Consider the following 144,179-nt stretch of genomic DNA (forward strand, 5'->3'; position numbering starts at 1 on the left):
CCTCTATACATAAACTGTCAGTTGTCAGAACACTATACGAACGCACAACAATAATCACGGATCCGGAGGACGTAGCACAGGAAGAACAATACATACAACATGCACTCAAAAAATGTCAGTATCCACAATGGGCAATAACCAAAGGTGCAGAACAGGTAAAAAACAAAGGATACAAAACACAGGGGAAAAGAAAGAAACAAACACGGAAACAAGAACCCAGCGGAATGGTGATTTTGCCGTATGTGAGAGGAATTACGGAACGCATCAAAAGAGCCATGAATAAATACAACATAACCACACCTATCAAACCACATACAACACTCCGTCAAATACTGGTCCACCCAAAAGACAAAGTCAACCCGGAAAACAAATGCAATTCCATATACGAAATTCCATGCAAATCATGCAATAAATCATACATCGGAGAGACAGGGAGGAACTTCATCACAAGAAAAATAGAACACAAGAAGGAGTGTGAGAAGGAGACGGCAACAAGACAAACAAGAGCAATAAAACTACAAGCAGAACAGGAGCACTACAAGTCAGCCATAACCGATCACTGTAAAAGAGAAAACAACATCATGGACTGGGAAAAGGCCAGTGTCATCCGCACTGAAGAAAATAAACATTAGCGTTGGATCAGGGAGGCCATTGAGATCCGCAAGCGGGGCCCGAGGACCATCAACAGGGATGAGGGAGCCTGTATGCTTTCTACAACCTGGAACAGCTTTCTGGAGAGGTGAGTGGACAGCAGAGGGCGTGGCTCACCTGTCAAATCTGACAGGTGAGCCACGCCTTCATCCATCAGCTGATAAAGACGCGTCATTATCACATCTGTGACACTCTGATGAAGGCGGAAGAAACCGCCGAAACATGTCAGGTAAAGAACCTAAAACAATTTGTTTGATATAAAAGAAACCAGTGAAGTGATTAAAAAAGTAAAAACAAAATGAACTTAGTACAAGTATTAGGTAGAATAATATTTTTATTTCTAATGAAAGAACAGAGTCTAACCTTTCACTTGGTACCACCATGTTTACATCGCCATAGCATACAATATTCTGTCGGCCTTGAAAGATAACTGAACAAGCTCAAAATCGTCCGGGATTTTAGGGGTTGTCACATTTTCTAATAATGCTTGGCAGTGAAAGAGTTAATACCACAAAAACCTTTTGAACAGGGTTGCGTAAACTCTTGATAGCTATTATATGATAATATTGTTAACCAAAGCAAAGCTGAATCAGTCCTAAGTAGACACAAATGATGACAGGGCATAATGCCATAGTCAAAGTCTGCTTTATTGTCAATTTCTCCACATGCCAAGACATACAAAGAGATTGAAAGTACGTTTCCCACTATCCCACGGTGACAAAACATAGTACACAACATACATACAAGTAAACAACACAAAAAGTAAAAACAAGAAGGCACACTGCTGGTAATTTAAAATTTTCTCCTGCTAAATATTTTACACTCTTGATGGAAAAAACTACAAACTATATTGTATAAGTTTGCGTACTTTAGATATTACACAGAAGTAGATGTAATACATATATGCAGGCCTTCGAGGAGAAGTCAGAATGAAAGAACACACAAAAAATGTTGCACCTTTTGTGGTTGTTTTTGCATTTCATCCCCTGCAGGTGCTACTACAAACCGGATTCGGTTGAAGTTGGGAAATTGTGTAAAATGTAAATAAAAACAAAATACAATGATTTGAAAATCCTTCTCATATTCAATTGAATACACTACAAAGACAACATACCGTATTTGCCGGTGTACAGGTCGACTCGGTGTATAAGTCGACCCCCTAAAATTCGACGGAAATTTACGATTTTATGATATATCCTTTGTATAAGTCGAGCTCAATTGTTGCATTATATTAAACTTCAAAATTCACTATGCGAAATTTATTGACGAAATGTGTTCAAATTCCGGGAGGCCGTGCGCATGCGGCTGTTTATAAGCACCGCGGAGGAGATCGCGGCCGGCGAGCTCGCGCACGCCGCCCGGCACCAACGGTAGGCCGGAAATAGCTCCAAGCCGAGCGGATCGGCACTTTATAAGCACCGCGCAGGAGATCGCGGCCGGCGAGCTCGCGCACGCCGCCCGGCACCAACGGGAGGTCAGAAATAGCTCCAAGCCGAGCGGATCGGCACTTTATAAGCACCGCGCAGGAGATCGCGGCCGGCGAGCTCGCGCACGCCGCCCGGCACCAACGGGAGGTCGGAAATAGCTCCAAGCCGAGCGGATCGGCACTTTATAAGCACCGCGCAGGAGATCGCGGCCGGCGAGCTCGCGCACGCCGCCCGGCACCAACGGGAGGTCGGAAATAGCTCCAAGCCGAGCGGATCGGCACTTTATAAGCACCGCGCAGGAGATCGCGGCCGGCGAGCTCGCGCACGCCGCCCGGCACCAACGGGAGGTCGGAAATAGCTCCAAGCCGAGCGGATCGGCACTTTATAAGCACCGCGCAGGAGATCGCGGCCGGCGAGCTCGCGCACGCCGCCCGGCACCAACGGGAGGTCGGAAATAGCTCCAAGCCGAGCGGATCGGCACTTTATAAGCACCGCGCAGGAGATCGCGGCCGGCGAGCTCGCGCACGCCGCCCGGCACCAATGGGAGGTCGGAAATAGCTCCAAGCCGAGCGGATCGGCACTTTATAAGCACCGCGCAGGAGATCGCGGCCGGCGAGCTCGCGCACGCCGCCCGGCACCAACGGGAGGTCGGAAATAGCTCCAAGCCGAGCGGATCGGCACTTTATAAGCACCGCGCAGGAGATCGCGGCGCCTCATTGGACTTCCAGCGGGCCGCGCACTCGCGCACGCCGCCCGGTTCAAATTTTCTAAGTGCAACGCACAATGAGATGCATGAGAAACGGCCTTGGTTACCATCACATTTGAAGCGATGAATACGAAGTTAAATTTTATGACTCGGTGTATAAGTCGAGGTCGATTTTTTTCGGTCGATTTTGGATCGAAAAAGGTCGACCAATACACCGGCAAATACGGTATTTAACGTTCAAACTGGTAAACTTAATTATTTTTTGACAAACAATAATTAACTTAGAATTTCATGGCTGCAACACGTCCTGTAGAAGTTGGGAAAGGTGGCAAAAAATACTGAGAAAGCTGAGGAAAAACTCATCAAACACCTATTTGGAACATCCCACATGTGATCAGGCTAATTGGAAACAAGTGGGTACCATGATTGGGTATAAAAGGAGCCTTCCCAAACATGCTCAGTCATTCACAAGCAAAGATGGGGCGAGGTTCACCACTTTGTCCGCAACTGCGTGAGAAAATAGTTAAACAGTTAAAGAACAACATTTCTCAAAGCAAAATTGCAAGACATTTAGGCATTTGAACATCTACGGTCCATAATATCATCAAAAAGTTCAGAGAATCTGGTGAAATCACTGCACGTCAGCGCCACAGCTGGAAACCAAGACTGAATGACCGTGACCTTTGATCCCTCATACGGCACTGCCTTAAAAACTGACATGAGTGTGTAAAGGATATCACCAAATGGGCTCAGGAAAACTTCAGAAAACCACTGTCAGTAAATACAGTTCGTCACTACATCAGTAAGTGCGGGTTAAAACTCTACCATGCAAAGCAAAAGCTGTTTATGAACAACATCCATAAACGCCGCCGGGTTCTCTGGGCGCGTGCTCATGTAAAATGGACTGATGCACAATGGAAAAGTGTTTTGTGGTCTGATGAGTCCACTTTTCAAATCGTTTTTGGAAACACTGGACGTCGTGCCTCCGGACCAAAGAGGAAGCGGACCATCCGGACTGTTATCAATGCAAAGTTCAAAAGCCAGCATCTGTGATGGTATGGGGGTGCATTCGTTCCCATGGCATGGGTGATTTACATTTCTGTGTATACAGATATTGGAGCAACATATGGTGCCATCCAAGCGACGTCTTTTTCATGGACGCCGCTGCTCATTTCAGCAAGATAATGACAAGCCACATTCTGCATGTGTTACAACAGCGTGGCTTCGAAGTATAAGAGTCCAGGTTCTCCCCTGGCCCGTTTGCAGTCCAGACCTGTCTCCCATTGAAAATGTGTGGCACATTAACAAGCGCAAAATATGACAAGGAAGACTCCGGACTGTTGAACAACTGAAGCGGTTCATCAAGCAAGAATGGGAAAGAATTCCACATGAGAAGCTAAAAGAATTAGTCTCCTCTCTTCCAAAACGTTTATTGAGTGTTATTAAAAGGAAAGGTGATGTAACGAGGTGGTAAACATGCCCGCTTTGTATAAACTGGATTCGGTTGAAGTTAGGAAATTGTATAAATTGTAAATAAAAACAAAATACAACCATTTGAAAATCCTTCTCAACCCATATTCAATTAAATACACTAAAAAAGTTAATTATTATTTGAAAAATAAAATAAAGTTTATGGGTTTGAGCATTAAATATGTTGTCTTTGTAGTGTATTCAATTGAATATAGGTTGAAAAGGATTTTCAAATCATTGTATTTTGTTTTTATTTACATTTTACACAATTTCCCAACTTCAACCGAATCTGGTTTGTAGATGAGCTATTGCCACCCATAAGAACAGGGTTTTGCAATCATGGTCCTCAAGTGGTAGTTTCCTGTCTTTTTATGGCTCCCACGCTGCAATACACCTGATTCAAATGATCATAATCAAGCATCTGCATACCTTGATGATTATCGGATCATTCAAATCTGGTGTGTTGCAGCAGGAAGACATAAAACATCCAGGAAACTGGCCAACTTTTGTATCCTGTATTTTGTATCCTATTATTACATACATATGACTCAAGCCATCTGTTTTATTCATCTGCTAATCCTGTTCTGAGTCAATATTATATTGGCGATCTGGTGATCCTGAGCTGAGAGACTCAGGCTGGACTGTCTCTCAGCTCAGGATCACCAGGATAGCTAACCAAATAATTAGAGCTGGCAAACCTGCATTCACTTTTAAAATGGTAAAAGAAGTAAACATTTTATGTTTTTGGACTGGGGGGGAAGCCAGAGTACTTGGAGAAAAATTATGTGAACAGAGGAAGGTCAAGTATGCACAGGCAAAGCCCAGTCCCACGCTTTCCACACAACCAAACATACGTACGTACATACGTGTGTGTGCGTGCGTGCCTGCGTGTTCGACGACAGATTTCCAGACAAAATAACAACTGCATAAATGAGTCCGTCTACTGTCCAGCCTTCTTGTCCTTCTGGAAACTGAAACTTGTCCGACGGCTGAGTTTCCTCTGCTTCTGGGCAAAAAAATCAGCCCGTGTGGTGCTTGCCCGTGACTCCAGGATGTAGTTCACCTGTTGATAAATAGTACATGAAAATTAAATTATTCACACCACAAGAATTCACAAGTCAACAATTGAGTGCATTCACTCACTGTAAAGAAATCTCTTGTGCGATTGCTCTGTCTGTTTAGGGAACTTAGGATGCTGTCTGAATGTTTGGTGCACATCAACAAGACAGATTTGGAGGAGGTGGATTAGCAAACATGGATGTGGCATGCTCTACCTATGCTCAAATGTAAACGCTTTATAGCCCAAAGACATGATCCAGTGTTATAAACACTAAACACATACATTTAAGGAAGGGTAAAGCGAGCCCAACATTGGCACTTATATGATAGAACTGTATTAAAAAACAACAGCGCAACAATTTCCCCCTGGGAAAAAAAAAAAAGAGAATTAATAATATGTTGGAACAGAAGGGTGGTAGACTTTTTGGACGTAGTCTGCTAAATTTGACACATCAGGCGAAGGAATTTCACATGATATTTTCACACTAATCCGCATGAGGCCTGTGGAATAATTGGAACTGCAATTGACGATGAGTCTGACGTAAGCCACGTAGAAGCGCTGCATCTTCTCCTTCCAGAGTTAGCCGACTTGTTTATAAGTGACACCGAGGATGAAGATTTCGTTGGATTCAATGATTTGGAGTGTCACGGATGGTTCAATAAACTTGTTAGAATGTTATTTATGCTATAGTTATTTAAATAACTCTTAATATGTTACATCAGGCACGTTCTCAGTTAGCATTACGTTAACGTAACGTTAGCATGCCGTACCGTTCAGCCTGTTGTTCCCAATTCAACTTTTATTTTAAATTGCCTTTCAAGATGACATGTCTGTTCTTGGTGTTGGATTTTATCAAATAAATTTCCCCTAAAAATGCGACATCCTCCGGTGCAACTTGTGTTTTTTTCTTCTTTATTCTATGGCTGGTGGGATTTATTTTATGGAGCAATTTATAGTCCGGAAGGTATAGTAGATAAAACTATGTTTATAGACTTTATTCTGTCATCCCAGACATCAGTGAGTCAAAACTCACCTTGAGAACTATTTCATTGACAGTAGTGGAATCTGACTCAAAGTACAGAGGTCTGTAGTCATGGTTGCTCATGTAAGTAATCTTGAATATGGCATGGTCTGGAAGAGGCAAAGAAAGGAAGATCAATGGGTTAAAAAAAAAAATCACTTGAGAAAATCAGTAAATGGTAAGACTTTCTCTAAGCAGTATGACATCATATGTTTTGCTGTCCAGCATCTGGTTTCGGCTCATCAAAATCACAGCAAGACTGTAACATACAAGCCACATATTCGGCTTGTGTGGTTTTAAGAAGGCCACTGAGAAGAACTTGTGCCTTTGCGATACCTACGAATGTTGAACTCCAAATTGTTTAGAAATTGTCTTACAGTATTGTAATATTACCACTACTACTCCTGCAACTCCTACTAAGTACTTCTATTATTAAGTCTTTCATTCCCCAGGACGTACTTGTACATCTAAAGAAATAGGCACATCTACCCGACATACAGGTATGTGTTTGCTTTTTATTTTATGTCAGTGACCAGTAGGGTCTTACGCAGCTTCTGACTGAAGATCAGTCTTGTCTGCAGAAAAATCATTAAAACTGTCTACCAGTTGGCAGAAATCAGCCAGGATCATGTTTCAGAAAGTCCAACAGTATAGAAAAGACTATCAACATCATACATGTGGACATGGTTGACAAGGCTTTGCACTTACTGGGGCTTCTTTCTTCAACAAGGTCACAGGCACATAGATGGTCCGAATCAACCGAAATAGGTTTCTGTCGAATCCAAAACTTAGTGCTGGCTTTCTGATTGGTGACAGGGTCAATCTCTACCTTTTCTCCTGATATCCCTGAAAGCAAAGTCAAGTATTGTCATTTCAATTTTTTATTTTTTTCTTCAATGTACAGCTTCTAGGATCTAAGCCATGAGTCAATGTACATAGCTCCATTTCAATACATTTATTTTCATGCATGCGAGACCCCAAAACCTATTTACTCATCCACTGACAGCTCTTTTCAGAGTAGACTGACTTGATTTTAAGACCCACAGAATATTGTACTTTGATAATATGTACGCCACCAAATCTACTCAAGGTAAGAATATATTCTTCTTTGAGGAGGAAGATTAAGTGTGAAGTTTTCTATTCTTTTGTAATCAGCAGGAGAACATTGGTTGGGTTCCCAAAATATAGCCATTTCTCCTGAAAAGTGGAGAAAACTATATTTTTGTGAAAAAAGATCAGTGCATTTGATAATAATACTTTCTTCTATAAAACAGCAAAGACTATTGAAATGGCTTTTCAAATAAAACATATGCATTTACAGATAATACAAGCAATGTGAACAACTCTGCCTCACATCATGGCACGTCATTCATCACGACACCTTGACAAGGTTAGGGCTGCAACTAACCATTGTCTGTCATTGATTTAGTTGATTAATCTGTTAATCTGATTTCAAAGACATGCTTTAGTTTTTTGGAACACTTTTTTATTATGTTAAATAAGCACAGTGGTGTAAATGTGCAGCTTTTTACATTGGTTTGATAATTGAAAAACTCCCCTATTCACTGTGTTTTTGCTCAAGCAATAGCAATAAATACTGATGAGATCAGATCTATCAAATCAACAAGTAACATCATGCAAGAGTGCAATTTCTCGAGAAATTGCATATGATGGCTGAAAGAATGAAAGAAAAGAATGTGGAATAATGTGGAATGATTTCAAATTATATGAACTGATTAAACAATGATATGATGAGTTAAAGATGCTCAAGTCTGATTTCTTTTGTTTTTACTGATTGTATCTGTTTCGAGTGTAAATTATTCATCTTATTCCTATTGTAAAGTTTTTACCGTAATTTTCGGACTAAAAGTCGCTCCAGAATATAGGTCGCATAAACCATAAAATGCACAATAACGTGAAAAAAAACATATAAGTCGCTCCGGAGTACAAGTCGCATTTTGGGGGAAATTTATTCGACAAAATCCAACACCAAGAACAGACATGAACGAGCAACAACAGGCTAAACGATAGGTATGCTAACGTGACATAAACACAAACGAAGAGCTGAGAACGGGCCTGACGTAACATTCAGAGTTATTCAAATAACTATTACATAAATAACACGTTTATAAAACCATCTGTGTCACTCCAATTCATTAAATCCATCGATCGTCCTTTATGGAAACGATGCCGAGTATGCGCTGCGCCGCTGTCTAAATATTCTAACTATTCCACAGACCCATATAACGATATTTAAAGTAAATATCAAATAACTATCACATAAACAACAATATAATCAAACCATCTGTGTCACTCCAAATCATCAAATCCATTGATCAAATTCCTCATCCTTTGTCAACAACGCCGCGCATGCGCCCTGACGTCAGCCTCGTCGTTATTCCACAGATCTAGTATATAACTATATTATAGCGTTACCAAAGTACAAGGAAAGACGTGGGTTTGGTAAACGTCTCTATTTAACAAAACAAGAGTTCAACGAGCCAACAAGTACTGAACTGTAACGATAAAAACATATGCAAGTTGCCATACGAAATAAAATATATCAAATAACTATAACATAAATAGTTCACCACCACACGGCCCCAAGCACCGGCGTCGACTTCCAGGTGTGTGGCAGCGTGGACGTCCATCCCCGGAGGTGGCACTTACAGCCACGGAGGTGGAAGAGAGCTCCATAGAATAGGACCGGGCGTGCGTAAAAGCCATGTCTGAGCCCCATCCACCGTCCCCGGACAGCCACCCGGCCGAGCGCCGGCCCACAACTTCCATCCACGGAGGTGAAAGAGAACTCCGAAGAGTAGGACCGGGCGTGCGTAAAAGCCATGTCCGAGCCCCATCCACCGTCCCTGGACAGCCACCCGGCCGAGCGCCGGCCCCCGACTTCAATCCACGGAGGTGAAAGAAAGCTCCGTAGAGTAGGACTGGGCGTGCGTAAAAGCCATAATCATTTTTCAAACCTTCTGTGCCATTCCAAATCATTAAATCCTTCAAACTCTTCGTACTCCGTGTCACTTACAAAGTCGCGAATGATGCCGTCATCCCGTGATCGAATCTTTGTCCTTTATGTAAACAACCGCCGCGCCGCGCCACTGACGTCACTTGAAATTGAAATTACAGCAATCCCTTGCTACATCGCGGTTCGTTTATTGCAGTTTAATTGTTTTTTTCTTTTTTTGGGGGGAATTTTGATAATTTGAGAAAAAATTCACATATAAGTCGCTCCTCAGTCTAAGTCGCCCCCAAACTACGAAAAAAAACCCCACGACTTATAGTCCGAAAATTACGGTAAATGTCCCTTTTTCGCCCGAGTGCCCAGGACGCTGCATGCATGTTTGCCTATTCTGTGAGCTTTGGCCGGATCACAGCCACAGTTCATTCTTGGTCGTGTGTTAAATGCATTCATTAGCTTCTCATTAACGCTAGCGCTAGCATTAGCTTACTTAACTTGACTGCAGTGCTTGTTTACATGACCTGTTCATAAATATTGTGAGGGGATTTGTTCTGTCACGGGTTATGTGTGGTTGGATGTGGTCTTCTGCTGTTGACATCTTTTAAACAAACAATTGTCGCTCAAATGAACGCTACCGCTGCTAAAAAAAAAATACAAATATGTCTGACCGGAAATGGAGGCGCACATCTGGAGGGATTGGGGAATGAACTATCTCATTTGGATTTAGAGAAACCGCATCAAAACGGCTTGCTCTGAGCCGCTCCTCAGAACATGGGTAAAAGAGGGCCCTGTGCTGCTATGATGACGAGGAATTCAGACAAACGTATGTCTGTCCCCCTTCCCATGGGCTCACCACCTGTAGGAGGGGTCAAAGGGGTCCGGTGCAAAACGAGCTGGGCGGCGGCCAAAGGCTGGCTCTTGGGACATGGAATGTCACCTCTCTGGCTGGAAAGGAGCCCGAGCTGGTGTGTGAGGCCGGAATAGTTCCGACTACACGTAGTCGGACTTGCCTCCACACATAGTTTGGGCTCTGGTACAAGCCTCTTGAGAGGGGCTGGACTCTCTTCTACTCTGGAGTTGCCCGCGGTGAGAGGCGTCGAGCAGGTGCGGGCATACTTATTGCACCCTGGCTTGGCACCTGCACATTAGGGTTCACCCCGGTGAACGAGAGGGTAGCCTCCCTCCGCCTTCGGGTGGGGGGGGACGGGTCCTGACTGTTGTTTGTGTCTATGCACCAAACGGCAGGTCAGAGTACCCACCCTTCTTGGAGTCCCTGGAGGAAGTGCTGGAGAGCGCTCCTTCTGAAGACTCCATTGTTCTACTGGGTGACTTCAATGCTCGCATTGGCCAATAACAGTGAGACCCGTCCACCTGAAGGCGGGGGGACGGGTCCTGACTGTTATTTGTGCCTATGCAACGAACAGCAACTCAGAGTACCCACCCTTTTTGTGGTCCTTAGAGGAAGTGCTGGAGAGCGCTCCTTCTGGGGACTCTATCGTTCTACTGGGTGACTTCAATGCTCACGTGGGCAATGACTGTGAGACCTGGAAGGGCGTGATTAAACATTGGACAGTCTTCTCCTGGTATTTTCTCTCCTGTTCTCTTTGATCCAGACTGTTTGATGGAGATTTTAGCCGGAGCGGCGGTGCTATACAAGCTAGCATGTCGAAGACACCGTGGCAAACGCGCCGGAGCCCTTGTAAAGCTGAGGCAGAGAGGGTTTCGTTCTCCCCTACCATCAATTTATCTGGCGAATGTCCGCTCCCTGGCGAACAAGATGGACGAACTACTGCTTCTCACTTCAAGGAACTCGGACTTCAGCAGATCCGCCGCGCTGTGCTTTGTTGAAACGTGGCTTGACGGACGCACCCCCCACCACACCGTGGAGCTAGCTGGGTGTTGGCTAAAGTGGCCAGACCGCAGCTCACCGGAAAATCAAAGGGAGGTGGTCTATGTTTCTATATTAATGAACGGTGTACTGATGTCACGGTGTTGAAAGAGTCTTGGAGCCCCCGCCTAGAAACACTTTTCATAAACTGCCAGCCGTTCTATTCTCCACGGGAGTTCTCCTCGATCGTCATGGCGGCTGTTTACATTCCACCACACGCACGTGCGAGTGAAGCCACGCAGATGCTGGCTGACCAGGTGACAGACATGGAGAAACGTCTACCAAACTCATTAATCATTGTTCTGGGTGATTTTAACAGGGTGAACCGCGCACATAAGCTCCCCAAATACAGACAGCACATAACATGTCCCACCAGAGGGGCACAGACACTGGACCACTGCTACACCTTAATAAAAGATGCATACAACTCTGTGGCTCGTGCAGCTTTAGGACTCTCGGACCGCTGTTTAGTTCATCTGATCCCGGCCTACAGGCAGAAATAAAAAACTTCTAAGACTATCGTGAGGACTGTGAGGAAGTGGACAGTGGTAGGACCTCGAAGCCTGCTTTGACTGCACGGATTGGGGAGTTTTTGAAACTGCAACTTCAGAGCTGCATGAACTCACTGACACTGTCACATCAGTTTATGTGAGGATCTGTGTGTACAACAACGACAAACCTTGGTTTACACCGAACCTCAGGAGGCTGCACAAAGCCAAGGAGTAGGCCTTCGGGAGTGGTGACCAGTACCTGTTCAAGCAGACCAGGAACACACTGAATCGTGAGGTCAGGAAAGCCAAGAGGTGTTACGGGGAGAGCCTGGAGAGACACCTCTCTGCCAATCCTGATCCCTCAACAGTGTGGAAAGGTCTGCAGAGCATCACGGGCTTCAAGAAACCAACCCCACGTCCTGTGGAGAACCCAAGGCTTGCAAACAAGCGAAACAGGTTTTACTGCAGGTTTGAATGGTCCACCCACACAACAGGACCTCCTGCAGCACAATCAACATACCTCCCCCCACAACCGCTCTGTCCACACCTCCATCACCGTTACCACCTACTCTCTCTCTCTTACAGAAGCCGCGCCCGCACTCCAGATCCGCGAGGAGGAAGTGTGTCAGATGTTCCAGGGACAGAAGGTCAGGAAGGCTCCGGGCCCAGACGGTGTGTCCCCTTCCTGCTTGAAAGTTTGTGCTGAACAACTGGCACCCACCTTTGCACGGATCTTCAACCATTCCCTGGAGCTGTGTGAGGTGCCCTCGTGCTTCAAGAGCTCCACCATCGTACCGGTGGCCAAGAAGCCCGCCATCACAGGTTTGAATGATTATAGACCTGTCACCCTGACATCTGTGGTCATGAAATCCTTCGAGAGGTTAGTGTTGAACCACCTGAAGGACGTCACGGGCCCCCTGCTTGACCCCCTGCAGTTTGCCTACTGGGCAAACAGGTCGGTGGACGATGCGGTCAACATGGGACTGCACTATATCCTGCACCACCTGGACACCGCAGGAACGTACGCCAGGATCCTGTTTGTGGACTTCAGCTCGGCGTTCAACACCATCGCTCCTGACATCCTCCAACAGAACCTCATCCAGCTCGCGGTGCCTGCCTCCACCTGTTAGAGGATCACCAGCTTCCTGACCAACAAGAGACAGCGTGTGAGGCTGGGGACCATCACATCCGACATCCGGACCACCAATACTGGCACCTCTCAGGGGTGCGTTCCCTCCCCAATGCTCTTCTCTCTTTACACTAACGATTGCTCCTGAGGCGACTCTTCTGTGAAGCTCCTGAAGTATGCGGACGACACCACTCTCATCAGACTGATCCGGAACGGTGACGAGACTGCGTAGACAGGAGGTGGAGCGGCTGGTCCACTGGTGCAGCCAAAACCACCTGGAGCTGAACCCGCTTAAGACCATGGAGATGACACTGGACTTCAGGCGAGACCCTTCACCACTTTCACCCCTTACTATCCACAGTAATACTATTCTCTCCACAGACACCTTCAAGTTCCTGGGATCCACAATCTCTCGGGACCTGAAATGGACCAGCCACATAGACTCCGACCGGAAAAAGGCCCAGCAGAGGCTGTACTTTCTGTGACAGCTCAGGAAGTTCAATCTGCCACGGGAGCTGCTGAAGACCTTCTATACTGCCATCATCCAGTATATCCTCTACACTTCTATCACTGTCTGGTTTGGATCGGCCTCCAAACAAGACAAGCACAGACTGCAACGGACAATCAGGACTGCAGAAAAGATAATTGGAATCAACCTCCCATCTATCCAGGACTTGTACCTGTCCAGGACCAGGAAACGTGCAAGTAACATCTCTACAGACCCTTCTCACCCAGGTTGCAGTCTGTTCAAACTACTCCCCTCCGGACGGCGTTACAGAGCTCTGTAAGCCAAAACCAGCAGACACAGAGACAGTTTCTTCCCCCAGGCTGTCACTCTAATGAACTCACACCACTCTCAGAGTCTCAGAGCCATTGCTGTGCAATAACATCCTGCTTGCGACGCCTTTTTTTGAATTGTCTGTATTATGTGTACTACGTGTCCACTCTGCATCCATTGCAGCCTGGTCATCCTGGAAGAGGGATCCTCCCATCTGTGGTCTCTTCTCAAGGTTTCTCATTTTCCTTAGTAGGAGTTTTAAGTTTTTCCTTGCCCTCCTGGGAGTTTAAGATCAGGGGATGTTTGAGAATATTTGTCGATTTGTCAGTGTTGTTAGTCACCTCAATGTTGAACAGAGGCTGCGATGTACCAAAGTCAAATTCCTTGTTTCGCACGCTCAAACATGGCCAATAAAAAGTCTTGAATCTTAAATCTTAGAGACTGTGAGGTGGACTCTAGTCTGGGGTCGAAGTCACTGAGGTAGTTAAAAAAACTCCTCGGGGGCAAAGCCCTAGGGGTGGATGAGATCCGCCCAGAGATTTTAAAGGGTCTGGATGTTGTGGGACTGTCCTGGCTGACACGCCTCTGCAACCTCACGTGGACATCGGGGACGGTACCTCTGGATTGGCAGACTGGGGTGGTGGTTCCCCTTTTTAAGAAGGGGAACCGGAGGGTGTGTTCCAACTACAGAGGAATCACACTCCTCAGTCTCCCTGGTAAGGTCTATTCAGGGGTGCTGGAGAGGAGGGTCCGTCAGGAGGTCGAACCTCAGATTCAGGAGGAGCAGTGTGGCTTTCGTTCTGGCCGTGGAACAGTGGACCAGCTCTACACCCTCGGAAGGATCCTTCAGGGGGCATGGGAGTTCGCTCAACCAGTCCACATGTGTTTTGTGGACTTGGAGAAGGCGTTCGACCGTGTCCCTCGGGAAGTTCTGTGGAGGGTGCTTCGGGAGTACGGGGTGCCAAGCCAACTGATAAGGGCGGTTTGGTCCCTGTATCACCGATGCCAGAGTTTGGTCCGCATTTCCGGCAGTAAGTCGGATTCGTTTCCAGTGAGGGTTGGCCTCGGCCAAGGCTGCCCTTTGTCACCGATTATGTTCCTAACTTTTATGGACAGAATTCCTTGGGGCAGCCGAGGCGTTGAGGGTGTCCGGTTTGGGGACCTCAGCATCCCGTCTCTGCTTTTTGCAGACGATGCAATGCTGTTAGCTTCTTCAATCCGTGATCTCCAGCTCTCACTGGGGCGGTTCGCAACCGAGTGTGAAGCGGTTGGGATGAGGGTCAGCACCTCCAAATCTGAGGCCATGGTCCTGGGTGGAATGCCCTCTCCGGATCGGGGATGAGATCCTGCCCCAAGTGGAGGAGTTCAAGTATCTTGGGGTCTTGTTCACGAGTGAGGGCAGGATGGAGCGCGAGATCAACAGGCGGATCGGTACAGCGTCGGCAGTAATGCGGACTTTGTACCGGTCCGTCGTGGTGAAGAGAGAGCTGAGCCAAAAGGCAAAGCTCTCAATTTACCGGTCAATCTACGCTCCTACCCTCACCAATGGTCACAAGCTATGGGTCGTGACCGAAAGAACGAGATCCCGGATACAAGCTGCCGAAATGAGTTTCCTCTGCAGGGTGTCCGGGCTCTCCCTTAGAGATAAGGTGAGAAGCTCGGTCATCCGGGAGGGACTCGGAGTAGAGCCGCTGCTCCTACACGTTGAGAGGAGCCAGATGAAGTGGCTCGGGCATCTCATCAGGATGCCTCCTGGACGCCTCCCTGGGGAGGTGTTCCGGGCATGTCCCACCGGTAGGAAACCCCGTGGACGACCCAGGACGTGGTGGAGAGACTATGTCTCTCAGATGGCCTGGGAACGTCTTGGGATCCCCCGGGATGAGCTGGATGAAGCGGCTGGGGAGAGGGAAGTCTGGGAGTCCCTCCTAAAGCTGCTGCCCCCGCGACCCGACCCCAGATAAGCGGAAGAAGATGGATGGGTGGATGGATGGTATTTCTGTTCCTGTTTATATAGAACACAACTGAATGAGCAATATTTGAAAAGCAAGGTTTTATAAGCATGATACATCTACTTAATGCCTGGGTGATGTCTGAAAATGTTAAATTGAAATGTCTGGTTTATGATTAAGTAAATAGCAGACGTTGTGTAACAACATATTGACATCAACTAATATTAGATGAACCAAGTGGCTCTTAAATATGATAATGAGATAAACGTTCCCTCATACAAATAAGCCTGCAGGAGTTCATACCGAGTTGAACGTCTGTTGTGAAGCGCAGCTTGTGTATCATACTAATCTTGAATGACTTATAGTGATGGCTACTCAGCATATCTTGGACGGAAGTGATGTCAATGGGTGGGTCTTCCTCTGAACTCTCCTCGCCTCTTGAACCTGGAGATGTTAGGATTGGACGCGATAGACAGACACACAGACAGAGAGAGAGACGGACAGATGTAAAGACAGAGAGAGGGAGGGAGGGAGGAGGAGAGGTAGAGAGAGAGGAAGAGAGAGAATTTGTTGTATGTCATGTCAGTTGATAGAGTAATCATATCAAGCTCAACTATTCTACATCAGATCACATTTTTATTTTACTATGAAGTCATAACAGAAATAAAATAATAAATTAATCAACATACTGAAAAGACTTACTGTTTTCTCTGACAAGGCAAAACTCAAGAGTGCTCTGGTTCTCAAGTGTGGAATCTAGGTCTACTGCAACATTTGGGTCCGTTTGCTTCTCCAAACGATACAGAGGCCCTGTTTTAGGATGACAAATAAACTTACTAATTAAATGCCCAGCAAGAACATAAGTCAAGCGTTGTCATGATACCAACATTTTGAGGGTAGGAAAACAGGTCAACCGGTAAATTGAGAGCTTCACCTTCCAGCTCAGCTCCTTCTTCACAACAGATCGGTACAGGGTCCGCATCGTAGTGGACGCTAAATCGATCCACCTGACTACCTATTCACGCCCTATCCTGCCTTCACGCATGAACATTCTACCGTGGCACTATTGAGAGCGTCCTCTCCAGTTGCATCGCCGTCTGGGGTGGTAGCTGCACTGACCAGAACTTGAAGGCCCTGCAGCGCATAGTGAATACGGCTGGTAAGATTGTTGGTGCTTCGCTCCCCTCCCTGAAGTAAAAGGTAAGAACGTACCTTTGTGGGTTTTTTTTGTTTTGATGTGCTCCTTAATGTTCGAAGCGTCGCGACCTCCATAGCTTATCACATCTTGACAAAGAATGCACAAAACCTTCCACGGGACATCTAATTTACGGATATGTTCCGTCAGGCAGATGGTTACGGACTGTGTTCTGAGTTGTAAGATGACGCTGCTCTCGAGCCAAATCGGTATTCGAACAAAAAATTCGAGATTTTTTCGCTTCGGATGTCGGTCGAAATTCAGCTGTCGAACCTCGCGGGATGAGCCGAGAGGACCCGCATGCCAACTGACTCCATTCGTTATTACGTCCTCGTTACTCTGAGGATTGCATCAACTCTAATCATGCCTCCAAAGGAAGCAATTGGGAGCAGTAAAGCCATCCTAAAACACAAAGACGCTCCTAAAGCAATGCGACACTGAGTGCCCGGCGCGCTGCGGTTGCACGATCAGACCAAATTAAGCTCCCTGCGCACTGAGGTCCATTTAAATTTTGGAAAGTACATTAGGACTTTAAAAATATTTTCTAAATTTTACCAACCGCTCTGCCACAATAATGCGACCAGCGCGGTGCAGTTGCGCGTTGGGCTGCACGCAACGGTTGCGCGTTCGGCGGTGCGCTGCAGTTGCACGATCGGACAAAATTAAGCTCCCTGCGCACTGATGTCCACTTAAATTTTGGAAAGTACAGCAGGACTTTAAAAATATGTTCTAAATTTCAGCAACGGCTCTGTCACAATAATGCGACCAGTGCGGTGCAGTTGTGCGGTCGGCGATGCGCTACAGTTGCGCGTTTGGCGGTGCGCTGCAATTGCGCGATTGGACAAAAATGCGCAAATGAAAAACTGCTTAAAAAGGGCGGGTGTTTTTGGCTTGAAACGGATTAATTTTTTTTCCGTTATTGGTAATGGGAAAATATGATTTGGAATTCGAACGATTCACTTCTCGAACAGCTTTCTGGAACGGATTGTGTTCGAAAACCGAGGCTCCACTGTATTACTATATATTTATATTTACATTCTATACTGCCATCATCTCTCCTCTGCACCTCCATCACTGTCTGGTTTGGATAGGCCTCCAAACAAGACAAGCACAGACTGCAACGGACAATCAGGACTGCAGAAAAGATAATTGGAATCAACCTCGCATCTATCCAGGACTTGTACCTGTCCAGGACCAGGAAACGTGCAAGTAACATCTCTACAGACCCTTCTCACCCAGGTTGCAGTCCGTTCGAACTACTCCCCTCGGGACGGGGTTACAGAGCTCTGTACGCCAAAACCAGCAGACACAGACTTCTTCCCCCAGGCTGTCGCTCTGATGAACTCACACCACTCTTAGAGTGTCAGAGTCATTGCTGTGCAATAACATTCTGCTCTCGACGCCTTTTTTGAATTGTCTGTATTATGTGTACTATGTGTCCACTCTGCATCCATTGCAGACTGGTCATCCTAGAAGAGGGATCCCATCTGTGGTCTCTTCTCAAGGTTTCTCATTTCCCATAGTAGGAGTTCTGAGTTTTTCCTTGCCCTCCTGGGAGTTTAAGATCAGGGGATGTTTGAGAATACATGTCTTGAGTGTTGTTAGTCACCTAAATTTTGAGCAGAGGCTGAGATGTACCGAAGTCAAATTCCTTGTTTGGTACGCTCAAACATCGCCAATAAAAATTCTTCAATCTTGAATTCTTGAATCTTCTTGAATCTTTGTGCTGAATTGCTTTGAATATACTATTAATAATATTATTACTGCACTTATGCACTATTTACATCATGCTGAGTATGGTAAAAATGTGTACCTGGAGTTAGGAAGTATTGAATAAGAATATGAATGCAACAACAACAAAAATTTGTTTCATAAATGCTGGTTAGATTTCATCAGGTGTCATTTACCTGATCCTTTCTGTGAGCCTTTCCTCTTCTTGAGTGCTTTCTGAAGAATTTCTTTCATGGTTACTTTCAGACTGTCCACGGGGATTAAAGAAAAACCCTGAGCAGCATTTCTAAAATGGATAAGGAAAGGAAGATTATGGAGACTTTCATAAATTTCCCTTAGTCGTTAGGAGAGAGATTAAATAATGATAAGTATAAAATAATGAGAATATTATTTATGGCATTCCAAAGAACACTATAGATTAGCCAGCAGTACCAACCAACCGCCCAACCCAACCCAACCCATCCATCCATCTTCTGTACCGCTTATCCCCTCGGGGGTCGCGGGCGTGCTGGAGCCTATCCCAGCAGTCATCGTGCATATATACCGTATTTGTCGTACTATAAGTCGCGTTTTTTTCCATAGTTTGGGTCGGGGGGGGCGATTTATACTGAGGAGCGACTCATATGTGAATTTTTTCACTAAATTTCAAAATAAATAAAAAAATTAAAACCACGATAAACAAACCGCGATGTACCAAGGGATTACTGTAATTTGAATTTCAAGTGACGTCAGCAGCGCGGCGGTTGTTTACATAAAGGACAAAGCTTCGATCACGGGATTATGAAGGCCCCACGTACTACGGGCATCATGAGCGGCTTAGTTTGTAAGTGACATGAAGAGTTTGAAGGATTTAATGATTTGGAGTGACACAGAAGGTTTGAAAAACTATTATGGCTTTTACGCATGCCCGGTTCTACTCTGCAGATCTCTCTTTCACCTCCGTGGATGGAAGTCGGGGGCCGGCGCTCGGCTGGATGGCTGTCAGGGGACGGTGGATGGGGCTCGGACATGGCTTTTACGCACGCCCGATCCTTTTCTATGGAGCTCTCTCCCACCTCCGTGGCTGGAAGTGCCACCTCCGGGGATGGAAGTCCAAGCCGCCACACGCCTGGAAGTCGACGCCGGTGCTTGGGGCCGCGTGGCGGTGAACTATTCATGTTATGGTTATTTGATACATTTTATTTCGTGTAGCAACTTGTATATGTTTTTATCGTTACAGTTCAGTAGTTGTTGGCTCGTTGAACTCTTGTTTTGTTAAATAAAGAGCCGTTTACCAAACCCACGCCTTTCCTGGTACCTTGTTAACGCTGCAATATTGTTATATACTAGATCTGTGGAATACCGACGAGGCTGACGTCAGCTACGCATGCGCGGCGTTGTTGACAAAGGACGAGGAATTTGATCGATGGATTTAATGATTTGGAGTGACACAGATGGTTTGATAATATTATTGCTCATATAATAGTTATTTGATATATAATTTATACATCGTTATATGGGCCTGTGGAATATTTTGAAGTGCAAGCGCCGTCAGCGGCGCGCACCGGGCCGGCATTGTTGACATAAAGGACGATCGATGGATTTAATGAATTGGAGTGACACAGATTGTTTTATAAACGTGTTATTTACGTAACAGTTATTTGAATAACTCTGAATGTTACGTCAGACCTGTTCTCAGCTCTTCGTTTGTGTTTATGTCACGTTAGCATACCTATCGTGTAGCCCAGGCATGTCAAACTCAGTTTGGCTCTGGGGCCGGATCCAGACTTTCTGTTCTCAGGTGGGCCGGATCAGAATGTCAACTCCAAATATTTTGCTTTGTTTTTCAGTACTATGTTTTATCATTCAGCCTACATTTGTAGCCTACCCTACATATTATAATCGCGGATGACAAGGAATCTTTTCTAAGCACAACACATTTTTACCACAAACAATGAAAAAAATGATTTCATGGTTCACTGGTTTATTTTAACAATGAAGTGAATGCAGTTTTACACCTGAACCAACTCACCACACTTAAACTCAAGTGGGAGCTATGAAAAAAAAATATTCTCGCCTTAATTGTCGTACTGCTTTGAAATAAATAAAAAAAGAAATACAAAATAAAAGTTATAGCAGTGCATGCTTATACTACATCCGATCAGTTGGCTGGGCCAACTGAAGCTGAGAATATACTGCACAATATTAACTGTCTTTAATATGAAACCAGATTAATCTTATTTTTAATGATCTGTATTAACCCGTGAGTGCAAACAAATTTCGTGTCATCACACTTTTTTTCTCTTTCACTGCACTCCTGCAGTCTACTTGCTGCTGCTGGCTCCTGAAACTTGGGATCTTTTTGCCTTCACAAATGTATCAATATTGGGTGTCAAATCCTGAGTAGCAGCACATTTAACAATATCATTCAAGTGTTTATTTGTTAACCTTGAGCGCTGCTTTGTTTTAGTATTGTTCATTACGGAAAAAATCTGTTCACAAAGATAAGTAGTCCCAAACATGGATAGAACGTTTGCAGCCATGGCTGTTAATTTGGGGTAACCTGGCACGAGATATTGATAAAACGTATCCAATCCCACGGACCCAAATTTATCCTTCATAGCGGAATCGCACAGCAAGTCAATAAGCTCGAGTTGACTGTCAGCTGGCATATCAGAAGGCTTCACTGTAAATGGCGAGCGAAAAAAGCCAAATTTGTTCTCAAGTTCACTGAATACCTGAAACAAATCTGTTATGTTGTCTTTATATTTTTTCAAATCATTATCGGGACGGTCCGGTGCCTCCGGACGAACAGCTGTGAGACAAGAGAAATGCGCAGAGTCACCGCTGGATATCTGTGTCTCCCACAGTGACAGTTTCATCTTGAACGCACTTATGCTGTTGTAATATTGAGTGACAACTCTGTTTCGGCCCTGCAATGTAGTGTTAAGTGCGTTCAAGTGTTGTGTAATATCAGTCAGAAACGCAAGATCCTGCACCCATTCCTTGCATTTAAGTTCCTTTACTGGGCGTACCTTCTTCTCCATAAACTGTCCAATTTCCCCTCGTAGCTCAAAGAAGCGCTTGAGTACTGCACCTCTGCTTAACCACCGCACGTCAGTGTGGTATGGTAGACCAGCATGAATGTCATTATCACGGAGAAATGTGTCAAACTGACGGTGATTTAGACCGCGCGCTCTGATGAAATTGACAGTTTTCACAACCACACTCATAACATGGTCCATTTTCAGTGTTTTGCAACATAACGCCTCCTGATGCAAAATACAGTGAAATGCCCAAAAGTCCATTTGCGGTCTGTACTTTGTCACGGAATTTTGTAGCAACGCCTGCCTTTCTCCCGACCATTGATGGCGCACCGTCGGTAGCCAGGCTCACGGCATGCGACCAGTCCGCTCCCGCCCTGTCCAGCGCTCCAACGAGAGCGCTGAAAATGTCGTCTGCTGTTGTGGTGTCATTCATGGGTACCAATTCAAGCAGCTCCTTGGTGATGGTCAAAGTTTCATCAACACCTCTAATAAATATGGCCAGTTGAGCAATATCTGTGACATCGGTACTATCATCTATTGCAATTGAAAATGCGATAAATTACTTGATTTTCTCTTCCATTTGGCGCGTCAAGTCACTTGAGAGCTCTGTCACCCGATCTGCGACAGTGTTCCTCGTCAGACTAATATTGGCAAAGGCAGGTCGCTTTTGAGGGCACACGACTTTCGCAGCCTTCAACATGCATGTTTTCACAAACTCCCCATCAGAAAATGGCTTGGATGCCTGCACCAGCTCGTTAGCAATAATGTAGCTGGCTCTTACACCCCCATCAGCAATATCGCGGCTGCGCGTAAAAGTAGACTGCTGTTTCTTCAGACCAGCCACAAATTTGTTTATCTCGTCTTTCCTTATTTGTCCTTTCAAGTGGTCATACTTGTCTTTATGATGAGTCTCAGTGGCGCCGAATATTAAACTCTTTGAACACTGCAACTTGCTGACTACATACCAAGCACACTGGTTTTGCATTCACTTCTGTGAATAAATAATGCTCAGTCCATTTTTCCTTGAAAACTCTGCACTCCGTGTCCACTTTTCTTCTTTTTGACAGTGCCATTTTGGGAAGGGTGTGTTGACTGATAACTTGTGGTGAATTGTGAAGCAAGATTTACGGTTTAGTTTTAGTACTAACTCGTGTCAATGCCGCTGGACGTGAGCTCTTTTACACATTTACTGCCCTCCCGTGGCCGGAGGGAGCACTTGGTTTGTATTTGTTTTAAAAAATCATAACTTTTGATAGAAATGAGCTAGAGACTCGCTTCTTTTTTTGACATACTCAGAAATTTATGCCGGGCCGGATTAAATGATACAACGGGCCGCATCCGGCCCGCGGTCCATATGTTTGACATCCCTGGTGTAGCCTGTTGTTGCTCGTTCATGTCTGTTCTTGGTGTTGGATTTTGTCAAATAAATTTCCCCCAAAATGCGACTTATACTCCGGAGCAACATATATGTTTTTTGTCACGTTATTGTGCATTTTATGGCTAATGCGACGTATATTCCGGAGTGACTTTTAGTCCGAAAAAAAAACGGTGCGTGTGTGTGTGTGTGTGTGCGTGCGTGTCATATATATATATATATATATATATATATATATATATATATATATATATATATATATATATATATATATATATATATATATATATATATGTGACTGTCTCAAATATTGCAAGCCTTTTATTATTTTAATATTGCTGATTATGGCATACAGCTTAAGAAAACTACATATATATATATATATAACTGCTCAAAAAAATTAAAGGAACACTTTGAAAACACATCAGATTTCAATGGTGAATTTTTTGGGGGGATATCTATACTGATGTGGACAGTTTAATGTCTAAGGAACAAAAGGATGCCACATCTTTTGATAGAAATAAAAGTTTTCAGCCTACAGAGGGCTCAGTATATAGACACCCCAAAAATCAAAGTGAAAAAATGATGTGGCAGGCTCGTCCATTTTGCCTAAATTCAATTTCTGCAACTCAAAATTCTTTTCGATATCTTGTGTGGCCCCCACGTGCTCGTATGCATGCTTGACAACGTCGCGGCATGCTCCTAATGAGACGACGGAGGGTGTCTTGTGGGATGTCCTCTCAGGTCTGTCTAAGGCAGGGGTGGGCAATTAATTACAAGGGGCCACATGAAAAACCTGAGTTGTGTCAGAGGGGCACACCTACGATAACTTAAACCTGCTATATTTTCTTCCATTATAAAATGCACAAAATTATTTATTTTAAATAGTTGGTACTGGTAATTAGAAGAATACAATTATTATGTTTATATTTATATTAAGCTATGTGAAATTGTGGTGTATAGGTCAAATAAAAAAAAAACAATCATTAATCAGTACAATTTATTCTTAACTTCTTTAACTTTTCCTCAAATGACAAAGCTGCTGCATCTCTGGGTGTGAAGTTTGATAAAAAGTCCTTTTTGGGCATGCAGTTTTGCTAGCAATGCATCACCCTCTGATGAGCCCTGTTTATCAGACAGATGTATTTTTTCTCATGCTTGGTCGTGTAGTGGCGACTCAAATTATATTCCTTAAACACAGCGACGTGTGTACCACAAATCAGGCACACGGCTTTACCTTTCATTTCTGTAAAGAAATACTTGGCAGTCCATGTCTTGTTGAAAACACGGCGCTCCTTGTCAACTTTTCTTTTCTGAGGGTCAGCACACATTTCTCGGGCAGCATTACTTCGCACTGTTCACCTTCACACACAGCTCATATACACGTACGCTACACGGAAGTGCGACACCTTTCAAAATAAATCCAAAACAGTTGTATTGCACGCACGACACAAATTATTTTCTTTTAAATTAAGTAGTAATCAAATATAATTTACGATTGGCCTCATGCTGGCCGGACAGGGACGCACAAAGGGCCGGATGTGGCCCGCGGGCCGTAATTTGCCCAGGTCTGGTCTAAGGGCATCAGTGAGCTCCTGTAAAGTCTGAGGAGCAACCTGGCGGCGTCTGATGGACCGAAACATTATGTCCTAGAGGTGTTCTATCGGGATTAGATCAGGTGATCGTGAGGGCCATTCAATTGTGTCAATTCCTTCATCCTCCAGATACTGTCTGCACACTCTCGCCACATGAGGCCGGGCATTGTTGTGGATCAGGAGGAACCCAGGACCTAATGCACCAGCGTAGGGTCTGACCATGGGTGCAAGGATTTCATCCCGATACCTAATGGCAGTCAGACTGCTATTCGTCCCTCCATGGAAATGCCTCCCCAGACCATCACTGACCCACCACCGAACTGGTCATGCTGAATGATGTTGCAGGCAGCATAGCGCTCTCCTTGGCTTCTCCGGACCCTTTCATGTCTATCACAGGTGCTCAAGGTAAACCTGCTCTCATCTGTGAAAAGCACAGGGCACCATTGGCGGACTTGCCAATTCTGGTGTTCTATGGCAAATGCCAATCGAGCTCCACGGTGATGAGCAGTGAGCACAGGGCACACTACACAACGTCGTGCCCGGTGGCCACCCTTGTGAAGTCTGTTTCTGACTGCTTGGGCAGAGACATTCACACCAGTAGCCTGCTGGAGGTCATTCTGTAGGGCTCGGGCAGTGCTCAACCTGTTCCTCCTTTTTTGAGCAGTGTATATATTGTCAAGTGGCATGGTGGTACAGGATGGTGTAAAATTGGGTATTGTATTTGGCCCAGTCACATTGGCTATCCCAAAACATGTAGTAGTTCCAAAAGTTCACCAGGAGATGGTGTTAAAGCTTGACATAGGGGTGACCTGATGGAAACTAACAAATCTAATAAATTAAATTGTTAGCAATTGGGAGGACACGACCTGTTCAAACACGTAGCAACACACAATTTTGAAATATGAGTTTGCTATGCCATAATTTAAAGATGTAACAGCTTGAGCAATATCAATATAAATGTTAAAGTTAGAAGAACCCATTATTATGGCTAAGTATGATTATGTGTGAAGCTTGATCTTTGCTAGACAAGATATATGATTTTAATGTTGCAATGTTTTATCCAACCTGTATTTAACATTGTTGTTCCATCGATACATGAATGTATTAAGTTGTGGGGAGACAAAAGAGATTGTTTGTTACACTATTGGAATCGACCAGATATTCACCTAGATATTTTTATGACCTGGTGCAGGGATTCTGACCTTTCACCTAGATATTCCTATGACCTGGTGCTGTGATTCTGACCTTTCATCTAGATATTCTTATGACCTGGTGCAGGGAGTCTGACCTTTCACCTACATATTCCTATGAGGTAATGCCAGAAGCCTATAAATATGTTGTCCTGACACAGAGCGAGGCGGTTCTTCCTAGTCAGGGTGATGGCCGTGACGCTGCCTGGAGTAAAGAACGCCGTTTAGACGAAGATGGATTTTTCATTGTTTTTGAGATTGGACCAAAATCTACTAAAATGAATTTCCAGAGTCTTCGATTTGGACTTTGTCAAATTTGAAGCTTCGAATTGGACTTTGTCAAATTTTAAGCTTTGAGGAAGGCAGAGGAGACAGCCGCTTCGGGCAGAAAGGGGAAGACGCCAATGCTACGGCGTTGGCTAATCTTCTCATGGCCAGACCTTTTCTCTTTTGTAAACAGAATTCGGATTTTGGAAAAAAGGAGAGCCGATCACTCGACTTGTTCAACCAAATAGGATTTTAGACCTTTGGTCTCTTCTTTTGTTTTGAGATGGGTGAGTGTCGTTTTTTACAACTTGTAATTCTTTTTCTTGCTTATTCATTAAATTTCTTCTTAATCCTTAATTCGGTTATTGATTATTTCGTATTAACTATGTTGAGCTTGGTTTAATATGCAGTAATTAGAACTTTAAAATTTCTTTATTTCCCTATCATAGTCATTCTTTAAATCCGTTCAATTATTTTTAAAGTAAAGACAGCTTTAATCCTTAACATCAGGAATTGTCAGATCTGGTTCGAAGTAGTTATCTTGAGCTCAGCTACGGCGAGTGCGCTGTAGTAAATCAACGAATCCCTTCGGTCTTACCAAAGACAGATACATTTATCCGAGCGATAACAAATGCTTCAAATCAAAAATGGGGTAGGAGCCGCTGGTAAAAAGGGCGCGGTCATCTTGATTCCGGGCCTCAAGTGGTTACTCTGCACCGGTTTCAGAGTGACATTAAAGGGATTAGCGTCCTAAAAAGAATAAATTAATTCTGTCCAAATTGATATTTTAGAGGCGGTTAGACTCGGACAAATCTTTCCCCGCCCCGACCTGGAAACTCGTCTCCCTATGAGGGCTGCGTTACAGCAGCGGGGTCGAAGGGAGTTTCACCCTTTAAACGGAGGGTCGGGTCACTTACAGTCGATAAGTGCGGATTTGACAATATATATATAGATATATGTATATATCTATATATATATATCGAAAACCGAGGCTCCACTGTATATATATCTATATGTATATATATATGTATATATATATATATATATATATAGATAGATATATATATAGATATAGATATAGATATAGATATAGATACAGTGGAGCCTCGGTTTTCGACCACAATTCGTTCCAGAAGGCTGTTCGACAAGTGAATCGTTTGAATTCCGAATCATGTTTTCCCATTACAAATAATGGAAAAAAATGTAATCCGTTCCAAACAAACAAAAATATGCCTTTTTTAAGCATTTTTTCATTTGCGCATTTTTGTCCAATCGCGCAACTGCAGCGCATTGCCGAACGCCCAACTGTAGCGCGTCGCCGACTGCACAACTGCACCGCACTGGTCGCATAATTGTGACAGAGCCGTCACTGAAATTTAGAAAGTATTTTTAAAGTCCTGATGTACTTTCCAAAATTTAAGTGGACATCAGTGCACAGGGAGCTTAATTTTGTCTGATCGCGCAATTGCAGCGCACCGCCGAACGTGCACCGTGCAACTGCATCGCATTATTGTGACAGAGCGGTCACTAAAATTTAGGAAATATTTTTAAAATCCTAATGGACTTTCCAAAATTTAAGTGGACCTCAGTGCGCAGGGAGCTTAATTAGGTCGGATCGCGCAACCGCAACGCACCGGGCGCTCACTGTCGCATTGCCTTAGGAGCGTCTTTGTGTTTTAGGATGGCTTTACTGCTCCCACTTGCTTCCTTTGGAGGCATGATTAGAGTTGATGCAATCCTCAGAGTAACGAGAACGTAATAACGAACAAATGGAGTCAGTTGGCATGCGGGTCTTCTCGGCTCATCTCGCGAGGTTTGACAGCCGAATTTCGACCGACATCCGAAGCAAAAAAATCTCGAATTTTTTGTTCGAATACCGATTTGTTCGAGAACCGGGATGTTCGAAAACCAAGGCTTCTCTGTGTGTGTGTGTGTGTGTGTGTGTGTATATATATTTATACTATATATATATATACACATCCATCCATCCATCCATCCATCCATCCATCCATCCATCCATCCATCCAGCTACACACACACACACACACACACACACACACACACACACACACACACACACACACACACACACACACATATATACCGTATTTTTCCAGACTAAAAGTCACTCCGGAATATAGGTCACATTAGCCATAAAATGCACAATAACGTGAAAAAAACACATATAAGTCGTTCCGGAGTATAAGTCGCATTTTGGGGGAAATTTATTTGACAAAATCCAACACCAAGAACAGACATGAACGAGCAACAACAGGCTAAACGATGGGTATGTTAACGTGACATAAACACAAACGAAGGGCTGAGAACGGGCCTGGTGTAACATTCAGAGTTATTCAAATAACTATTACATAAATAACACGTTTATAAAACCATCTGTGTCACTCCAATTCATTAAATCCATCGATCGTCCTTTATGTCAACAATGCCGGCCGGGTGCGCGCTGCTGACAGCGCTTGCACTTCAAAATATTCCACAGGCCCATATAACGATATATAAATTATATATCAAACAACTATTATAGAAGCAATAATATTATCAAACCATCTGTGTCACTCCGAATCATTAAATACATCGATCAAATTCCTCGTCCTTTGTCAACAACGCCGCGCGTGCGCCCTGACATGAGCCTCGTCGTTATTTCACAGATCTAGTATATAACTATATTGTAACATTAACAAAGTACAAGAAAAGACGTGGGTTTGGTAAATGGCTATTTAACAAAACGAGTTCAACGAGCCAACAACTACTTCATTGTAACAATAAAAACATATACATGTTGCTACACGAAATAAATACATCAAATAACCATAACATAAATCAGTGGTTCCCAAAGTGGGCCGTACTGCCCCCCTGGGGGCGGTGGAAAGATCTGTGGGGGCGGTGAGGACGAAGGGGGCGGTAGGGGGGCGGCAGTCCGAAGTCTATGTAGTCACTACATAGACAGCATTAGACTACAAAAGCAAAAACTCAGGTTTGTAATTTCAAGCTTGTAATGTTCAGAATTTTATCTTATAATAAAAACCGCATTCTGGCGGTCAACATCATCTTGAGTTCAAGTCAACATGAAATTGGGGACTCGCCAGAACGCGCCGTGTTGTGTTGTGTTGAGCTGGTTAGAGTGGTGCATTCACTGATATATATTGTTACGAATGTCAAAAAGTCATATCAAGAGTAGATGATAACCCCTCTGTCTACACCTCCATCGTCGTTATCACCTACTCTCTATCTTTCAGAAGCCGCGCCTGCACTCCAGATCTGCGAGGAGGAGGTGTCAAATGTTACGGAGACAAAAGGTCAGGAAGGTACCAGGCCCAGATGGCGTGTCACCCTCCTGCCTCAAAGTCTGTGCTGAACAACTGGCACCCACCTTTGCACGGATCTTCAACCTTTCCCTGGAGCCGTGTGAGGTTCCCTCGTGCTTCAAGAGCTCCACCACGGTGGCCAAGAAGCCCGCCATCATAGGTTTGAATGATTACAGACCTGTCGCCCTGACATCTGTGGTCATGAAATCCTTTGAGAGGTTGGTGTCGAACCACCTGAAGGACATTACGGGCCCCCTGCTCGACCCCCTACAGTTTGCCTACCGGGCAGACAGGTCGGTGGATGATGCGGTCAACATGGGACTGCACTACATCCTGCAACACCTAGATACCCCAGGGACGTATGCCAGGATCCTGTTTGTGGACTTCAACTCGGCGTTCAACATCATCGCTCCTGACATCCTCCACCAGAGGCTCATCCAGCTCGCGGTGCCTGCCTCCACCTGTAAGTGGATCACCAGCTTCCTGACCAACAGGAGACAGCATGTGAGTCTGGGGACCATCACATCAGACACCCGGACCACCAACACTGGCGCCCCCCCAGGGGTGCGTCCTCTCCCCACTGCTCTTCTCTCTCTACACCAATGATTGCTCCTGAGGCGACTCTTCTGTGAAGCTCCTGAAGTATGCGGACGACACCACTCTTATCGGACTGATCCGGGATGGTGACGAGACTGCGTACAGACAGGAGGTGGAGCGGCTTGTCCACAGGTACTGCCAAAACCACCTGGAGTTTAACCCGCTCAAGACTGTGGAGATGATAGTGGACTTCAGCAGAGACTGCTCAGGGACTGTGCGGACCAGCTGAGTGGCATGGTCATGTACGTTCAACCTGAGCCTGAGCCTGACCAAAGTTCCAGCCCTGTGGAAGACCTGCTGGTCCCCGTACCGAAGGTGCCGCGCCCCAAGGAGCCTAACCACTTCAGGCCTATTGCCTTGAATTCCCACCTGATGAAGACTTTGGAGAGGATCATCTTGGGTCACCTGCGTTCACTGGTGGGAGCGCAGCTGGACCCCCTGCAGTTTGCTTACCGGCCTGGTGTTGGGGTGGACGATGCAGTGATTTATTTACTGCACAGAACACTGCTTCACCTGGAGGACATCGGGAGCACTAGGAGGATCGTGTTATTCGATTTCTCCAGCGCTTTTAACACAATCCAGCCATCACTGCTCAGGGTAAAGATGGAGAAGGCGGGAGTGGACCTACGCCTGGCTGCATGGACTACAGACTTCCTCACCAACAGGCCGCAGTATATGAGGTTACATCGCTGTGAGTCTGACGTGGTGCGCTGCAGCACAGGTGTCCCCCAGGGTACGGTGCTCTCTCCTTTTCTTGTCACCCTGTACACTTCGGACTTTACCCACGACACCGCACACTGCCACATCCAGAAGTTCTCGGACGACACGGTCATTGTTGGATATGTTACGGAGGAGAACGATCTGGAATACAGGACGGTCATCAAAGACTTTGTCAGCTGGTGTGAGCTCAACCAGCAAGACAAAGGAGATGATTGTGAGCTTCGGGAGGACAGCACCCCACTTCACTCCGGTGAACATCCAGGGATCGGACATTAAGGTAGTGGAGAACTACAAATTCCTGGGTGTTCGCCTTAACAACAAACTGGACTGGACTGATCACACCCACGCCCTGTACAAGAAGGGCCAGAGTCGCCTCCACCTGCTGAGGAGACTGAGGTCCTTCGGTGTGTGCAGGGCTCTCCTCAGGACCTTCTATGACTCTGTGGTGGCCTCAGCCATCCTCTACGCTGTGGTCTGCTGGGGTGGGGGCAGTACGGACTGGGGCAGGGGGAGACTAAATAAGATGGTCAGGAGAGCGAGCTCTGTCCTGGGCTGTCCCCTGGACTCCATAAAGGTTGTGGGTGAGAGGAGGACTTTAATTAAGCTGAAATCCATCATAGACAACACCTCTCACACCCTCCATGTGGGAAGGAGAAATTCCGCAGGTCCTTCATTCCCACTGCTGTCAGACTACAACATGCATGGCACCTGATCATGTGTTTCGTCTCTACGGCTACTAGTGGCACTTGTCTTTGTCCTTGTCTGTTATTTATCCATTTTTACATTTGAATCTTGTCTCTTGTATTCTTGCACTCTTGTACGCTGCTGTGACAAGTAAATTTCCGGGCTGTGGGATAAATAAAGTTCTATCACCATCATCATCATTTGGCATGCCCTAACATGGCCAATAAACGTCTTGAATCTTGAATACAACTGGCACCCTATTGGCAATTCTGTCAGACGCACGCACACGCGTCCCAGAAGCAACGTTAGGTTCGGCTTGACAAGCTAAAGCACGTCTCGAGAGCGTAAACTAGACATGACCCGGAACAAAATTACTAAAAAGGGTGATGCAACAAGATGTCATCAACAATAGCCCAGTGCCCTCTAGTGGCTGGAAGAGGGAGCTCCATTTCCTTCATTAAGAGCCAAATCAACAGTCTTTAACTTAAAAAGGGCATCATATGCGTTTCTTTTGTCCCCCATAATGAGGGGTTGCGTATAAAAGCTTTCTGTCTCCAGTAATGGCCGTCTTGATCTAGTTCTGGCTCGTTTGTGTCAATTGTGAGCCACTATTTGCTTGGCAGACGGACATGCGATCAACACACCTCTCTCCCGAGTGACCTTGTGTCTGGCCACATATCCAGGAAAACGGTGCTGCACAACAGTGGTCCACAACCTTTTTATTAACGAATATACAAGTGTATTACCCTTCCCATGGGCTCACCACCTGTGGGAGGGGCCGAAGGGGTCGGGTGCAATGTGTGCTGGGCGGCAGCCAAAGGCAGGGACTGTTGGAAATGATATACTTTTTATCATTGGATTCTATGTATCTACTTTTGTGTGCAAGACTCTCCGCAGGATGTGACCATCTAGCCTTGTGAAAATGATTTGGGGGCATATGGCCGGCTAATGACTGGAGTCATTAGCCACGCTATACAATAAGCCCCATAGTTAGCTAGACATGTTCAGATCATGAGATTGTCATGGGATGGCTGAAGCAGACAGAGGTCTCATTTAAGTTGAAGTCATGAGTACGACACCGGGATGTATTCCCAGGGCCACTAAAGACTACGTTTTTGTTAAGCTAATAGTCATGAGACGTCCAATACTGCTCCGTCCACGAGAGTATCCCCTTTGTTCTGTGGTAATGAGATATAACTTTGGAATGTATTTCCTGCCTGTGAACCTACCCGATCATGTACACTTGCCCAATTGTTTCTTTCTCAATAAAAAGGTCGGCAAAACTCAGAGCAAAGCGCGAATCTCAGCCACACTTGCTGTGTCCGGGATCCGCCCTTCTGCGCAGGAGAAAACGCTAAGCCAAGAAGGACCTACCGTCTCCGAGATTGATTTCAGATAAATGTTGTCAACCCAACATTTTTGGGGGCTCGTCCGGGATTTCCTGAAAATCTGCTCGCTGATCCGAAGAGTGTTGAAGACGCCGAATCCGTGTACGGCAGAGGTCACAGGACGCCTGAAGGAAAGCCCTGGGGAACAATGTTCATCCACCAGGCCGGCGTCCGGTTCAGCACCTCTCGGCAGCGAGGATTGACGGAAACTTCAAAAGAAATCTCTCGGAGACTCGGTGAGACCTTTTTGTTGGCTGCGTGGTTGGGGTATTTTAGTCCCCAGAAAAAGGGTACCTGGGTAATTCCAAGTGATAGGAATTCGGTCTACAGATGGAACTTGTAGACGGAAATACACCTCGTTGTGTTAAGAAAATTCCGCGGTGTGAATGTGTGTGAATGGTAGCACGTATCACTCGCTATTGTGCTGCATGTAACATGGTGGGGAGAAATGGCAAATTTCTGTGGAATTCCTCACCAGAAAACTGGTCAAAGCAGGAATTACCACAGAAAGTTGTTATTGCACTAAAGAAACATTCCATCTTTAGAAATCCCTATGATTTAAATGTTGAACTAAATTGATTACAATGGGGGGGCCGTCAAAGTGTTACTGACAATGTATCAGGGGATGAGAAGTATACGTTAAATAAGTTACCAAACTTGAGGCTGCAAGTATGATTGTCAGACAATGAAGCTATAGTGCGTAGGCGCACTGTTAGGCGTGGCTCAAGAAGAGGAGCCTGAGGCAGAAGCTCCTTCTGCTCCTATGCAAAACATGCATCTAATTTAAAAGACCTGAACCCCCCCCCATATGATAGCAAAATATATTATGGTCAGTCAATAAGAACTCCTGTACAAACAAGAAGCATGACCAAGGCTGTTAAATTTCCCCAAAGTATAAATGACGCTGATGTATGCGAATGATACAGTTGTCAAACCTTATTGAAAGGCCAGTAATGTGAGAAAAAATAAATAAAAATAGTAAAACCAAAACATCAAATAGAGGAAGACGTTTGCGCAGCATTGTTTGTTGATGTTGTTTGTGCACTGTGTTTTGTTGTGGGCCTTTGTGTTGTCCTTGTGTTCTCTGTGTGTTTATGTGTGTCTATGTGTTAAAATTTTGAAATTGGCTAAAATAGTGTGCAAGGAAAGTTACTAGACTGGGGTCTATTCGATTTGCACTGCAAGAAAAAATAAAATAAAAAAGGAGACATTGAAACTGGAAAATGCATTTTTTGGAGAAATTGGTGTAAAGACAGGCGAAAAAGATGAATAAATATTTAGGAGATGCAACAGAATGATGTTCGAGCAGAATTGAATCAGTTGAAACATGTAGAACTTAGAGGTGAAATGTGAATTTTGTAAAATTTTGCAGAAATTTTAATCAATCTTTTATTGGCCAAGTTTGAGCATGCCATACAAAGAAGTAATAATTTAACGTGAAAATATGAATTTTTTAATTTTGCAATTTCGGGAATGTTTAAAAACTTTCCCAGTGTGATTTAAATGGGCTGAATGATGTGAATTTCAAACTGGGACAATGTAAAGGTGAAATGTAGAATTTGCCTTTAAGAATGAGTGGAAGGAAAATTGCCCTAAATCTGCAAATTTTTTGGAAATGAAAAGCTTATGGAATTAATTCAATGCAAGCATCTCTTGAGTGAATTTTTGGAATATGTCAAAATCGGAATGAGTGGGTTGTTTTACCAAGAACCTTGAGAAAGGACAGATTCAAATGAGGACTGTGAATTAAAAATGATGTAGTATGACTGTGTGGACAGCTTGAAGAGAGCTTGAGGAGAGTGAGAACAGTGCATGCGTGCGTGCCTGTGTGTGTGTGTGTGCGCGTGTGTGAGATGCAAATGAGCAGGAATGAATGACAAGATTTGACTTAAAAAGAAAAAAAAGATACAGCTTGACTGGTTGACGTTGTTGGAGACTACTATGTGAAAAGTAGTAGAACAACTTTGAAGAAAGAATGATTTTGAGCATATTTAATGCTAAGAAAAGAAAATAGGGCTTATTTCACAGTGGTTGACTGATTATCATGAATTGAATGGCTCGTTTTAGGCTTTCATCTAAAAGTCAAGTCAAGTTTATTTGTATAGCCCTAAATCACAAACAGTCTCAAAGGGCTCCATATAGAGAAAAATTCAAGTTTTCGTCTACAATGATGATAATTGCTTTTGAAACAAAGGAAGTGTAAGGATGAGATTCCTTTCTCCTCATGCAGCATTTAGGCCAGAGAGGAAGTGAAGTCAAGTAACAGAAGTTAGGATGGGTAAAAACCAGAAGTAAACTGTCTTGGTTTACTCTCAGCGAAAGGGAGAGCAGGGAACAGGTTATATTAGACACACCACGACCTGTCACGAAGAACAACTGATGTTTTTTTTGTCATTACTGCAGAGCTTGGGCTCCATGCTATGCTGAAATTGCTAACCCACTAACAGGAGTGGCACATGGAGAGCCGTTAGCAGTCAAAGATACATTCGCGTGGACACCAAAAGTAGAAGAAGGATTGACAAGATTGAAAATGATATTAGTTCAAACAACAAAGGGTGTGATAATGGATAAGGTGCTATTGACGATGTCAATAACAAAACTGTTTTGCCAAAATGACTTTTAAGGCAACGCCTGTTGTGTCACTTATGTGACAACAGGGGGGAGATGAGTTATTAGTTACCTATTAGTTACCTTTGGTTTAGATTCTTGAAAAAAAAAAAAACAAAAAACAATTTTTAAGCATGTCCTGTTTGTGTGAAACATGATCCACACAGGAACCTAAAAGAAACTCTATATGAAAATTCGAAGATTCGAATAGTGGAGCCTAACAGGAACATGGAAAAAGTGAACAGCTGAGAAATGGCCTTCGATGTACTGGCAGTGAATTATAAATTCAGGACAGTTCAGTAATATCTGTAAAGTGAGCATAACACCATTTATACTGAGGTCAAAATAGAGATGATACTAGGCAAAATTTGGAAACTAGATCAGAAATTGAAGGCTCAAATCAGGAAAGGTGGAAAGGTAATAGAGAGAATGGCATAAAATCAAAGTTAGGAAAACAAAAGATAGATAGTAGCCTGGAAATAGGAGGAGTTTCTGGAAATTACAGTATAATTGAGAGAAATCACAGTTAAGACTTGCAATTTAAGTTTAGGGTAATCTGTCAATTTAAAATGGTTCAAATGAGGTCCATCACAATACATCCGAGCGCTCATGAAGGAAAGGCGCTGTCCTTCTCAGGTAGATTAGATTATTGATAATAGTAGAATTTGAAGTTTGATTAACAGAAGGCACTATGGAATTTATGTCAAATTGGAAGATGATAATTAAGTTTGGTACCCCAGTCTGTTTTTTCAGTATCCATCAGTGACTCTGAAACTCGATCCCGAGACTCCACCGACAGCTGAGAACATCAAGAAAAAATGGTGCATGGCTCTAAGGCACCTTTGACCTTTGCAAGAGCAAAGAAGGACTATATTTGTGCTTGGGGGGAGCACAACGCCCTGGAGGAGAACGACATCCTCGGAGGCGGAGTACAAAGAGTGAATGGACTCACAAGATGAGAATGGACTCAGTTGAAAATGGACTCATCCAAGAGTGAGGGATGAGTTGACTCTGAGACTACAACCAAAGATAACAACCTGACAATGAGGTGCGGCGAAAGACACACAAGACCTGAAAGATGCATCAAGACGTTATCAAACTTGGTGGAGCTTGGGTCAGAGTGGATGGAAGCTTGCTTGGGCACTGAGTTTGACACAACTGAGGAGTCTTGCTAAAAGATAAACAAATAAGGAACAAATTGTGTAGTGTTACGAAGAAAGAAGAAGTATCATAGTCAGAGGATAAATTTGGATGAAACAGATAGGCTAAAATTGTAAGAAATAAGAGTAGAATCACATTTAGCCCATCCAGCTTAACAATTAGACATTTAGTCATTAACAGTTCGGAGAAGGAAAAATAGGGCATTAGGATCTACTAGGATGCAGTCAAAAGGTGATTAGATTATTCAATGGAGGTAATTAATAAAGTAGAAGTTAATCACACCTCATAGGGAAATTCTGGTGTCAAAACAAAAAGTTTGATAAGATCAAGGAATAACAGCCATGAAAACTTTTGACAGTTAAGAATAACACTGCATGAGACTCACACCAAGTGACAGTGAACGCGATGACAAATGTGATAGGACTCGGAAAACAAATGCCTTAACATGGCAAAGTGAAAATAATGTAGTGGAGTGGACTGTTGGAGGAAGACTTTTGAGTATCTTTACCCAGGTGCTCGATCAGAACGATGGATTAGGACAAGATTATTTAAGGACCTACTGAGGCTGCTTCTTTCCCCATGCTCACCCATGAACATGCTCAGCAGTACAAATGACTGAATTTTTAGGCATTTAATTGGCAATTTTACAATAAAGGTCCGGTACGAATGTACGAAATATTCACTTGGGAAGAACATCCAGAAATGAAGGGTTTACCGTTAATATTCGCTGATTGCCTGTTCACTTACACATACTAAATTTGTTTGCTGTTGTATGAGTGATAGATGCAAATGGATTGGCGCTTGTGTGGTTACGAATATGTGTGTGTGTGTGTTGAGGGCAGTATGAAAGGCCAAAGTATTTTGTAGTTGGTATGAAAGGGTCACAGTTGAGGGTGAGATTCCTCTCACCTGAGACGGGAACACCCAAGCGTGATGACTAACAGCCGATGGTTAATCAAAGGCACCATGAACAACAAAAATAGTTCATGGAGAAGGCCGAATTCAGCAACACGGATGGACAAGACAGGACTGATATCGAACACTAGGACGATGGACATATGACATGACGAACCTGAACTCACCCGACAAGGTGACAGACTATGTAGATGACAACCATACATATGGAACTTAAGCTTGCTTGTGGCAAGTGCGAGCTTGGCTTTGTTTCTGTGTGTCACTTGACTTATTGCAGCGTCAACCGACAGCCAAGGAGCAGATTGCTGGTTGTTTTATAACTTGTATTACTTTTGCAGGTTGTCGATTGCAGCCTTGGAAAGTTTATGTTGAATTCACGTGAAAATGTTAACCCTAACCCTTTTGATTTTTATGATGATTGATGATTTTCAGGACGGAATCCCCGTGCGCCATGATTCATGGTGTGTCTATTTTTATTCAGTAGATACTCGATGCCTGTGTAGTTTTGTGAGCACAAGTGTCCGTTGTTGGTATTGCCGAGTGTGAGGTGCACAGTCAATTTTCAGGAACTTGGGGATGACGATCCTGGATGACTGCAAGATTCGACAGGACTGGCTGCAAGACGTGATGATGTGGTAGGACGTTTGCCGGTTCCTTTTTAAATACCTAATGACACATTGGCCGAATGTGTCAAAGGGGGGTGGAGTTACGTTTGAGTGCGTAAGTAGATACATATAAAATTTAATTGTGACATTCAATGCTTTTTGGATTCACTTGTTTTGGAGGCTTTAACAGGACGTGCCAGAATTCAACAGGCAGCAGTCACAGGAGAAATCGTGCGAGACTGACAGCACGATGAGAAATAAGGAAGATAATTCATAACTCCTGGGGGGAGTGTTGTTGTTTGTTTGTTTGTTTGTTTTAGGTTCACGCGGGCCTCTGGATCGTAGGAGTAGATGCAGGGACGCTTGGAGGTTCTATTGAACAACGACCACCAATCATCCCCGTGCCCCAAACAACCACAAAGGAGAAGAATTGTTTGCTGACAACTGGTTATGGAGATGTCGATTACTAGGGAACTCCTGAACGCTGACCGGGGCCTGGGAAGAGACTCTGAGGACGGTGAAGTGGACATAAAGATCTTGGAAGGACAGCAGGCCCTGGGCAGTGATCCCAGAGCAATTCATCGACAGACACATACATATGCAAGGGGGGCAAAACTAAGAGCATTTCAACTTTGCAGTATGCTGTGATATTGTGTCAATATTATGTCCTTCATTACTTTATCAAATGACCACATGCGGCATTATTTTAATTAGTCACATGACTAAAAGGCTGACATCAGCATCTGCTGTCCAGAATATCATGTTGGCCCAGTGTGAACAAGATGAGTGGGACCGCCTTGCGTAAATCGCCTACCTGTCTATTTTTCTTGACGATCCAGAACAAAATACATTCCATTATAACGAACATAGCCAAAGCCGGATGAAGGGCTGTAGTTCTGATAAACTCTGGAATGTAAATTTTCATGCTTTTTGATGGTACTATACTATATTGTGTAAGCATATACTCATTTATACACATATGTAGTTATTAGTTGATGTTTTGTTTTCCCATGAATTCCAATGTTAAAAACAGGAGGGAATGTTGGAAATGATATACTTTTTATCATTGGATTCTATGTATCTACTTTTGTGTGCAAGACTCTCCGCAGTATGTGACCATCTAGCCTTGTGAAAATGATTTGGGGGCATATGGCCGGCTAATGACTGGAGTCATTAGCCACGCTATACAATAAGCCCCATAGTTAGCTAGACATGTTCAGATCATGAGATTGTCATGGGATGGCTGAAGCAGACAGAGGTCTCATTTAAGTTGAAGTCATGAGTACGACACCGGGATGTATTCCCAGGGCCACTAAAGACTACGTTTTTGTTAAGCTAATAGTCATGAGACGTCCAATACTGCTCCGTCCACGAGAGTATCCCCTTTGTTCTGTGGTAATGAGATATAACTTTGGAATGTATTTCCTGCCTGTGAACCTACCCGATCATGTACACTTGCCCAATTGTTTCTTTCTCAATAAAAAGGTCGGCAAAACTCAGAGCAAAGCGCGAATCTCAGCCACACTTGCTGTGTCCGGGATCCGCCCTTCTGCGCAGGAGAAAACGCTAAGCCAAGAAGGACCTACCGTCTCCGAGATTGATTTCAGATAAATGTTGTCAACCCAACAGGGACCTTGGCGGTCTGATCCCCGACTGCAGAAGCTGGCTCTTGGGACATGGAATGTCACCTCTCTGGCTGGAAAGGAGCCCGAGCTGGTGTGCGAGGCAGAAAAACTCCGACTAGATATAGTCGGACTAGCCTCCACGCACAGTTTGGGTTCCGGTACAAGCCCTCTCGAGAGGGGCTGGACTCTCTTCCACTCTGGAGTTGCCCACGGTGAGAGGCGTCGAGCAGGTGTGGGTATACTTATTGCCCCCCGGCTGGGCGCCTGCACATTGGGGTTCACCCCGGTGAATGAGAGGGTAGCCTCCCTCCGCCTTCGGGTGGGGGGACGGGTCCTGACTGTTTGTGTCTATGCACCAAACGGCAGCTCAGAGTACCCACCCTTCTTGGGGTCCCTGGAGGAAGTGTTGGAGAGCGCTCCTTCTGGGGACTCCATCGTTCTACTGGGTGACTTCAATGCTCACGTGGGCAATGACAGTGAGACCTGGAAGGGCGTGATTGGGAGGAACGGCCCCCCCGATATGAACCCGAGCGGTGTTCTATTGTTGGACTTCTGTGCTCGACATGGGTTTTCAATAATGAACACCATGTTCAAGCATAAGGGTGTCCATGTGTGCACTTGGCACCAGGACACCCTAGGCCGCAGTTCGATGATCGACTTTGTAGTCGTGTCATCGGATTTGCGGCCGCATGTTTTGGACACTCGGGTGAAGAGAGGGGCAGAGCTGTCAACTGATCACCACCTGGTGGTGGGTTGGCTCCGATGGTGGGGGAAGATGCCGGTCCGACCTGGCAGACCTAAACGCTCTGTGAGGGTCTGCTGGGAACGTCTGGCAGAATCTCCTGTCAGGAAGAGTTTCAACTCCCACCTCCGGCAGAGCTTTTCCCACGTCCCGGGTGAGGCGGGGGACATTGAGTCTGAGTGGACCATGTTCCGCGCCTCCATTGTTGAGGCGGCCGACCAGAGCTGTGGCCGTAAGGTCGTTGGTGCCTGTCGTGGCGGCAATCCCCGAACCCGCTGGTGGACACCGGCGGTAAGGGATGCCGTCAAGCTGAAGAAGGAGTCCTATCGGGCTGTTTTGGCCTGCGGGACTCCGGAGGCAGCTGACAAGTACCGGATGGCCAAGCGGAACGCGGCTTCGGCGGTTGCTGAGGCAAAAACCCGGGCGTGAGAGGAGTTTGGTGAGGCCATGGAGAATGACTTTCGGACGGCTTCGAGGAAATTCTGGTCCACCATCCGGCGTCTCAGGAGGGGGAACCAGTGCAACGTCAACACTGTTTACAGTGGGGATGGCGTGCTGCTGACCTCGACTCGGGACGTCGTGAGTCGGTGGGGAGAATACTTCGAAGACCTCCTCAATTCCACCTACACGCCTTCCATTGAGGAAGCAGGGCCTGGAGACTCTGAGGCGGATTCTCCAATCTCTGGGGTCGAAGTCACTGAGGTAGTTAAAAAAACTCCTCGGTGGCAAGGCCCCCGGGGCTGGATGAGATCCGCCCGGAGTTCTTAAAGGCTCTGGATGTTGTGGGGCTGTCGTGGCTGACACGCCTCTACAACGTTGCGTGGACATCGGGGACAGTGCCTCTGAATTGGCAGACTGGGGTGGTGGTTCCCCTCTTTAAGAAGGGGGACCGGAGGGTGTGTTCCAATTACAGGGGAATCACACTCCTCAGCCTCCCTGGTAAGGTCTATTCAGGGGTGCTGGAGAGGAGGGTCCGTCGGGAGGTCGAACCTCGGATTCAGAAGGAACAGTGTGGCTTTCGTCCTGGCCGTGGAACAGTGGACCAGCTCTACACCCTCGGCAGGATCCTCGAGGGTGCATGGGAGTTCGCCCAACCAGTCCACATGTGTTTTGTGGACTTGGAGAAGGCGTTCGACCGTGTCCCTCGGGAGGTTCTGTGGAGGGTGCTTCGGGAGTACGGGGTGCCGAGCCAACTGATAAGGGCGGTTCGGTCCCTGTATCACCGATGCCAGAGTCTGGTCCGCATTTCCGGCAGTAAGTCGGATTCGTTCCCAGTGAGGGTTGGACTGCGCCAAGGCTGCCCTTTGTCACCGATCCTGTTCATAATTTTTATGGACAGAATTTCTAGGCGCAGCCGAGGCGTTGAGGGGGTCCGGTTTGGGGACCTCAGCATCGCGTCTCTGCTTTTTGCAGATGACGTGGTGCTGTTGGCTTCTTCAGGCCGTGATCTCCAGCTCTCGCTGGAACGGTTCGCAGCCGAGTGTGAAGCGGTCGGGATGAGGGTCAGCACCTCCAAATCCGAGTCCATGGTCCTCGATCGGAAAAGGGTGGAATGCCCTCTCCGGATCGGGGATGAGATCCTGCCCCAAGTGGAGGAGTTCAAGTATCTTGGAGTCTTGTTCACGAGTGAGGGGAGGATGGAGCGCGAGATCGACAGGCGGATCGGTGCAGCGTCGGCAGTAATGCGGACCCTGTACCGGTCCGTTGTGGTGAAGAGAGAGCTGAGCCAAAAGGCAAAGCTCTCAATTTACCGGTCGATTTACGCTCCTACCCTCACCTATGGTCACGAGCTATGGGTCGTGACCGAAAGAACGAGATCCCGGATACAAGCGGCCGAAATTAGTTTTCTCCGCAGGATGTCCGGGCTCTCCCTTAGAGATAGGGTGAGGAGCTCGGTCATCCGGGAGAGACTCGGAGTAGAGTCGCTACTCCTCCACGTTGAGAGGAGTCAGATGAGATGGCTCGGGCATCTTATCAGGATGCCTCCTGGACGCCTCCCTGGGGAGGTGTTCCGGGCATGTCCCACCGGTAGGAGACCCCGGGGACGACCCAGGACGCGCTGGAGAGACTATGTCTCTCAGCTGGCCTGGGAACGCCTTGGGATCCCCCGGGATGAGCTGGATAAAGTGGCTGGGGAGAGGGAAGTCTGGGAGTCCCTCCTAAAGCTGCTGCCCCCGCGACCCGACCCCGGATAAGCGGAAGAAGATGGATGGATGGATGGACAAGTGTATTAGTGTATTAAACATCACAAAAATCACAATTTATTACACAAAAGTGTCCATTGTTGCTACGTCAGAACAGATTAATCCATATTCCATTATTTGTTATGGGAAAAATGTAATCGGAGCAAATCGGGGTCCGACCAGTTTTCTGGAACGAATTGTGGTCGAAGTCAGAGGTTTTACTGTACTGTATTTGTCACTTACATTCTGACAAACAGTGATTGTCGTGAACCAAGGCCAGGTGAGGTGTATTTCTCCACCAACGCCAAAGTGCTGAAACCAAACTTGTGTATTGGCTCATTGGAGTCCAGGGGAGGGAAGTCTGTGTCCACCTCACCATCATCTTCTGCAATGTGAAGGCAGTAGGCATTCACATTTTCACTGTCGAGAAAATGAACATTAGAAAAAAAAAAAAAAACATTTGCTGAATGTTAAATTGTTAACTGAAATGTTTGTACATACTTGAGTTTTGGTTCTCGTCCCTCAGTTGTGTATTGCCAACAGATTAGCCCAATAAGATCATGAACACGGGCATTCGCAATGGTGACGACTGCCATGGGATGAACCTTCTCCTGACCCATTTGCATTGAAAGGTAGACGTCTATCTTTTTTGTCGCTGTTGTGCCAATATGGCCCTTGAATGAGATATCCGATGTTACACAGTCAAGAAAATACAAAAAAAAAGCATTGGCATTCACTTGTAAAACACAGCACACAATTGAGGAAAACCATCTTTACCATTCTAGTTTAATAAATTGTATTTAATTTTTAGCCACTTCACTAGAACACTAGTAGTTCCACTCTTTTTAGAGTGAAATGCTTGACCAGTGGTTGAGATTTACTTCTATTTTGGAACAGAAGGACAATACACTTATTGACACCCACTTTTTGGGCAGAGTCTGCTTGATGTAACATATCAGCCTGACTATGTCACGGAAGGAAGCTCAGCCAGGAGGCTCACCCTGGACTGCGTCACAACGCCCAGAGGTCGGCTTGTTGGAAAGATTGGCAGCACTGAACTTCTGGCTAGGAGACTTCAGCTGTGTGGCCGTTTAAAGCACCTCTTTTTCAGATTGGAGGCTGAGGTGGTACCCCATACGCGGACTTCAGGGGAAAGGTGAGTCACATGAAGCTTTACCAATTTCAATTGACTATATATATATATATATAAAACGTGTGAACAACCCTGCTTACATAAAGCCTTTCTGAATGCATTATGTTTGCGTATGTTGGTGAATGGTGACAGGAAATATGACAGGGCACAGAGAAGCTGTTCATTTCTTGCTCTTAAATCAGCCACTGAGAGGCTAATCTTTGTGATGTATGGAAGTAGTCATAAGTAGAGATGTCCATGTAAATTTTGGTGCCAATCGATAGCTGTTTTTGGCCGTTTTAAGCGATAGTGTCTGTACAATGATTTCCGATGGGGGAATTGTGATCGCTTACTTCCGTGACATCATCAACCAAGACATGGGCAACAGTGTGTGCGGCCCTATTCCTCATTAAAAGTGGGCGTTTTTAAAGGCATTTGTTGTTTCATTATTTCTCCAAAATGAATGAACTTTGCATTTTCTTGATAAAAAGAAATAAACTGGGCAAGTTAGTCAAAACTGAACTATCTTCACTTTATCCTGCCTTTAATCCTGTTAACACAAATCTGATTCAAAACATCCATCCATCCATCCATCCATTTTCTGAACCGCTTAGTCCCCACCGGGGTCGCGAGCGTGCTGGAGCCTATCCCAGCCGTCAACGGGCAGTAGGCGGGGGACACCCTGAACCGGTTGCCAGCCAATCGCAGGGCACACAGAGACAAACAACCATCCGCACTCGCACCTAGGGACAATTTGGACCAAGCATGTTTTTGGGATGTGGGAGGAAACCGGAGTGCCCGGAGAAAACCCACACGGGCACGGGGAGAACATGCAAACTCCACACAGGGAGGGCCGGAGATGGAATCGAACCCGCACCCTTCTGTGAGGCAGACGTGCTACCCAGTGCGCCACCGAGCCGACTGATTCAAAACAATGTACAAAATTTTCATTAAGTACAGTCAGATTGTCATTTTAAAAAAAATCTAAAGAACCCACCTTGCCATCAAATTTTGAATATTCATTGAATGGGTTGTTGAGCTGCTGGGGACACTGCTCCAATCGAAGTGAAAGAGTAGATTTCACACATGTTGACCGCATTCTATCCTTAATGTCACGTTTTTCAAAAAAGGACCCCAAATCCTCCACTTAACAGAAAATAAAACAAAAACATTACACACATTACAAGAGGTAATGCACATGAATAAGGATGGCAATAAGTTCATGGTGTTAAAAAATATTAATAATTTATATAATTTATATAATTTATATAACACATTTTAACCTTCAATGATTTCATTGTTAATAACCTGGAGGTTAACAATACTTTTAAAGTCACTCCAAATTATTATGCACAGCATAAAAAATTAATGTCAATGCTGAAAGAAACCTGTTGAATTTCTGTCATAACATTGGAAACCTTTATTTGTTCGACAGTATGGAAATTTGCATTAACTCATATGCACATTGGATAGCAGATAAAGAAAAAGTACGGAAAAACTCCAACTTCTAAAGCCACAAAAATCCAACAGTGATGGCGCCAAAGAAGGATCTTGTGAAGCAGCAAGCAGAAAGAAGAAATCAAAAATCGGCTGAAAGCGCTTGATGCTCTTCAAGAACTCAAAGTCAAAGTGAACTTATTTGTCACTCAAACTTTGCAACAGTACACAGAAGACTGAAATTGCATTTCTCCAAACTCCAATGTGCAGTAAGAGGGTAAAATAAAACACAGCTAACTATAAATAGGACATAAAACATTATTGGACATAAAGAGCATTTAAAATACGTATCCATCATTAAAAGGACAACAATTCACAATGAGATATTGTTACCAGAGTGCGGATGGTACAACAACACAGGTGCAAACGGGCGATCAGTTGAGGTATTCCTTACTGGAGTGCAAGCAGTACGAGTAATGACAGCGCGGATGCAGTGGCAAAGTGCAGAGCAGCATAGAAGAAAAAATTGTAAGGTGAATGGAGTAGTTGCATTTGTGTACATGTGTGTGTGTGTTTATGCATGGTTTCTGGACTGAGTTAAGCAGTCTGATGGCCCATGGAGAAAAGCTATTGTTCACCAGCTTATGCGGAATGACCGTGTTGAAGGCAAAGCTGAAGTAAATGAACAGCATCCGCACACAGCTGTTTTCGTTCTCCAGATGAGCCAGGCTGAGGTGAAGTGTTTGCTGCCGCTGCTGCTGCTTGCTGCTATGGCATGATCCGTGGGGCGCTTGGGGCGTTACGCAAACTGCAATGGGTCAAAGGTAGCAGGTAGGCTAGATTGTATGTGGGCTTTGACCAATCTTTCAAAGCACTTCATGATGAATAAAGTTCTATCATCATCATCATCATCATGGGAGTGAGAGCTATGGGCCAGTAGTCATTCAGAGTTGTTGCTGGAGATTTCTTGGGTAACAGTATGATGGTGGTGGCTTTGAAGCAATGAAGTATGATGGTTTGGCTCAAAGAGATCTTGAAGATATCTGTGATGACATTTGTGAGTCCACACAGTCTCTAAGCACATGCCCAGGTACAAGTGCTGGCAAGTAAATTACAATATCATCAAAAAGTTGAATATATTCAGTAAATGCATTCAAAAAGTGAAACTTGTACATTATATTTATGCATTGCACACAGACTGAGGTATTTCAAATGTTTAACCATTTTAGTTTTGATTATTATAACTGACAGCTAATGAAAACCCAAATTCAGTATCTCAGAAAATTTGAATATTTTGAAAAGGTTCAATATAGAAGGCAACCTGGTGCCACGTCCGTCTGTTGATTACCTCAAAACCCCTGAAAATGCCTTCAAATGGACTCTCAGTCTTGTTCTGAAGGGTACACAATCATGAGGAAGACTTCTGACTTGACAGTTGTCCAAAAGACGACCATTGACATCTTGCACAAAAAGGTGATGCTAAAGAGGCTAGCTGTTCGCAGAGCTCTGTGTCCAAGCACATTAATAGACAGGTGAAGGGACGGAAGAGATGTGGTAGAAAAAAAGTGTACAAACTATAGGGTTAACCACACTCTGGAGAGAATTGTGAAACAAAACGCATTTAAGATTATGGGAGAGATTCACAAAGAGTGGACTGCAGCTGGAGTCAGCGCTTCAAGAACCACCACAAAGAGACGCATGAAAGCCATGGGTTTCAGCTGTCAGATTCTTTGTATTAAGTCACTCTTGAACAACAGACAGCGTAAGAAGCGTCTCGCCTTGGCTAAGGACAAAAAGGACTGGACTGCTGCTGAGTGGTCCAAAGTGATGCTCTCTGATTAGAGTAAATGTTGCATTTCCTTTGGAAATCAAGGTCTCAGAGTCTGGAGGAAGAGCGGAGAAGCACAGAATCCGCGTTGCATGAAGTCCAGTGTAAAGTTTCCACCATCACTAATGGTGTGGGATGCCATGTCATCTGCCGGTGTTGGCCCACTTTGTTTTCTGAGATTCAAGGTCAATGCAGCCGTCTACCAGGACGTTTTAGAGCACTCCATGCTTCTCGCTGCTGACCAACTTTATGGAGATGCAGATTTCACTTTTTGTAGGTATAAGTTTTATTTTTACACTCCAGATGGCACAACTAAGACATGTTTGTTGTCATCGTTTATGACAACATTAAACTGTCAAAATGTTCACCAAGTTTGCAAAATGTAGTGAGTTTTCGGGCATGTTTAGGGTGTCAAAAAGGCAGTCCTTTACGGAGAAAACAAACAAAAGAAGTAGTGTTCCAACAAAAACAATAGTGACCTCACAGTGGTCTCTGCTCGGGCTCTAATAAACAATCTTGGTACGAGATGAACGTTTTAAAAAAATGGCACTTTTGACGTCTGAGTGCACAAACCTGTACAAACTAATTGTGGACGTCACACACTGGAACGGCTCTATAGAAATGACGACAATCTTTACACTTAGGATTGCCATTGCTGTTGTCGAAGATCTAATAAAAAACTTGGGTCCACTCAAAACTGCTACCCCTGCTCTATGCCAAGAAAAATGGCCCACTTGATCACTTAGTATTTTGCCATTAAAGAATATGATTCAGGAGGCAATAGATGACTATAATATATGGTGCCCAGAAGTAAGGTTATTATTGAAGTTGTTATTTGTATTGATGCTTAATTGTTTGGCACATCGGCGAAAGATACTATGAATGTGTTCAAATATGTCTCCTTTGAAAATGGCAACAGACGTTTCCCTTTTGAATCTGGAGCTGACCAACCTCTTGACGGGCCATTATTGCAAGCCGCACCATTTTGAAGGAGGAAGGGCGTCCACTGCCGAAGCACAGGAAAGGTACGCCACAGCAAATTAACACATTTGATTTGACAGGTCGGTTTGAACCAAGACCCATCTGCATTGGATGGCGTACTCTCTAGACCCACTTTCTTAATGGGTGTGGCTTGCCAGGCGTTTAATGTACAATGGGTACGTATCCTGTTGTCCGCTTGAATGCTATTTTTAAATATTCCCTGTATCCACTGCTGAAACTATGCAAATTTCCTTGTTTTTGGACTAAGAAAGATGATTTTGTACTTTACAACATCACTTATTTTCAATTGTAAATAATTAATGGACAAAATAGTTAAGAGTAATTGATTTAAATAAAGCACCATCAGACAGACTTTCAAACTATATTAACAAAACCAGTGACAGAGTTAAATGGTTCTATCAAAAATATTGAGGAACACTACCTGATTGAGAAGATCTTTCTTTCCACTGAATATTTTTACATTTGATTTGGTTTTGACGCTCCTTCCTCAGTCTTTCAAGTCTTTGGGCTGAAAAAAGGAGCACAGATGTGAAATTTTAGTCAGACTCAAGATGACAAAAGAAGAAAAAGCGTGATGAATGAAACTAAATGCAAGCATAACTGAACTGCGCTTCAAACATGAACTTTAAAGAGGAAGTCAAGTCAAACATTTTTTAAAACAGTAAGACGCCTTGCAAGTGTTAGCCTCCTTTAAGTTTTTTAACTTTTCCCTCCATATTTCAGGTTTCAAACATACAGATAAACTGTATATTTTGTGAAGATTTAACACTATGTGCTATACAAATGTAAAGTAAGCCTTTCTTGACCTCTATTGTAAAATATACGTCTGTATCTCTGACTGCTTTGGGCATAAAAGAAGAGAAACTCATGGTGTGGCCCCCATCCTCCCCTTAACTCTATTGAGAACATTCGTAGCATCATCAAATGAAGTGTCAATGATGGCAGGAGGCAGTTCACATCCAAACAGCAGCTCTGGGAGAATATTCTGTCCTCATGCAAAGTAATTGAAGCAGATTCTGTCCAAAAACGGACAAATTCAATGGATGGGAGAATTCAGACGCTCCTTTTGAACAAGGGGTCCTATGTACAAATGTAACTTCACCTATAAATAAGTTTTGATTTTAATTGTGTTTGATTTCAATTACCGTATTTTCCGCACCATAAAGCGCACTTAACAGCAACCGCAGTGTCGCATTGATTTAAGAGCGTCTTTGTGTTTTAGGATGGCGTTAATGCTTCCACTTGCTTTCTTTGGAGGCATGATTAGGGGTTAATACAATCCTCAAACTAACGAAAATACAATAACGAACGGAGCCAATCGGCATCCGGGCCGCGCGGTCGGGTTTTCTCGGGTCCTTTCGGCTCATCTCACGAGGTTCGACCTCCGAATTTTAGTCGACAACCAAAGCAAAAAAAAAAAAAAAAAGAAAATCAAAAATGTTTCGTTAGAATTTGGATTTGTTCGAGAACCGGGACGTTCGATAACCGAGGTTTGACTGTAGTCGTATGTTGGATCAAATATTCCCATAAGAATACACTGTAATTCAATAAATTCGTTCCACGGCCAAATAAAACAACAATAACGCCCTAATAATCACTGCAGATATACTGTATTGGCCCAAATATAAGACGATGTTTTTTGCATTGAAATAAGACTGAAAAAGTGGGGGTCGTCTTACATTCGGGGTATAGCCATTATACCCATGCACTTGTGCGCAGCGATAAGTTAAAGGTTGCTGGTATCGACTGAGTATGTTGCTGTAATCGTGTGCGTCTTTGACACAAAGTGAGTATATACATTTCATTGTTACCACTGTCCACTGTTGTGCCCTTTGTCCGAACACGGTTTGCGTCGTGTGCGCCATATGATTGACAGCTCCGGCGCGCTCCTTTAAGTTTGCCTCGCATCCTACGAGTAGCCGTTATGCAGTGGCACGGCAACTAACGGTCGCCAGCAAATGTATTTTGTTGTGTCGATGTTTGGTGTGTTGCCGAGAGTATTTCATTATGGTTATTTAGTATAGCGGAACCGTTACGCGTGACGTCAGAAGTTGAGCGTTGACTTACGTGCTGCATTTTTGTCTGTTGCAGAACCCCCCCTCACACACACACACACACACACACACAAACACACACACACACACACACCACACTCACGCTTCATACAATAATCACACACGCAAGAATCACATTCACACACCCAAAGACTCACCCGTGTACACTACACACACCTGCTCTCACATCCTTACGACCAAACATGTGCCTATACCTTTTTGCCAGTATGCCCCTATGAGCCACAGTGCCTGTTACTTTTTTGCCAATAATTCAGTAAAGCAATCAAAACTGAACCACGTCTTCCCTCCTGTGTTCTGACCGACACTCGGGGGCGAAAAGAGCATAACCATCCGAGCCAACCCCCTATACCAGGGGTGGGCAAACCTTTTGACTTGTGGGCCGAATTGGGTTCTAAATTTTGACTGGAGGGCCGAACCAGGAGCAGATGGATGTAGTGCTTGTGTGAAGTAATATAAACGACATTTAAAGGTCATTGCATAAATGGTTTTGGCCTGTAGTAGAGAAGTAAAGCATGGATATTCAAAAAACGCTTTTTGAAAACATGCATTTTATTAACAGCATTAAAAATCTATTTCACCAAAAAACTACTATCAGTGACTCTCATTAAATACATAAGACACTGTTATTATGAATACCGTATTTGCCGGTGTACAGGTCGACTCGGTGTATAAGTCGACCCCCTAAAATTCGACGGAAATTTACGATTTTATGATATATCCTTTGTATAAGTCGAGCTCAATTGTTGCATTATATTAAACTTCAAAATTCAATATGCGAAATTTATTGACGAAATGTGTTCAAATTCCGTGAGGCCGTGCGCATGCGGCTGTTTATAAGCACCGCGGAGGAGATCGCGGCCGGCGAGCTCGCGCACGCCGCCCGGCACCAACGGGAAGCCGGAAATAGCTCCAAGCCGAGCGGATCGGCACTTTATAAGCACCGCGGAGGAGATCGCGGCGCCTCATTCGACTTCCAGCGGCCGGCGAGCTCGCGCACCCGCCCAGCACATCCGGGAGGCCGTGCGCACGCGCCAAGTGGCCGAAAATAGCCCCCGCCGAGCGGATCGGCTGTTTATAAGCACCGCGGAGGAGATCGCGGCGCCTCATTCGACTTCCAGCGGCCGGCGAGCTCGCGCACCCGCCCGGCACATCCGGGAGGCCGTGCGCACGCGCCAAGTGGCCAAAAATAGCCCCCGCCGAGCGGATCGGCTGTTTATAAGCACCGCGGAGGAGATGGCGGCGTCTCATTCGACTTCCAGCGGCCGGCGAGCTCGCGCACCCGCCCGGCACATCCGGGAGGCCGTGCGCACGCGCCAAGTGGCCGAAAATAGCCCCCGCCGAGCGGATCGGCTGTTTATAAGCACCGCGGAGGAGATCGCGGCGCCTCATTCGACTTCCAGCGGGCCGCGCACTCGCGCACGCCGCCCGGTTCAAATTTTCTAAGTGCAACGCACAATGAGATGCATGAGAAACGTCCTTCGTTACCATCACATTTGAAGCGATGAATACGAAGTTAAATTTTATGACTCGGTGTATAAGTCGAGGTCGATTTTTTTCGGTCGATTTTGGATCGAAAAAGGTCGACCAATACACCGGCAAATACGGTAACAGTTTCTATCACTTCAGCGCCTGCAGGTCACACTTATGAAAGATGTTTATCTAATGAGGTGAAATCACATCAAACGGCCAACATTCTGACCAAATACATCATCTTAAAGAATCAGTGAAAGAATACATCTAAATAAAGTACTAATATAGAAATCACTAAGGAAGAAATCAAAAAAGCAACACTGTGACAGATTTACTGAAAATCAGAGCAGAGCTTTAACTCACAAACACCTGGTGACAGAGGTGAGGAAACGGGAAACACTTCCTTAAAGTCGGCCTTAAAAAACTTTAAAAGTTAAGATTAGTCGAAGCTTTAGATCCGCAGTTTGTCGGTGAAAAAAGTTTTGCTGAGTCTTCAAATTAGCTGTCAACCTCTCCACTGTAGCTGCTCGTTCATGTGTTGACTCCTAGCGTAGTTAGCATGCTTCGTAGCAAAGTGACGGCTAATATTGTACTCCTTGCAACCGTTTCTTGGCATATCAGACATAACAGCATTGATGGGACTTCAGCGTAAAAATATTTTGTTGTCAACTCTTTTTTAAACACTCGGCAGTCAGTGTCCACCTTTCTTTTCTCTGGGCCACTCATTTTGATGGAGGGATTCCAGGGGAAGGTTTGTGGGTGGCTTTGGCGTAAAACTGTATCTGAAAACTCAGTGCGCGAATTACGAGAATGCTGACGTCACAGCCCGCACTCGAAATTCGGCACTGATAGAAATAGAGCGCGGAGTGCGCCGGGTTCGTACTACTGAGTACATACACGCACTTGTGAGCGTGCACCGTGCTTTCTGACGCGGCTTCCGGGAGTAAATACGCGGGCGGGCGTTTCTCTATCTACTGGGGAAATGCAGTCATTGAAGGGAAAATAACCCAAAACAATGTATAATAATAAAATTTATTCAGGTTTAGCGGGCCGGATGAAACAGCCCCATGGGCCGGATGCAGTAGTTTCCCCATGTCTGCCCTATACAGTCCTCAGGCTCCCCAACAATAGCGGTAGCAGTTTGCATTATTTTATTGCAATGTTTTTCCTTATTAAGATTTGTTTCAAGACTGCATGCAGTTACAGTCAGACTTCACTTTGATGGTTAATGCATTATTGCAATTTTGTTGTTTTATCACAGTAGGTTAGTAGTAGGTTTATTTACATTTCAAAAACCAGGAGCCATTCATTTACAAATGTGATTGCACTTTAGTTTACATATTTAAATGTTCAGATATTAAGATGTGATGGACAGTTTTTGCATGATTTGAATGAGGCAAAATAACGTGCTTTTTCTCTCAAATATATTGTTATAATCATGTGTTTAAGATGTAATCATTTTCTGTATACAAATTTAATTTGGTGTTCAAAATGTCTTTTTTCAAACTTGAGTCTTGAAAAAGAGGGGGTCGTCTTATAATGAGGGTCGTCTTATATTCGGGCCAATACGGTACTGTTCTGCCCTCTGTATGTTTTGTTTTGAAATATCGTCATTTTCTATTTGCTAGTCTAGAGTGCCCACCTGTGGACGCCTAGTACAAGTGTTTGCTCACTCAGAGTATGAGACCCGGTAACGGCATCAGTTATACCGCGGATGTACAAATCTCATGTTGCTCTTCAAACATTGTTGCCTTGGACAAGATTTGTCCGTAAGTCTTGTGAACTAATGTATTTTCTGTTTGAACTTGTGTAAACGATTGTATGTTCAGTTTATTTACAGATTGAAGTTACGTTAGCCAACATGCTACAAGCTAACGATTGTCTAATGCTATTTCAATTCATTTGCATTTCAGTTTTACGATGGTCTTTGTAGTGTTATTTTTTAATAACAGCTCTTAAGCACTTTAGGATGATGTCATAGACTGGGGACGGGAAGTGGAGTGATTGCAGAGCATGAGGCTGGAGGTTAATAAAGTGGCTCTCGTCACATCAAACTACAGTTGGACTCACTGGAATCTTTGAAAACACGACAGTCTTAAGAGGGCAATGGTTTGAGGCCATTCCGCAATAAATCAGCATTAAAGACAACGAAGTCTGATTATTTGGGGCATCGTTCGTTCGCTGTCTAGCTGGTGAAAAAGTAGAAGCTTCGGAGTAAGGACAGAACATACACATAGCAATAAAACAAAAGCATTATATCAGAGAGATGTAAAAATAAATAAAGAAATCATCAATAAAATGGGTTTTTTATTGTCAGTGTATCTTAGAGACATATAGAGATACATACGGTCCGTAACTTACAGATTGTGTTGAAATAATTTTAAGTGAAGCTTTGGCCTGCCAGACCTGGAGGCCTCGCCTTTACGAGTTTATCTTTTCCTTTTATCTAGGTTCTTCCTTTTTAGTGATAGGGATGTCTTTTGATCCCTGTCAGCCATTTGTATCCTTCCTGTCCTTATGTTGTCTGTGTGTTTTGGTTCCCGTAAGAGTCCTTCACTAACAATGAGCAGGGCTTATTTGCATAGGTGACATGTTCTTTGTTTGATTCACAGGAACTTCATTCCTTCTATATAGATGTAGGTTTGGTTCATAGATTGTAGTTTATCAGACCTGTTTTTCTTTGTTAAGGGATACATACAGTTAGAAGTAGTTGCATAAAAGTTATCCCATATTTACTCAATGTTTGTTTAAGGAACTGCATACCAGTTACCTCACGTTTGCTTAATGTGTGTTGAAATGTTTAGGACAAGTTACTTATTACTATTGTGTGTTAATTACCAAGTAGATAAAGTTAGCAAAGGTCTAGTTGCATTTGTTCCACAGCAAAGCGGCAATCAACGTGCGTCAGGGTATTTGTTGACCCGGGTCGAGGACAAGTCAGCCAACTGTGACGGAAGACAGCTGGGGACGGCCTCTGCGGGGGGTCACGAGCCAACAGCGAAGTGCTAATTCACACCACACTACATTATTGGTGCTTCGCTACCCTCCCTGAAGGACATTTACACCTCCCATGTCGCCCGCAAGGCCAGAGATGTGAGTCACCCGGCTCACTCTTTGTTTGACCTTCTGCCCTCTGGGAAGAGGTACAGGAGCCTGCGCTCCCGCACCACCAGACTCGCCAACAGCTTCTTTCTCCAGGCTGTTAGGGCCCTGAACTCGCTACCCCCTTCTGCGTAGCGTGCGGCACTGTTGCGCTACTTTCGGGAATGTCTGCTGTACGCGCACTTGCTCCTTTTTTTTTATGCTCCTCCTATTTATTTATTTATTTATTTATTTATTTATTGTTGTGTTATTTATTCATATTTATTCAGCACGCTTTGTTATACTTGTTTACTTGTTTGTCTGTTGTGAGCCATGTCTTGTCACCGTGGGATAGGGGGGAACGAAATTTCGGTTTCTTTGTGTGTCTTTGGCATGTGGAGAAATTGACAATAAAGCTGACTTTGACTTTGACTTTCTTTTTCTAATCAGCGTTGCTACAGACACAATCCCCCCTCCCTTTAGTGTAGCAACGCCTCTGTAACCAGGGCAACCATAACATTAAAAAGAGGGGCACGTGGAGGAAGGACTCAGAACTGATGGAGGTTGTAACTGAGATTGCTTTCTCTATCGTTCTCCTCGCGAGTAAACCTGTTCTGGTTGTCTTCTCCTCTTCATTCCAGCTGAGTGATTTAATGTCTAATCGTATTTAGACCCAACATTTAATTGGTCCTTCGAGCCGGATGCCAACACACCTGAGGATTCCAGCAGACGGCAGCAGAGATCCAGAAAGACCGAGCGCGGCAGGACCTTCCTAGGTGGGGTCCTAGAATCCTTTTCAAAGGCTGGCTGTCTGCTCGTCAGCTGGGATCTAAGGGTTGAAGGCAGTCCGAGGTGCAGAGGTGAAGAGAACCAGAGGATGAGTTTGTTTGTTTTTTTATAAAAGGAATGAGCGGCCGAGGGCTCGTTGTGCCCTATAAAAGTCCTAGGACAGAACGGAGAGGTTCGTTCTAAAGGTACCAAAACGGAAAGGTCCGTTTAAATAAAAGTTACACAACGCAGGTGTAACAAACCGGTTAAAGGACAGAGGTGTCCGACGGAGAGGCCCGTCAAAAAAAGGTCAGCGGAAGTCCACGTGATGCCGAAAATTGCGTAATACTGAGTGATTGGGAGTGTGAATGGGAATACGTATCACTAGATACAGTATTCCATATTAAAGCAGTGGGGAACACATAACGTGGTTCTGTGGACGCAATAGGCAAGGATTCTCCACCAGAACGCTGGTAGAAGTGAGAATCACCACAGGATCTTTTCGTTATCCCACTGGAAACACCCGACTTTAGAAACCCCTATGGTTTTACAGTTGGGACCAAATTGATTAAAATGGGGAACGGGAAGAGTAAAAATAATATCCGAGATAATCTTAAATGTAAAGATTGGAAAATAATTGAAAGGCAGGATCCCGACCGATAAAAAAAAAAAAACTCGATAAATGGGTCAAGAAATATAAATTTGAGGGACAACTAAAAACAACCAAATTGATAGAACTTAGAGGCGCCATGAAAGAGAAAACAAAGAGAGACCCTAGAAAGATGAAAAAAGAAGGAGATGAGGATGTGGTGTTTTGGCTCAAAGTAGCAGGAGAGAGAGAGAGGGGAGAAAAAGAGAAAGTGGAAAAGGCACTGTATTGTAGGAAGGAAGATGATGAGACTGGGCCTAATGGTAGGCAGGCAAGAGATAATCAAAATTTACAGAGAGCTAGAGAAGAAGGGGGAGGTGTAGAGGAAGTAGAGAAGCACGTAGGGAAAGCACATGCTACAACTTCAAAACATAAGGCCATAGAGAAGTTGTATCCACAAATACCCGACACTGGTGCACAAGAGGGGTCACCCCCCCCCCCCCCCCCTTATGGGTTAACAGACAGAGCCACCAGACAGAAAAACCCAATAGAAATGGATTGGTCAAAGGAAATGGGAGCAATCTATCCATTAATCCCTAGAACCAAACCTGGGTCTTCAGCCCCAGTTGCTGAAGAGGCAACTGTTGAAAATTCGGAATTAACTCCAGATATGCCGCTGTATCCAATGATACAAGTGGCCAACCCAAATTATGACCCAAGAAATGAACAAGTACACCCCAGGGTGGTAATGGTTTACAGAACATGGACAATGGATGATATAAGGAAAGCGTTAGAAGGGGTAGTTTCTTACAGGGAGGATGTGGAACAGTTCTGTACAGGAATGGAAGACTTGAGGAGATCTTATAATTTGAATGGGACTAAAGTCCAACAAGTCTGGATGACTGCTTTGGGCCCTGAGTGGCATTTGGTCAGAGGAGAGTGGGCACCCATAAATGCTCGGGGTCAACCCTTACCCTATAACAGCCCAGAATTAATTAATCAAATGGAAGGGCTGATTAACCGGGTACGCAACAGGTATAGAATGAGAGCAAATTATACAGAGATAGGGAGAACAAAACAAAATGATAATGAAGCCTTTGACGAGTATCGAGTGCGCATGACAAAAGTGTTTAAAACACACAGTGGGCTGGTGGAAGATATTGCGCCTCAAGGTGCTTATCAACAGCAATTAAAAAATGCCATCCACGCAGGGTCCAGGCCAGCAATACAAGGCTGGGTGATCAAACATTATATAGGCATGAACACCGGAACTTTGGAGGAATACATAAATCACGCCCTCCATGCAGAAAAAGTAGTCAAAGAAAAACAGAAACAAGTGAAAGCGACAAAATAAATTTTTTTGGTAGATGAGGACAGTGACACTTTCTACCAAGATACAGGCAGAGGGTGGAAAGGTCAGAGGGGGCGAGGAGCCACTAATAGAGGAGGCTCCAAGGGCCACGGGAGAGGATTTGTACCTTATAGTGAACGTGAATGTTGGAATTGTGGAAAAAAGGGCCACAAGGCACACAATTGTCCATATAAACAAAACAATGACTAGTACAAGATCAAAATAAATCAGATTCTCATGTAATAAAGTGGGGACATGGCAGCCAAAATTAAAGAGAAATTAGCTTAAATATACAGGAGATATTTGTGTTAAAAGGATAAAGTAAGATAAAGAAACACTGAAGTTAAAATTTGCAAAATAAATGGAACTGAATTACAAATAGCTCCTGAAACTAAAATAGAGAATAAATCTGACAAATAAGATGAGCAAAAAGGTGTTCTTAGTACGCTCTATGTGGTTTTATATGTTGTGCATCATCCTCTTGTGCTGATGTGTGTGTGTGTGCGTGCGCGCAGAGGATCCTCATGAATGTTGTGTATATGTGTGAGTGTGTGAGTGAGATGTGTGTCCTATGGAATAAATCAGTAATGGAGAATGTTCAGGAGGCTGTTGAGCAATAATAGGGTAATTGAGAAGTGGATGATGGTGTGCTTAAGTTGGTTGGAGAACCTAAGATGAGCAGTGTGTGGCAGTAGAGAAAATAAGATGTGTGTGGCAGAAAGTGACGAGAACGGTGGCTTGATAGGAAGCGTGCCTGCGCTCGCGCGTAGTCGCGGGTCGGGGCTGTGCGCGTAGGCCTGTGCTATGCTCGTGTGGGCGGTGGGCCGGCATCATGATTGTTGCAGGAAATGGCCAGCCTGTTACGCGCGGGTCGGGGCTGTGCGCATAGGCCTGTGCTATGCTCGTGTGGGCGGTGGGCCGGCATCATGATTGTTGCAGGAAATGGCCAGCCTGTGACCAATCAACATTGATGCCGCGTCCCCCCCTCGCACGGGGGGTGCTATGGCTGTGGGCGAGGCAGGGAAAGTGTGAGTTTCTCAGAGAATCTTTGAACCAGGGTGATGCTTAAGGAAGATGTGACAGCATTAGCATGAAGGATAAAAGGCACTGATGAGAAAAAAAAAAGTATAACCAAAACGTCAAAATAGAGGATGACGTTTGCGCAGCGTTGTTTGTTGGTATTGTTTGTGATCTGCGTCTCTGCTGTTTTTGTGTTGTCTGTGTGCTGTCAGTGTTATGTGTTAAAAGGATGAAATTGGCTAATATACGTAGGTGCACAAAATAATTTATTAGACTGTAGTCTATCTGATTTGCACCGCAAAACAAAATCAATTTTGAAAAAATAGGAAGTAAAGAAAAGCAAGCAATTTGTTTATGGGCAGAAACTGGTCCACACTGCATTAATGCCTAGCCTTGATGAAACAAAATTTGAGAGACGGAAAGAACTTGCTTTCTGGAATTGGATGAAGAAAAATTATCTAATAACGACATTTCAAAGCTAAATTTAAAATTTGAGAATAAGAGAGCGATTGTTAAAGTTAAGAAACAACAACAATTAACTATTGTATTAATTCACTGGCAGTTATTTTGTTGATTTTTTTCCGATTGGTGGATTGGTTTGTCACTTTGAGAAAGAAAAACTTCCGATGCAAATGGGCAGGAATATTATGTGCTCGTACAAATGAACCGATACATATGGGCAGCAATATTGAGCCATGAAGTTGTCACGTGATGTTGACTTGACACATGGCTCAACAGGGGGGATGAAAGGGCAGTTCAGTCGGCTTTATACAACATATGGATTTGATTCATATTCAAAACAGTTATAAAAAAAAAAAAAAATTGTAGAGCTTGTTTACCATGTGCTAAACTCAATCCACAGGGTTATAATGCCTGGTCATAATAGATGCATTCTCAAAATGGATTGAATTGGCTTCAAAGTAAACACTGAATGCCTTAAGAGTGGCAAAAATGTTATGTAACGAAATAATACTTTGGCAACAACAGCTGTAGAAGTTAAAGAATGAAATTAATACCGTATTTGCCGGTGTATTGGTCGACCTTTTTCGATCCAAAATCGACCGAAAAAAATCGACCTCGACTTATACACCGAGTCCTAAAATTTAACTTCGTATTCATCGCTTCAAATGTGATGGTAACCAAGGCCGTTTCTCATGCATCTCATTGTGCGTTGCACTTAGAAAATTTGAACCGGGCGGCGTGCACGAGTGCGCGGCCCGCTGGAAGTCCAATGAGGCGCCGCGATCTCCTGCGCGGTGCTTATAAAGTGCCGATCCGCTCGGCTTGGAGCTATTTCCGGCCTCCCGTTGGTGCCGGGCGGCGTGCGCGAGCTCGCCGGCCGCGATCTCCTCCGCGGTGCTTATAAAGTGCCGATCCGCTCGGCTTGGAGCTATTTCCGGCCACCCGTTGGTGCCGGGCGGCGTGCGCGAGCTCGCCGGCCGCGATCTCCTCCGCGGTGCTTATAAAGTGCCGATCCGCTCGGCTTGGAGCTATTTCCGGCCACCCGTTGGTGCCGGGCGGCGTGCGCGAGCTCGCCGGCCGCGATCTCCTTCGCGGTGCTTATAAAGTGCCGATCCGCTCGGCTTGGAGCTATTTCCGGCCTCCCGTTGGTGCCGGGCGGCGTGCGCGAGCTCGCCGGCCGCGATCTCCTCCGCGGTGCTTATAAAGTGCCGATCCGCTCGGCTTGGAGCTATTTCCGGCCTCCCGTTGGTGCCGGGCGGCGTGCGCGAGCTCGCCGGCCGCGATCTCCTCCGCGGTGCTTATAAAGTGCCGATCCGCTCGGCTTGGAGCTATTTCCGGCCTCCCGTTGGTGCCGGGCGGCGTGCGCGAGCTCGCCGGCCGCGATCTCCTCCGCGGTGCTTATAAAGTGCCGATCCGCTCGGCTTGGAGCTATTTCCGACCTCCCGTTGGTGCCGGGCGGCGTGCGCGAGCTCGCCGGCCGCGATCTCCTCCGCGGTGCTTATAAAGTGCCGATCCGCTCGGCTTGGAGCTATTTCCGGCCTCCCGTTGGTGCCGGGCGGAGTGCGCGAGCTCACCGGCCGCGATCTCCTCCGCGGTGCTTATAAACAGCCGCATGCGCACGGCCTCCCGGAATTTGAACACATTTCGTCAATAAATTTCGCATATTGAATTTTGAAGTTTAATATAATGCAACAATTGAGCTTGACTTATACAAAGGATATATCATAAAATCGTAAATTTCCGTCGAATTTTAGGGGGTCGACTTATACACCGAGTCGACCTGTACACCGGCAAATACGGTATCTCTAAAATGAATGTTTGATAATTGGTTACTATAAGAGTAACTGGGAAAAGAAACGATTGATTGCTAATGGAAAAACAAGCTGCAAACCAGAGAGAAAAAGAAAAAAAAAAAAGGAACAAATTGAATATGTCATGTGTATGGGTTTGTGACCGATTCTTTGTTGTACCATTACCATTGACCAAAGATTGTGTGAAATCTGTCACGTCTACTGATTGTGAAATGTACAACAGAGCTTTCTATATAATATCCGTTGAACAAAAGAAAAGAAACCACTGCTTCTAGAGAATGTAGTCAAGCAAAATTGTATATGTATCGACACGCCAAGATCTGGGGAAAAGCTGGTAAAAACCAAAATGTCTTTAAATTTGTGAGGCGACGATGATCTGACTTTAATTGATGCAATTAGAGTCCCTAGAGGAGATCCTGATTAATAAGAATTAATTGACCAAATTGCAGCAGGATGGGAGTCTTCCATTTATTGGTGGTGTACGATAAACAAAAACGTAGACAGGATGAATTACATCCATTACAACGTGCAAAAATTGGGCAATTGGACACAAGCGGGGCTTGAGGCAGTGCATGAACAGCTAGCCACGACTTCCCTAATGGCCTTCCAGAATCGCATTGCTCTTGATATGTTGTTGTCTGAGAAAGGAGGGGTCTGTGCAATGTTCGGAGAACAGTGCTGTACCTTTATCCCCAACAACACCGCCCCTGATGGGAGCCTAACAAAGGCCATTGAAGGCCTGCGATCCCTCAACACGAGGATGAAAGAGCACTCTGGCGTGGACACATCAATGTGGGACAACTGGATGCATGCCTTTGGGAAGTATAAAGCACTTGTGTCCTCAATTATAAGTTGCAGTATTTACTGCTATACTCACCTTGTGAGGATGTTGTTGTATTCCATGTCTGCGTGCTCTGTTTAATCGTCTCATCACTACAGCAATATCGCCCATGGAAGACAAGATGGTCCGGGTATGCCTAATGTCTGAACGCCAACATGTTGATGATAACGATGAAGATAAAATTTTTGCACTTGAATTTACAGACTTTTTCCCAGATCTGGGTGTTTCCGAATGTTAGATAAATTGTATATATATGTTATCATGCGTTCCCTAATGAGTACTTATTAATAAAGTTATTGCGCAGAATGCTTGCTGTTTCTTCTTGCAGACATCACCCAGTCCACAACAAGTCAAACGATGCTGTCTAGAGCTTCCTGACCTTCTACACATCTGGGAATCCAAGAAAGTTGTTGATGTCTGAACATGTCATTTTGTCTATGCACTCTTTTCACATGACTACTTTGTTTCCCATAACATTTTATCCTTGCACACTTTTCGTTTCTCATGGGATCCTGTCTGCGACTTCTAGTTTCACATAGAATCTCGTTTCTTCTCTCATGAGACAAAGCCCACGCTTTCCCCCCCACCTATCAGGGGCTAGTCTCACATTGTAGGTAGGGCATTCCTGAATAAAAAGAGAGGAGTGTAAACAAGACCTTTAGTGTAGTTGGATTGATGTAAATCTGAATGCACTCCTCGCGAGAAAAGACTCAACATTCTGCCTCACTGGTTTTGTCTGGTGATCCTTTTGCTGATTCTGAACCTAACAGATTTTTGGGGGCTCGTCCGGGATCTCAATAGACCTATTTCGGCATATAGATAGAGAAACCCTTTTCACGGGGCTGTCTCGATCAGTCGGTTGGACGCCGGAGTGGTTGACGAGATCATCCGAGGAGAAGGCCCAGCAGACTGAGTACGAATCTTGATTCTGTTGAAAGTAATGAAAGTGCAGTGACAAGAGGTCACTTAAAACCTTGACAATTCTAGACCCTATCAAGTGCAATTAGAAACAGTTAAATTCCGCTGGGATGATGGAGTCCCCTGACTGATGAGTCAGTTAAATTCCATGGGAGAGCGGACCCATCTGTTTTCTAAAGAAGTACAGGTAATTTGGAGCAGTTAAATTCCGCTGAGGTGTCGTGGGCCTCCTAATTAACCTTCCTAATGTGTTAGCTTTCTGATGCCATCTGTGGTGTTTTCTTAACACTTGTTTAGCTGGTTTGGCTTCTTTATCCGTGGGTGAGGGCCGAGTGGAGGGCAGAGCAGATGGCATCCTCAGAGGACCGCTTGGCACGGTACGCAAACTGGAAAGGGTCAATGGTGGGGGGGAGAACGGACTTGATGTGCTCCATGACCAGCCGCTCAAAGCACTTCATGATGATGGGCGTCAGTGCCACAGGGCTGTAGTCATTGAAGCAGGACGGTGCAGGTTTCTTTGGCACAGGAACGATGGTGGCAGCCTTGAAACACGAGGGGACGATGGCCTGCTGCAGGGAAACGTTAAAGATGTCCGTGAAGACACCCGACAGCTCCCCAGCACAGTCCTTCAGCGCTCGACCCGGGATGTTGTCAGGGCCCGCCGCCTTACGGGTGTCAATAGCGGCAAGCGCCCTCCTCACACCGTCAGCAGAGAGGCGCAGGGGCTGCTCGTGTGGGGGGGGAGTGGACTTCAGTGGGCAAGTGCTGTTCTGGGCGTCGAAGCGAGCAAAGAAGCGGTTCAGATCGTTCAGCAGACGGACGTCGCCCTCACAGCTCCTCGGCGCGGGCTTGTAGTCCGTGATGGTCTGAATGCCCCGCCAAAGGCTACGTGCGTCCTTGCTGTCCTTGAAGTGGGTGGAGACCTTGCACGAGAACGCCTTCTTCGCTTCTTTGATGCCTCGGGACAGGTCGGCCCTCGCTGTCCTCAAGCCAGCCTCATCCCCCGCTCTGAAAGCCTTGTCCCTGGCCCTCAACAGTCTGAGGACAGCCCCCGTCAGCCACGGCTTCCAGTTCGCGCGAGTGACGACGAATTTTGAGCAAGTCACATCATCGATGCACTTTGTGATGTAAGAGGTAACAGAGTCAGTATACTCCTCTATGTCCGTCCAATCGTTGTAGGTGGCTGCCTGCTTAAATAAGTCCCAGTCAGTGGTGTCGAAGCAGTCACGAAGTGCATCGGAGGCACCCTCAGGCCACACTCGAACCTGCCTCCGAACCGGCCTGGATGCCTTTACCAATTGTCTGTATGCGGGCAAAAGCAAAACGGTGAGATGGTCAGAAAGCCCCAGATGGGGGAGGGGGGTGGCTTTGAAAGCTCCCTTTTGCGCCGAGTAGACTAGGTCCAGGAAGCTGTCTCCACGTGTCGGAAAGGGAACATGCTGGTGAAGCCTCGGGAAAACAGACTTCAGGTTGGCATGATTGAAGTCTCCAGCGAAGATGGTGAAACCGTCAGGGTGCGCTGTTTGCTGTTCACTGACAGCCTGGTACAGTTCACCAAGCGCCGCGATCCTGTCTCCTTCGATGTTGGAAGGCGGGATGTATACCGCGACTAGCAGAATCGCGGTAAATTCCCTCGGCAGATAAAAAGGACGGCACTTAATGATCACAAACTCCACAAGCGGCGAGCAGTGCTTACATACCACCACAGAGTCCCGGCACCATTCTTCTCGGATGTAGACGCATATTCCACCTCCACGCGACTTTCCCCCTCGTACAATGGCACGGTCCGCCCGATAGCACGCTAGCCGCTCCAGATGCACTGCAGAGTCCGGAATGTTGTCACTCAACCAGGTCTCGGTGAACACGAGCACACAGCAGTTCCGCACCGTCCGGTTCGTAGACCTCAGCAGGCGAACGTAATCCATTTTGTTGTCCAGCGATCGAACATTCGCCAGAAGAATGGAGGGCACCGCCGGTCGCGCTGGGTTGGCCGCCAGCCTGGCCCGGACGCCTCCGCGCTTGCCCCTCTTTTGCCTCCTCGCACACCGTTTCCGACGGCTCCCAACCGGGGGAGGAATAGCGGGTGAGGTCGGCGACGTTTCAGGACGTAGCAGTCCGAGCGCCTTTAATGTCGACGCTTCAAAGTCCAGAACGCCGCAAAACCCACTTCTGCCGATGTCAAGCAGAACCTGCCTGCTGTACTTGTAGCACGGACGAGACGAACACACAAGACTGTCGGACGAACACTCATAAGACGAACAAATCACCGTACTGACGGGACAGAGAGTGGCCGCTGCGTGTGCACGCGCCGCCATCTTTCATTTTTGAGTGAGTGAGTGAGTGAGTGAGTGAGTGAGTGAGTGAGTGAGTGAGTGAGTGAGTGAGTGAGTGAGTGAGTGAGTGAGTGAGTGAGTGAGTGAGTGAGTGAGTGAGTGAGTGAGTGAGTGAGTGAGTGAGTGAGTGAGTGAGTGAGTGAGTGAGTTTTCTGTCGCCTGCACGTCATCTTTCCTGCATGGCTACGTTGCTGTCTCAGTTGCATCTGACCGTTGAAAGATGCACGACACTCATTCCTCCCACTCTCATTCCCCTTCCTGGCGACGGCGAATTCCATGATTGTGTCGATGCTGCCCAACAAGTTGCTAAGGCTCGGCCTGATTTGGAAGATACGCCTCTGCCAGATGGTCATGTGGTTTTTGTTGATGGGTCTTCTAAGAAAAATGAATCTGGTGTGTCCCTTACTGGGTATGCCATTGTTACTGCCGACATGGTTTTGGAGGCTGCTAAACTGCCATCCAATATGTCTGCACAGGCCGCTGAGCTCATTGCTTTGACTGGGGCCTGCAAATTGTTTGCAAACAAATCCGTCCCTATCTGGACTGATAGTCAGTATGCTTTTGCTACAGTGCACGTGTTTGCTCAGCAGTGGAGCAACCGTGGCATGATAACTTCTGCAGGGAAGCCCGTCACCCATTCCACATTACTGACTCAACTTTTGGACGCTGTCCAGCTACCTTTAAAGGTAGCGGTTTGCAAGTGTGCTGATCACACTGCGAGCTCTGATCCTGTTTCTCTCGGTAATGCTTTTGCTGACAAATCCGCGAAGGCCGCTGCAGAAGGCCTGCTCCGTGTCCTCTCGTCTCTCACAGCTCATGATTCGATGTCACACATCTCCCCTGATGTGTTGCTTGACATGCAGTCTCAGAGCCCCTCCCAGGAACGGCTCTCTTGGGAAAAACGGGGTGCAACTAAAAACACTGTTGGTCTTTTTGTGTGACCTTTGGGCAAACCTGTCTTGCCTCGTAACTTGTTCAAATGGGCTGCTATTTCGAGTCATGGGGTCACCCATGTCTCGACGGGGGGTATGGTGAAACAAGTTGAGGCTATTTATACAACATACGGCTTTGCAGCTTTTTCAAAACAATTTTGCAGAGCGTGTTTGATCTGTGCTAAACATAACCCACAAGGCAATTTAAGACCTCAGAGAGGGAAATTCCCGACTCCATTGTATCCGTTTCAGACGTATAATACATATGGATTATATCCAATTACATAAATGTGAAGGGAAAGAATATTGTTTGGTCATAATAGACGCATTTTCTAAATGGGTAGATCGTTCACAATCAGTTGTTGAGAGATCTAACGCGACTATAAAAAACAGATTAAAGAAATGTATGGAGGAAACCAAACGACCATGGACTCAGTGCTTAGACCTGGTCAAAATGTACATAAATATTACAAGTACAACGGGGCTAACTCCCTATGAAACAATGTTTGGAAGGCCTTACAGGCTTCCTCAGTTCAAGAACACATGGGGGATCCCCGAGGAAGCCACGTTAGCTGATTACATGAGAAAAATGTTGGAACGTCAAAAGAATCTAACCAATAACACTGATGATGAACCCATTTCTCCGCAGGAAGACCCCAAAGTGGTACCGGGAGACTGGGTCTTGATCAAGAGTATCAAGAGGAAGAATTGGCATTCACCCAAGTGGGAAGGTCCTTTTTTGGTACTACTCACGACACCTAATGCTTTGAAAATAGCCGAACGCAACACGTGGATTCATTTATCTCATTGTAAAAAGGTGATCTCTGCAGACCCAACCTAAAGTACGGAAGGTGAGCAAAGTCTGGTAATAGTGCCTGATCCTGGTGCCAAGATCCAGGGTTGACACGAAAGCTAGCAGAAGCCAATTTCCAAGACACCAACCCGAAGCTCAGGGTGTTGACTCTGAGGAGATCCAAAAACATGAGCATTAGAGAGTCATTTGGTGAGTGCTTTAATCAGGCTGTGGCCTGCGCTAAGTCTGCCATGTGTTTTTGGTTGCTTTTGCTGGTTTGTGTTACTATTGTGTTTTTTTCGGGGGTTATTTTATTTGGAGGGATAGAGTACCATGAGCCTCGAACATTATTCTCTCAGGCGACTACTAACGCTAATTCTAATCGATATGGCTCATGGGGAGAAATTGCTAGACATAAGCGCGACACTAAATCCCCTTTTGATCATGTTGTTTGTGTTCCAGGAGCCGTCCGTGTTCCAACTTGTGTACCATAGCTTTTGTCTTGGGCTTATAATAACTCATTAATGTTTACTGTGCTCCTAATACATCTTCTTCTATTATTTTACCTATGAAAAGTTTGAAAGGGTTTCGTAGTGGTCGCCCCACTACTGGAGATAAATGGCTCGGGTATTGGTGGTATTTAACTGGCCACCCGGTTAACACCGGCTGGGGCACCCTTGTCACCACACAAATGCGAGAGTATTGGCCCTCTGGTTCCAGTGACGAGGCTGTGTTCTTTGCTAAACGAGTGACTTTGAAAAATCGGGGCACAAGCCTCCTTTTGACTCTTACACTCCCTGTTGATCGAATTCGTCCTCCAAATGCCACCTTGTTTAACACTTCTTGTTGGGGTTTTCAACTGTGGGCTTGGTCCTCTGGAATCGATCCTCGCTTTCCTATTGCTATTTGCCTTAATAGAACAATGTCGGTCGCAGACCGTCCCGTTACAAATAATTACGCCCTGTCAGCGGGAGCAAAAATCACAAGTATGCTCCTCACTGATGTAGACAGCTATTTTGTGGCCTCCACAGGGATAAGTGGTCATACCAACAACTGGCTTCTTATGACTGAGCAGGCCGCAAAGATGGCTGGCGCCAGTTGCATTGCATGCATGGGTCCAAGACCTCTTTTGAAAATCATACCTGCGAATATAGTTCCTAGGTGTGCTGTTACTTTAATGTTAAGCCTATCCATTTCACCCACTCATGATTGTTTTAAATGGGATTAGGTTTACCCTGTTGCCTCTATGCCAAAATATAAACCCCTTTTTTCGTCCGATGTAGCTAAGGGTAATTTTACATGTATTAGATTACCTGGTACCGGTGAGAAGCTCGGCGCCCTACCTCCTCTATGGTGTGGGTCCATGACCAATGTCACTGCCCCTTTTTTGCCCATTGCTCGTAGTGATGTTTGGTTTTGGTGTAATAGTAACAAACCTATGATAGGTTGTGTTAGAAAAATTGTATATATATGTTATCATGCGTTCTCTAATGAGTACTTATTCACAATATTACTGTTCAGTATGCTTGCTGCTTTGCCTTGCTTATTCTTATCTTGTACAACAGAACAGAAGGATTACGGCTGGGTCAGGGGCGAGATGACGGTTGTGTCAAACAAGATGCTGCTGACAGCTCAGCGTCCACCAGAACAGATCGTGAAAACAACACGTCAAACAATGCGTCACGAACCTTCTGATCTTCCTTAAAGAACGTCACTTTCTCTTTTTATCTCTCAGAATATCGCTTAAACTGTTTTGCTGATATAGCCATATCTGCACGCAACACTTTGTGCGTTACTTTTTGTTTCTCACGAGACGAAGCCACAATCTCTTCCCCCCCCCCTTAAGGGCTAATCGTCTCACACTGTGGGTAGGGCATTCCAAATAAAAAGAGCGAGGAGTGTAAAACAGATTTTTAGTGTAGTCGGATTGCTCTAAGTCTGATTGCACTCCTCGCGAGAAAAGACTCAATATTCTGCCTCACTTGTTTTTTGTCTGCTGACCCTTTTCTCTTATTCAGATATTCAGTTAGCACTTTGAACCTAACAGGTTGCCTTTCGACAGCTCCGGAATTTGCGCTTTGGTAACCCTATTGCTACCTGTTCATTTGATACCGATGTCCTCTTCTGATCTGACATCTTTTGCTAAGTCCGTGGTTCCCGTATTCTGGCCGAGAACGAAACGAAACGCTGAATGGCGGGGCGCGGCTAATCCAACTTACATTGACGCCATTGGTGTTCCTAGAGGAGTACCGGATGAGTATAAGCTGGTGAATCAGATAGCAGCTGGTTTTGAATCCGCCCTGTGTTGGTGGTGTACTATTAACAAAAATGTTGACAGGATTAACTACGTCCATTACAACGTGCAGAGGCTTGGAACCTGGTCCGGGCGGGTTTCAAGGCGGTCCACTCCCAACTGGCCGCTACTTCCCTCATGGCTTTCCAGAATCGAATGGCCCTTGACATGCTACTCTCAAAGGAGGGCGGTGTCTGCGCCATGTTCGGTGAGCAATGTTGCACGTTTATTCCGAATAATACTGCAGCCGGCGGAAGCCTGTCCCAGGCCCTTGAGGGCCTGCGGACCTTGAACGGGAAGATGAAGGAGCACAGTGGGGTGAACACAGAGGTTTGGACCGACTGGTTGGACGTGTTCGGAAAGTACCGCGCCCTGGTTTCCTCTGCCCTGGTCTCCATTGCCGTTTTCTCTCCCATTTTGACCTTGTGTGGATGTTGTTGCATCCCTTGTCTCCGATCCCTAATTAACAGACTAATTACAACTGCTATCTCTCCACCAGCTGAGACTTTCCCGTTGCTCCAAAGGGATGACCTTTCGATCGACGCGGGTTCCTTCTCTAGTGACGACCCGGTCGGCGACTCTATTGTGGTAAACCTGTCCGGTTTGTTTCTTGACCCTAGCTTTGCCGATTATGACTCAGTTTCCTCCTGAGTGTAAGTTAGTTCTTGCGAAATGTGATCCCTTGGCTGAAAATCTTTTCGAAGTGGCCATATGGGTGATGAGTTGTTCTCCGGGAACTTATGATAAAACAGGGGGGAATTGTTAGATAAATTGTATATATATGTTATCATGCGTTCCCTAATGAGTACTTATTAATAAAGTTATTGCGCAGAATGCTTGCGGTTTCTTCTTGCAGACATCACCCAGTCCACAACAAGTCAAACGATGCTGTCTGGAGCTTCCTGACCTTCTACACATCTGGGAATCCAAGAAAGTTGTTGATGTATGCACATGTCATTTTGTCTATGCACTCTTTTCACATGACTACTTTGTTTCCCATAACATTTTATCCTTGCACACTTTTCGTTTCTCATGGGATCCTGTCTGCGACTTCTAGTTTCACATAGAATCTCGTTTCTTCTCTCATGAGACAAAGCCCACGCTTCCCCCCCCCACCTATCAGGGGCTAGTCTCACATTGTAGGTAGGGCATTCCTGAATAAAAAGAGAGGAGTGTAAACAAGACCTTTAGTGTAGTTGGATTGATGTAAGTCTGAATGCACTCCTCGCGAGAAAAGACTCAACATTCTGCCTCACTGGTTTTGTCTGCTGATCCTTTTGCTGATTCTGAACCTAACACCGAATGATGATGATCCAACAATTAACCTTTTGGGTGTAAACATATTTGTGCCCATACCTGTAATCCGACAACTGAAAATCGAGTGAAGTGGGTGTTTTTGGTGATGTAAAAATTGAGCAAATATGTGATAAACGGGGGAAATGTTGGAATAATTTTAAGTAAAGCTTTGGCCTGCCAGACCTGGAGGCCTCGCCTTTACGAGTTTATCTTTTCCTTTTATCTAGGTTCTTCCTTTTTAGTGATAGGGATGTCTTTTGATCCCTGTCAGCCATTTGTATCCTTCTCCTCGCGAGTAAACCTGTTCTGGTTGTCTTCTCCTCTTCATTCCAGCTGAGTGATTTAATGTCTGATTAGACATTAAATTTATTTAGACCCAACAGATTGCGAACTTCAAAATAACTTAGCTTTTTTTATTTTATAGATGTTTTTGTATTTTTCTGTTTTTTTTTTTTGTTCAATTTATATGACGTTAACATAACACATATATGGCGTTGGCCTTCTCACATATGATCATTTCAGTGATTGTTTGCCAGCAATCTTGTCCTTTATCCACACAAGCAAAAGGCATTCCATCTCTTCCAGGGTAGGGCTGCGACATTTAAAGATAATGGCGATCCTCTTCAATGGCTTGACTGCTTTGAGAGCTTCCTTCTGCTTAACGATCGTCGAAATTGTTGACACTACGGCCATATTGTTTCGCAATCTCACTCACACACTCTTGTAAGGGAATCATCACTTTCTTCATCACTACTACCATTTGCGTTAGCCTTCTTGGGATACGATAACGCGACGCTGACGTCATCCGGACGTGCCACCGTCTAGCGGGCCAACCATGATGAATTATGTTGGGAATTACTTCGGATATTGAATCAAATTTGATCAATTATCCCATCGTATGTTGAAAAATGTGTATGTTTAAGCAATGGTATGTTGAGGTTTGACGGTAGTGTCAAAATCGGAGTGTGCAGAAAATACGTCTTGCACAAAAATCTCATTTTCTCCTTATCTGTCTGAGATTGCTGATTTGAGTGAAACCAAGCTATTTTCAAACTAAAGAACAGTATAAGTTAGAATCATTTTTTTTTTTGTGAACAAAGAGAGTCTAATCTTTGGTACCACCCGTGTATATATAGCCATAGCACACAATAGTCTGTAAGTCTTAAAAAATTTGTCAAAATGCTTGAAATCAGCTGGGATTTTGTTTTTGTTTTTGTTTTTTTAAACGCTTGGCATGCAAAGAGTTAATGGCCTTATTTTTCACTAATTTTGTTTACTACCTTTATTTTATTTATTTTTTTTCAAAGTCAAAGTCAGCTTTATTGTCAATTTCTCCACATGCCAAAGACACACAAAGAAACCGAAATTTCGTTCCCCCCTATCCCACGGTGACAAGACATGGCCCACAACAGACAAACAAGTAAACAAGTATAACAACAGCGTGCTGAATAAATAATGAATAAATAACACAATAAATAAATAAATAAATAAATAAATAAATAAATAAATGAGAGGAGCAAGTGCGCGTACAGCAGACATTCCAGAAAATAGCGCAACAGTGCCGCACGCTACGCAGAAGGGGGTAGCAAGTTCAGGGTCCTAACAGCCTGGTGAAAGAAGCTGTTGGCGAGTCTGGTGGTGCGGGAGCGCAGGCTCCTGTACCTCTTCCCAGAGGGCAGAAGGTCAAACAAAGAGTGAGCCGGGTGACTCATCTCTCGCAATCGAGGTTGCCTTGCGGGCAAGATGGGAAGTGTAAATGTCCTTCAGGGAGGGGAGCGAAGCACCAATAATCTTACCAGCCGTATTCACTATGCGCTGCAGGGCCTTCAAGTTCTGTTCAGTGCAGTTACCACCCCAGACAGCGATGCAACTGGTGAGGACGCTCTCAACGGTGCCACGGTAGAATGTAGACAGGACTGCCTGAGGAGCACATGCACGCCTGAGCTTCCGCAGGAAGTACAGGCGGCGCTGAGCTTTCTTTGCCAGTGACGAGGTGTTTGCGGACTAGGAGAGGTCCTCATTGATGTGCACCCCCAGGAACTTGCTGCAGCTCACCCTCTCCACCACAGCACCATCGATGATCAGCGGCAGGTGTTTTGTGTGACCCTTCCGGAAGTCAACAACGATTTCCTTGGTCTTGTTGACGTTCAGCAGGAGGTTGTTGTCCCTGCACCACGTGGTCAGAAGGTCAACTTCCGACCTGTACCGAGTCTCGTCGCCCTTCGTGATGAGACCCACCAGAGTCGTGTCGTCAGCAAACTTCACTATGCGGTTGTCGCTGTAGGTCGCAGTGCAATCATGCGTCAGCAGGGTGAAGAGCAATGGACTGAGCACGCAGCCCTGGGGGGCCCCCGTGCTCAGCGTGATGCTGGCGGAGATTTTGTCGCCAACACGCACCACCTGAGGCCTCTGACAGAGGAAGTCCAGTAGCCAGTTGCAGAGGGAGGTACTGAGGCCCAGCTCGTCAAGTTTGCAGATGAGTCGCTGCGGCACAATGGTGTTGAAGGCAGAGCTGAAGTCCACAAACAGCAACCTCACATGAGAGTCCTTTCTCTCCAGGTGTGTGAGGGCCGAGTGGAGGGCAGAGCAGATGGCATCCTCAGAGGACCGCTTGGCACGGTACGCGAACTGGAAAGGATCAATGGCGGGGGGGAGAACGGATTTGATGTGCTCCATGACAAGCCGCTCAAAGCACTTCATGATGATGGGCGTCAGTGCTACGGGGCGGTAGTCATTGAAGCAGGACGGTGCAGGTTTCTTCGGCACAGGAACGATGGTGGCAGCCTTGAAACACGAGGGGACGATGGCCTGCTGCAGGGAAACGTTAAAGATGTCCGTGAAGACACCCGACAGCTCCCCAGCGCAGTCCTTCAGCGCTCGACCCGGGATGTTGTCAGGGCCCGCCGCCTTACGGGTGTCAATAGCGGCAAGCGCCCTCCTCACACCGTCGGCAGAGAGGCGCAGGGGGTGCTCGTGTGGGGGGGGGGGAGTGTTCTTCAGCGGGCAAGTGCTGTTCTGGGCGTCGAAGCGAGCAAAGAAGCGGTTTAGATCGTTCAGCAGACGGACGTCGCCCTCACAGCTCCTCGGCGCGGGCTTGTAGTCCGTGATGGTCTGAATGCCCCGCCAAAGGCTACGTGCGTCCTTGCTGTCCTTGAAGTGGGTGGAGACCTTGCACGAGAACGCCTTTTTTGCTTCTTTGATGCCTCGGGACAGGTCGGCCCTCGCTGTCCTCAAGCCAGCCTCATCCCCCGCTCTGAAAGCCTTGTCCCTGGCCCTCAGCAGTCTGAGGACAGCCCCTGTCAGCCACGGCTTCCAGTTCGCTCGAGTGACGACGGATTTCGAGCAAGTCACATCATCGATGCACTTCGTGATGTAAGAGATAACAGAGTCAGTATACTCCTCTATGTCCGTCCGATCGTTGTAGGTGGCTGCCTGCTTAAACAAGTCCCAGTCAGTGGTGTCAAAGCAGTCACGAAGTGCATCGGAGGCACCCTCAGGCCACACCCGAACCCGCCTCCGAACCGGCCTGGATGCCTTCACCAATTGTCTGTATGCGGGCAAAAGCAAAACGGTGAGATGGTCAGAAAGCCCAAGATGGGGGAGGGGGGTGGCTTTGAAAGCTCCCTTTTGCGCAGAGTAGACCAGGTCCAGGAAGCTGTCTCCACGTGTCGGAAAAGTAACATGCTGGTGAAGCCTCGGGAAAACAGACTTTAGGTTGGCATGATTGAAGTCTCCAGCGAAGATGGTGAAAACGTCAGGGTGCACTGTCTGCTGTTCACTGACAGCCTGGTACAGTTCACCAAGCGCCGCGATCCTGTCGCCTTCGATGTTGGTAGGCGGGATGTATACCGCGACTAGCAGAATCGCGGTAAATTCCCTCGGCAGGTAAAAAGGACGGCACTTGATGATCACAAACTCCGCAAGTGGCGAGCAGTGCTTACATACCACCACTGAGTCCCGGCACCATTCCTCTCGGATGTAGATGCATATTCCACCTCCTCGCGACTTTCCCCTCGTACAATGGCACGGTCCGCCCGATAGCACGCTAGCCGCTCCAGATGCACGGCAGAGTCCGGAATGTTGTCAGTCAACCAGGTCTCGGTGAACACGAGCACACAGCAGTTCCGCACCGTCCGGTTCGTAGACCTCAGCAGGCGAACGTAATCCATTTTGTTGTCCAGCGATCGAACATTCGCCAGAAGAATGGAGGGCATCTTTTAATAAATAATAAATACCTTTTACAACCCCGCGTATATTGTGATACAATGTGCCTTACAGACGATCTACTGATTTTTCAGCTTCATGAGATCGTCAACACGTTAAATTCTTTCACGATCTAATATTGTCGTGTCGCCCACCACTAATTCATTGTATCTAACCTTGTAGGATCTTCTGAAGCCAAACTTGTCAAGACGAGAGCCCCAGAGGAGTGCATATTTTGATATTTTTTTATTTTTTTATATTTGTTCTACATTTCAATGGTTATCTTGAAAAATGTCAATAACAGTTTTAAATAGGCCAAAATGGTCACACAAACCTTTCAAACAGCGCAAAGCAGGATTTTGGCCTGTCCTTGCACAAATTAGTGCAAGAAAGACCTCACAACAAACCTGTCCTGCTCATCAGAAGAGCCTGTAAGAACAACCTACCTGTGTTAGAGCGTCGTCGAATGCCAAAGTCCCAGCTGGAGGTGATGTCCATGGACTGGGAGAGGTCACAAGTGTAACCGTCTGTCATGGAGTCAAATCCCTCATTTAAGGAACTCAATATTGCTGACTCATAGCCGCTACCAGGTACCTGAGTCAGATGACATTTCTCCAGATCCACATCCTGATCGATTAGGACCATTTCACACATTCCTGTATCATCACTGGTCACATGGGATTGTCTGATGTGGGCAAGAATAATAGCTGGATTGTCCAAGAAGGCCATTTCTTCACCTTTGTAAAAACAGAGACAGAAATGAAATTAGTTTATTTATTCTATAAGCCGCAGGTGTTTTAATGTTTAATTACCATTTTAAGAGAATATACACAAAGAGGATTGTCAGGAAAAATATGGTTCTTTTGGAACGCATACCTTTTATTAACATAAAGTTTATTGATAGAGACGAAGGAGCTATGCAAAACATACAAAAAAGTCTCAGCGACGACCATAATAAACTTAACGTGCAGGGAACACGAGCAACACACAACTATTAATAAAGAAAATGGGACCACTTACAGGGGTAAAGTTGGCAATGCGATACGAGCTACACGTGAAGCTGCAGAGAAGACACGGCCCGGGAAAAAAAATAATGAAAAGGGTGACGCAACAAGATGCCATCAACAACAGCCTAGTGCCCTCGAGTGGCCAGAAGATACCTCTACAATAGATGCAGCAGCTCTATTTCCTCCGTTAAGAGCGGCATCATATGAATTTCTTTTGTCCCCTATAATGAGGGTTTGTGTATAAAAGCTTCCTTTCTCCAGTAATGTCCATCTTGATCTCTTGTTCGTGTCAATTGTTTGCCTGGCGGAAGGACAAACACCACGCACCACTCTTCTCCCCAGTGTCCGTGTGTCTTGTCACATATCCCTCCGCCAAGCAAAGCGGTGCCGCACAACAGCGGTCCACAACCTTTTTAGTAATGAGTGTATAAGTGTGTTAGACTAGACATCACAAAAAATCCATAGATACGCCGCACCGGTGTAGTTGACATAAAAAATCACGAAAAATCCATAGATACGCCGCACTAGACTACAAGCCTCAGGGTTCAAAGCTTGTGTATAAATATATGTGTATATATTATATTTTATTAGAGCGCCTCAAAACCTGCGTTGGTATTTCAGGGTCAGCACTTTGGTTTAGTTCTGATCTATCTGACAGGACCCAGCCCTTCTCATATAGCGGGGCGCGCCCTGCGATACCAAGGGGGTGTGACATCAGGGAACATGCTTTTCTTTTGGCTGTACTAGATTAAAGGGTAATTAGACATCCACTGCAGTAGGTGGGAGTGGCGGTATCACTGTAAGAGTGTGCGCAAGGAGTATTCGCTCTACGGTGTAGAGCGCACGGAACATACGCACACACAGCACAGAGCAGGCGATAAAAAGTGCAGTGGGACACCATGGAAAAATATTTAACAGGGTTGAAAAGAACGGTGGAGAGAGACAGAGATAAGAGAATTGAGAGTCACACAAAAGCTAAGACAAGGAAATATAAAGAAGCGTACGTAGCGCTCGGCTTCAGTGTGCCTATGATGGGAGACGAGGAAAGACCAGTGTGTTTACTGTGCCTTACAATTTTGGCAGCGGACAGTATGAAGCCAAATAAATTAAGGCGGCACCCCAATTGCACCCCAATCACGTTGATAAGATGCTTGAGGTTTTTCAGCACCAACGGGCTGAATATTGCGAACAATCATCCCACTTTGTGAATGCTACTTCAGTCAATCAGCAAGCACTGTAAGCATCCCACTTTGTGAATGCTACTTCAGTCAATCAGCAAGCACTGTAAGCATCATATAAAGCAGCGTACCAAATTGCCCAGTGCAAAAAAAAGAAACCCACACCATTGCAGAAGAGCTGATACTACCTGCAGCTGTGCATATGGTCTCCATCATGTTGCCTCATTTTGATTAAAAAAACAGCACAAATTGTTTTATTCGTTTTTGTTTTGTAGGTTAAAATGTTTTGTATATTGTGCTGCTGAGTTAATTTTGCTGATTACTTTGAATTGAATATTATTTATTGCTGTTAATATTATGTATGTTTATTATTATTTTATTGCATTTTTTTAGCATAAAATGGCAGTTGGTCAAGAATGTTTATAGTTCGAATAATTATAATTTATATTTTAATTTCAGGCAAAGTGATGCACTTTGAATCTGTTCTGTTACAGACTAAAAAAACAATGTTATTATTAAAGTTATTCTTTATTGTAAGTTGATCTTTCTTTCTTATTTATTTTTTGTTTTCTTTAATGTTAATAACATGGGGGGGGGCGCAAAATGTTTTCTTCTCCCTAGGGGGGGCATCACAGAAAATGATTGAGAAGCACTGGCATAGTCCATGGCAACACGACCTCTGAGCTAAATGTTACATGTGGTGTCCCGCAGGGATTAGCACTCGGATCTAAACTATTTCGTATTTATATGATTCTGCTTGGGGACATTGTATGTAAATCTAACATTAAGTTTTTATGGTTATGTGGCTGAAACCCAATTATATAAACCGTTATCAATGACAAATCCGTGGGATTGTTATAATCTTGAGACGCGCCTTGGTGAGATTAAACAATGGATGTCTCTCAATTTCCAACATCTTAACCCAGATAAAACCGAGATTGTTATATTTGAGCAAACACTCTCCTTTCAAAAACACATTAATAACATAAATAGGACTGCGTTTTTTCACCTCCGCAATATAGCTTGATAGATTTGCTAGATTCTTTCAACTCGTGATGCGGGAATTATTATGCATGTGTTTATTACGTCGCGCCTTGAGTACTGTAACGTATTGTTCTCTGTTCTTCCTAAATCCAGTATTAAAAGTCTACAGTTGGTACAAAATGCAGCGAGGCTGCTCACACGGACGAGAAAATTTGATCAAATTACCCCAATATTAGCCAACTTGAATTGGCTCCCAGTCCATTTAAGATGCAACTTCAAGGTTCTTTTATTAACCTAAAAAACATTGCATGGCTTAGCACCTTCATATCTTGTCGACCTAGTTGTCTCTTACGTTCTGTCTCGAAACCTTCGTTCGTACAGCGCTGGTCTTTTAGTGACCCCGAGGGCCAAAAAGAAGTCTGCAGCTTCCAGAGCAGTCTCTATTCGGCCCCAGAGCTTCGGAATGTTCTACCAATAGATATCAGAACTGCTAGCTCAGAAGAAACATTTATTGCCGTGCTGACATGCCCCGGCAGCCCAGCGCGAGGGCATTCGCACATTGCTCAGAGGCACGCCCCGCGCATTTAGTGCTCATTGTCCCAAATCCTGGACGGCAGTGCTTTTTTCCTACGTGCGCGGCACTCAGCCGCGCACCCGGCACTTGTCCTCGTGCGCGGTTGTGTTACGTCTCCACTCTCGCCCTGCTGACCGGCTCACGTGCCCTCCGCGCTAGACCTCTGAGGTCGCCAGACGGAACTGCTAACCGTCAGTCCTCACCTTTTTGTCTGCTTTGACACGCACGCCTGCCACCTGATTTTTTTATTTATTATTTATTAATCACTCTTATTTATTCATTGTTTGTGGCTTCTTGTTTTATTTTCTTGTGTTGTTTACTTGTATGTACATTGTGAACTATGTCTTGTCACCGTGGGATAGTGGGAATGTAATTTCGGTTTCTTTGTGTGTCTTTGGCATGTGGAGAAATTGACAATAAAGCTGACTTTGACTTTGACTTACAGCTCTAAGCAAATCATCAGCAAGTATACAGATTAACATGTTCCCCTTGGTCTCCTACCGGCCAATAGTGTGCTGTAAAGTCATATGGGCAGACAAAGCCCTGCGCTCCAAGTGACGCCTCAAAAATCCACGATGCACCAAATATATGCACAATATTTGTTTTCATAAAAACTTGCGATGCATTGAGGCCGCGATAAATGAACCACGAAGTAGCGAGGGATGTCTAGAATTGTCAATGTTGCTGAGACTTGTCTCTGATTAAGGGCTATATAAATAAACTTGACTTGACTATAGTCCAGAAAATACGGTAAGATGAAATATTGGAGGAGAGATGCAACTTATGCCTCATTTCCTCTGACGATATCCACCCTGCTCCATTCTGCTCGGCTCTACACCCAAAAACGTCTCCACAGCCACTACAATGCATTGATGCAACCTCCGCTTGATTGGTGGCTGATTCCTTTATAGGCTAACAATAGGGAGCTGCTGTCCTGCCTGCCAATTTCAGCAGGTACGGTGTACTGTTTGATGAGTTTTCATGCAGTTTTAGGTCCACGAAAATGTGATTCATTCACAGAATAGCAAAACAAAATTTAAAATGATTTCTACAAAAACAATAGGGACAATAGCAAGAGTTACTGCTCGGGCCCTATTAATAATTAATAATAATAATAATTTCTACAAAAATAATAGAGACCTCGCAGCCGTCGCTGCTCCCTGATAACTGATAACGGACATCCCAAGACTCCCGGAAGTTCCGGGAGTCTCCCTGATATGGATGCTCGCGAGTTGGATCAAAATATCCCGGATTTTAGACTACGCTGATTGGTTTAGTCAGCAAAATAAGCCAATAAGTTTTGGTGTGGGAGGGTTCAGTTTACTCTCCCACTGTTGTCACCTCAGTTACCGCGCAAGTCAGTGCATGCTGTAAGATGGCAGAGGATGAATCCTCGAGTAAAAAAACAAAAATACAAAACTCGTTTTACAGCAGAATATACAAATAGATATCAGGGATGAGAATGGCAAATGTGAAAAAACACAGAAAAGTAGCGGGGGGGAGGAAATTATATATATAATTGAAGATTTATTCTTTAACGATATCATGACAATAGCCTAACATTAGCTTACATGTTACTTTCTAAACCAACATGCTTGTAAAAGTAAAAACGTACCTTTGTGTTTTTTTTGTTTCGATGTGCTCCTTAATGTTCCTAGCGTCGCGACCTCCATAGTTTATCACATCTTGACAAAGAATGCATAAAACCTTCCCCGGGACATCTAATTTACGGATATGTTCTGTCAGGCAGGTGGTTACGGACTGTGTTCCGAGTTGTAAGATGACGCTGCTCTCGAGCCATGCCCATCTGAAGCAGTTCTTGATCGACTTGTCTACTTCCCTGGCACGATCCTCATCTTTTTTTCTCTGAAACGTTGGCCATGCTGGCAAAAACCTTTGCTGATTAGGCAAATGAGTAGGCTAATGATGTGACAAAGTAGCGCCAAAATGCTGCCGAAAATGAGGCGGATGTTGTCGCAATACAGCTGCCAGCCGGCCCCCCCAAATATAAAAACAATTTTCTCAACGAATCTACACGATTCACGAAAATGATACTTCAGACGGAAAAAAAACACAGAAATCCGCGGATCAGCGGAAAATTCTCATCCCTGATATATCCCTGTTGAGTTAAAGTGAAGAATTATGACACCGTGGCAAATTGACTTCCATATTACCCATGGCAGATTTAATGATTGTAAAATACATGCCAAGGTAGGCTAAGTTTTACACACAATCACTTGGGTTTATTTCTGAAGGTTAGCTCAGTGGCCTAGTAGTAGAGTGTCCGCCCTGAGCTTGGAAGGTTGTGGGTTCAAACCCCGGCCGGGTCATACCAAAGACTATAAAAATGGGACCCATTGCCTCCCTGCTTGGCACTCAGCATTAAGGGTTGGAATTGGGGGGTTAGATCACCAAATGATTCCCGAGCGCGGCACCGCTGCTGCTCACTGCTCCCCTCTCCCCCAGGGGATGGATCAAAATCACATGGGGATGGGTTAAATGCAGAGGACAAATTTCACCACACCCAGATGTGTGTGTGACGATGATCATTGGGACTTTAAATGCTGTCATGATATTGAGCAAAACTTATGAAAGACTTCTGTATTAATGCATATGGCGTTACTATAAGTGGTATAGATGTCTAACTCGCCAGCTATCAAACTATATCCCACCAAAGACTTTAAATAATCCCCAATTTAATACAGTCAAACCTCTACATACGATTATACGATTGCTTAAACATACATATTTTTTAACATATAATTTGAAATTTCATCAAATATTTGTCTCAGCATCGGAAGTAATTCCCAACATACGACGTCATCATGGTAATCCTGCTTGATGGCAGCACGTCGGGATGACGTCAGTTAGCGTCCCAAGAAGGTTAACGCAAAAGTAATGGTAAAAAAAGGAAGGTGATGATTTCCCGACAATTAAAACAAGAAATCACAGGACAACATGAGCACGGAATGTGTCAACAATTTTGACGATCATTAAGCAGACAGAAGCCCTCAAAGCGGTCAAGCCATCCAAGGGGATTGGCATCATCTCTAAACGTCGCAGCCGTACCCTGGAAAAGATGGCACGCCTTTTGCTTGTGTGGATAAAGGACAAGGAGATTGCTGGCGAGTTAGAAGGTCAGTGCCAAATATTGTGTTATGTTAACGTTATGCAAGTCAGATAAAAAACAAACTAAAAAATATGAAATATATATAAAATATAAAATTAAAAAGCAAAGTTAGTTTGAAGTCCACATACCGTATTTGCCGGTGTATTGGTCGACCTTTTTCGATCCAAAATCGACCGAAAAAAATCGACCTCGACTTATACACCGAGTCATAAAATTTAACTTCGTATTCATCGCTTCAAATGTGATGGTAACCAAGGCCGTTTCTCATGCATCTCATTGTGCGTTGCACTTAGAAAATTTGAACCGGGCGGCGTGCGCGAGTGCGCGGCCCGCTGGAAGTCCAATGAGGCGCCGCGATCTCCTGCGCGGTGCTTATAAAGTGCCGATCCGCTCGGCTTGGAGCTATTTCCGACCTCCCGTTGGTGCCGGGCGGCGTGCGCGAGCTCGCCGGCCGCGATCTCCTGCGCGGTGCTTATAAAGTGCCGATCCGCTCGGCTTGGAGCTATTTCCGACCTCCCGTTGGTGCCGGGCGGCGTGCGCGAGCTCGCCGGCCGTGATCTCCTGCGCGGTGCTTATAAAGTGCCGATCCGCTCGGCTTGGAGCTATTTCCGACCTCCCGTTGGTGCCGGGCGGCGTGCGCGAGCTCGCCGGCCGCGATCTCCTGCGCGGTGCTTATAAAGTGCCGATCCGCTCGGCTTGGAGCTATTTCCGACCTCCCGTTGGTGCCGGGCGGCGTGCGCGAGCTCGCCGGCCGCGATCTCCTGCGCGGTGCTTATAAAGTGCCGATCCGCTCGGCTTGGAGCTATTTCCGACCTCCCGTTGGTGCCGGGCGGCGTGCGCGAGCTCGCCGGCCGCGATCTCCTGCGCGGTGCTTATAAAGTGCCGATCCGCTCGGCTTGGAGCTATTTCCGACCTCCCGTTGGTGCCGGGCGGCGTGCGCGAGCTCGCCGGCCGCGATCTCCTGCACGGTGCTTATAAAGTGCCGATCCGCTCGGCTTGGAGCTATTTCCGACCTCCCGTTGGTGCCGGGCGGCGTGCGCGAGCTCGCCGGCCGCGATCTCCTCCGCGGTGCTTATAAAGTGCCGATCCGCTCGGCTTGGAGCTATTTCCGGCCTACCGTTGGTGCCGGGCGGCGTGCGCGAGCTCGCCGGCCGCGATCTCCTCCGCGGTGCTTATAAACAGCCGCATGCGCACGGCCTCCCGGAATTTGAACACATTTCGTCAATAAATTTCGCATAGTGAATTTTGAAGTTTAATATAATGCAACAATTGAGCTCGACTTATACAAAGGATATATCATAAAATCGTAAATTTCCGTCGAATTTTAGGGGGTCGACTTATACACCGAGTCGACCTGTACACCGGCAAATACGGTACTCTTAAGTTAAAGTACGTTATGGAACTTATGTACCTTGAAGGAATGAGGTCAAAATACAAAAAGTCCTGCCTCGCTACAAAAACAGATATGCTCAAACCTCATTGAATAAAGTACATAAGCAGACAAGTATCAAAGTCAAAGTCAAAGTCAGCTTTATTGTCAATTTCTCCACATGCCAAAGACACACAAAGAAACCGAAATTTCGTTCCCCCCTATCCCACGGTGACAAGACATGGCTCACAACAGACAAACAAGTAACAAGTATAACAAAAGCGTGCTGAATAAATAATGAATAAATAACACAACAATAAATAAATAAATAAGAGGAGCAGAAAAAAAAGGAGCAAGTGCGCGTACAGCAGACATTCCCGAAAATAGCGCAACAGTGCCACACGCTACGCAGAAGGGGGTAGCGAGTTCAGGGCCCTAACAGCCTGGGGAAAGAAGCTGTTGGCAAGTCTGGTGGTGCGGGAGCGCAGGCTCCTGTACCTCTTCCCAGAGGGCAGAAGGTCAAACAAAGAGTGAGCCGGGTGACTCACATCTCTGGCAATCGAGGTTGCCTTGCGGGCGAGATGGGAGGTGTAACTAGACATTTTTGATAAGTGGTGATGAGAAAGGTTTTTATAACTTTTATAACTTTATGATCTGATATATTTCTGAGCACTTTGAAATAACAAATGACTTTTGATATATTGCATAAATAGCTTAATGACCCTTAAGGAACTGTGGAATGCATGCCTGATGTTTTTTCTCTGAATCATGGACACGGCCAAAGTCGTCTTGACCGTTCAGTACTTGATTGTATCTTATGTTTTGACTAATGCTAGACGCCAGTTTTTGATTACTACTGAACGCTCTGCACAGAGGGAAATAGTTTGCCTAACAAAGAAAAGATACGGTTGGAAGCATGATTAAACTAAGAAGAAGCAAAGACATGATGTATCAAAAGAACAGCAATAGATTAATGATGTCACAGCCAAAAGCTAACATAATTTCGTACAAAATGACAAAATTAAAAGAATGAGGTACGACAGTGTATGTCCAAGATTGGAGAAGAATGTTCACAGGAAGGTCACGTGGAGATAAAAGCAGCAGGTGCCAGAGAGAGCCAGCCAAGGACTCGGCCAAAGATGATCGCCAAGGCCGGAAGACGGGATGGAAGACAACAGCCCCCACCCGAGAACTCAGCCAAAGAAGATCGCCAAGGCCGAAAGACGGGATGGAAGACAACAGCCCCCCTTCCACACACACACACACACACCAACAGCCCCCCACCTACACACCGAATCGCCCATAACCAGCACCACTCCCATGGAAGCAGACTCTACTTCGAACTTGCCCCACCCCAAAGACTCATCACCCATCAATCTCGGCCCACAATGTGCTACTGAATATAAAACTGATCTAACATCCTTGGACGTTGCCTTTTCTGAATGGAGACTTTCCGCTCTTGAAGGGCCCAGCGCTGTATTGTACTTTCCTGAAAACAGAGCTTTTTGAACAAGAATTGTGATTGAACTCAACCAATCTGTGTAAGTCTAATTTCTGCTTCAGTGTCTTTGCATTTTCCTAAATCTGAAGAAATCAAACGAGCACGCAGTGAGTAAATTGGATAACAGGTGATTGGCAAAGGCTTTTGCCGTGACGCGCAGATAACGCGCTCTCTAAATTGTGGACAAAATCCAACAAATGGTGACCATCCGACGTGATTTCTTCAGAAGGGAAAGTGCATGCTCCACAAAGGATTCTTCCTTCTCCGCTCTTGCTCAACAATATTGCAGTCCGATCGGCACAAAAGGTAAGGGGGAACCTTTTTTCTCTCTCCCAGTTCAGCAATATTGTGGAGTGAAAGCGGAATACAAAAATTAATAATTTCAGCTCTGTGTTCAGGAAGGGTGGTTGTATAAGAAGTGTGTGTTTGTGTGGAACTTGGTAAAAGTGATTTGTGGAAAAAATTAAAAATACAAAAACAGGTGAAGGTGTCGCTGATATAGCAGGACGGATGGCGAGCGACTCCAATAGTGTGACCTTAGAACATTATAGGGCTGTCTAAGGCGAGGGACATCTGGGATGTCTGAGTCGTGGTGAATTAAGAGAAAGGTGGTGAGGACTTTGTCTGATCAGCAAAGGGCACTCACACCGCTGGAACTTGTGGGATGCCAGTGACTAGCATATGGGCACCTGAGTGGCCTCAATAGTAGACACTTAGGAACTTATACTTTTGCCTAAGGTCGGGGTGGATTGGATCGGCCAGGCCACCAATACGAGTCGGGGACTCGTGAAAAAAAAAATAAAAAAAAGAAAAAAAAAGAAAAAAAAATGGTGAAGGCATCGCTGATATAGCAGGACGGATGCCTGGCGACCTCAATAGTGCGACTTTAGAGACTTATATTGTTGTCTAGGGCGAAGGGTAACTGGGTTAACCAGGTTGCTACATAATTGTTGAAGTGTGTCTATGATGATATTGTGTGGAAAGCAGGCTTGGCTGTCAGATGGGACAGCGGCGCAGCTGAGTGATTAGTTGTGGTGCTGTTCATGGGATGGAAGTGATGATTTGTGGTTCATGAAGAACAATAAGTTGATTTGTATAAAATTGTTGATTTTATTTTGATTTTGCATGAGAGTTGGAGTCAGAAAAATGGCTTAACAAGAATTTGATAAAGAATGTATATTTAATTAGCATGAAGGTTATATCCCATTGTGTGGTGAGGTTAAACTGTAACCATTTTTGTTTTCAAAAGGGTGCGGCTCTAAAGTTTGGGCCAAACGGTCAGGTGGGCACAAATGCATATTTTGGACAGAGGTGGGGGGTTACATTGTGCGACGTGGTGGTGGCGAGGCTCTCCGCACTTCAGTTGCCCCCCACACCCTTGTTATCAGCTGGGAAGATTGTCATGTCTATGTTGTGGGCCCGTGTGTTTGTTTATGTGCATGTTTGTCTTTGTGTATCAGTTCCTTATAAAGGATGGAATTGCGTCAAATTGGTGCACGGAAACGGTGTGCTAGACAATGGTTTATCAGATTTGCATTGTTAAATGTAAAAATTAGAAATTATAGAATAATCTGAGGGTTGTGGGCAGAAACCCGTCCAACGAGGAGTGTGCCCAGCCCTCATAAAAATGTGAGAGTAAGAGAGAACATACATTGTAGAATTGGAGAAAATTAAATTATGATTGCAGATTTTAAATTTAGGAAGAATTATTGATTGGTTATGACATAAGACTATACAAGGTGGTTACATGTAACTAAAGGTTTGAATCACTTAGAGTTAATAAACAAGTAATAAAAACGACATTGCAAGGGGGCACTTTTTATTAAAAGAACACCAAGTAAAGTATTAAGTAGGGGGCATTTGTGATTGGGATTAAATTAAGAATAAAATTAGGTTAATGACTAGAAATCAATGGTGCTCTACCCAAAAAGGCTTACATTTTAATGGGGAAATATTTGAAGTACTGTGTTGGTCTACATAGGTCATGGGCCTAGTTTATTTGGTTTTGATTGTGGTTTGGGTTTATTTTGTTTATTGTTAGGTTTTCCTTGTGTTTATTGTTAAGGTGTTCCTTGTTATTCTCTTATCCCCTGCATTGTACATGTCTTCTTTATGCAGATAGGTTAACAGGCTGGGAATTTAGTGAGGAGATAATTGATCACTTGATGGGGGTTAATAATTGTCCAAATCCTAGTCACATGTTTTGAGGGACCACAGCAACAACATTATATTTAATTTGCAGGCCATTATTTCGTATGTGATGACAGTGTCTAGATAAGTAGACTGTTATCAAAAATGTGAGAGTGAAGGAGGAGGTTTGATTTTTAATCTGGCATTTGGGTGCCACTTTTAAGAGTCTGTGCAGGAGCATAGATTGTTTTTGTTTGTTTTTAAAGATATATTTAACAGTTTATCTCGGTGCAGTAAGGATATAGCAATTGTGAAAGACTTAAAATTAAAAGCAAAATTCAATTTTATTTCTGACACATGCCAGCTAACATGAGGATGGGAAATAAATAAAAGAATAAATACTAGCTCAAATGTGGCATGTGTTTTAAATTGGGCGATAAGACATTCACTTCCAAGCACTATCCTTTAGCGCTGCTGACAATAATAACTTATGAGATGTTAAATCAAGGAGGAGTGTCATATTTGGAACACCGGCGCTGTATGACCTATAGATTGAACAATAACATTCACCGCATATACAACCATGTTGGTAGATTGTTAAATTACATTACAGTTTATTACAAAGGATTTCGGAACTTTACTTGATGATAAACACTGGAACAAGGATTTTAGCCGTGTTAATGGGTAGGGTGGATGGATTACTAAAAAAAAAAAAGCTTTTGATAAGGGCGGCTTGATAGTAAGATGATGAGTGTGCGCAACTGATAGGATACAAAATGTTAATAGGAAGATTTGGGGTGTAAGGAACAAATACTACACAGGAAGACTGATAACACGAAGACAGTTTTGTGAAGTTTGTGTCCCAGTGTGTTCTGCCCTTGCGCGTGGCACAAGTCCTGAACTGAGTCCTTGTACTCTACTGGCTGCCTCAAAATGAACAGAGGACTGTTCCTGGTCATGAGACACCTTTGACCTTTGGGAAAACAACAAGAACTATTATGATGCTTGAAGGGGGCAAGCACGGCTCTTCACAGGACAAGAACCATACAGTTGGTGGAATACACACAGTGGCAGATCAAAAAGAAAATGGACTGAAAGAACAAAGACAAGATGGACGCATTTGAGAATGGCGGACGGTCCAGCCCTGAGAATCTAAGAGGAGAGGCTGCTAAAGACTTGCACGAGTCACATGAAGTCAAACTGGACACATTGCTAAAGACTGCTGAAGCATTACAAAGTTGGTGGAGTGTGGGACAAAAGGGATGGAAGCGTGTTTGGGTGCCGGGGAAGACATAACTGAGGAGTTTTGATAAAAGAGGGAATAATAAGGCTGCTTATTGACACTGAAACGGGGATAAAAAACAAAATACATAGATATGAACCCCCCGTCCTGTGGAGAGCCCAAGGCTCGCTGACCAGCTAAACAGGTTCTACTGCAGGTTTGATCGTTCCTCCCACACAACGGGACCTCCTGCAGCACAATCCACGCAATCCACATACTCACCTCCCCCCACAACTGCTCTGTCCACACCTCCATCACCGTGGTCACCGACTCTCTCTTTTGCAGAGGCCGCGCCCGCACTCCAGATTCGCGAGGAGGAAGTGCGCCAGATGTTCCGGAGACAAAAGATCAGGAAGGCACCGGGCCCAGACGGCGTGTCACCTTCCTGCTTGAAAGTCTGCGCTGAGCAGCTGGCGCCCACCTTTGCACGGATCTTCAACCGTTCCCTGGAGCTGTGTGAGGTGCCCTCGTGCTTCAAGAGCTCCACCATCGTTCCAGTGGCCAAGAAGCCCGCCATCACAGGTATGAATGACTATAGACCTGTTGCACTGACATCTGTGGTCATGAAATCTTTCGAGAGGTTAGTACTGAACCACCTGAAGGATGTCACGGGCCCCCTGCTGGACCCCCTCCAGTTTGCCTACCGGGCAAACAGGTCGGTGGATGATGCGGTCAACATGGGACTGCACTACATCCTGCAACACCTGGACACCCCAGGAAAGTACGCCAGGATCCTGTTTGTGGACTTCAGCTCGGCGTTCAACACCATCGCTCCCGACATCCTCCAACAGAAGCTCATCCAGCTTGCGGTGCCTGCCTCCACCTGTCAGTGGATCACCAGCTTCCTGACCAACAGGAGACAGCGTGTGAGGCTGGGGAGCATCACATCTGACACCCTGACCACCAACACTGGAGCCCCTCAGGGATGCGTCCTCTCCCCACTGCTCTTCTCCCTCTACACCAACGATTTCTCCGCAAGTGACTCTTCCGTGAAGCTCCTGAAGTATGCAGACGACACCACTCTCATCGGACTGATCCAGAACGGTGATGAGACTGCGTACAGACAGGAGGTGGAGCGGCTGGTCCACTGGTGCAGCCAAAACCACCTGGACCTGAACCCGCTCAAGACCGTGGAGATGACAGTGGACTTCAGGCGAGGCCCTTCACCACTTTCACCCCTCACTATCCGCAGTAATACTATTCTCTCATCAGACACCTTCAAGTTCCTGGGAACCACAATCTCTCGGGACCTGAAATGGACCGGCCACATAGACTCTGTCCGGAAGAAGGCCCAGCAGAGGCTGTACTTCCTGAGACAGCTCAAGAAGTTCAACCTGCCACGGGAGCTGCTGAAGACCTTCTACACTGCCATCATCCAGTCTGTCCTCTGCACCTCCATCACTGTCTGGTTTGGATCGGCCTCCAAACAAGACAAGCACAGACTGCAACGGACAATAAGGACTGCAGAAAAGATAATTGGAATCAACCTCCCATCTATCCAAGACTTGTACCTGTCCAGGACCAGGAAACGTGCAAGTAACATCTCAACAGACCCTTCGCACCCAGGTTGCAGCCTGTTTGAACTACTCCCCTCCGGACGCCGTTATAGAGCTCTGTACACTAAAACCAGCAGACACAGAGACAGCTTCTTCCCCCAGGCTGTCGCTCTGATGAACTCACACCACTCTTAGAGTCTCAGAGTCATTACTGTGCAATAACATCCCGCTTGCCACACCTTTTTTGTCTACACTGTTTGTACTATGTGTCCTCTCTGCATCCATTGCAGCCTGGTCATCCTAGAAGAGGGACCCTCCCATCTGTGGTCTCTTCTCAAGGTTTCTCATTTCCCCTAGCTGGAGTTTTGAGTTTTTCCTTGCCCTCTTGGGAGTTTAAGATCAGGGGGTGTTTGAGAATATCTTTCGTTCTTCACATGTCCTGAGTGTTGTTGTTAGTCACCTAAATGTTGAACAGAGGCTGTGATTTACCGAAGTCAAATTCCTTGTTTGGCACGCTCAAACATGGCGAATAAAAAACTCTTGAATCTTGAATCTTGAATATGGACAGTGAAGATGCACTGACAAATTATACGACAGCGTGATCAGAAACTTTGTAAAGTGGACATTGATCAATAGAAATTAAATCATTTGAATCATAAATCTTTATATGTAACTTAGCATTTCGAAGACATAATTAACTGTAATAATGAAATTTTATAATTGGACCAGTGAAAATTTGGATTCGGGCAACAGAAGGCTGAATTGCTAAACTTAATTGACCTTTATCAAAACGACAGAATTTAATTACACATCAACTGCGACTGATTTATAGGATGCATATTTCAGCTTGAAGGGGTGAGGGGCCATAAGAAAGTTGGAATTCTGGATAGTCAGCAAAATAGTAACACAAGGAACTACTTAATTAAAAAAGAATACAGTAGGGCTTTAAATAACAAATACATTGACATGACCCTTGCGACAAGTGATTTAAATGGCAATTTATGATAGGCACTTGGGGTTAGGATTAACAATCCATCCATCCATCCATTACTGGTGCGGCTTGTCCTTACGAGGGCCACGGATGATTAACAATAATAACTAGAATTATTCATTTCTGTAGAAATTGCGTGTGAAAGCGAAGAGGCTGAATAAAAATTCGGGGAAAGCTACAATATTATGTTTAAATTTGGAACGTGTTGAATTGGTTAGAAAATTGATAAAAATATAAAAATAATTTTGTAAAATTGGCCGTGAATTTTAAAGTTGAAAATTTGAAATTTTCCACAAGTGAGAAGTTTTGGAATAGGTAGGCATAAGATGAACAGTTAAAAAATTGAAATGGGTGGTTCTACCCAATTCCAATTGTGATCTGAGAAAGCATTCAGTTTGGAGTGTCATATCAAAACAGAAGTCAGGTGTCAGATGCCTCACCAAACTCTTGTGAACCTGAATTTGAAAGATTAACAAATTCAATGATGACCTTGAAGTGGCAGGGAAATTGCGAGGTTAGGTGGTCAGTAAGCATCTACCTGAAATTATTTTTGGGAATTGGGGCGTCTACAACTATTACTGCGAGCAACAATAATAATAATAACAATAAAATAAGCATTTCCCTGAAAGGAGTTTTTGGAACTTGGGATGTCTATGGCTGGTAGTGACTATAAAGGGCCCTCGCAACCCTGGCCACATCGGGTACTGACTTGCACGTCAGTGTACTAACTATAACTAGCACGCTCGTGTTTAGGTGAACCACGATTCGACATTTGACGTGAAAACGTTGAAAGGTCGTACTTGGTTCCTCCTTTTACGTGAGCATCGACAAGGATATGTTCGTGTCGACCAAGACGGTTTTACACAGTAGTCCTTTCTTCTTTTTTTTTTTTTTTAACACAAGGAAGTTCCGTTTGAAGTTAGAAGACGCAAGCGTCGTTTAATCTACATTGTAAACAAGAAACGATAAATGCACCAATTCACCCTATTCTAAGTAAAGTATATTTAAACGTTACCTGGTTTGATCGCACCCCACTATTACAGCGGCCCCTCAGAATTCATTTGAACATTGTGAATAAAATATTCCAGGTTCATCTGACGTATAAATTGAGAAACGCTCCGATGGTCACATAAACGACATTACTGCTTTCCGTTTACGTCTTCTTTTCTCATGTTTTGTAGCTTGCTTTTCGGCGCACTACTGCCACTTTCAGTTCCGGAGTGTGGCTAACGGACACTTACGGAGGAATCACAAATAAATTAGTCAGGATGCACTTGTGTTTTCGGTATACGCGTCATTCACAGCGAAACACCGAGAATAAAAGTACTATAATATCTATCCTTCCACCCATTAATAGTGCAAACACATACAGGTGATGGACAGTAAATTAGAATTATTTCAGTAATTGCATTCAGAAAGTGAAACTTGTACATTCATGCATTGCACACAGACTGATGTATTTCAAATGTTCATTTCTTTTATTTTGAAATTTATTAGTGACAACTAATGACAACTCGAAATTCTGTATCTCAAAAAATTAGAATACAGGATCTCAAAGAATTAGAACATTACTTTTTTTTTTTTCAAAAATGTTGGCTAACTCTATGTATGTACAGCACTCAATACTTGGTCAGGGCTCCTTTTGCCTCAATTACTGCATTAATGTGGCGTGGTATGGAGTCGATCAGTCTGTGGCACTGCTCAGGTGTTATGAGAGCCCGGGTTGCTCTGAAAGTCGCCTTCAGCTCCTCTGCATTGTTGGGTCTAGCCCAGCGGTGGGCAAACTTTTTGACTTGCGGGCCGAATTGGGTTCTAAATTTTGACCGGGGGGCCGAACCAGGAGCAGATGGATGTAGTGTTTGTGTGAAGTAATATGAACGACCTGTAAAGGTCATTGCATAAAAGGTTTTGGCCTTTAGTAGGTAGTAAAGCATGGATATTCAAAAAAAGTTTTTTAAAAACAAATGCATTTATTAACATCCATCCATCCATTTTCTGAACCGCTTAGTCCCCACGGGGGTCGCGGGCATGCTGGAGCCTATCCCAGCCGTCATCGGGCAGTAGGCGGGGGACACCCTGAACCGGTTGCCAGCCAATCGCAGGGCACACAGAGACAAACAACCATTCGCACTCACACCTAGGGAGAATTTGGAGTGATCAATCAGCCTACCAAGCATGTTTTTGGGATGTGGGAGGAAACCGGAGTGCCCGGAGAAAACCCACGCGGGCTCGGGGAGAACATGCAAACTCCGCACAGGGAGGGCCGGAGGTGGAATCGAACCCGCACCCTCCTAACTGTGAGGCGGACGTGCTACCCACCGAGCCGCGAAAAAAAAAAAAAACACAATCCCTGGTTTAGGATTTATTTACATTTATTAACAGCATTAAAAAAAAATCCCTAAAAAACTGCTATCAGTGATTCTCATAAAATACGACACTGTTATTATGAATAACAGTCTCCATCACTTCAGTGCCTGCAGGTCAGATTAATGAAAGATGTTTATCTTATGAGATCACATCAAACGGCAAACATTCTGACCAAATATATCATCTTGAAGAATCGATGAAAGCATACATCCAAATAAAGTAATCAAAACGGCAACACGGTGAGGGGTATCTGAAAATCAGAGCAGAGTTTTAACTCACAAACACCTGGTAACAGAGGTGAGGAAACGGGAAACACTTCCTTAAAGTAAGCCTTAAGAACTTTACAGGTTAAGATTAGTCACAAACAGGTGGTGTAAGGGAACGGACAGTACAGCCAAGTGCGTAGCGACGGACTTTATTGGAGAAGGGGATGATGGGAACAGCTGGCGCTGGAGCGGCGATCGGGCTGGAGAGGACAAACGATTCTGCGGGGGTTCCAAATAGTCAAGCGAGTCAGTATCTTCGGGACTGATGAGCGAAGCAGCATCAAGGGACAGACTGACACTCAGGTCTGCGCTGGCGGCGCTGATATAGCGCTGTCCATGAGCCCGTGGCAGGTGACAGCGATTTCATTGACAGGGGGGCGTGGTCCTGTCGCCGGTGGCACCAGCACGTGACAGGTGGTGCATCAATGTCCTTGAGCATCCTGCATTGTTTGAAAATGAGAATGGTCGCTAGTTTCAATCCCTACTATTTGTACAGATCATATTCAAAATGCATTTTTTTTACAACAAACTTGAAAGCCTCCCCTTCATTTTCAGTGGGAACAGTGTTGTTGGTCTCCCTTTTTTTGATAGTGTGTCATAGTCTGGAGTAAAATTTGTTGTGGCAATTCTTAGGAGAGATCCGAGGTGTTGGTCCGTTTACCTAGATCTGTGACGGGTTGATGTTGATGTTCATGTGGCTGAACGTCACGTCGCGTACGTCGAGCCAAATTGGCCACTATTTTAAACACTCGGCACTCAGTGTCCACCTTGCTTTTCCATGGGCGACTCATTTTAATGGAAGGATTCCAGGGGAAGGTTTGTGGGTGGCTTTAGCGTAAAACTGTATCCGAAAGCTCGGCACGCAAATTACAAGAATGCTGTCGTCACAGCCCACGCTCTAAATTCGGCACTGATACAAAAAGCGCGAGTGCGCCATTTCCGTACTACTGAGTACGTACACACACTTGTGAGTGTGCACCGAGCTTTCTGACACGGCTTCCGGTAGTAAATGTGCAGGCGAGTGGTTCCCCATCTACTGAGGAAACGCAGTCATTGCAGGCAAAATGACCGAAAAAAAGTTTAATAATACAATTTATTTAGGGTTGGCGGGCCGGATTAAACGGTCCCGTGGGCCGGATGTGGCCCGCGGGCCGTAGTTTGCCCATTACTGGTCTAGCCGCAGGGATGTCAAAGTCAAATACACCGAGGGCCAAAAAAACAAATTTGCTACAAGCCGAGGGCCGGACTGGTTAAATGCTTATTAAAACATATTGAAATTAACATAGCCTTTTGAACAAAGACCCAACACATTGTTTTCTAAAACAAAATATTAATATCAATATTATTAATAAACCTTTATATTATAATAAACCCCCTCCGTGAGTCGTCACCTTATCGTGGTGGAGGGGATTGCGTGCCCCTATGATCCTAGGAGCCATGTTGTCTGGGGCTTCATGCCCCTGGTAGGGTCACCCATGGCAAACAGGTCCTAAGTGAGGGCCAGACAAAGCACGTCTCACACAAGCCCGTTATGAAGAAAAACATAAATGGATTTCGTTTTCCCTCGCCCGGACGCGGGTCACCGGGGCCCTCATCTGGAGCCTAGCCTGGAGGCGGGGCTCGAAGGCGAGCGTCTGGTGGCCCATGGGGCCCGGCCGGGCACAGCCCGAAAAGGAAACGTGGGTCCCCCTTCCCATGGGTTCACCACCTGTGGGAGGGGCCAAAGGGGTCGGGTGCAGTGTAAGCTGGGCGGCGGTCAAAGGCAGGGACCATGGCGGTCTGATCCCCGGCAGCAGAAGCTGGCTCTTGGGACATTGAATGTCACCTCTCTGACTGGAAAGGAGCCCGAGCTGGTGTGCGAGGCAGAAAAATTCTGACTAGACATAGTCGGACTTGCCTGCACGCACAGTTTGGGTTCCGGTGCAAGCCCTCTCGAGAGGGGCTGGACTCACTTCCACTCTGGAGTTGCCCACGGTGAGAGGCATCGAGCAGGTGTAGGTCTCCTTATTGCCCCCTGGCTGGGCGCCTGCACATTGGGGTTCACCCCGGTGAATGAGAGGGTAGCCTCCCTCCACCTTTGGGTGGGGGGACGGGTCCTGACTGTTGTTTGTGTCTATGCACCAAACGGCAGCTCAGAGTCCCCACCCTTCTTGGGGTCCCTGGAGGAAGTGCTGGAGAGCGTTCCTTCTGGGGACTCCATCGTTCTACTGGGTGACTTCAATGCTCACGTGGGCAATGGCAGTGAGACCTGAAAGGGCGTGATTGGGAGGAAGGGCCCCCCGATCTGAACCCGAGCGGTGTTCTATTATTGGACTTCTGTGCTAGACACGGATTTTCTATAATGAACACCATGTTCAAACATAAGGGTGTCCATGTGTGCACTTGGACACTTTTGGACACTCGGGCGAAGAGAGGGGCGGAGCTGTCAACTGATCACCACCTGGTGGTGTGTTGGCTCCGATGGTGGGGGAAGATGCCGGTCCGACCTGGCAGACCCAAACGCTCTGTGAGGGTCTGCTTGGAACGTCTGGCAGAATCCCCTGTCAGGAAGAGCTTCAACTCCCACCTCCGGCAGAGCTTTTCCCACGTCCCGGGGTAGGCAGGTGACATTGAGTCCGAGTGGACCATGTTCCGTGCCTCCATTGTTGAGGCGGCCGACCGGAGCTGTGGCCGTAAGGTCGTTGGTGCCTGTCGTGGCGGCAATCCCCGAACCCGCTGGTGGACACCGGCGGTAAGGGATGCCGTCCAGCTGAAGAAGGAGTCCTATTGGGCCGTTTTGGCCTGCGGGACTCCAGAGGCAGCTGACAGGTACCAGATGGCCAAGCCGAACGCGGCTTCGGCGGTTGCTGAGGCAAAAACCCGGGCATGGGAGGAGTTTAGCGAGGCCATGGAGAATGACTTCCGGACAGCTTCGAGGAAATTCTGGTCCACCATCCGGCGTCTCAGGAGGGGGAAGCAGTGCAACGTCAACACTGTTTACAGTGGGGATGGCGTGCTGCTGACCTCGACTCGGGACGTCGCGAGTCGGTGGGGAAAATACTTCGAAGACCTCCTCAATTCCACCAACACGCCTTCCATTGTAGAGGCAGGTCCTGGAGACTCTGAGGCGGACTCTCCAGTCTCTGGGGTGGAAGTCACTTAGGTAGTTAAAAAACTCCTCGGTGGCAAGGCCCGGGGGTGGATGAGATCGGCCCGGAGGTCTTAAGGGCTCTGGATGTTGTGGTGCTGTCATGGCTTACACGCCTCTACAACATTGCGTGGACATCAGGGACGGTGCCTCTGGATTGGCAGACTGGGGTGGTGGTTCCCCTCTTTAAGAAGGGGGACCGGAGGGTGTGTTCCAATTACAGGGGAATCACACTCCTCAGCCTCCTTGGTAAGGTCTATTCAGGGGTGCTGGAGAGGAGGGTCCGTCGGGAGGTCGAACCTCAGATTCAGGAGGAGCAGTGTGGCTTTCGTCCTGGCCGTGGAACAATGGACCAGCTCTACACACTCGGCAGGATCCTCGAGTCCTTTTGTGGACTTGGAGAAGGCGTTCGACCGTGTCCCTTAATGAGGAGACGTAAGAAGAAGAGGCTACAACTTCTAAGAAAAGGAAAGCTGCATTTATAAGAAAGTCTCTGGAGTCCTATTTAAAATATGGATTTATCGCCACAGGTGACTCTGACGCACCAAGCCCACTGCATAATATGTGTCGACAGGCTAGCTAATGAGGCAATGAAACCTTCAAAACTGCTTCGGCACATGAAGACCAAGCATCCTGTATTAAAAGACAAACCTTAACCACTTCGGGTGTCATTGTCTCCGATTACGCCTAGATGGGACCGCCTCGTTTCTGACAAACAAGCTCAATGCTCCCACTAATGCAACGTAATGGTGAGTTTTATTTTTATGTCGTTTATACTTGTTTTTATGGCAGTCGTATCATTTTATTTCATCATATTTATTCATTTATTATAAATGTATTATTTATTCATATAAATGTACTATCTATTTATATAGGCCGGTCCGCGAAAATATTTCTGACACGTAACTGGTCAGTGGCGCAAAAAAGGTTGGGGACCACTGCTCTATAACTTTCTAAATGAAATGTTTTGCGCCTCGTGTTGCATTATGGGAACTAAGTGCCAAGAGCATGTTACCAGCGTTTCTGGGGATGTTATTCAATGACAATCATGCTGTGTTCACAACAAATACTGCTCAAGCTCTATTTTACGCGTTTCTGATAACGAGATTCAATTGGTGGTGCGTCCTTCTGCGCAGAAGAAAACGCTAAGCCAAAAAGACCTACCGCCTCTGAGATTGATTTCAGATAAATGTTGTGAACCCAACATTTTTGGGGGCTCGTCCGGGATTCCTGAAAATCTGCTTGCTGATCCGAGGAGTGTTGAAGATGCCGAATCCGTGCACGGCAGAGGACACAGGACGCCTGAAGGAAAGCCCTGGGGAGCAATGTTCATCCACCAGGCCGGCGTCCAGTTCAGCACCTCTTGGCAACAATGATTGACGGAATCTTCAAAAGAAATCTCTCAGAGACTCGGTGAGACCTCTTTGTTGGCCGCGTGATTGGGGTATTTTAGTCCCCAGAAAAAGGGTACCCGGGTAAGGACGGCGGAGTCCTTGTTGTGAATTCCAAGTGATAGGAATTTGGTCTACAGATGGAACTTGTAAACGGAAATACACCTCGTTGTGTTAAGAAAATTCCGCAGTGTGAATGTGTGTGAATGGAAGCACGTATCACTCGCTATTGTGCTGCATGTAACATGGCGGGAAGAAATGGCGAATTTCTGTGGAATTCCTCACCAGAAAACTGGTTGAAGCAGGAATTACCTCAGAAAGTTGTTATCGCACTAAAGAAACATTCCATCTTTAGAAATCTCTATGGTTTAAAAGTTGAACTAAATTGATTAAAATGGGGGGCCGTCAAAGTGTTACTGACAATGTATCAGGGGATGAGAAGTATACGTTAAATAAGTTACCAAACTTGAGGCCGCAAGTATGATTGTCAGACAATGAAAGGCCACTAATATGAGAAAAAATAAATAAAAATAGTAAAACCAAAACATCAAATAGAGGAAGACGTTTGCGCAGCATTGTTTGTTGATGTTGTTTGTGCACTGTTTTTTTGTTGTGGGCCTTTGTTTTGTCCTTGTGTTCTCTGTGTGTTTATGTGTGTCTATGTGTTAAAATTTTGAAATTGGCTAAAATAGTGTGCAAGGAAAGTTACTAGACTGGGGTCTATTCGATTTGCACCGCAAGAAAAAAAAAAAAAGGAGACATTGAAACTGGAAAATGCAATTTTTGAAGAAATTGGGGTAAAGGCAGGCGAAAAAGATGAATAAATACTTAGGAGATGCAACAGAATGATGTTCGAGCAGAATTGAATCAGTTGAAACATGTAGAACTTAGAGGTGAAATATGAATTTTGTAAAACTTTGCAGAAATTTTAATCAATCTTTTATTGGCCAAGTTTGAGCATGCCATACAAAGAAGTAATAATTTAACGTGAAAATATGAATTTTTTAATTTTGCAATTTCGGGAATGTTTAAAAACTTTTGCAGTGTGATTTGAATGGGCTGAATGATGTGAATTTCAAACTGGGACAATGTAAAGGTGAAATGTAGAATTTGCCTTTAAGAATGAGTGGAAGGAAAATTGCCCTAAATTTGTATCATAATCAGAGGATAAATTTGGATGAAACAGATAGGCTAAAATTGTAAGGAATAAGAGTAGAATCACATTTAGCCCATCAAGCTTAACAATTAGACATTTAGTCATTAACAGTTTGGAGAAGGGAAAATAGGGCATTAGGATCTACTAGGATGCAGTCAAAAGGTGACTAGATTGTTCAATGGAGGTAATTAATAAAGTAGAAGTTAATCACACCTCACAGGGAAATTCTGGTGTCAAAACAAAAAGTCTGATGAGATCAAGGAATAACAGCCATGAAAACTTTTGACAGTTAAGAATAACACTGCATAAGACTCACACCAAGTGACAGTGAACGCGATGACAAATGTGATAGGACTCGGAAAACAAATGCCTTAACATGGCAAAGTGAAAATAATGTAGTGGAGTAGACTGTTGGAGGAAGACTTTTGAGTACCTTTACCCAGGTGCTCGATCAGAACGATGGATTAGGACAAGATTATTTAAGGACCTACTGAGGCTGCTTCTTTCCCCATGCTCACCCATGAACATGCTCAGCAGTACAAATGACTGAATTTTTAGGCATTTAATTGGCAATTTTATGGTAAAGGTCCGGTACGAATGTACGAAATATTCACTTGGGAAGAACATCCAGAAATGAGGGTTTACCGTTAATATTCGCTGATTGCCTGTTCACTTACACATACTAAATTTGTTTGTTGTTGTATGAGTGATAAATGCAAATGGATTGGCGCTTGTGTGGTTAGGAATATGTGTGTGTGTGTGTGTGTGTTGAGGGCAGTATGAAAGGCCAAAGTATTTTGGAGTTGGTATGAAAGGGTCACAGTTGAGGGTAAGATTCCTCTCACCTGAGACGGGAACACCCAAGCGTGATGACTAACAGCCGATGGTTAATCAAAGGCACCATGAACAACAAAAATAGTATCAAACACTAGGACGATGGACATATGACATGACGAAGCTGGACTCACCCGACAAGGTGACAGACTATGTAGATGACAACCATACATATGGAACTTAAGCTTGCTTGTGGCAAGTGCGAGCTTTGCTTTGTTTCTGTGTGTCACTTGACTTATTGCAGCGTTAACCGCCAGCCAAGGAGCAGATTGCTGGTTGTTTTATAACTTGTATTACTTTTGCAGGTTGTCGATTGCAGTCTTGGAAAGTTTATGTTGAATTCACGTGAAAATGTTAACCCTAACCCTTTTGATTTTTATGATGATTGAGAAGTTTCAGGACGGAATCCTCGGGCGCCATGATTTATTGTGTGTCTATTTTCATTTAGTAGATACTCGTTGCCTGTGTAGTTTTGTGAGTACAAGTGTCTGTTGTTGGTGTTGCCGAGTGTGAGGTGCACACTCAATTTTCAGGAACTTGGGGATGACGGTCCTGCAAGGTTCGACAGGACTGGCTGCAAGACGTGATGATGTGGTAGGACGTTTGCCGGTTCCTTTTTAAATGCCTAATGACACATTGGGCGAATGTGTCAAAGGGGGGTAGGGTTACGTTTGAATGAGTAAGTAGATACATATAAAATTTAATTGTGACATTCAATGCTTTTTCGGATTCACTTGTTTTGGAGGCTTTAACAGGACGTGTCAGAATTCAACAGGCAGCAGTCACAGGAGAAATCGTGCGAGACTGACAGCACGATGAGAAATAAGGGAGATAATTCATAACTCCTGGGGGGGGAGTGTTGTTGTTTGTTTGTTTGTTTTAGGTTCACGCGGGCCTCTGGATCATAGGAGTAGATGCAGGGACGCTCGGAGGTTCTATTGAACATTCCGATGAGACGACGACCACCAATCATCCCCGTGCCCCGAACAACCCCAAAGGAGAAGAATTGTTTGCTGACGACTGGTTATGGAGATGTCGATTACTAGGGAACTCCTGGACGCTGACCGGGGCCTGGGAAGAGACTCTGAGGACGGTGAAGTGGACATAAAGATCTTGGATGGACAGCAGGCCCTGGGCAGTGATCCCAGAGCAATTCACTACTGAACATTCAGTGGACTGGACTTTGCATCGACAGACACATACATATGCAAGGGGGGCAAAACTAAGAGCATTTCAACTTTGCAGTATGCTGTGATATTGTGTCAATATTATGTCCTTCATTACTTTATCAAATGACCACGTGCGGCATTATTTTAATTTGTCACATGACTAAAAGGTTGACATCAGCGTCTGCTGTCCAGAATATCATGTTGGCCCAGCGTGAACAAGATGAGTGGGACCGCCTTGCGTAAATCGCCTACCTGTCTATTTTTTTTTTTTTTGACGATCCAGAACAAAATACATTTCATTATAACGAACATAGCCAAAGACGGATGAAGGGCTGTAGTTCTGATAAACTCTGGAATGTAAACTTTCATGCTTTTTGATGGTACTATACTATATTATGTAGGCATATGCTCATTTATAAACATATGTAGTTATTAGGTGATCTTTTTTCCCATGAATTCCAATGTTAAAACAGGGGGGAATGTTGGAAATAATATACTTTTTATCATTGGAATCTATGTATCTACTTTTGTGTGCAAGATTCTCCGCAGTATGTGACCATCAGGCCTCGTGATAATGACTTGGGGGCATATGGCCGGCTAATGACTGGAGTCATTAGCCGCGCTATACAATAAGCCCCACAGTTAGGTAGACATGTACAGATCATGAGATTGTCATGGGATGGCTGAAGCAGACAAAGGTCTTATTTAAGTTGAAGTCATGAGTACGGCACAGCTATGTATTCCCAGGGGCACTAAGACTACGTCTTTGTTAAGCTAATGGTCATGAAACGTGTCCTTCCTGTCTGGAAACCTACTCGATCATGTACACTTGCCCAATTGTTTCTTTCTCAATAAAAGGCACGGCTAAACTCGAGAAGAGCGCGGATCTCAGCCACACTTGCTGTGTGTGTCTGGGGTGCGTACTTCTGCGCAGAAGAAAACGCTAAGCCAAAAAGACCTACCGCCTCTGAGATTGATTTCAGATAAATGTTGTGAACCCAACGCTGTCTAACGCGGTTTGGTCATGGACCCCATTTTTTGTTGTCGTAAATACATTTTCAAGTAGCATTTTAACGATATACAGACCATATGAAGCTATAAATGCCTAGCGCGTAAATCTTTGCACTCATTTGAGTTCCGTGAAGGTGTTTAAAGGTGTTTGATACGAAATAGTAGGGCTGTTTGATCTTTAAGAAATGTATATATTACAACGATAGTGGCATTCAGGTTATTGATATTGAATTTAGAAATGGGGCTCTGAAAATTTGGTTAAAATCTTTCCGAAATAGCAACTCTCTTTTGTATTATATCCCTAAGAAATTGTTGAAGAAACTCGGTGGAATAAAACTATTACTAAAATGTTCATCTGTTCATATTGTTGGATTTTGTCCACAATTTAGGGAGCGCGCTATCTGCGCCTCACGGTAAAAGCCATTGCCAATCACTTGTTATCCAATTTACTCACTGCGTGCTCGTTTGATTTCTTCAGATTTAGGAAAATGCTAAGACACTGAAGCAGAAATTAGACTTACACAGGTTGGTTGAGTTCAATCACAATTCTTGTTCAGAAAGCTCTGTTTTCAGGAAAGTACAATACAGCGCTGGGCCTTTCAAGAGCGGAAAGTCTCCATTCAGAAAAGGCAACGTTCAAGGTTCTTTGCTCAGCTTATATTCAGTTGCACATGCCGGTGTGGGCCGAGTTTGATGGGTGATGAGTTTTTGGGGTGGGGCAAGTTCGCGGTAGAGTTTGATTCCATGGGAGTGGGTGCTGGTTCGGTGAGAGCTGGTTCCGTGGGGTTGGGTGCTGATTATGGGCGATTCGATGAGTGGGGGCTGTTGTTTTCCTTTCCGTCTTTCAGCCTTGACGATCATCTTTGGCTTGGCTGTCTCCCTCTGGCACCTGCTGGTTTTATCTCCAAGTGACCTTCCTGTAAACACTCTCCTCCATTCTTGCACATACACTGTCGCACCTCATCCATTCATCATTCTTTCAATTTTGTCATTTTGTACGGAATTATGTGAGCTTTTGGCTGTGACATCATCAATTTATTAATGTTCCCTGACTATGCAAAGTTTGTACTCACCACTTACCATGTTTCTGTTTGTTCTTTTGATACTCCATGTACTTGCTTACGTCATCATATTCTTAGTTTAATCATGCTTTCAACCATATATTTTCTTTGTTAGGCAAACAATTTCCCTCTGTCCAGAGCGTTCAGTAGTAATCGAAAACTGGCGTCTAGCATTAGTCAAAACATAAGATACAATCAAGCACTGAACATTTTTAGACGACTTTGGCAGTGTCCGTGATTTAGAAAATCATCAGGCGTGCATTAAACAGCTCCTTAAAGGGCTAGAGACACCGGCATATGTATAAATCGGTTTTAGTTATCTTATGGGATTATAAATATAAATTGACGCTCGAAACAACGAAAAGGGAGCTGTTGCTCTGAAAAATATAATTGAAATTTGCCGCACAGACGAGTTTGACTGCACCGAGCCGCCAGCCGGAAGTGACGTCTCATGACGTCTCAAGTTGACCTGCGTGAAGTTGGCCCCCCCAACCTCGCAAAATTTAAGGAAAATAGTCTGATTCGTTTGTGCTTCGTTTGTGCCGGTTTGTGCAGCAAAAATCATCGTTTGTGCTGCTATGGTTTTTTAGTTATGAACGATTATTTTATAGGTCATCCAGAGTTCACCCAGCCCCCCCTTTCCCCCCAAATGGACCCAAAATGGTACCGTCCGTTTGTGCTTCGTTTGTGCTGGTTTGTGCAGCAAAAATTTTCGTTTGTGCTGCTTTCGTTTCGGAGATATTACACATTTATTTTTTAGCGATGACGTCATCGAGCCCCCCCTTTTCCTCCAAATGGACCCAAATTGGTACCGTTCGTTTGTGCTTCGTTTGTGCTGGTTTGTGCAGCAAAAATTTTTGTTCGTGCTGCTTCCGTTTCGGAGATATTGGGCATTTAATTTCTAGCGATGACGTCACCGTGAACTTGGCCCCCCCTTTTTCTCCAAATGGACCCAAAATGGTACCGTTCGTTTGTGCTTCGTTTGTGCTGGTTTGTGCAGCAAAAAGTTTCGTTTGTGCTGCTTCCGTTTCGGAGATATTAGGCATTTAATTTCTAGCGATGACGTCACCGTGAACTTGGCCCCCCCTTTTTCTCCAAATGGACCCAAATTGGTACCGTTCGTTTGTGCTGGTTTGTGCAGCAAAAAGTTTCGTTTGTGCTGCTTCCGTTTCGGAGATATTAGGCATTTAATTTCTAGCGATGACGTCACCGTGAACTTGGCCCCCCCTTTTTCTCCAAATGGACCCAAATTGGTACCGTTCGTTTGTGCTTCGTTTGTGCTGGTTTGTACAGCAAAAAGTTTCGTTTGTGCTGCTTCCGTTTCGGAGATATTAGGCATTTAATTTCTAGCGATGACGTCACCGTGAACTTGGCCCCCCCTTTTTCTCCAAATGGACCCAAATTGGTACCGTTCGTTTGTGCTTCGTTTGTGCTGGTTTGTGCAGCAAAAAGTTTCGTTTGTGCTGCTTCCGTTTCGGAGATATTAGACATTTAATTTCTAGCGATGACGTCACCGTGAACTTGGCCCCCCCCTTTTTCTCCAAATGGACCCAAATTGGTACCTTTCGTTTGTGCTTCGTTTGTGCTGGTTCGTGCAGCAAAAACTTTCGTTTGTGCTGCCTCCGTTTCGTAGATATTACACATTTATTTAATAGCGATGACATCATGTAGCTCCGCCCCCGTATTTACTTCCAAATGGACCCAAAATAAAATAGTGCCGTTCGTTTGGGCTTCGTCTGTGCTGGTTTGTGCTGCAAAAACTTTTGTTTGTGCTGCTTCAGTTTCGGATATATTAGGCATTTAATTTCTAGCGATGACGTAACCTCCAAATGAACCCAAAATGGTACTAATTGATTGTACCGCAAAACAAATTTGTTTGCATGATTATAATCATACATCTTCATTAACCCCGTGTCATGTATTTTATTCTAACAAATTTTCACTTTCCATCATAACTCTTCAATTCTCACACATGTATTATCCAACTAATTACCATGCAAAGTGACCTCTGCAGGCCGGTAAGACATATCGCAACAGGGTTTCATTAAGAACAGTGATGATTCTCTACACACTGGTAGCTCAAAACGGTTTCTATCTGGACAGTTGCGTGTCCAGGAAGCCAAGGAACTTTGTGAGGGCAGGATGGAACCACATGTATGGCGAGCATCACAGGCAAATAAACTGATGACCTTCGGAGTCCCTGAGCCAAGCCACCTGCCAAATTTGGCCACCCTGCGCAAGGCAAAGCAAGAGAAAAATTATTTGCCATTAGGTGACAAAAATCCAATTTTATCATTGCAGATGTTGAAATACAGTGCACCTCACAGTGACAGCATCAGACATTGGACTTGACAAGTTTTTCTGTCACTATTGGAGTCAAACACAAATGCATATGTACAAGAGCTTAAAGAAATCTCACCCAATATTATGTGTTGATGCAACGGGCTCAATAGTTAAAAAACTGATGAGGCCGAATGGCATGTCTGGCCATATCTTCCTGTATCAGGGTGTTATGACAGGGCATACCAGCTCCAGTGTCCCAGTCGTGCAGATGTTGTCAGAGAAGCATGATATTAATGCTATCACACAGTGGCTGAAGGAATGGATCCATGCAGGTGCATCTGTTCCTAAAGAAGCAGTAAGTGACTTTTCGCTGGCGATTCTTGGAGCTCTAGTCAAAGCTTTTACCCCTCATCCTGATTTGAAGAGCTACATCAATGAGTGCTTTAACATTTCACATGGGAATCAGCCTGGACATCTACCTCGATGTTTTGTCAGGGTAGATGTAGCACACTGTATTAAGATGATCTGCCGATGGGACTGCCTGAAAAACAAAAGACCTCGTGTTAAGGATTTCTTTGTCAGGTCAATTGCACAGCTTCTTAAGTCACAATGTTTGCAACATGCAAAAGAACTTCTCCGTGCTATCACCATTGTGGCACTGAGTGAGACAGAGGGTAATGACAGTTCTGGAGCCCCTATTCCATCAGAAAAGTGCAAGAAATACTTGAGAGCGCAAATCGCGGAGGAATTTGTCCCCATTTCAGATGAGGAAGATGAGGGACAAGAACCAGGTGATGCATTAAACCAACACATCCAGACTAATGTCCGACAGTGGGTGACAGAAATATGTGAGGAGAGCAGGTCACTTGCCATGGCTGATGGGGATAGAGACAACATCCACTTCCTCCCTGAGATTATTCCCCAAATAACAGGACTTGGAAGTTACTTGCCACTCTGGACAGCAATAATGGTACCTCTCTTCAAAAGCACCAGCATCACTGCAAGTTCCGCAGCTGTTGAAGCAGAGTTCAAAAACATAAAAAAACGCCTTTTCAAGCATGAAAGCCTACCCATGCGTGTGGACCAGTTTGTTGCTCGTCATCTTTCCTTCATTGAAGGAAACATGCGGATTTGCTTTGCAAAACAAAAAAGTGAAAAGGATGAGTGTGATGCCACGACTGTCAAAGAGCCTGACAACGTCTGCAGTACTTCTCAAACTGAAGTAGTAAACAAAAGGGAAAAAAAATCTCATCCTGAAGAAGCGGAGCCAGATGCATCTACTGACAGTGCAGTTGAAAACTGGAGAGGTTTAGCGGTCCCACCGAAGAAAAGAAAGATCACGTCATATCTTTCTCCTTGTCCTGAATGGCTGCATATTGATACACGAGTGGGCTGGAAAAAAGTCAAGGTACCATCGTTGAAAAACGGGAATCATCAACAGCCTGTTAAACTTCGCACATCAAAAGTGTTTGTGCTCAATACCTGTGCATTTGATTCTGTCTTGCAATGCTTATGCTGTTCTTTCTGTGAAAGTTTTTCATTTGAAAAGACTGTTCTGAACTATGAACATGGGAACCAATTCCTCCACCTGGTGAACACCATCACAACACAGGGTGTGAACCAACAGGTATACTCACAGAGGGCAGAACTGCTGGGGCAAATATTCAAACCTGTCCTCCTGACCTCTGGTGCTCTCCAAATTGATGCACAATGCCACATCTCCACTGTAATTGAGAGCGCAATGAGGAATATCCCAAGTGTTCATTTGATAAAACAATGCTCCTCACAGTACTGCAGTTTAAGCCAACAAGTAACGAGGCAAGTTTCATTTGTTTGTGTAAACATTGCTGTCCTGCAGACCTGTGGCATGGCTTCTCTTCAGACTGCTGCTGAAGAGGGGACTCAGTCTTCCTGACTCTCTCTGCCTCAGGCCAATAGAAAACCCTTCCCAGTGTCCGTCTTCATTCGAAACACAGGACGACAGTACAGGCAAGGCTCTGTGTTCAGGTAATGTCACTCACAGCTACAATCTGGGAGAGTTTGTGTGGATTGGCACTGACCTTGGTAGCAGTTGCAAGGAAGTTGCCTTGCTTGAATTTCCCTCCAGTCTGGAGCTAAAAGAGAAGACATTTACTTTAAGAGCTGTCATTGGCTTCGAACCAGGACTGACCCAGGATTCTCTTGGCCATTATGTGGCATACTGCAGGAGGACTGCATATGCCTGGGAGATCTATAATGACCTGGGAAGTGGAGTGAAAGCAGCATCAGTAAACACTAAAATCTTCCCGCATGCTGTGTTCTACACATTGCAGTGATACATTGTTTGAATTGTTGTAAAAAATGTTGATGGTGTTCCCTTTGACAAAGAAAGTTATTTTTTCACGTTTTCAAGTTTCTTTTTCAACTTCACATACATGTCTTAATTGTTGCATTAATCAATGTTTTGGAACAAACATAGACTCACCAGGTATTTAGGTTGCAGTGAACCTTTTACACGTCAGATTTAATTGAAAATAATGATCATATAGGCGTAATGATAACAAGGGAATTAATCAATAAGCACAATAAAAAAATAAGAACAGAAATATCCTCGTACCAAAAGCCGTTTCCCGCAGTGAAAGTTTTCTGCAAGATAAAAAGAAGAAAAAAAGACGAAGAACATATTTACCTTGTATTCGTCCTACATCAGGAGCATTCCAGTCCAGGAGCTTGAAATTCGCGACGAAATGCGGTTACGTCATCGCTAGAAATTAAATGCCTAATATATCCGAAACTGAAGCAGCACAAACGAAACTTTTTGCAGCACAAACCAGCACAAACGAACGGCACTATTTTATTTTGGGTCCATTTGGAAGTAAATACGGGGGCGGAGCTACATGATGTCATCGCTATTAAATAAATGTGTAATATCTACGAAACGGAGGCAGCACAAACGAAAGTTTTTGCTGCACAAACCAGCACAAACGAAGCACAAACGAAAGGTACCAATTTGGGTCCATTTGGAGAAAAAGGGGGGGCCAAGTTCACGGTGACGTCATCGCTAGAAATTAAATGTCTAATATCTCCGAAACGGAAGCAGCACAAACGAAACTTTTTGCTGCACAAACCAGCACAAACGAAGCACAAACGAACGGTACCAATTTGGGTCCATTTGGAGAAAAAGGGGGGGCCAAGTTCACGGTGACGTCATCGCTAGAAATTAAATGCCTAATATCTCCGAAACGGAAGCAGCACAAACGAAAGTTTTTGCTGCACAAACCAGCACAAACGAAGCACAAACGAACGGTACCATTTTGGGTCCATTTGGAGAAAAAGGGGGGGCTCGATGACGTCATCGCTAAAAAATAAATGTGTAATATCTCCGAAACGAAAGCAGCACAAACGAAAATTTTTGCTGCACAAACCAGCACAAACGAAGCACAAACGGACGGTACCATTTTGGGGCCATTTGGGGGGAAAGGGGGGGCTGGGTGAACTCTGGATGACCTATAAAATAATCGTTCATAACTAAAAAACCATAGCAGCACAAACGATGATTTTTGCTGCACAAACCGGCACAAACGAAGCACAAACGAATCGGACTATTTTCCTTAAATTTTGCGAGGTTGGGGGGGCCAACTTCACGCAGGTACGCGTTTAGCTTCAGTGAATGTAAACAAAAAGAGAAGAGGGGCCAGCGCGGAGACGTCGGGCCAGGTTTGCGGCCAACCCAGCTCGCCGAGCCGTGCCTTCCATTATCATGGCGTACGTTCGTTCGCGGGACGACAAGATGGGTTGAGTTCGCCTGATAGGATCCATGAACCGGACAGTGCGTGCCTGCTGTGTGCTCGTGTTCACAGTGGCCTGGTTGACTGTCATCTTTCCGGACTCTGCTGTGCATCGGGAGCGGCTAGCGTGCTATCACTCTTATTGTTCATCTTCTTGTTTTAATTTCCCTGTGTTGTTTACTTGTATGTGCGTTGTGAACTCTGTCTTGTCACCCTGGGATAGTGAGAAACGTAATTTCGATCTCTTTGTGTGTCTTGACATGCGGAGGAATTGACAATAAAGGAGACTTTGAGACTTTGAAAAGTATGTCGAAGCGTGACGGGAGGGGCACAATTCAGAAAACGTGCTCAGCTCGTCGAAAAAATGCGATTTAAGAAATAAAATTAAAAATGCGCCTAAAACCTAAACCAAACGCTGCAGATGTTCATTTCTCCATGCACAGTGGTCAACTCGGCACTCTACTCTTTTTACTATGCCAACCTAACCACAGTGACAGGAGAGGCACAATTCAGAAAACGTGCTCAGCTCGTTGAGAAAATGCGATTTAAGCAATAAAATTAAAAATGCTTATAAAACCTAAACCAAACGTTGCAGGTGGTCATGTCTTCATGTGCCGAGATCAACTCGGCACTCTAAAGCCCCCAAGAGCACTTTTTACTATGCCAACCTAACCAGAGTGACGGGAGGGGCACAATTCAGAAAATGTGCTCAGCTCAGCCCAAGCGAACTGCTAGATTCATCATATTCTGCGTCAAAAGAGGTTTCTGAATCGGATAAAATGATGCTAATATTGCCGCTAGAAACGGAGCTGTCGCTATCATCTGCCATGTTGTTTGGGTTTGTTGACATCCAGATGTACAACTTGTGACGTCACAGTAATGGCGCCACCAGTTTGGCTTCGTGCGGGACCCGATCGATAAACTGGCATTTCATTTCAGCTTTATTCTTAGTAATCGGTGTCCATTTTTAATTTCCAATGCAGCAAATGTGTTCACTTTATACATTCTATCAAATTCCGTTCTAATTGAAATAAAAAGGGATGTCCCTAGCCCTTTAAGGGCCATTAAGCTATTCAAGCAATACATCAAAAACATGTTATTTCAAAGTGCTCAGAAATATATATCAGATCAAAAATTACCACTTATCAAAAATGTCTAGTTATGTCTTTTTTATTGATTTGGTGTGTAGGTATAATTATATGCTTAAATTGTTTCTTTTACTGATTTAATATGTGAATATACTTGTCTGCTTATGTACTTTATTCAATGAGGTTTGAGCATATCTGTTTTTGTAGCTAGGCAGGACTTTTTGTATTTCGACCCCATTCCTTCAATATCACAAGTGGATAACCCCTTGCAGTTGTATTTATTTGTATTCTTATTTTTATTAATGTGCGTTTTGTTCTGCATTGAGTATATGCTTAAATAAATGTAAGAAAAAGTTTGATACAGACACTCAAAAGGTTCAAATTATAATCGCTTTTCTGGCGGGAGTCGCTGGTGGTATAGGGGTACACTTGCCTGTCTTGTGTGCCGACACCGTGAGTTCGATTCCCGTTTGTGTGCGTGTGTGTGTGTGTGTGTGTGTGTGTGTGTGTGTGCGAGACCAAAACAAATAATCGCTTTTCCGCAAAACTAACCAACCACAATCTTCAAACGTCAGCATACTATCTTCCAGCCAATCATATAGCGTGTCGTCATCAAGAGGCGCAATCCCCGGAACCGATCTGTCTAGTCGAGTGGGTCTGGTACCTACGGCCAATGCAACGTGCATTTTCTGTCGTTAATAGAGAAGAAGCCTTTAAAAATACACAAATACATTAATATAGTGCAGCCATGCAGTTGGCACTGAGTAAAACATATGGACAGAAGCCAGTTAAATTTCAGTTAGAACAAGATGGGGATTTTTACATGGTTGGTTCGGAGGTATGTGCCGATGTTACCACAAGATTTGCTTTTCTTTCTAGCTGTTGAAGCAACGCATGTCATAATTTGTGTTTGCATTTTCGAGCACATTAAAAAAAAAAAAAGGAATGTATTCGGAACATGTGTCCATACAAGTCAAGTCCATGTTCAGTCAGCGTCTTAGTTAAACCCATTGGTCTGCAAAGTAGGGAGGAGTCAATTAAGTAATGCGTTTTTATTTATATATATTTTTTTGTAGGTCGTGGCTGCCTGAAGTCGAGATCTCGTTTCAGTTTCCATCCATCCTTCCATTTTCTGTACGGCTTTGTCCCCACGGGGGTCCCGGGCGTGCTGGAGCCTATCCCAGCCGTCATCGGGCTGTAGGTGGGGGACACCCTGAATTGGTTGCCAGCCAATCGCAGGGCACGCAGAGACGAATAACCATCCGCACTCGCACCCTCAACCAGGGGCAATTTGGAGTGCTCAATCGGCCTACCAAGCATGTCTTTGGGGATGTGGGAGGAAACCCGAGTGCCCGGAGAAAACCCACGCAGACACGGACAGAACATGCACACTTTACACTGGGAGGGCCGGAGGTGGAATCGAACCCACACCCTACTAACTGTGAGGCGGATGTGCTAGCCAGTGCGCCACCGAGCCCATCTCAGTTTCCTTCCACTTATTTCGATGTAGCCTTAATTGGAGCTTACCATGAATAGTTGTGGTTCTTGCAGCTTTTAATTTCGTCAACAGTGTGGAACAAAACAAAACAAAAAATGCTTACTGTTGGGATGAGCTCAAACATATGATTTATTAGATTCTATCCAGCAGGTTGGCAATTTTTTGGTTCTAGTTCAAGTGGAACAGTGAATTTTTAAGTGTCAAGTCACATTCATTGTTTGATTTCAGGTAGGAAACTATCTGCGTATGTTTCGAGGATCTTTATACAAAAGATATCCATCTTTATGGAGGAGGCTTGCTTCAGTGGAGGAGAGAAAGAAAATTGTAGCATCATCACATGGTGAGTGTTGCAGTATATATTTGTATCTGCACATTTGCTTGAATGAAGAAGCTTAAATATGTATCAACCCATTTCCCAGTTTCTTCTACAAAGTAATGCATTGATTGTGTGAAGGGTGATTTCAAATTTTCTAATATTCACATTTTTCTGCAGAAAAAAAAATATATATCCCTCATTATTCTCCTCTATTTCTTCATTAATTAATGATTCACACAATCTCAGTTGGAAAGCATCCTGAGAATACATGTTATTCAGGCTACTAAGTTTGAATTGCAGATATTTAAAATTTTCACAAAATTCTAAATTTTTCAACTAAGAATTCACTATTCATATTCAGTGACTCATTCAACATTTCTCATTTACATTGTTCCCATTTGAAACTAACATTTAGCTCATTCAATTCATTTCTAATGTCAACATTTTTTGACAGATTCAAACAATTCCACGTTAAACTATTCATCTTATGCCTACTGATTCTAAAAATTTCCATTTACCAAAAATTCAACTTCTCCATTAAATTATCCATAAATATCATTAATTACAGTTTTTTGTCTTTCTTCTCTAATTTAGATTTTTCTTTTACCGATTTAATCTGTTACAACTTTAAACTGTCGATCTTATGCTGATTGGTTCTGAAAATTTCCACGTATCAAAAATTTTATATTTTCTCTATTTAAATATCCCAAAAAATATTCAAAAATTATTTTTTATGCTTTTCTTTGTACAATATCTACATTTTTTGATTGATTCGAAGCATTCCAACTTCAACATCCATCCATCCGTCCGTCCGTCCGTCCGTCCGTCCGTCCATCCATCCATACATCCATCCATCCATCCATCCATCCATCCATCCATCCATCCATCCATCCATCCATCCATCCATCTTCTTCCGCTTATCCGGGGTCGGGTCGCGGGGGCAGCAGCTTTAGGAGGGACTCCCAGACTTCCCTCTCCCCAGCCACTTCATGCAGCTCATCCCGGGGGATCCCAAGAGGTTCCCAGGCCATCTGAGAGACATAGTCTCTCCAGCGTGTCCTGGGTCGTCCACGGAGTTTCCTACCGGTGGGACCAGTGGAGGCATCCTGATGAGATGCCCAAGCCACCTCATCTGGCTCTTCTCAACGTGGAGGAGCAGCGGCTCTACTCTGAGTCTCTCCCGGATGACCGAGCTTCTCACCTCATCTTTAAGGGAGAGCCCGGACATCCTGCGGAGGAAACTCATTTCGGTCGCTTGTATCCTGGATCTCATTCTTTCGGTCATGACCCCTAGTTCGTGACTATAGGTGAGGGTAGGAGCATAGACCGACTGGTAAATTGAGAGCTTTGCCTTTTGGCTCAGCTCTCTCTTCACCACGACAGACCGGTACAGAGTCCGCATTACTGCCGACGCTGCATCGATCCGCCTGTCGATCTCGCGCTCCATCCTCCCCTCACTCGTGAACAAGACCCCAAGACACTTGAACTCCTCCACTTGGGGCAGGATCTCATCCCCGATCCGGAGAGAACATTCCACCCTTTTCCGACCGAGGACCATGGCCTTGGATTTGGAGGTGCTGACCCTCATCCCGACCGCTTCACACTCGGCTGCGAACCGCTCCAGTGAGAGCTGGAGATCACGGCTTGAAGAAGCCAACAGCACCACGTCGTCTGCAAAAAGCAGAGATGCGAAGCTGAGGTCCTCAAACCGGACTGCCTCAACGCCTCGGCTGCGCCTAGAAATTCTGTCCATAAAAATTATGAACAGAACCGGTGACAAAGGGCAGCCTTGGCGGAGTCCAACCCTCACTGGGAACGAATCCGACTTACTGCCGGAAATGCGGACCAAAGTCTGGCATCGGTGATACAGGGACCGAACCGCCCTTATCAGTTGGCTCGGCACCCCGTACTCCCGAAGCACCCTCCACAGAATCTCCCAAGGGACACGGTCGAATGCCTTCTCCAAGTCCACAAAACACATGTGGACTGGTTGGGCGAAATCCCATGCCCCCTCGAGGATCCTGCCGAGGGTGTAGAGCTGGTCCACTGTTCCACGGCCAGGACGAAAGCCACACTGCTCCTCCTGAATCCGAGGTTCAACCTCCCGACGGACCCTCCTCTCCAGCACCCCTGAATAGACCTTACCAGGGAGGCTGAGGAGTGTGATTCCCCTGTCATTGGAACACACCCTCCGGTCCCCCTTCTTAAAGAGGAGAACCACCACCCCAAGAACCACCACCCCAGTCTGCCAATCCAGAGGCACCGTCCCTGATGTCCACGCAATGTTGTAGAGGCGTGTCAGCCATGACAGCCCCACATCATCTAGAGCCTTTAAGAACTCCGGGAGAATCTCACCTGCCACCGAGGAGTTTTTTAACTACCTAAGTGACTTCGACCCCAGAGATTGGAGAGTCCACCTCAGAGTCTCCAGGCCCAGCTTCCACAATGTGTCGGTGGAATTGAAGAGGTCTTCGAAGTATTCTCCCCACCGACTCACGACGTCCCGAGTCGAGGTCAGCAGCACGCCATCTCCACGGTAAACAGTGTTGACGGTGCACTGCTTCCCCCTCCTGAGATGCCGGATGGTGGACCAGAATTTCCTCGAAGCCGTCCGGAAGTCATTCTCCATGGCCTCGCTAGACTCCTCTCACTCCCGGGTTTTTTGCCTCAGCAACCGCTGAAGCCGCGTTCCGCTTGGCCATCCGGTACCTGTCAGCTGCCTCCGGAGTCCCGCAAGCCAAAACGGCCTGATAGGACTCCTTATTCAGCTTGACGGCATCCCTTACCGCCGGTGTCCACCAGCGGGTTCGGGGATTGCCGCCACGACAGGCACCAACGACCTTACGGCCACAGCTCTGGTCGGCTGCCTCAACAATGGAGGCGCGGAACATGGTCCACTCGGACTTAATGTCCCCCCCGCCTCCCCCGGGACGTGGGAAAAGCTCTGCCGGAGGTGGTAGTTGAAGTTCTTCCTGACAGGGGATTCTGCCAAATGTTCCCAGCAGAGCCTCACAAAGCGTTTGGGTCTGCCAGGTCGGACTGGCATCTTCCCCCACCGTTGGAGCCAACCCACCACCAGGTGGTGATCAGTTGACATCTTCGCCCCTCTCTTCACCCGAGTGTCCAGAACATGCCGCCGCAAATCCGATGACACGACTACAAAGTCGATCATCGAGCTGCCGCCTAAGGTGTCCTGGTGCCAAGTGCACACATGGACACCCTTAAGCTCGAACATGGTGTTCATTATTGACAATCTGTGTCGAGCACAGAATTCCAATGATAGAACACCGCTCGGGTTCAGATCGGGGGGGGCATTCTTCCTAATCACGCCCTTCTAGGTCTCACTGTTATTGGCCATGCGAGCATTGAAGTCACCCAGTAGAACAATGGAGTCTTCAGAAGGAGCGCTCTCCAGCACTTCCTCCAGGGACTCCAAGAAGGGTGGGTACTCTGACCTGCCGTTTGGTGCATAGACACAAACAACAGTCAGGACCCGTCCCCCCCCGACCCGAAGGCGGGGGGAGGCTACCGTCTCGTTCACTGGGGTGAACCCCAATCTGCAGGCGCCCAGCTGGGGGGCAATAAGTATACCCACACCTGCTCGACGCCTCTCACCGTGGGCAACTCCAGAGTGGAAGAGAGTCCAGCCCCTCTCGCGAGGGTTTGCACCGGAACCCAAACTGTGTGTGGAGGCAAGTCCGACTATGTCTAGTCGGAACTTTTCTGCCTCGCACACCAGCTCGGTCTCCTTTCCAGCCAGAGAGGTGACATTCCATGTCCCAAGAGCCAGCTTCTGCAGCCGGGGATCAGACCGCCAAGGTCCCTGCCTTTAGCCGCCGCCCAGCTCACAATGCAGCCAACCCCTTTGGCCCCTCCCACAGGTGGTGAGCCTATGGAAAGGGAGACCCACGTTTCCTTTTCGGGCTGTGCTCGATCGGGCCCCATGGGCGAAGGCCCGGCCACCAGACGCTTGCCTTCGAGCCCCACCTCCAGGCCTGGCTCCAGAGGGGGGCCCCGGTGACCCGCGTCCGGGCGAGGGAAATCTGAGTCCATATGTCTTTTTCGTCATAAGGGGCTTTTTTTTCAACTTCAACATGTTCAGCCCATTCCCAGTAATTTTACATCTTTTTAATATCATTCATTGTCGTTTGACATCGTTTGTCATTATACACTACCATTCAAACGTTTGGGGTCCATAAAAATGAACATAATTGCACAAGGGTTTTCAAGGGTTTTCTAATCTTATTTTTCTAATTTTCTAATCATCCAATAGACTTCTTACACAACTAGCAAACACAATGGACCACTAGAACCCTGGAGGGATGGTTGCTGGAAATAGGCCTTTATATACATATTTAGATATTACATTAAAAAAACTGGTTTGCTGCTAGATTAGTAATTTCCCACATTAACATTAAAATGTATTCCTGATTAGTTTAATGTTATCCTCATTATTTTAAAAATAAGGACATTTCTAAGTGACCTCAAACATTTGAACGGTTACATTACTGTAACAAATATTAAATGACAACTTAAATTTGGTTGTGTCTTTGACATTGCAAATGGAAAAAAATACAAACTGAAAATTGTCACTTATCTTCTGAACTGAAAAAAAAAAATGACATTTTATCCACAAATTTTAGCCACCAGTGTTACCCTACTGAAGGCATCTGAGTGTGAGGAGATCTTTGATGGTAACGATGACAAATACAAGGCAGTGTCTATCAGCACAGAGCCACCAGCATATCTCAGGTATTGCTTACTTCAAAGTTGCTTATGCAGAATATTTTAGTTTCTATTTACAGCTGAAGCTTGATTTGAAGCGCTTCGATTTTATATAACTTTCTGTCTCACGTGGTTTGGTCATAGACCCCAATTTTTTTCGTCATAAATGCATTTTTAAATAGTATTTTAAATGGAGGATATAAATACCATAAGAACCTAAGTGACTAGCGTGTAAACCTTAGCACAAGTGATTGAATTTCGGTGACTAATTTTAAGGCGCATGACAAGAAGTAGTTGGTCCTTTTGATCCTTATGACTGATTTATTACAGTGTTACTAGGATTGTTTTTGATTCGGAAAGGAAGAAATTTGTGAAAGCACCTGATCCACACAGTAACTCACAAGTCAAAGAGCGTGGTCCGACACAGTAGTAGAAAATGTGGCTGCTTTAATCTCTCTTCGATCCAATTCACATAGCATGAAAATGACTTAGCCAGTTTGCCTGATATAGTCATCTGCGTATTGCTTCTCTTTTAATCCAAATGTCAACAGACTTTGATGTAGGGGTGAGCATTCATAAGGACAAACGGCGAACGGACCTCTTAGCTACCCAACAACATGCGTGACGTAAATTAATGTGACAAAGGACTCCTTCGGCTGCCTCAAAACATTTGTTTTAAAAAGACTTTCGGGGTTAAAGCGATTTCCAAATTCTGAACCCCAAAGTTTGTGTAAAATCGAGCTTTAGCTGTACTTGGTATGCGTCTCTCAAATGTTTTACCGTAAATCATGTTGAACACATGCATTTGTTCTGTCGGTGTATCTGTTTTATAGATGAAGTATATTATTTATTTATTTATTTATTTTATTTTTTTGAAGGGGGTTCATTGTGACTCTGAAAGTTATGTTTGATGTGTGGGTCCGGTAATGGTGTAATGGTGGCGAATTCTCCCTCGTCATCTGACCACCACCGACACGAGCCAGTACGCAAGAGCAGAGAGGAGCTGGGTCACTTTAAAATATTTTAAAAAGTGTTTAAAATACAATAACTTATTTAAAAGTATAATAGAGTGTATAAAAATAAAATGATAAAAGTCTTGTGCAGATGTGCTCGCGCTGGGCCGCGGGGGCGCGTCAGTCGGCCAGCACGCAAGAGCAGAGAGGAGCCAGATACGTCAACAGTTCAAAAAAGGTTCATAAAAGTCTTGTGGGGATATTGTAACAATATATTTATTCATATTAATTTTCTTATTTTATATAAAGAAGAATGTTTCTGTGAGTCAATTTGACTTTAAAAAATTTACAAAAGTGTTTTAAAGATACAAAAAGTGTTTAAATAAACAATATAGTGTATAAAACTACAATAAAGGTTCTTGTGCGGAAATTGTATATATTTACTCTTATTTTCTTTATTTTCCTATTTATTTAAATAAATAATGTTTATGAAAGTCTGTTTGACTTTAAAATGTTTGATCACTTCACAGGTTTCTTTTATATCAAACAAATGGTTTTAGGTTATTCACCTGACATGTTTCGGCGGTTTCTTCCGCCTTCATCAGAGTGTCACAGATGTGATGGTGACGCGTCTTTATCAGCTGATCGATCGACGAAGGCGCGGCTCACCTGTCAGATTTGACAGGTGAGCCACGCCCTCCGCTGTCCATTCACCTCTCCAGAATGCTGTTCCAGGTTTGAGAGAGCATATAGGCGCCCTCATCCCTGTTGATGGTTCTCGGGCCCCGCTTGCGGATCTCGATAGCCTCCCTGATCCAACGCTGATGTTTATTTTCTTCAGTGCGGATGACTCTGGCCTTCTCCCAGTCCATGATGTGGTTTTCTCTTTTACAGTGATCGGTTATGGCTGACTTGTAGTGCTCCTGTTCTGCTTGTAGTTTTATTGCTCTTGTTTGTCTTGTTGCCGTCTCCTTCTCACACTCCTTCTTGTGTTCTATTTTTCTTGTGATGAAGTTTCTCCCTGTCTCTCCAATGTATGATTTATTGCATGATTTGCATGGAATTTCGTATATGGAATTGCATTTGTTATCCGGGTTGACTTTGTCTTTTGGGTGGACCAGTATTTGACGGAGTGTTGTATGTGGTTTGATAGGTGTGGTTATGTTGTGTTTATTCATGGCTCTTTTGATGCGTTCCGTAATTCCTCTCACATACGGCAAAATGACCATTCCGCTGGGTTCTTGTTTCCCTGTTTGTTTCTTTCTTTTCCCCTGTGTTTTGTATCCTTTGTTTTTTACCTGTTCTGCACCTTTGGTTATTGCCCATTGTGGATACTGACATTTTTTAAGTGCCTGTTGTATGTATTGTTCTTCCTGTGCTACGTCCTCCGGATCCGTGATTATTGTTGTGCGTTCGTATAGTGTTCTGACAACTGACAGTTTGTGTATAGTGGGATGTTCTGATGTCCAGAGGAGGTATTGGTCGGTGTGTGTGGGTTTTCTGTGTACTTTTATTTTTATGTCTCCGTTGTCTGTATGGTGTATGTTGATGTCTAGAAAGGCTATGGCTTGGTCTGTTTCTTCTTCATGGGTGAATTTAATGTTACCGGTGGTGTCTATGGTGTTGAGATGGTCTGTGAGGTGTTGTGTATGTCCTGTTTTTGTTTTTTCTAGAATGTCATCGACGTAGCGTCTCCATAACGTGGGTTTGTATGTGTCCGGAGCTGTTAAGAGTGCCTTTTGTTCCAGATCTTCCATAAAAAAACACGTACAAGTACATGACAGACTATCAGCAGACAGGACACTTAAGAAACGCACAAACCTAACAGCACAGGACATCACCCAACTACTCCACTTCATCGCCACCTCCACATACTTTCAATACAGAAACACAATTTACAGGCAAAAAGAGGGATTCCCCATGGGAGACCCTCTTTCTGCCATCATGTGCAATTTTTTTATGGAAGATCTGGAACAAAAGGCACTCTTAACAGCTCCGGACACATACAAACCCACGTTATGGAGACGCTACGTCGATGACATTCTAGAAAAAACAAAAACAGGACATACACAACACCTCACAGACCATCTCAACACCATAGACACCACCGGTAACATTAAATTCACCCATGAAGAAGAAACAGACCAAGCCATAGCCTTTCTAGACATCAACATACACCATACAGACAACGGAGACATAAAAATAAAAGTACACAGAAAACCCACACACACCGACCAATACCTCCTCTGGACATCAGAACATCCCACTATACACAAACTGTCAGTTGTCAGAACACTATACGAACGCACAACAATAATCACGGATCCGGAGGACGTAGCACAGGAAGAACAATACATACAACAGGCACTTAAAAAATGTCAGTATCCACAATGGGCAATAACCAAAGGTGCAGAACAGGTAAAAAACAAAGGATACAAAAGAAAAGAAAGAAACAAACAGGGAAACAAGAACCCAGCGGAATGGTCATTTTGCCGTATGTGAGAGGAATTACGGAACGCATCAAAAGAGCCATGAATAAACACAACATAACCACACCTATCAAACCACATACAACACTCCGTCAAATACTGGTCCACCCAAAAGACAAAGTCAACCCGGATAACAAATGCAATTCCATATACGAAATTCCATGCAAATCATGCAATAAATCATACATTGGAGAGACAGGGAGAAACTTCATCACAAGAAAAATAGAACACAAGAAGGAGTGTGAGAAGGAGACGGCAACAAGACAAACAAGAGCAATAAAACTACAAGCAGAACAGGAGCACTACAAGTCAGCCATAACCGATCACTGTAAAAGAGAAAACCACATCATGGACTGGGAGAAGGCCAGAGTCATCCGCACTGAAGAAAATAAACATCAGCGTTGGATCAGGGAGGCTATCGAGATCCGCAAGCGGGGCCCGAGAACCATCAACAGGGATGAGGGCGCCTATATGCTCTCTCAAACCTGGAACAGCATTCTGGAGAGGTGAATGGACAGCGGAGGGCGTGGCTCACCTGTCAAATCTGACAGGTGAGCCGCGCCTTCGTCGATCGATCAGCTGATAAAGACGCGTCACCATCACATCTGTGACACTCTGATGAAGGCGGAAGAAACCGCCGAAACATGTCAGGTGAATAACCTAAAACCATTTGTTTGATATAAAAGAAACCTGTGAAGTGATTAAATAAGGAAAAACAAAATGAACTTAGTACAACAATTTAAAATGTTTGCTTAAGTGTTTAACAATACAAAAAACATTTAAAAGTACAATATACATACACTGTTTAAAAATACAATGAAATACAATAAAGCTTCATAAAAGTCTTTTATGGATATTGTGACTATGTTTTCTCTACATCGTGGATTTTCGCCTATGGCGGTTGGTCTTGGATCCAATTAGCTGCGATAAACGAGGGATTACTGTATACAATTATATGGTAGCTCGAGTTTACAAAGTTAAATGTTTGCCCAAAAATTTCGAGGTATCAGCTTAACACTTATTTTCTTTTTCTAGGGAGCAGAAAGCCAAAAGAAGCAGTCAATGGGTCCCAACACTGCCCAACAGCTCCCACCACTTAGATGCTGTGCCTTGTTCCACGACCATCAACCGCAACCGAATGGGTCGAGACAAGAAGAGGACCTTTCCACTGTGGTAAGAAGTAGCAAAATTTGCAATTTTGCTGGTGGTTTTCAGGTTTGAGTGTTCATTACCAGTTAATTTTGGGTGCAGTGTGTTCAAAAACATCCCACATCAATAGGCAGTTTATTTGAATCCTGTCTGTTTTTCCAACGTATGTTTTGTTGCACGACTTTCATGCAAGACTTTTTCTCTTTTTCTGTTTTCAACCTTTGAGTGTAGCAATGTGTCTGAATGTTTTGTATGACTTTATTGGAGTGTTTATCGGGTATTTCCTCATGGTGTCTTAACCCTATTTATCATACCTCTTATGTTGGGATCACCATGCGCGTGCCCATCACAAAAATGAGTTCACTTGTCACCTTACTGGAAATATGGCATATATTTTCATAGAATGTACTGTGTATACGTAGGTTATATAATGTGTTACTAACGGGAATTATAAGGCTGTTGACTTGACTGATATGCACTTTTGTCTTTACTTTATGCCGTGTTACGTTGCCCATAACAAAAAAGCCAGACATTCAATTATTTGAAAATCTATGAATATATTGAAAATATATTAACCTAATCTACCATTATATTCTAACTATGGGTTGTTGTCTTTTTAGGGATGTCATGTTATGCTACGATAAAAGCCACGTGTTGGGTTTTTTTTAATCGGAGGGTTAACAAAGAGACCATTGCAGTAGAAGCTCTATGCATTTATGTCAATGGCAGCAACCGACTCCCTGCAGTACATGTTAGTTTTACGGTATAAATAACTCCATGAGCCAACTCGTCATACACTGGCCAATGGCAGAACTTTGATGGTAACATGAACACTTGTACATGTCAGTTTCCGTCTTTTTTCCTTTATCAGTTGTTTTCCTCTCATGTTGTGTTCATGTATGGGTAGAGAAATTTGGATGAGATGGCAGTGTCTGTCATTAACTCTAAGTGCTAGATTATACAATATACAGGCATTATGCGGCTAAAAAGAAGCACTATGTATTGTAAATTTTGATCCAATGATGTGTAAATTCATAAAAAAATCCTACCCCGTTTCTACTTTGCGGATCTTTATCACGGGTGGTTCTGGAACGCATCTCCCGCAATAGATGAGGGATCACTGTAATAACACCAAGCCAATTTTGTAAGCAGAGCTCCGGGTCACATCCGTCCCTAACTGCGAAGGTAGCGATGCAGAGTGACAAAATACTAATTTCCCTGACCCAGCCTTTATACAGAACATTTAAAGAAAAGGGTGTGCTTTGCTGTTTGTGTGTGTCTTCTTGGTTGTTGGCTGTCATGGAGATAATTGTGTGAGAGGCTGGTCAGCCCGATCCTGCTGTATGGTTTGTTCTTTTTCAGCTGGACTGCCAAAAAGAATTTGTCCTAATTGGTGCATGATTTGATGTCCTTTAGCTGGACTGCCAGCAAAAAAGTTGTCGTAATTGGTGCATGGTTTGATGTCCTTTAGCTGGACTGCCAACAAAGAAGTTGTCTTGTTCTTCCCGTGAGATTCATGTCCAGGCTCCTCTACCATGGGGGTTTTCTGCCACTGGCTAACAGATGTTTCATTGATGTTCAGTTAATTTATGGGATTTCTATGGGTTTACAATCATCGTAATTGTAATTTTTCTGGCCATTTCTTTACTAGGTTTGGTGCATTTTTGTTATGTTTGATTTCTCCTACTGCCATGAAAGGCACCACGGATGTAGGTGTTGGGGACATGTCGAAATAAAGGGTGACGTGGATGTAGAGGAGACAGCTCTGTATGTTCGGTGGGCTTGAAAAAGAATAAAAACACCTGTTAAAGGACAAAACTTGCAGCTCTTCGTGACTCGTGACTCGAAGCCGCAACATATTTGGCGAGCCAGCCAGGAGGAAAGGGTTTTGTTTGAGACCTGCGACAGACATGGGTGATTAGCACCGTTCGCGACTAACGTTAGCGCGTTGCTACCAAAGAAACCCCTGCTCCAACAACGAACCGGAATATTCCTGACAAATGGATCACCTCGTGAGTACCGAGTATGGAACAAGAAGAGTTCAGGGATGAGAATTTTCCGCGGATCCGCGGATTTCCGTGTTTTTTTCCGTCTAAAGTATTTTCGTGAATTGTGGAAATCCGTTGAGAAAATTATTTTTTTATATATGGAGGGGAGCGGGCAACGTTAGCCTCGGCGACTCGCGAGCATTCCCCCGGCCGCCGCGACGGCATACCGTATTTTTCAGACTATAAGTCGCGTTTATTTTTCATAGTTTGGGTGGGGGGGCGACTTACACTGAGGAGCGACTTATATGTGAATTTTTTTCTAAATTTTCAAAAATAAAAAAAAAAGTGAAACCGCGATAAACAAATCACAATGTAGCAAGGGATTACTGTAACTTGAATTTCAAGTGACGTCAGCAGCGTGGCGCGGCGGTTGTTTACATAAAGGACAAAGATTCGATCACGGGATGACGAAGATGACGAAGGGCCCCACGTACTACCGGCATCATTAGCGGCTTTTTTTGTAAGTGACACGGAGGACGAAGAGTTTGAAGGATTTAAGGATTTGGAGTGACACAGAAGGTTTGAAAAACTATTATGGCTTTTACGCACGCCCGGTCCTACTCTACGGAGCTCTCTTTCACCTCCGTGGATGGAAGTCGGGGGCCGACGCTCGGCCGGGTGGCTGCCCGGGAACGATGGATGGGGCTCGGACATGGCTTTTACGCACGCCTGGTCCTACTCTACGCAGCTCTCTTTCACCTCCGTGGATGGAAGTCGGGGGCCGGTGCTTGGCCGGGTGGTTGACCGGGGAGGTGGATGGGACTCGCACATGGCTTTTACGCACGCCCGGTCCTTTCTATGGAGCTCTCTTCCACCTCCGTGGCTGGAAGTGCCACCTCCGGGGATGGAAGTCCACGCCGCCATACGCCTGGAAGTCCACGCCGGTGCTTGGGTCCTTGTACTTTGTTAACGCCACAATATAGTTATATACTAGATCTGTGGAATAACGACAAGGCTGACGTCAGGGCGCACGCGCGGCGTTGACAAAGGATGAGGAATTTGATCGATGGATTTAATGATTTGGAGTGACACAGATGGTTTGATAATATTATTGCTTATATAATGGTTACTTGATATATAATTTATATACGTTATATGGGCCTGTGGAATATTTTGAAGTGCAAGTGCAGCGGCGCGCACCCATTGTTGACATACAGGACGATCGATGGATTTAATGAATTGGAGTGACACAGATGGTTTATAAACATGTTATTTATGTAATAGTTATTTGAATAACTCTGAATGTTACGTCAGGCCCATTCTCAGCTTTTTGTTTCTGTTTATGTCACGTTAGCATACCTATCATTTAACCTGTTGTTGCTCGTTCATGTCTGTTCTTGGTGTTGGATTTTGTCGAATAAATTTCCCCCAAAATGCGACTTATACTCCGGAGCGACTTATATATGTTTTTTTTTCACGTTATTGTGCATTTTATGGCTAATGCGACCTATATTCCGGAGCGACTTTTAGTATTTATTTAGTTTATAAATAAATTAAAAAAAAAAAAAAAATTAAAAAAAACTTTTCCTCACCCCCCGTGGGTGGTCTCTTTTTCCCTTCAAGCTCGGGTCCTCTACCAGAGGCCTGGGCGCTTGAGGGTTCTACGCAGTATCTTTGCTGTTCCTAGTACTGCACTTTTCTGGACTGAGATGTCAGATGTTTTTCCTGGGATCTGTTTCAGCCACTCCTCCAGTTTGGGGGTTACTGCCCCTAGTGCTCCAATGACCACAGGTACCACTGAAGTCTTAACTCTCCAGGTCTTCTCCAGCTCTTCTCTGAGCCCTTGATATTTCTCAAGTTTCTCATGTTCCTTTTTCCTAATGTTACCATCATTTGGGATGGCTATGTCAACCACAACGGCTTTCCTCTGCTCTTTGTCCACCACCACAATGTCCGGTTGGTTCGCCATTACCATTCTGTCTGTCTGGATCTGGAAGTCCCAGAGGATCTTGGCTTGGTCATTCTCTACCACCTTTGGAGGTGTTTCCCACTTGGATCTTGGGACTTCCAGTCCATACTCTGCACAGATGTTCCTGTACACTATTCCAGCTAGTTGGTTATGGCGCTCCATGTATGCTTTACCTGCCAGCATCTTACACCCTGCAGTTATGTGCTGGATTGTCTCAGGACCTTCTTTGCACAATCTACACCTGGGGTCTTGTCTGGTGTGGTAGATTTGGGCCTCTATTGCTCTGGTGCTCAAGGCCTGTTCTTGTGCAGCCAGGATCAGTGCCTCTGTGCTGTCCTTCAGACCAGCTCTTTCTAGCCATTGGTAGGATTTCTGGATATCAGCTACTTCAGCTATGTTTCGGTGGTACATCCCATGTAGGGGCTTGTCCTCCCATGATGGTCCCTCCAGCACCTCATCTTCCTTTGATGCCCATTGTCTGAGACATTCACTGAGCACGTCATCCGTTGGGGCCTTATCCCTGATGTACTTATGGATCTTGGATGTTTCATCTTGGATCGTGGCTCTCACGCTCGCCAGTCCTCGGCCTCCTTCTTTACGGCTAGTGTACAGTCTCAGGGTGCTGGACTTGGGATGGAACCCTCCATGCATGGTTAGGAGCTTCCGTGTCTTGATATCTGTGGTCTGTATATCTTCCTTTGGCCACCGTATGATTCCTGCAGGGTACCTGATTACTGGTAGGGCGTAGCTGTTAATGGCTAGGGACTTGTTCTTGCCATTGAGCTGACTTCTTAGGACTTGCCTTACTCGATGGAGGTATTTGGCTGTGGCTGCTTTCCTTGTTTCCTCGTCAAGGTTGCCATTTGCCTGTGGAATTCCAAGGTATTTGTAGCTGTCCTCAATGTCTGCTATTGTTCCTTCTGGGAGTGAGACCCCCTCTGTGTGGATTACCTTTCCTCTTTTAGTCACCATGCGGCCACATTTCTCAAGTCCGAATGACATTCCGATGTCAGAGCTGTAGATCCTGGTAGTGTGGATCAGGGAGTCAATGTCCCGCTCGTTCTTAGCGTACAGCTTTATGTCATCCATGTAGAGGAGGTGGCTGATGGTGGCCCCATTCCTGAGTTGGTATCCATATCCCGTCTTGTTGATTATTTGGCTGAGGGGGTTCAGTCCTATACAGAACAGCATTGGGGACAGAGCGTCTCCTTGGTATATACCACATTTGATGGTCACGTGTGCAAGTGGCTTGCCATTGGCTTCAAGTGTGGTTTTCCACTGTTTCATCGAGTTGGCGATGAAGGTTCTCAGAGTCCCATTGATGTTGTACAGCCTCAAGCATTCAGTGATCCAAGTATGTGGCATTGAGTCATATGCTTTCTTGTAATCAATCCAGGCAGTGCTCAGGTTGGTACGTCTAGTTCTGCAGTCTTGGGTGACTGTTCTATCCACCAGGAGTTGATGTTTTGCTCCTCTGGTATTTTTACCAATCCCTTTCTGAGCAGTGCTCATGTATTGATCCATGTGCCTGCTGATCTTATCTGATATTATGCCCGACATCAGCTTCCATGTTGTGGAGAGGCAGGTGATTGGCCGGTAGTTGGATGGGACTGTACCCTTTGATGGATCCTTCTGGATCAGGATCGTACGCCCTTGGGTTAGCCATCCAGGGTGAGTCCCATCCCTTAGCAGCTGGTTCATTTGTGCTGCCAGGCGCTCATGGAGAGTTGTAAGTTTCTTGAGCCAGTAGCTGTGGATCATGTCAGGGCCTGGTGCTGTCCAGTTTTTCATTCCTGAGACTCTTCTCTGGATGTCTGCCACTGTGATGGTTACTGGGTTCTGTTCAGGGAGCTTGCTGTGGTCCTTTCTCAGAGCCACCAGCCACTGTGCATCCTTCTTATGTGATGCCTCCCGCTCCCATATATCCTTCCAGTACTGTTCAGTTTCCAGCCTTGGTGGGTCTGCTCTGCTATTATTCCCCTGCCACTGAGCGTACACTTTCGCTGGTTGTGTTGTGAACAACCTGTTTATTCGTCTGGCTTCATTCTCTCTTGTGTACCTCTTTAGGCGACTGGCCAAGGCTTGGAGTCTTTGTTTGGCAGTTTCGAGTGCTTCAGGTATGGGCATATGGCTGTATTTCTTGGGAACTTGCTTTTTCATTGCACCTTTCTGGGCCTCTGTCATTTGGCTCACTTCTCTCCGTGCTATCTTGATTTTGGCCTCCAGCCTTCTCTTCCATGGTGGGCACTGTTGTGGTCGCATATGTTCATTCTTCTTGTAGCCAAGCATTTCTAGGATCACTGCTGCTGAGGTGTATATCAGCTCATTGGTTTCAGTGATGGTAGCCGTAGGAATTGTTGTCAATGTTGCATTCACATCTTCTAGGAGACTTTCTGAGGGTACTTCACTTAGCCTCTGCAGTGTGTATCTAGGTTCCCGAGCATTCATTCTCACCGTGATCTTGTTCTTCAGGTCAGTTGCTGCCTCGTTCAGCTTGATTGTGCTTATTGGGGTTTCGTACCCAACCTCTGGGCTTTTACATGGATTTAACTTGTCTCTGACCTGGTGCTCTGGTTGGCCTTCGCTATGGCATTTGTGTTGTATCTCATCAATCTCGAGGTGTGATAGCAGGTGCCGTTTATGGATATTGGAACATTGAGCTACTAGTTGCTTGGCCGATAGTGTTGACTGTGGGTATTGAAGTTGCCATTGTTCCCGCATTCTCCGCATGTAACCCCTCTCGCTCGGGTTGCTGGAGTAGTAGCATTCCAACAGATCCTTATTCTCGCATCTCGCCCATTTGTGTCTTGTTCCAGTAGCCCATTTTTCATCAGGGTGCTCTGGTTCCCCAGCACCTGACGCAGACCTTGTTTGTCCGGGCGACGTCTGAGCCGGCATGTCTTTCGTTTCTTGTACTCATTATCTCTGAGGTAGGCGGTATCGTTAAGGGTCTTGCCTAAGGACCCACACTGACTGTTGGTAAGGTAATCGCTCATTGCTCATATTGTGCCCCTGCCGGGAATCGAACCCGGGTCTTCCGTTTGTAAGTCATGTCACTTACTGATTGAGCTAGTCAGCCGTATATATATACGGCAGCTAGAGAGTGCCGCGTTGACCAATTCTTCATATATATATATATATATATATATATATATAGTATGTGTGTATATATATATGTATATATATATATATATATATATGTATATATATATATATATATATATACCATATACCCCGCTACTTTTCCGTGCTTTTTCACATTTGCCATTCTCATCCCTGAGAGTTAAGAGATCAAGTTACTACCACGTTGTGGATCACCTTGTGAGTGCCGAGTATGGAACAAGAAGAGTTAACGGATCAAGTTACTACCACGCTGTGTAGGCTAGAAAGGGATCAACTACTGGAGGTATGTAACTTTCTAAAGTACTCCAATGACACTGGCGGGGGCGAGGAAGACATCAAGAATTTTAGTCAGCGAGACTTAATGAAACTGATTAAAAGAAAATTAAATGAACTTGAGCAAAGGTCAAATTCATTCATGAATTGCTGTCGTTTATTGAAGAAACTGTTTTGGAAGGTGACGCTCGCGAATGGCCAACTTTTTCCCACTCCACTGATGTGACGTGCAACTATGAGGAGTTGCGAGTAGAGATACAAGCATTGCAAGAGAAACTTGAAATGGTGGACACATGCGTCGTGAGCCAAAGCCAAAAATACCAGATATGACTATCCGCAGGGAGTTTCGCATCTGCGGCCAAATAGGCAAAGGCGGGCAGCGCGAAAGGCATACACCAACTTGCTCTATCAAATGGAACTCGGACTTTGTAAAGGCCACAGTGAATCAGAGGTGATTGAAGCTGTGATAAGAGCCATTTTTCCCAGGGCTTAAACTCCGAGACATGCTAGAAATAAAGACCGATATAACACGTTCTCAGTTAAAAACAATACCAAGAGGACATTACAGAGATGATATATCCGACTTGTATCAAAAATTGTCACGTGCTGGCGCCACCTGCGACACGACCACGCCCCCCTGTCAGCGGAATTGCCGCCACCTGCCACGGGCTCATTGACAGCGCTATATCAGCGCCGCCAGCGTAGACCCGAGTGTCAGTCTGTCCCGTGATGCTGCTTCGCCCATCAGTCCCTGTGAAACTGACTCGCTTAACAATTCGGAAATCCCGCAGAATTGCCTGTCCACCCCAGCCAGATCGCCGCTCCAGCGCCAGCTATTCCCATCTTCCCCCCCACAATAAAGTCTCTGTCGCTATGCACTTGGCTGTACTGTCTGATCCCTTACAGTACAGACTGACCAACGCTATGCAGCCAGCGAACGACAAGACGGCATTGAGCCGACTGGAGCGAGCCGAGACCGCCATCAGCAGCCTGTCCGCCGACATCCGGAATCTGATTGAGGTTGGTCAACAACAAAAGCTGTAGCAGCAGGAGATGGCCCAAGCCCTCCAGAGACTGTCGGTAGCTGCGTCCCCGGCTGTCACGGCACCTCTGCACCGCCTGTCTGCCGAGGCCAGGGGACTCGTGGACGTCCTGGAGCCCCGCCTCGGCAACATCGAGAAGTTTAACGGAGATCCCAAGCACGTGAGGGCATTCGTGACTAACTGCCGTATAATGTTCAGCCTCCAGCCCATCACGTTTGCGACGGAATCTGCCAAGGTCGGGTTCGTCCTAACCCACCTCACGGGCGAGGCGCGGCTGTGGGGTCTGGCCGAATACGAGAGGATGGCCCCGGCTTGCGATTCGTTCGACGCCTTCGCGGAGGAATTGCTCTGCCTATTCGACCTGGGCTCTGCCGCCGAAGACGCCGCCGAGGAGCTGGCGACGCTGCGTCAAGGTAGCCGATCGGTCACGGAGTACGCGCTTAAGTTCCAGACGTTGGCTGGCAGCAGCGGATGGAACACGCCGGCGCTCATTAGCACATTCCTCAACGGCCTCGCTGAGTACATGAAGGACGAACTAGTGTTCTACGATCGCCCGCGAACCCTGAAGGCGCGATGGACTTAGCGGCCCGAGTAGACCGGCGAATCCGGACGTGGCGGCGCGATCGGGAGCGGAGGTCCCTGCGGAACCCGCGTGGTCACCTTCCTCCGTCTGCTGGGGACCCGGCAACCACACCACCCGCCGAGCCCATGCACCTGGGAAGGGCTCGGGTCCCCTCAGAGGAGCACTGTCGACGTCGTTTTTAGTAAAGCCAGGGCCACTTCTCTTCCCCCACACCGGTCCTATGATTGCGCCATCGATCTGTCTTCTCTCCCAAGGGACGCGTCTACTCCCTGTCCGCTCCTGAGCGCCGGGCTATGGAGGAATACATCCGGGAGTCCCTGGCGGCCGGTATCATACGGCCGTCCTCTCCGGCTGCTGGAGTGGGTTTCTTCTTCGTGAAGAAGGAGGGCACGCTCCGCCCGTGCGTCGACTACCGGGGAATAAACAAGATCACTGTAAAGAACCGATACCCTCTGCCTCTTCTTTCTTCCGCCTTCGAGAGCCTTCAGGGTGCCACCACTTCACAAAGCTGGATCTTCGCAACGCCTACCACCTGATCCGCATCCGTGAGGGAGACGAGTGGAAGACGGCTTTCAACACCCCGAGCGGACACTACAAGTACTTGGTGGTTCCGTTTGGGCTCACCAATGCCCCAGCGGTTTTCCAGTCCTTGATAAATGACGTTTTACGACACATGCTGGACAAATTCGTGTTCGTTTATTTGGACGACATCCTCATCTTCTCCCGCTCGCTCCCTGAGCACATCAGGCATGTTCAGGCGGTGCTGCGCCGCCTCCTGGAGAATTCACTCTACGTGAAGGCAGAGAAGTGCGAGTTCCACGCCCCCTCTGTCAAATTCCTTAGCTACGTGGTGTGTGAGGGCTCCATCGAAATGGACCCTAGGAGGGTGCAAGCGGTCACGTCATGGCCTGTTCCCGAAACACGCAAGCGGCTGCAACAGTTCTTAGGATTTGCGAACTTTTATCGCCGTTTTATCCGTGGATACATTACGGTGGCCGCGCCCCTCACTGCCCTTACCAGCCCCGCCTCCCCGTACAAATGGACAGAACGGGCAGAACAGGCATTTCAGGAGCTTAAGAGGACGTTCACATCCGCTCCCATCCTCCGAGTCCCCGATCCCGACAGACAGTTCGTGGTTGAGGTGGACGTCTCGAACGTGGGTGTTGGGGCGGTGTTGTCCCAACGTAGCCACCGAGACGTTCGTCTCCACCCGTGCGCCTTCTTTTCTCGCCGCTTGTCAGCCTCAGAACGGAACTATGACATCGGAAATCGAGAGCTCCTCGCCGTCAAGTTGGCCTTAGAGGAGTGGCGGCGTTGGCTGGAGGGCGCCACCACTCCGTTCATTGTTTGGACCGACCACCGCAACTTGGAGTATCTGAGATCGGCCAAGAGACTGAACGCGAGACAAGCACGGTGGCCTCTGTTCTTTGACCGGTTTGAGTTCTCTCTTTTCTACAGACCGACCGGGTTCCCTTAACGCGAAGCCGGACGCCCTGTCGCGTTTGTTTCCTGGTGGGGAGGAGGGACACTATCCTCCCGAGCTCGGTTCCGGTGGCGGCTCTTTCATGGGAGATTGAACGCCAAGTGGAAGCCGCCTCACACGATCAACCCGGCCTCAGCAACTGCCCAGAGGGTCGCCTGTTCGTCCCTGAAGGCCTGCGGTCGTCCGTCCTGCAATGGGCGCACGACTCACGCCTGGCCTGTCATCTCGGAGCTGCACGCACGAGGTACGTGGTGGCACAGTGTTTCTGGTGGCCCACCTGGCAAGTGGACACCAGCGATTACGTCAGAGCCTGCTCGATTTGTAACCACTGTAAGACGTCTACTCGTCCTCCGGCCGGGCTGCTTCAACCCTTGCCGGTTCCCCGGCGTCCCTGGTCTCACCTGTCGATCGACTTTGTCACGGGCCTCCCCCCTCAGAAGGAAACATGGTGGTCCCCACGGTGGTGGACCGTTTCAGCAAGATGATACATTTCATCCCTCTGCCTAAGCTCCTGAGGTTCTGTCACGTGCTGGCGCCACCTGCGACACGACCACGCCCCCCTGTCAGCGGAATCGCCGCCACCTGCCACGGGCTCATTGACAGCGCTATATCAGTGCCGCCAGCGCAGACCCGAGTGTCAGTCTGTCCCGTGATGCTGCTTCGCTCATCAGTCCCTGTGAAACTGACTCGCTTAACAATTCGGAAATGCCGCAGAATTGCCTGTCCACTCCAGCCAGATCGCCGCTCCAGCGCCAGCTATTCCCATCTTCCCCCCACGATAGTCTGTCACTACGCACTTGGCTGTACTGTCTGATCCCTTACAAAAATGTATCTACATTTCCCAAGAGCGCAAAGAATTGCCCAAGGACTTCCAATTCAGGGCCATCCAGCTTAAGGACCGGCTTCTATATGCATCCAAAGGAGAACCAGCTGAACACTACAATGCAGACCTCAATCAAGAAGTTTTTGAGGTCAGTGGGCACAGGACTACTGAATGACAACATTAAATTCCAGATTAAACCGCTTCTTGACAATTCGGGTGTAACAGATGAAATACTGATTGAAAGGCTCAATGAGGAAGCTAACCTTAAAGCAGAGTGGCTGAACAATAAGGAGGAGATAAGGAGGAGCAGCACCAAGCAGACTAGAATAATGAGCTGCAAATTTTGGATTAACGGCAGGGCGGAGTGCACACAACTTCATCCCAGGACACAACTGTAGTGAAGGAGAAACTCAAGATGGCTGCAACTCCACCGGAAGTACATGCCATCATAGCCGAATTAAAAACTGAAGTTGCAGAAATGAAACAAATGATGTTTGCTTCTTTGAATGCTGGCAAGTTCCAGCCCGCCAGGAATCCAATGTACAACGACAACACCCGAAGTAGGAGAGGCTGGAGGATCTGTCAGGACAACGGCAAGGAAGACAATTGCACCCACTTCTTCAATTCTGGTCAGTAGGGTCACATCTCCAGAGGATGCCAAGCTCCACGTCTACTTCAGGGAAACGCCGGAGGGCCACTGCTACGGAACCATCAGTGACCCATCCAGCTCATCAGGAGTCCCTTTACTGCCACCGTTGTCGACGAGAAGATCAATGTGACACACTGCTCCAGACCTGTGCAAGGCTGCTCATCCGTGACATATTGTTCCATAGCCTGTCAGACACAACACTGCCCAGAACACAAACACATCTGCACCGCGGTAAGAAGGGTTGAGCACCATTTGAGTGAGAAGGTGGAAAATGGGTGGTCATCACATTTTGGTAAGCTTGACACTTTTTCAAACAACCAAGGGAAAAACTTGTCTAATGAATTGGTGGACGTAGGATTGTCAAGTGCACTTTTAATAATGTACTAGTTCCCTGTGGGATATTGGCACACAAGCTACGGGGATAAATGATAAATGTAGAAAAGAACACTTGCTTCATACCACAATTTGAGGGATTGACGAACTATTGGGACCAGAACCTCTAAATGGACTGGCCGCCAACCAGACAAAAATAACATTTATTGGGTGGGTTCCTGTCAAGTTTAAACTAACGAGTGCAGAAGATTCAAGCCCTGGCCCGTTAGTGCCTGACCTCGTCTCCAGCGACCACAATGTGGCTCAGAACCCGATTACAGAGTTCAATGTGATAGAAGACGTTATTAATAAGCATGTGAAACAAGGCTCAAACAAGAGTGACTGTACACCCAACATTGTGAGTGATGCTTTTGACATGGACATGGTCTCCGCTAAGTCTGTTATCTATTTGTTAGATACACATCAAGCAGTCAATGAGGAGGTTAATGTAAAAACAGGATGAAGAAAAATTGTCTTAAGGCCAAAATTTCACTGTCGCACGCATATACAGATTGATGAACACATCGCTGTGCTGTTTTGCCCAAAGTCCAGAGTTTGCCTAGAGCAGTTATACCCAAAGTCCGGCCCATGGGCCAAGTACGGCCATGTTTTAAATTCGACGGGTCTGAAGCATCGTGTCATAAAATCAAGAATATGTGGCCCGCTGGTGGGGACCGGCACTCCCCGAAGCGAGCCACAGAAATGAAACGCGTACAAACGGGAATGCGCACATGAGCGAGCGCTCATGGTCGGTGAGTGTGTTCTCCCCTCTTTCTTCACAGTTCATGCACAAACAGGTGTCCATTTCCAATATCATCAGTGACACAGACACTTTCTCATTCAAACATCTGCACACTTAAGACTAAAGCGATGCTAAGATCAGAGACACTGGCAGTGATGCTAAACACGGAAACGCAAAATAACCCACAGACTACTGGTGAGAGCTCGGTCTACTTACTACTAACTCTACAAACACTACTGTGCGTCCACGCCGCTCACTCACAATGATTGCAAACAAGAAAAAAACTATGGATTATTATTTTGTGATTATAAAGTATTCTTTTGTGTATGAAGTTAAAATATAAAAGATAAAACAGAATGATTTAATTCCGCATGATAAATCTGGCCTGTTTACTGCAGTCAAAACACCAATATCAACCTTCTTATTAACACAATACCGTATTGGCCCGAATATAAGACGACCCTGATTATAAGATGACCCCCTCTTTTTCAAGACTCAAGTTTGAAAAAAAAGATTTTGAACACCAAATTAAAATTTTATACAGAAAATGTTTACATCTAAAACAAATGATTATAACAATATATTCGAGAGACTGTGGCTCATAGGGGCATACAGGCAAACTGGCAAAAGGGTATAGGCACATATTTGGTCATGAGGATGTGAGAGCAGATGTGTGTAGTGTACATGGGGTGAGTCTTTGGGTATGCGAATGTGATTCTTGTGTGTGTGATTATTGTATGAAGCGTGTGAAGGGTGCGTGGGGTATGTGTGTGTGTGCGTGTGTGTGTGTGTGGTGTGTGTGTGGTGTGTGTGTGTGTAGTTCTGCAACAGACAGAAATACAGCACGTAAGTCAACGCTCTACTTCTGACGTCACACAACACCAGTAGACGGCACACATTACATAACTAACTGTGCGTAACGGTTCCGCTATATTAAATAACCATAAATGAAATACTCTCGGCAACACACCAAACATAAGTCATCGAGACAACAAAATACATTTGCTGGCGACCGTTAGTCGCCGTGCCGCTGCGTAACGGGTGTAGTCATGCGTGTACGCTGCTCGTACGATGCGAGGCAAACTTAAAGGAGCGCGCCGGAGCTGTCAATCAAACGGCTCGCACACAAAGCAAACCGCTATAGGACAAACGGCACAACAGTGGACAGTCGTAACAATGAAATGTATATACAGTAATCCCTCGCTACATCGCGGTTCATTTATTGCGGTTTCACTACATCACGGAGTTTTTTTTCCAAATTATAAAAAAAAATTCAAATTCAAAATAAAACTTCTAATTTGGGAAATTATGGCACGAAAGTTGCCCACACACCAGCAGAAGGCAGGGAGTGCTCACACAATTGCAGTGCGTACACTTGTACCTTTTTATAAAAATGTTTCTATAATAATGAGTTCTAAAAACATATTTACAATGTTGTACCTTGTTTTAGAAAAATTGTTATAATAATAAGAGTTCTAAAAACGTATTTACAGTATGTACACTTGTACCTTGTTATAAAAAAAATATAATAATAAAAGCTGTTCTAAAAACATATTTACAGTATGTGTTTCAGGAAAATACAAAAGGGAAAAGGAAAAAGAAAACAGGACAACAATAAAATGTCCCAAGCAAGTCGCAAATAACTTAAACAACAACAATTAGGACAGCTCGAAAAGGAGTAGGAAGAAGTTAAAGAACTTTTCAAATCCTACCCCTATCTCTTTTATCTATTCATAATACAGATTTTTCTATACCTATGTGCTTATATACCATAATTATATACCACACACATTACTACACTTATGTAATAATGCATAATAATCAGAACAATAATACCATGTGCTAAAATGCAATAATCAGAGCAATCAATAATCAATGATATAATCATCAATACATTATGATCAATACCATATAATTAATACAATAATCAATCATCTCTATTTATATAATAACACAGATAGGACTGTTTTACAATACCCATGCTACCCCTCTTCCCTGTATTTAAATAGATAGTTTGTATTTATTTTTAAATTGGTTGATGGTTGGACATTGTTTCATTTCCGTGCTCAGGCTGTTCCATAGGTTCACTCCGTAGATTGTTATGCAATGTTTTTTGATTGTGGTCCGGCAATTTTGTACTCTGAAGTTTAATGGCGCTCTCAATTCGTAACCTCCTTCTCTATCATGAAACCTTATCTGTAGTTGTTTTGGCAATAAATTATTTCTAGCTTTATACATAAATTGTGCTGTCATTAAATCTATAGTATCTTGCAATTTGATTACTTTTGACTTTATGAATAATGGATTGGTATGTTCAATGTAACTGACTTTGTTGATGATTCTTATGGCTCTTTTTTGAAGGATGAATAATGGCTCTAATGAACATTTGAATGTGTTGCCCCAGACCTCTATACAATAAAGTACGGTGAAACCAGGGAACAGAACAAGAGTGCGGAGTGATTTGCTGTTTGAATAGTGTCGTGCTTTAGCTATGACTGAAATGCTTTTAGAGATTTTTGTACAGATATATTTAATGTGAGGTTTCCATCACACCAAGACATTTGATTTCATGTACTCTTTCAATGCGAACACCCTCTATCTGTACTGCTCCCTTGCTGTCAATCTTTCTATTACTGAATATAATGAATTTTGTCTTGCTTAAGTTTAATGATAACTTATTTGTATTGAACCAAGATTTTATTTTGATGAATTCTGATGTGATATCATTCAAAAGCTGCTGAAAATTCTCACCTGAACCAAGGATGTTTGTGTCATCACCAAACAGAATGAATTTGAGTAATTGAGAAGTTTTACATATGTAATTTATGTACATGATAAACAATTTTCAAAGTCAAAGTCTGCTTTATTGTCAATTTCTTCACATGCCAAGACATACAAAGAGATCGAAATTACGTTTCCCACTATCCCACGGTGACAAGACATAGTACACAATATACATACAAGTAAACAACACAAAAAGTAAAAACAAGAAGGCACAAACAATGAATAAGAGCGATGAATAAATAATAATAATAATTTTGGTCCCAACACTGACCCCTGTGGCACACCACAAACAATGTTCAACCACCTTGACTGTACATCTTCTATTTTTACAAATTGCTTCCTGTCTTTTAAATAACTTATGATCCAATGTAGTGCAGTACCTCTAATCCCATATTGTTCTAGTTTATGTACCATATTTTTTTGACTAAAAGTCGCTCCGGAATATACGTCGCATTCACCATAAAATGCACAATAACGTGAAAAAAAACATATATAAGTCGCTCCGGAGTACAAGTCGCATTTCGGGGGAAATTTATTCGACAAAATCCAACACCAAGAACAGACATGAACGAGCAACAACAGGCTAAACGATAGGTATGCTAACGTGACATAAACACAAACGAAGAGCTGAGAACGGGCCTGGCGTAACATTCAGAGTTATTCAAATAACTATTACATAAATAACACTTTTATAAAACCATCTGTGTCACTCCAATTCATTAAATCCATCGATCGTCCTTTATGTCAACAATGCCGGCGGTTGCACTTCCAAATATTCCACAGGCCTGTATAACGATATATAAATTATATATTAAATAACTATTATACAAGCAATAATATTATCAAACCATCTGTGTCACTCCAAATCATTAAATCCATCGAGCTTCCTTTATGTAAACAATGCCGGCTGGGTGCGCGCTGCTGACGGCGCTTGCACTTCTATATATTCCACAGGCCCATATATTGATATATAAATTATTTATCAAATAACTATTATATAAGCAATAATATCATCAAACCATCTGTCACTCCAAATCATTAAATCCATCGATCAAATTCCTCGTCCTTTGTCAACAACGCCGCACGTGCGCCCTGACGTCAGCCTCGTCGTTATTCCACAGATCTAGTATATAACTATATTGTAGCATTAACAAAGTACCAGGAAAAACGTGGGTTTGGTAAACGGCTCTTTATTCAACAAAACAAAAGTTCAACGAGTCAACAACTACTGAACTGTAACGATAAAAACATATACAAGTTGCTACACGAAATAAAATATATCAAATAACTATAACATAAATAGTTCACCGCCACACGGTCCCAAACACCGGCGTGGACTTCCAGGCGTGTGGCGGCGTGGACTTCCATCCCCGGAGGTGGCACTTCCAGCCACGGGGGTGGAAGACAGCTCCATAGAATAGGACTAGGCGTGCGTAAAAACCATGTCCGAGCCCCATCCACCATCCCCGGACAGTCACCCGGCCGAGCGCCGGCCCCCGACTTCCATCCGTGGAGGTGAAAGAGAGTTTCGTAGAGTAGGACCGGGCGTGCGTAAAAGCCATAATAGTTTTTCAAACCTTCTGTGTCACTCCAAATCATTAAATCCTTCAAACTCTTCGTCCTCCGTATCACTTACAAACAAAGCCGCTCATGATGCCGGTAGCACGTAGGGCCCTTCGTCATCCCGTGATCAAATCTTTGTCCTGTATGTTAAAACCATGGAATGACCTTTGCTATTTTCATATTGTTGGGAAATTGACCAGTTTGCAGTGGCAAGTTGAAGATGTGTGTTAATGATTTGGAGATTCCATGAATGACTGTTTTTACTGATTTCATGTCAATATCATTGAAATCAGTGGATGTCTTGTTTTTGCAGGAATGTATTATAGCTATAATTTCTTTTTCTATTACAGGCTTCAGAAACATAGAATTTGTATTTCTATCTATTCATTTGTCATTATCTATTCTTGATTGTCTAATTTCCTCAGCTAGTTTTGGTCCAATACAGTGGAGCCTCGGTTTTCGACCACAATCCGTTCCAGAAGGCTGTTCGAGAAGTGAATCGTTCGAATTCCGAATCATGTTTTCCCATTAATGGAAAAAAAAAATTAATCCGTTCCAAGCAAAAAAAAAAAACGCCGTTTTAAGCATTTTTTCCTTTGCGCATTTTTGTCTGATCGCGCAACTGCAGCACACCGCCGAACGCGCAACCATAGCACGTCGCCGACTGCGCAACTGCGCCGCGCTGGTCGCATTATTGTGACAGAGCCGTCACTGAAATTTAGAAAATATTTTTAAAGTCCTGATGTACTTTCCAAAATTTAAGTGGACCAAATTTAAGTGGACCTCAGTGCGCAGAGAGCTTAATTTTGTCCGAGCAGAGAGCTTAATTTTGTCCGATCGCGCAACTGTAGCACACCACCGAACGCGCAACCGTAGCGCGCCGCCGACCGCGCAATTGCACCGCGCTGGTCGCATTATTGTGACAGAGTGGTCACTAAAATTTAGAAAATATTTTTAACGTCCTAATGGACTTTCCAAAATTTCAGTGGACCTCAGTGCGCAGGGAGCTCAATTTGGTCCGATCGCGTAACCGCAGCGCGCCGGGCGTGTCATGAGGTGAATGGAGCGGGGTGACCAAATGCAGCTTGGACCAGGGTTTATTGAGCAAACTCAAAAGGCAAACTATAGATACTCTACTAGGGACGTGAATAACGGAACAGAAAGACAAAACAAGACTAGAACCGACCAGACTGCAGACTAGAAAGAAGGAGACGCGAGACAAGAACAATCCGACAGGGAGTGACACACAGACAGGACCTAAATACAAGACAGGTAACGAGAGGCAGGTGACGGCAATTACATAGCTTGTGAGCAGACACAGGAGGGGAGGGGCGTGCACACAGACACGCAAACCGAAACTATGACATTAAAACAAGGAAACAAACTGTGACAGATTTTGACAGGGCGCTCACTGTCGCATTGCTTTAGGAGCGTCTTTGTGTTTTAGATGGCTTTACTGCTCCCACTTGCTTCCTTTGGAGGCATGATTAGAGTTGATGCAATCCTCAGAGTAACGAGAATGTAATAATGAACGGAGTCAGTTGGCATGCGGGTCCTCTCGGCTCATCTCGCGAGGTTTGACAACCGAATTTTGTCCGACATCCAAAGCAAAAAAATCACAAATGTTTCGTTTGAATACCAATTTATTTGAGAACCGGGACGTTCGAAAACTGAGGCTCCACTGTATTTACAAAAAAGTTATTAAATTTATTAGCGACTTCATTCTTATCATTTATAGTTTTGGCATTATCTATAAAATACTGTGGGTAATTAATTATGTCTAGATTTATTTCTAATTATGCTATTTAGAATATTCCATATACCTTTTATATTGTGGTTATTTTCTAGTAAGTTATAATAATAGTCTTTCTTGCAATTCCTTAAGATATTAGTTAACTTATTCTTAGACTTATATTTTTCTTCTAATTCCTTAGTTTTATGCTTTATGAATTTCCTATATAATGTATTTTTCTTTTTACAGGCATTCCGCAGACCCTTTGACATCCACTGATTCTCATTGTACTTGTGTGTTTTACAGTATTGTTTAATTGGGCAATGTTTATCGTATAATGACTTAAAAATACTTGGGAATTTATCATATGCTTTGGAAGTATCAATTTCCCTATATATCGGGTCCCAATTTTGTTGAAAAAGCTCATGTATTAGCGCATTCATGGAGTCTTCCGTTTTAACCCTTCTATACAGTGCTTATGCTTATGCTTTTTATTGTTGTCATTATAAACTTTAAAGACTGGGAGATGGTCACTGATGTCATTCACCAATAGTCCACTTACTGTGTTGTTTTCCATTTCATTTGTAAAAATATTGTCGATTAAGGTTGCAGATTGCGCTGTAATTCAGGTGGATCTAGTTATCTTTGGGTATAAACCAGTACTGAAGAGAGTATTGATGAAATCTTCAGTCTTCTTATTTTTATTGGGATTTAAAAGATCTATGTTTAAGTCTCCCCCATGAATATGATTTTCTGATTCGTTATAGTAAGTTATACCTCCATCCAATTTTGAAGCACATCCATGTCTGATCCCGGTGTTCTGTATATACAGCTTACCACAATATTTCTTTTTGCTCTACTTATCTCTATGGTTAAACATTCAAACATATTATCCACAGCAGTTGACATACCAGCTCTGCCGGAGCCCTGAAGCCGACTCACCGAACCCCTAGGGTTCGATCGAACCCAGGTTAAGAACCACTGCTTTAAAGTTCTCCTGCTGCTGTTGTAGGAGGGCCATAAACATATCCTTCTGTTTTTGCATCAGGTCAGATACCTGGCTACGTGACATGTACTCACCCTCCTCATCTTCTGGGTTCGTCTCCACTTTTTTAGGCATGTCTGTGTCTGCTCTTTTTCGTCTACCCAGGGTTGTACGAAAGACGGCTGGCCGCCGCTGTTGTTGTTAGCCACCACGCGCTAGTAGCCGCGCTGGGCCTTCTCTTTAGCTGCCGCTAGGTGTTAGCACGTCGCGCTGCTCCTCCGTCCGGTGCCGTTAGCCACCGCCGCTGGGTCTCAGTTGTTCACGATTAAGCCTGATCCTTTTGCCAAAGTAGTGATGGACGGCTCCGTGTGATGATATGAAAAGCCAATTGTTTCCTGGCAAACTGCAGAAAACGGTTCATCCTCAGTAACTGTGTCACCATAGATGAGAAACTTGTACCTTTCCCCTTTCATTTATTAGTAATGAAATCTTCAACTGGCGGCTCGGAAGAGCACTGGGTAGCACGTCCACCTCACAGTTAGGAGGGTGTGGGTTCGATTCCACCTCCGGCCCTCCCTGTGTGGAGTTTGCATGTTCTCCCTGGGTCCGCATGGGTTTTTCCGTTCATTCTGGTTTCCTCCCACATCTCAAAAACATGCTTGGTAGGCCGATTGGGCACTCCAAATTGTCCCTAGGTTAAAGTTAAAGTCCCAATGATCATCATCACACACACATCTGGGTGTGGTGAAATTTGTCCTCTGCATTTAACCCATCCCCATGTGATTTTGATCCATCCCTTGGGGGAGAGGGGAGCAGTGAGCAGCAGCAGCGCTGCCGCGCTCGGGAATCATTTGGTGATCTAACCCCCCAATTCCAACCCTTAATGCTGAGTGCCAAGCAGGGAGGCAATGGGTCCCATTTTTATAGTCTTTGGTATGACCCGGCCGGGGTTTGAACCCACAACCTTCTAGTCTCAGGGCGGACACTCTACTACTAGGCCACTGAGCTGGTGTGAGTGCTAATGGTTTGTCTCTGTGTGCCCTGCGATTGGCTGGCAACCGGTTCAAGGTGTCCCCCGCCTACTGCCCAATGACGGCTGGGATAGGCTCCAGCACACCCGCGACCCCCGTGGGGACTAAGCGGTTCAGAAAATGGATGGATGGATGGAAATCTTCAACTATCCTGGTAATGCAATTGACAATAGATTCTCTTTTACAATATCAACGTAGCTTTAATTTATTATTTTAATCTTCCTATCTATCCTGGTAATGTAATTGACAATAGATTCTCATTTGCAATATCAACCTATTTGCAGACAGCACAGGATATATTTACAAGTTAATTTACAATGGTAATTGTTCGAGGAATGTCACTCTGAATATACATTTTCATCTAACCAAATAGTGCTTTGCAAAAAGCTTGGACACCCCTGGCCTAGAGAATTGTATTTCCAAGAAATACTGTTTAAGGCAAAGAGAGGCAACTCAACCACGGTCCCGTTACCCATCACTAACACCACTAGTCATAATATCATTCTGTACCCATGTATTAATTTGGGACGTGTTGAAGGGGTCAAAGCTATCTACCCAGCAGCCCTAAGCCTGCAAGCAAGCCAAAAATTGATGAAAATGAGGTAGACTTCAAAATTTCATCATCTTCTCCCAGTAACATCTGTGAAACTTGGGACCCTCCGATAATGCTAGACTGGAGGTACCGAACCCCATTAGGTTCATATGAGCATTCACCGAACCCCTCTTTCGGGGAGGGGGGGGGGATGGTACCGATGTGTTCGTCCATCCACTGAAGACGGGGGCGGGGTGCTACCGGTGTGTTCGCCCATCCGCAGACGGGGGGGGCGGGGTGCTACCGGTGTATTTGGCCATCCACGGACGGGGGGGGAGAGCTACCGGTGTGCGGACGAAGAGGGAGGGTGGGTGCTACCGGTGTGTTCGGCCATCCGCGGAAGGGGGCGATGCTACCGGTGTGTTCGGCCATCCGCGGACGGGGGGGTGGGTACTACCGGTGTGTTCGGCCATCCGCGGACGGTGGGGCAGGGGCGGGGAGGGGTGGGGGCGGGGCGGGGCAATGACATACCAGCTCGGCTGAACCCTTGAAGCCGACTCACTGAACCCCTGGTTAAGAACCACTGTGCTAGACCATCCAACTAATGAGCAGCAACAGGTAGTGAAGGAAATGCTCTGGGAAGAGCATTTGCTCGAGATAAAAATGATGTTGTAAGCATTCCTAATCTCCGAATGCACATTTCGCTTCATGATCATACACCAAAAAACATATATTAGCATCCCAAAACCCATACACCTTGAAGTAAAAGCTTATCTGCAGGATTTAATCAATCGGGGTTGGGTCACAAAATCAAAGTCACCGTACTCTTCACCAATAATGTGTGTAAGAAAGAAATCGGGAGAGCTTAGACTGTAGACTACCGCGAACTTAATCGCAAGTCAGTACCGGACAGAACCCCTATTCCCAGGATACAGGACTGTCTCAGAAAATTAGAATATTGTGATAAAGTTCTTTATTTTCTGTAATGCAATTAAAAAAACAAAAATGTCAGACATTCTGGATTCATTACAACTCAACTGAATTATTGCAAGCCTTTATTTATTTTAATATTACTGATTATGGCATACAGCTTAAGAAAACTCAAATATCCTATCTCAAAATATTAGAATATCATGAAAAAGTATACTAGTAGGGTATTCAACTAATCACTTGAATGGTCTAATTAACTCGAAACACCTGCAAGGGTTTCCCGAGTCTTGAAAAACACTCAGCTTGGTTCAGTAAACTAAATCACAAGTATGGGGAAGACTGCTGATCTGACTGCTGTCCAGAGGACCATCGTTGACAACCCTCCATCAGAAGGGTAAGACACAAAAAGAAATTTCTCAAAGAGCAAGCTGTTCACAGAGTGCAGTTTCAAAGCACATCCACAAAAAGTCTGTTTGAAGGGGGAAATGTGGCAGGAAACGCTGCACAACCAAGAGAGATGACGACAGCTTTGACAGTGTTGTGAAGAAGAGTCGCGACCAGAATTTGGGGGAGCTTCAAAGACAGTGGACTGAAGCTGGAGCCCAGGTATCAAAAGCCACTGTTCACAGACGTGTCCGGGAAATGGGCTACGATAGCCTTATTCCCATGGTCAAGCCACTTCTGAATTCAAGACAACGGAAGAAGCGTCTGACTTGGGCTATGGTTAAGAAGCACTGGACAGTTCCAGAGTTGTCCAAAGTCCTCTTTTCAGACGAAAGCAAGTTTTGTATTTCATTTGGAAGTCAAGGCGCCAGAGTCTGGAGAAAGGCTGGAGAGAAGCAAAATCCAAGTTGCTTGAAATCCAGTGTGAAGTTCCCACAGTCAGTGATGGTTTGGGTAGCCATGTCAGCTGCTGGTGTTGGTCCACTGTGTTTCATCAAGTCCAGAGTAAATGCAGATTCTAGAGCACTACATGCTTCCGTCTGCTGAAAAGCTCTATGGAGATGATGATTTCATTTTCCAGCATGATCTGGCACCTGCCCACAGTGCTAAAACCACCAGTAAATGGTGTACTGACCATGGCATTACTGTCCTCGATTGGCCTGCCAATTCCCCTGACCTGAACCCCATAGAGAATTTGTGGGGTATTGTGAAGAAGAAGCTGAAAGACACCAGA

General features: G+C 45.1%; 2 protein-coding genes across 8 annotated transcripts in view; one reads left to right on the forward strand and one right to left on the reverse strand.

The window, feature by feature from the left end:
• Nucleotides 1–1,277: 1,277 nt before the first annotated feature.
• On the reverse strand, nucleotides 1,278–90,969 carry mapkap1 (MAPK associated protein 1). Of its 7 annotated transcripts, XM_049738707.2 has the most exons (13): nucleotides 90,763–90,953; nucleotides 74,700–74,842; nucleotides 74,552–74,632; nucleotides 48,291–48,377; nucleotides 44,600–44,748; nucleotides 42,972–43,144; nucleotides 42,714–42,890; nucleotides 18,644–18,753; nucleotides 16,244–16,351; nucleotides 15,845–15,985; nucleotides 7,044–7,181; nucleotides 6,348–6,445; nucleotides 1,278–5,317 (listed from the first exon to the last, which is right to left on the reverse strand). In XM_049738707.2, the coding sequence occupies exons 2-13, from the start codon at nucleotides 74,713–74,715 to the stop codon at nucleotides 5,195–5,197; spliced, it is 1,401 nt and encodes a 466-aa protein (XP_049594664.1). In that variant the 5' UTR covers nucleotides 74,716–74,842; nucleotides 90,763–90,953; the 3' UTR covers nucleotides 1,278–5,194. The 7 variants fall into 7 exon arrangements, 6 of the variants coding, with proteins under 6 accessions (XP_049594664.1, XP_049594662.1, XP_049594665.1 ...); XM_049738705.2 differs by having other exon boundaries at nucleotides 74,552–74,842; nucleotides 90,763–90,956; XM_049738708.2 differs by lacking the exon at nucleotides 74,552–74,632.
• An 18,907-nt stretch (nucleotides 90,970–109,876) lies between these two features.
• The window catches only part of LOC125979888 (SWI/SNF-related matrix-associated actin-dependent regulator of chromatin subfamily B member 1), a 68,238-nt gene continuing 33,935 nt past the window's right edge, over nucleotides 109,877–144,179 (forward strand). The window contains exons 1-4 of the mRNA XM_049738728.1: nucleotides 109,877–110,105; nucleotides 110,994–111,105; nucleotides 115,725–115,833; nucleotides 120,284–120,421. Of these exons, the coding sequence (XP_049594685.1) occupies nucleotides 110,016–110,105; nucleotides 110,994–111,105; nucleotides 115,725–115,833; nucleotides 120,284–120,421 (449 nt within the window). The 5' untranslated portion in view covers nucleotides 109,877–110,015. The remainder of the gene's footprint in view (nucleotides 110,106–110,993; nucleotides 111,106–115,724; nucleotides 115,834–120,283; nucleotides 120,422–144,179) is intronic.

This window comes from Syngnathus scovelli, chromosome 13, assembly GCF_024217435.2.
Source record: "Syngnathus scovelli strain Florida chromosome 13, RoL_Ssco_1.2, whole genome shotgun sequence".
Lineage (NCBI taxonomy): Eukaryota > Metazoa > Chordata > Actinopteri > Syngnathiformes > Syngnathidae > Syngnathus > Syngnathus scovelli.

Bases quoted from the DNA above. Each gene is read 5' to 3' on its own strand.
- mapkap1 (XM_049738705.2), bottom strand. From the start codon at position 74,834: ATGGCCTTCTTGGACAATCCAGCTATTATTCTTGCCCACATCAGACAA. The intron at 44,749-48,290 runs GTAGTGTTCCTC...TTTTCTGTTAAG, and splicing joins AGAAAGATCTTCTCAATCAG to TGGAGGATTTGGGGTCCTTT. The intron at 43,145-44,599 runs GTGGGTTCTTTA...ATCTCATTCAAG, and splicing joins ATTCAAAATTTGATGGCAAG to GGCCATATTGGCACAACAGC.